The 110,464-nt window shown below is 45.7% G+C and overlaps 2 protein-coding genes across 10 annotated transcripts; both read left to right on the top strand.

The window, feature by feature from the left end:
* Window positions 1–3,432: 3,432 nt before the first annotated feature.
* On the top strand, window positions 3,433–70,563 carry hipk2 (homeodomain interacting protein kinase 2). 4 transcript variants are annotated; one of them, XM_023956098.1, is made up of 15 exons: window positions 3,433–3,882; window positions 22,117–23,272; window positions 51,071–51,194; window positions 51,679–51,798; window positions 53,333–53,419; window positions 56,550–56,734; window positions 56,850–57,012; window positions 59,237–59,465; window positions 61,429–61,550; window positions 63,748–63,878; window positions 64,876–65,046; window positions 65,164–65,484; window positions 66,453–66,691; window positions 68,041–68,201; window positions 68,332–70,563. In XM_023956098.1, the coding sequence occupies exons 1-15, from the start codon at window positions 3,864–3,866 to the stop codon at window positions 68,794–68,796; spliced, it is 3,693 nt and encodes a 1,230-aa protein (XP_023811866.1). In that variant the 5' UTR covers window positions 3,433–3,863; the 3' UTR covers window positions 68,797–70,563. The 4 variants fall into 4 exon arrangements, with proteins under 4 accessions (XP_023811866.1, XP_023811868.1, XP_023811865.1 ...); XM_023956100.1 differs by having other exon boundaries at window positions 3,435–3,882; window positions 59,336–59,465; window positions 66,453–66,709; XM_023956097.1 differs by having other exon boundaries at window positions 3,435–3,882; window positions 66,453–66,709.
* Window positions 70,564–77,004: 6,441 nt separating this feature from the next.
* On the top strand, window positions 77,005–109,641 carry LOC101162679 (UPF0606 protein KIAA1549). 6 transcript variants are annotated; one of them, XM_023956092.1, is made up of 23 exons: window positions 77,005–77,303; window positions 77,473–77,597; window positions 77,937–78,200; window positions 86,094–88,211; window positions 88,298–88,386; window positions 88,559–88,718; window positions 88,876–89,006; window positions 90,625–90,814; window positions 90,916–90,975; window positions 91,049–91,194; window positions 93,024–93,201; window positions 93,691–93,875; window positions 98,597–98,826; window positions 100,713–100,852; window positions 101,378–101,392; window positions 103,303–103,499; window positions 104,074–104,303; window positions 104,430–104,571; window positions 104,645–104,968; window positions 106,242–106,288; window positions 106,799–106,947; window positions 107,514–107,674; window positions 107,749–109,641. In XM_023956092.1, the coding sequence occupies exons 3-23, from the start codon at window positions 78,071–78,073 to the stop codon at window positions 107,923–107,925; spliced, it is 5,199 nt and encodes a 1,732-aa protein (XP_023811860.1). In that variant the 5' UTR covers window positions 77,005–77,303; window positions 77,473–77,597; window positions 77,937–78,070; the 3' UTR covers window positions 107,926–109,641. The 6 variants fall into 6 exon arrangements, with proteins under 6 accessions (XP_023811860.1, XP_020559948.1, XP_023811863.1 ...); XM_020704289.2 differs by lacking the exon at window positions 77,473–77,597; XM_023956095.1 differs by lacking the exon at window positions 77,473–77,597 and having other exon boundaries at window positions 77,006–77,303; window positions 100,713–100,825.
* Window positions 109,642–110,464: the final 823 nt, after the last annotated feature.

Raw genomic sequence — 110,464 nt, 5'->3', positions numbered from 1 at the left:
AATCGAAAAAAAACAAGAATTAAGGACTAAAACTGATTGAAAAATATTTTTTTTTGTAAATGACCATGGTATAAGCAGGTTAATGGCCTTCGAAGTGTGCGGTTACACTTCGTCGGCCATTAACCCGTACTTAAGGCACGCCCAGCAGCCAATCAGAATCAAGTATTCACCCGGACCATGGTATAAATAACCTCTAAAGAGCTACTACATACGTTTAGCACATTTTCCACATATAAAATGCTGGTCTTTCATGATTCAAGCGTGTTCTACGTGATACGTAAGTGTTTCATGCATTCATCATATGTCGATTTTTCCTCCAGGATTACCGCCAACAGGTCTTTAATTCAGCTTTGAGCTGTTCAAAGATTTTTGTCGGTTGAGAATAACGCAGTTTACGTGTATTTTACGTAGCTTATTGTAGCCCGAATAGAGATACTTATAAGTTAACGTGAAATGTGCGCCGTATACGCGGGTACATGCATAAAAAATGTTAGACATACGTGAAACGGTTGTGGAAGGACACAAATCTACGTCTGCATCTCGCAACAATCACACACAATTGCTTAAGATTTACGTAATAATTGAGTATACTGTAACCCGGGTGATTTTCGGCCGTCCTCTGTTTGTCCTGCTCTCCCTGTCCGTTCTGCCGTCTAAGTACGAGCTGTCGCGATACTTGAGCGCCCCCGAGAATTTTTCCATGACTTGCGTTTTTATCGTTTCATTTTATGCAGGCGTGTCAGTTATTCTCCGTGCGTGTGCGAATGGATGGAGAGTTGTTTCCAGTTTGTGCCAGCAGGAACTCGTTTGTGGAATGCTCATCACCTCTGTGGATCTGCCCCCGTGAGGCTTTTTCATCAAGATTCAAGAAGGAAACCAAGTTCTACAACCTAATTTATTTGAACAGTTGTGGTTGCTGTCATTCACTTTTTACCATTTATTTGTTAAAGAACTTCATAGACAAAGTTTTTAACAAACAGAAAAATGAATCAAAAAACAGTTTTCTTCACGACTTCTGAGTTAAAAATAGCCTGAGATGTTTATTAAACTGTTTCAAAAAAAACTTTATTGACAAACCAAACGACAGCAAACAGTTTTGCATTGGAAGTCAGCATTTCATATGAATAAAACTTGAATGTTTCTTCAGCTCATCTGTGGAAGACTTTGAAATAAAAATAAAAAATAAGAAAAAGTTTGACACAACCTGTTCATGAAAATCCAGTTTTATTCTTTAGACAATGTGATTGACAGGGTGGCCATATTTGTCAGAACTTCCCAGCCTAACATGAAACACTGCTGGGGGGCGAATGGTGAAAGGGATTGGGTTGGGAAACGCCGGGAGAACGCCAACATCCTGCTTCAGGTCTGCACGGCGACGACTTTCACAAGCGGCAGGGACAAGAATTTACCAATCAAACGTCTCAAATCTTTTTAGCATTTTTCACTCGTTTGAAAGAATGTCAACCGTCTGTTTTCAGGTTTTTTTCTTTTCTACTTAGGGCTCAAAATGTACCATCAATAAAGTCTTTAGCTTCCTTCATGAACTCCCATACGACACATTCAGTGTTTTGGTTGGAAAAAAAGGTCAGAAGAACTTTTCTGTGTGTTGATGAAGATGTTGTAAATAGCTTTCAGGTTCATTTATGTCATGAATTCCTTGTTTTAATCGTCACACTGCGCTGAAAAAGCTGTTTGTGTGCAAAAGCTTTTCCTGGTTTTTCACATGGAAAGCTTGAAAAGCATCAGCGGAGGACTTTGGAGCCGGGCGCCCATCATCACCACATTTGAAGTGTGTTCTCTGGCAGATTTCAGGGAAACCCTAAAGCACAGTAAGTGAAAAATAAACCTCATTCAGTAAAAGAGAAGCAGTGATGTTTACACAGCTCCACGCAGCTGGGCGCGTCCTTTTCTAACCTGTTTCCACCCGGAAGTCTCAGGGAGATCAAAGATCTCTTTTGCAACAGCGATAGTCAGTTTTTTATAAACTTCTGAAGAAAAAAATAGAAAAATAACTTCATGCATAAATAAATTGTAATTTATTTATTAGAAATGCTGCTAAAGTTTTCATAAATTTCCTTTTTTTTAAATAAGTAAAATTGTAATTATCCTTTTTTGCTGTCACTAAGTTATATTTTGTTCTAACGTGTTTTTTTTTAATGTTTTATTGATTATAATTTAGAATAAAGTAAATGTAAACATGTTGGGATGATTGCTATTGATCCATGTCTGGATCTGGGAGCTGCTGTGGGAATCGAACACCAAACTTTGTGTTTAGGCGTTACCCGTTGCCATGGTTTCCCTTCAGTTTTGTGTCGCTGTCATTGGATGAGTGTGAGCATATTGTGGTGCTTTGCACATATAAAAGTAATAATTCAGACTGTTTTTGTCTGGGGGGGCGGGGGATGTACCGTCTGCCCCCCCCCCCCCCCTGCTGCAGCATCAACATCCGCCCACGTGTCCAAATTGACATGTTTCATTTAGTGCTCGCGCGCGGTCGCCCCTAAATGACAGATTACTCACATTTGTGTGAGCCCCTGTAATCCGATTCCCTGTTCGTTCTGTGCAAATCTCATGTCGTCATTCAGCAGGAGCGCTCGAGCTGCGCAGGCGCAACCAAACGAGCGCGGAGTCATCGAACGGGGAGGCGAGCGCCTCATGGGGGCGGAAGAGGCGATTTACAGGTCACAGATTTTTACAGACTTGATCTTTTAGCGATAATAAAAAACATTTTTGATTCTATTAACCGAGTTCATGGAATAAACCAACAAGTTGACTCTAGAAAACAGAAAAAATTATTCCCAAAACGTGTTTTTGCATTTCTGCTTGAAGGTATTCTATATTTTGTTCTCCAATACATAAAATAAAGCATATGCTTGTGATTTGTTTTAACCTCCACATTATGCTCTAAAAATCCAGCATTATATTTTAGAATGATTAATTTTGTTCAAATATTTTCCTCTCTTCACAGTATGTATGCGTCACATATGTTTTTCTATTTACATGTTTGATTTTCTTTGTTTCCTTTTTCTCTTTTTATGCTGAACTTTTGCAGATTCGATAAAAGTACATATGCTCTGTAATTAAAATATATATTTTAGAATAGAGGAATAAAATATTGTCCTTGTGCCGTTTGAATGCACCACCTAAAAACGAACCAACAAGACAATTTACATAAACTACATTTATGCAATTAGTATAGAAATGGAAAATAATAAATAAAAATATATATAAGATGGAAAAACTATTTAAACCAACGTTTATGAAGCAGTTGCCACTCTGACTATTTATTATTAAATACTGTTTTCTAGTTTGAAGTTATATTTTAAATGTATTATGTTAATTTATTTTTATGCTGAATGTGATTTAATTTTTAATACGATTCCTTGTCTTTTATTTTTTGGGCAGTCGGTTCCTCCTCCTCCTTTTCCTCCTCCTCCTCCTCTTCGTCCATCGATGCGCTCGTCGCTCGACTCGTCCGCTGTGAGCCAAACTCGCTGCGCTCCGTCTGTCCACTGCTGCAACTTTTGCAGACTCCTCACTCCTCCGACATGTCTCACAATAGCTGAAGTGAAGCCGTCACCGTGGCTCGTCTGTCGGGGGGCCAAAGCGCGCGGCCCACAGGTGGGATTTCTTCACGCGCAGCCTCTCCTGCTCCCGCCGTCCGTCCGTCCTCGCATCGGATCGGATCTCTGCTCCGCGCCTGGATATGTGCATTCTGCGCGTTTTCTTCATTGATGAACCGGGCCAGTAATGCAGGAGACCGCGGCGACCCTCTGCTCCTCAGCGCGTCAAGATGGCAGATTTCCACTGAGTTCCGAGCAGAAATTCCCGTTTGGCCATGAATAACGGGAATCCTTGCACCGATGGCCCCTGTATACGAAGGTAAGGGGGGGGGGGGGGGTATTTTCTTTCCTGCGCTTTCTGTGAGCAGCTGGATCCCAAACGTGATCGGATTAGATGGAGCGGATGAAGTGAGGAGTTGCGCCCTCTTTTCCTCCAGAAATTCAAACACAAACCCCGTTTATTTAGCTAAAGATCTTTTCAGGATGATCTCATTCAGAGAGTGGTCCGTTAAAAATGCCGGACCCCCCCATCCTCCTCCTGAAGGGTCTCACGGGAGCCCCCGTCTCACACATTTGTCCCTCCAGAGCTGTGTCGGTTTTTACATTTTAATCATTCTGTTTCTGGAGGAAGAGGTGGTCCAAAGACGCAGAGCGGATCGGGAGGCGCGCGCAGCCTCAGCCTGCAAGCACGGTCCCGGTCTCGCCTGCTTTCGGTCCCCCCCCCCCCCCCCTCCTCCCCCCGGCGCGTCAGGCTGAAGGACTTTTTGGCGTTTGCAGTCATGTCGCATTGATTCCTAAATGCAATTGTCTTCCGGAAGCGTCCGGAGCGCACACGCGCTCTCGCCGCAGCATTGTGCGACTAATCCAATAATGGAGAGATCGCTGCCCTGGCTGTGCGCGTGCGGGCGCGCGTGCTCCCCTAAATCTTTACATCCTTCCAGTTCTTCACGCTTTTTTCTCCACAATTGATGCATCAAAGCAGGTGACACTGAGACCCCACGCACCACAAGATCACGAGAGAGCGGGGGAAGCGTCTCCAGCTCCACTGTTTTTTTTGTTTTTTTTTAGTCTTCTGACTCCATGTCTTCATGCAGAAGTTGGCAGATGCGCTTCTCCTGTCAGAAAACATCCAGCTTCACGTCCTAAATGCCTGAAACGGACACGCAGATGAAGATGATGGCTGTTTCCCATCTTCATTCCGGAGCTGCCTCACGTTTCAGAGGCTTTACTCAATAGTCCCTCTGCTGGTATTAAAGGGACCCCCCCCCCCTTTATCTTGTTTTGTTTTGTTAGGAAAACTGTTCAAAGTCGATTTGCTTTTGCAAAACTCCTGCAGAACATTGCGTTTTAGTAGAAACGTGTAGGATGTGTTGGTGGTCCTCGGCGCTGTGGGGAGTTTTCATTGGGGAGCTCAAGACTTTGGCTCAACAACATGAAAAGCAGCGGCTGTAATGAGACTCCTATGCAAAAAGGTAATTAGTGTAAATTACATTCTCTGACTTTTCCCCTTTACCATGGAAAAGGAGGAGGAGGAGGAGGAAGGAAAAGAAAGAGGCAGCAGGGGGAATTAATGACCCTGCCTGTCCTCCTCAGCCTCAGACCGGACTGCAGTGTAGAGCCGTCATGGAAACGGCCAACGTCTCCTCTGGAAAACAGGTCTGGGGGGGGCCCTGACTGATCAGGACCGACTCTTATGGTCATTCCTCACCTTTAGCCACAGAGTGGGGGGGGGGGGGGGTGTTAAATGACATGTGTAGATGTTGGTGATCTTCCTCTGTTTAAAGTTGAGGAAAAAATAGTTTTGGACTCCGGATCTTGAGATGAAACACGTTTTTTCCCGACGCGTCGGTTGTCTGGCTCGCATGTTTGGTTCTTGGCTCAGGCGAAAGGACGTCCGGCAGGCTCGTTGGCAGGAAGGCCGGCGGTGGGATCACCCCGGGAGCCGAACTGACACCTTGATGGATGTCTGATGGATGCAGCAGGCCCAGCAGCTCTCTGGCTGCAGAAGAGCTGGTATTCAGGCAGGGTGGAACTCCTGGCCTTCTTGGCTGTGTGTGGATGTGTGCATATGTCTCTATCTGTCTGCATCTGCGCGGGGATTAGACATGTGCAGTACAGAACGCCACGCAGAGAGGCAACGTTTGCAGATCTGTCTGTCCCAGGTCAACCGGTACGGTCCCTATATTCCTGTCTGGAAAAGCAGAAAGGCTGTGACTCAGATGCTGCTGCTGCTGCTGCTGCTGCTGCTGCTGCTGCTGCTGCTGCTGCGTCACATGCAGGTTAATGATTTATCCGTCTGCACAGCCATTGTGTGCTAATGGAACTTCACATTAACCTCGCGCTTTCCGAGAGAGCAGCGTGCGACCACCCCGCCGTCAGACGGAGAAAAACCCTCCACGGCTGTTTGGAGCAGCTCCATCGATATCTTCCTCGCACGCCGCTTCCGGATGCGACTGCAGACTTTCAGGCTGTGATTGGGAGCACAGGAAGAGCCGCGGCGGCCGTGGCGGGGCCACACCTCGAGGAGCCAATCCTCCTGACTGCTATGACAAGCCGAGTGGCGTGCTCAGCTCTTCAGTGTCCACAGTGAGGAAGCAGACAGATACGGAGGGGTGTGGATAAACAGTTCATAAGGGACGGCGTGACGGTTACAGTGAATAATTACCGACAGGCAGGAAGGAGCTGTCAGCACTGCAGGCTTGGAGGCACCATGGGAAATGTGGCGCCGCTGGTGTCTTCTCTGGTCTGGCCGAACTTTTTCGGAACCAAATTCCTTTTGGTGGGCAGTGTTCACAGATAGTTTGGAGCGGTAGGTGATCTTAGATAGAAAAGTCGTCTCTGGTCTGTTTGCAATAACACACGACACTGGCTCCGCCCCCACATACGTGAAAGCTTCAAAAAGGTTCTTGGTGCTGAAACTTTTGGGGTTAAAGCAAACATAACAGCCATGACACATAGTTCATACCGCCTGGAATAAATCCTTGGAACGCTGAGGGGGTATTCAGACTGGTAGAACCGTTTGGTCCGGACCCGGTCCGCTTAATTCGGTCACGATCGAGTCCTGAACCTTGCGTTTGGTCTGTATTCAGACGGCCGTCAAGCAGACTTTCCTCTTCCGAACTAAAGCTTTTAATCAAAACCATGTGACTAAAGATCTCTTCACTCATTGGTCAGGGATTACGGGGGCGGGGCAAAGCAACTACAGGCAGAAATGATTGAAGTCCTGCACTTTTATTTTGCTCTGAACGTCTTTATCAACGTCAGGCTGGAGCCTTTTTTTGGTCCGGTGGGGGCTGCAGGGCGGTTACCGGCAAGAAGACACTAAGAATTGATGATGGGACACTGATAACTGTTTTTTTTCTCTACTTGTCCTGTCCAACAGCTGAGCAATCAGATGAGAGCTGTTTTACTGTCACAACAGAGGTTTATATCTTCTGACACACAAGGTGTATATTTGAATAAACCCCTTCTGTAATTTAGACTAAACCTTATATATTTTTATATTGGTTGTATTTTTAATCGTTTTTTGTTAGACCGGACGGAAAAGAAGAGGAGGGAAGAAGAGAGAGAGAGTTAGTTTAGTAGACTTAGCCTGGTTTAGCCTGGTTTGTTTCAGACAGTTTGGACCTCGTCTATGTTTGGTGTATTCTTTCACAGTTGATATTTGTAAGTTTTATTATTTTTGTTGTAAAAAAAAGTTCTATTCGGAATTGAGTTATTTGTTTAACAGTTTCAGGTTAATTGCAGAATTATTGTGTAAAATAATGATCACGAATGATAAAGTTCAAGCGTTACTACAAAAACAAGTGTTAAACAAAATGTAATTAAAACACTCAACAGGGTTTCATTCTGAAATAAATCTGTCTTTTTTGTGGAGCACAGCACACATTAGACCTGTTTTTCTAGGCAGCGCGGTCATGAAATATGAGTCTGTTTTTGGTTTATTTGTGTGAAAATAAAGATTGCAGAAAGCGTCTAAGCATCTCACCGTGTTACATATTTATTTTAAAGATAAGAAAACAGACTCAGAGGGAGTTAAAAAGAAAAAGATTGAAGCAAATTATGGACACAAACTCCAAAAACTTGTTTTTTTTGAAGAAACTTTATTGAGATGTGGTGACGCTTTTGTAGTTCCCCCAATATCAGAGTCTGCCATATGTTGCAAATGTGTTTGCAGAAACAAACAGAGTGATGCTGCTGCTGCAGCTGCTGCTGCTGCTGCTGCTGCTGCAGCTGCTGCTGCTGCAGCTGCTGCTGCTGCTGCTGCTGCTGCTGCTGCTGCTGCTGCTGCTGCTGCTGCTGCTGCTGCTGCTGCTGCTGCTGCTGCTGCTCACATTGTGCACGGTGGCAGCTTGTTTGGAACAGCTTCCCGGGATTCTGAATGGCAGGGCAGCCGCTCGCCGCCATCAACCGCCACTTCTGGGCTGGTTCATTTTTGGAGGAAATGGGACACTTTAGACACTTTATTTAAGGCTGCAAAATATTATTTGGTTTTAGTAAAAACAGTCAAAGTGCACTTCTTGGTTTAATACTATAAAGTATTCAACCCATAGTTTTTCTTTCTTTATTCTATTATCTTCCTCCATTTTTTGCTGCTTATCTCCTTCAACAATATTTCAGCTATTTTTAACATTCAACTATTTAAATGTTCATCTCTTTCAGCTTTTTCCAGTTATGACTTCTGGTCCTTCAAATCTTTGAACTTTTCCAGGATTTCTGCCTCCATGTAATCCATGGGGAATCTTTGGTTCGGAAGCTCGCTGGTTCGATACCCGGCTCTGGCATTTTTCACAAAAATATATCTTTTTTGTTTTTTAACTTTATTTATGGTGAACTTTGATCCTGTCTTTATGTAATTTATTTATTTTTGCCGATCATTACTCTTTAAGTTTCATGTTTATTCAGCTTTATGGCATCAACCCTGCACTTGATTATTATTATTAAACTGATGGGGATGGAATAAAGGAGGGTCTGCTCCGTGTTTGCTGCTAAAGCTCAGAATACCTTGTGACATACTTATTTCTTTGATCTTTGAGTGACAGTTCAAACAAAGGTCCACACTGTGGTCGTGGTCAGCGCCGCCGGGCGTGAATGCGGCGTCGTTGCAGACGGATTCCTGCAGCATGGAGACACTTTTCTGATGAGTCGGTTGTCATGTATGACCGTTATCGCCATGTGCAATAATTACCTGCATCCCTTATAGCGTGTGCTCACGTTCTAAGCTCTTATCATTTACCCCCCCCTGGTAGTTTCCACTCGCCGTTTCTGCCCCACCCCCACGCCTCACTTATCTGTCCTCCCACCCTGCTCTGTTTGTTGATAAGCCGAGAGGCCATTGGCCGGCACACATGGCGCCCATGTGACACTTCAGCAACAGCCTGATGGGCAGATTGGACCCCCCCACCACCACCACTACTACAAATGCTTGTGTGCGTGCTTTGGGGGGGGGGGGGTACTGTTGCTTTATTGTTCTGCCTATTTATGACCCCCAACCCATAAACCTCACACCCCTCATTGCTTCCCATCAGTCCTCCCCCGGCTACTCTTATTGCCTACACCTAAGCCCCCCCATCTACCCCCCACCTCGCTCTAAAGCCGTCCCGGCTCTTAATCCTATTGTTCGGGAAACCGTCTCGCTCTTTTTGCAGTTCAGCTCCACTGTTGGATGAAACTCTGTGAAAAGTTGGGTGAAGAGATGAAGATGATTGAAGGTGGAGGGAGGAAGGGGGTGGGGGGGCATCCACCCCCCCACCCCCACCCTTTGCAGGCACTTCATTTAAACAAAAGACCCTAAACCGTCTCATCACATTACCCGAAGCGGGGAGTGAAAAATGGTTTGCACATTTTTAATCAAGCCTTTCATAACCTCCCCTATTTTTTCGCTCCCGCCGAGGGAATGACGTGTGGTCGGCGCTGGAGGAGGAGGGGGGCGGTGTGTGTGGGGGGGGTTAATGTTTACAGACAGATATTAAAATGAGCAGAGAGGTAATGAATTACACAGCCAGATTAGGAGGATGGGGCCTTTTAGGTTGCACGCGCTCATATTCTGTGTCGCAGTCCTGGGCGCCACCGTGTGCGACCCCGCCCGACGTGGACTGAGTACCCACGCCAGGCCCCCCACCCCCATCAGTGCTGCTGGCTCCGGGAAGCGGAGCGGTGGGCGGATGGCTGCAGGTACGCCGCTCCGCTTGGCGTGTAACCAAAGGACTTCAAAGCTCGGACGAGCCCCCGTTTGTGTCCGGAGCCGGGGCGAGGGGGGGGGGGGCAGAAGCCCCAAAGCAGACAGGAGACGAGAACCTGAGGAGTCAAAAGAGGCAACAGGCATGAAAATGAGCAGCTTTAGCCCTTTTCCCACCTGCTTTGGCTCAGTGGCTCCTAAAGTCACCTTCCTTCCTTCCTTCCTTCCTTCCTTCCTTCCTTCCTTCCTTCCTTCCTTCCTTCCTTCCTTCCTTCCTTCCTTCCTTCCTTCCTTCCTTCCTTCCTTCCTTCCTTCCTTCCTTCCTTCCTTCCTTCCTTCCTTCCTTCCTTCCTCAACATGAGAAATGTCTCTCATTATTGCATTAGCATTAGAACTGTTGTAACCCCCCCCCCCTTCCCATGTCCTCCTAACCGGCTCTATTAGAAAAACTCTTTTCAAAAGGCAACAAAAACGAGCTCAAAGGTTTTTATCATTTTGCCTTTATAAGATGCGGTTCTTCATCAAGTCAATATTCATCTTTTTAAAATATTTTCCGTTGCACCTAAAGACTAGAAGTGAAACCTTGACGAGCCCCTGATGATCAGCCAGATCATAAAAAGGTTACTGATTCAGTTTGACGTTCCTGCTGTTCCTCCAATGATGCTCCAAGGACCAAAAAGGGGCGGAGCAGCGTCACTCCTACAGATCCCAGAGAACATGTCTAGGTTTAGTCTTGTTTACTGCGATTATCCTCCAACGCATACTTTTGTTTGTTTCTTATGTCATTTATTGTTTATGAACAGACAGCGATGTGATTTAAAAACATCTTTTGAAAGCATTTTTGCCAAACAGAGCTGAATTTCTGACTCGCCTCATGCTTATTGCAGCATTAAAAGGAGAAAAAAAAAAGGTCTGCTCACCTTTTAGATGTGCTCCTCACTTCAAAGCCGGAGGCGCATTCAGGGTGGCGTGCGGCGCTGCCTGGAAGCCTTTTGAACTGACCCCTGCATTCAGCCTGACAGACAGAGATGGAGAGGGAAAACGGCGAGTGACGGCGCCGGGAAAAAGCGCCGCAGAAACAACAAGATGGGAGGAGGAGGTGGTGGTGTGGTGGAGCAGAGATGAATACCTTCATTTGGAGGCCCATTAGCCTCAGCGGCAAAGACAGAGGTCAGGGGGTAGGGGGGGGTTTGCCTGGAGGAGGTTGCGGTAATGGCCGCAGAGTTGTCGGGGGTTGCAGATCTGTCCGTTGGCTGTGCAGGTCCCAATTCAGCCGCTTTTACCTTAGCAGGCCTCAGAGACCAGGACGACATCGGAGGTCGGTTCGGATGTTAGGAAGACACAAACACGCCAACCGTAGAGGCAGAATTTCTCTGGGAACCCGGGAAAACAAGTGAGACTGGGATAAGCTAACGTCTAGCCCAGGGGAGGGCAAACTTCATGACTCGTGGGGCACTTAGAGTATTTGACACGAGGGCCGGACCAGGAGCAGATGCGTAGAGGGTTTCGGAAATCCACCTGATAAGAGATAAAATAACAAAAGCACACTTTAAATTTGATTAAAATTTGATCACTAAACTTTAAAACAGAACATTTTGGAGGGTTGACTTTAAAACTGTGGCTTTTACTCTCTTTTTAGTCCCAATTGCATCAATGGTTTGATGGCCCTGGAGGAAAAATGCAAACTTAAGAGAAATGCTGCATTCATGCGTTGTTGGAATGATCAGGAAAATGACTTTCCGACCTGAAAAACACACATGACCGTCAGAAAAAAACAAATCCTCCATTAACACAAGAATGCAAAATCCCTTACTGCACCTCAGCAAAGCTCAATTTATGTGTAGACACCAGTTTTACAGGGAAAAATAAAACATTAATAAGGATTATTAATATAATTTATTCCGGCTAGGCGGGCCAGATTAAATAGTTAAACGGGCCGCATTTGGCCCCTGGGCCGTAGTTTGCCCACCCCTGCTCTAGCCTATCCCCTCCATGGACTGTTTAAGAACTGGACTGACTCCTCCCCCCTGGCGTTCCAAACAGGAAGTGGTTCCAAGAAGCCAAAATCCCATAGACTTCTGTAGAGAAATAAACAGCTGTCCATCATTCTATTGGTCAAAGGAACCGTTCTGGCTCTGATACCTTTTTTTTTTATATCTTCTTGAAAATCCTCATTTTTTATTTATTCAAATTATAAACCGACCAATCAGACGCCTCAAAAAAGTAGGCGGAGCCTAAACCCTTTGTTTATAGATTTTGTGTAGCGCGTTCTCAAGTGGTAGGGGTGTGGCCTTCCAATAAGCTCACTCCTGATTGGCGAGAGTGGTTGCCATAGAAACGTCGACAATAGTAATTACTGCAGTTCCAGTTTTATATCAAAAAACTATTCTCATTTGCCAGGAAATAGTTTTATTTTTTCTAAAACAAAAGTAAACCTTTAAAGCACTTAACAAACTAGTGTTACATGTAAACATGCATGGTATGCATTCATATAGCAATAGACAGAAAAGGATAGGAGAGACAAAAGCTTAATGTTTAGTCATTGTCATATTTGTGTCTATATCTACATGAGGACGGAGTTTAAACAGCAAACATTGTTAGTGGAGACCTGCTACTGTGGATGGTTGGAACAGCCGGTTTCATTTCAAGGTGCCATCAGATTTAAATATATACTTGTCGTGCGTCGCAGCTCAGTGTGGGGCTGTCGAGGTGTTTCCAAAAGCCTCGTCTTGCTGGGTTTTTGCCATTTGGTGACTGTTTTGTGACGATCTTCACTCAGAAACAGAGGCAGAAAACCTGTTTGTGTCCAGAACGTGTTTACAGACAGAAGCGGGAAAAGCGCCGCCGCTGCCTTTGTGGCCTTCAAGCTTTATTAAGCATCCACTTGTCGAGACATCTTGAAGGGGAAAAAAAGGCCGAGGAGTCTAGATTAGTGCGATCTGTAGACGCTGAGACCAGATTCACACATCCCGCTGAAATTTCACACACTCCTGATGTCAGGGGACGCCGTGGCGGCAGGAGCTCCAGCCACCATACAAGACAGAACAGACTCTCTCTGTCGTCTTTCTTTTTTAATGATGGTTTTCTCTCACAGGTTTCAAAACAGGACGTTGGCAGACTCTGTGGTTTCTGTGTCACCACTCGCATAAACGAACAGTGAGAGTCGACCAGTTTCGTTTTCTGTCCAGGAACAAATCTTCAAACATATTCCTCTTACAGTCACTTCTATTTTTTTATGCCCCAGTGTTTTGGAAACACAGGAAGTGGAGGCCTCTGCCGCGCTCCAATGGTCTCCAGACTTCCTGGTCAGGTTTTACTGGTTCTTTGGGTTTCTGCCTCAGGTGGGGCATTTGGTGAATCCTCTAGGGTGTCTGTTGTTGTATTTTCCCTCTTGTGAGGAGTCAGAGATGTCTTCGGGAGCCGGTCGTCTCTCTGACGTCTCCAATGTGTTCAGAATGCAGCTGCCCGTCCTCTGGTAGGAGGACGGAAGACAGACCACAACACGCCCATTTTGGAATCGCTCTGTGCTTTTTAGGTTTCATTTTATGATTCCTGTATTTGTTTTTAAATCTTTACATGGTCTTGCCCCGCCGTAGCTCTCTGAGCTTCCCTCTGCTTGCTCGCCGGCCCGGTGCCTCAGATCAGCTTCGTCTGGAGGTACCGAGGTCCGGACGGAAGCTCAGAGGGGTCAGAGCTTTTGCCGTCGCTGTCCATTTTTAAAACCCGTTTTTTAAAAACTCCTTTTTCTGCTCTGGCTTGTAATCCAACATGAGACTTTCTTTTATTGTACCGTCTTTATCTCCCTATATTTAATCTTTGGTTTTAACGTGTTCTAGTGTTCGTTTCTTTTATTTCTTTATGTCAACTGCTGTTGGACGAAAGCGCTTTTGAAATAAAGTTGAGTTGAGGAGCAGCAAATGTCCCAAACCTTGATGGGTGAAGACAGATTTGGAGAACCTGAGGGGCTCAGACGGTTGCATAACCACCAGCACCAACATGCATTCATTCCTGCGTACTTTTGTTGTCTTCTGTGGCGGTAAGGATGCTCAGCCGGACCGTCCAGCTGCTTCTGTCAGATAGTAAAGCAGCAGCAGCAGCCTCTAAAGCTAAAAACACGCCCCAAACTCATTCAGAGGGACGGGGTGAGACCACTAGGATGTCTCCCCCCAAAACCCTTCATGTGGTCTCAACGTTTGATATTTTTGCAAAACTGAAATTCCCCGAGTGAACTCTGTTACTCTGCTTCTTCAGAATGGACCGTACCGGACTGGGAGGAAAGTTGAGTTGGTGCAGGATTGGTACCCCCCAGGTACTGTGCCGTCTCTGCCTTCAGAAAACGTTTGCTTCAAGTTCTAAAGATGAACTTTTTCGGACCGTTTTTTTGCGTTTGCACGTGGAACAAACATCCGATCGGCTTTTTGTATTTGCATATCACCCATCTCTGCCCTTTACTTAAACCCAGATGTGTTGTGGGAGCGGCAATGGTGCTCTGTGTGTGTGCGTGTGTGTGTTTCGGGGCAGCCCAGGCAGGCGATCAGCAGAATCCGTCCTCCTCTGATCAATTTCCCAGGTTTCGGTGTTTTCTGCCTCACGCCGCTGTCCCTCCCAGAGTCTCTCAGCGGAGCAGAGGGCGTTCCTCTCTGCATGTAGAAAGGATAAGCGTCCCGGTGCGGCTGCTTATCGAGCGTGTGTGGCCGTGCACGGCCTGCCACTGTTTGCATCTGCACACACACACATGCATTTGGCTGCTTTGATGTGGTGGAGATGCAAGCATCGTCTGTAAATGCAAGCAGAGGAGATGTTTTTCTGCTCCGTCTCTGTAAAGTGGATGTTCTCAGCAAACACGCGGTTTGATTAATACGGAGTGGAGCTCTCTGACACCCCCTCTTCAATCTCCTCCCCTCGCCGCCTTCACGCCGCACCTGGTTAGGCTGACCCGGCAGTGTAAACAAGGCAAATGTTTTTTCGCACGCCAGCCGTTTTTACGAGCACATTTACAGCTCCTCTTATCTGCTGACGGTTGTCTTGGGGCCAGAAGGCGTTTTTTTTATTCACCAGCTCGGTGTTTGCATTGAAGCTTTACTGCTGTGGCTTATTTAGACCCTTAGAAAGTTATGATGCGCATGTGTTTTGGTCGTTTGCTGTTGTGCGTCCTCATTTGTGGACACCAACAGGCCAGGCTGCAAAAAGAGGAGGCCTAAGAAAAGGAAAGGAAGCTCCTCGCAGGAGGTCGTCTTTACTTTACAAGAAATCTTAAGAAATATCAAAATCTAGAAACAAGGAGTTCCACACAAGCATTCAAAGAGGGAAAAATAATCGAAAAACCCTGACTGCTGGATAACATTACCTCTAATTGAAAGTTTTACAGCACAAAAATTAGTCTTTTTTATTATTATTTCCAAAGTTCCAAATCAGCTGTAAAATAAGATGATGTATTAACGACCAGAAATCTTCAAAGTAAAAGCAAAAAATGCTGCAAAAAAAAGGAAAAGAGCCGTTATCTTAAGAAGAAAATAACTAGAAAGTAGTGAAATGAGCTGCAACTTTTACTTAACAAGAAATCGAATGAAAAAATATCAAAATCTAGAAACGAGCAGTTCCACACAAGCACTCAAAAAGAAATACAATAAGGCAAAAAAAAAAAAGCTGTTGGATCAAATTATTTCAAATTGAATGTGACACAGCCCAATAAAAAGTATTTTTCTGCTAGCTCTAAGCAAAAACTTTGTATTTATATGAACCTAATTGTAGTTTATGTTGATTACTGTGACTTATTGTAGAACACAATGAGAAGCACTATAATAATAATCCTCATAAAATCCTATTCTTAGAACATAAATCTACACGGGGTTTTTTTCCAGAATAATGACATAAATGTAATTTACTGAACTTTAAAATAAGTTCCCTGTAGTTGAACCAAAATCTACAGACATTTCTAATTTAGCAAAAGGATTTGGATTCCCAATGTTAATCATTGGGAAATGATTCTTCAAATGAGTATTTAGACTCTAGACCCCATCTCTTAATGAAACAAAAACCTCTCACTGTGGTGACGTTAAGAATAAGGTTTGGAGCACAGAGAAGTTCAAACACTTCAAACTACATGAATGTCTGAAATCTTCGTGAGGATCAAATAGTTTGTAGTTTTTCATGTTAGGCACCGAAACTTTCCAGTTTACAGTTTAGTTCAACAAAACCAGTCACCATTCACAAAAAAAATCTCTGCTTAGAAATGTGATGTAGAGTAAATGTTTGGTTGCCTTAAAACACGAATCCTTTTAAGATCAAATGTCTCGACAAGATATTTGTTTGTTTGTCTAAAATAAGACGTCACATTTTCCTGAAAATGAAATAGAAAGTTAGTTTTATTTAGGTTGCGATTGACCAGCTCAGGGGCCTTGTGGTAGAGTGTCCGCCCTGTGACTAGAAGGTTGTGAGTTCAAATCCAGGGCGAGTCACACCAAAGACTCAACAAAATGGGTTGGACTGGGGGGGTCAATCTACCAAATGGTTCCGGACTGCAGGTGTGACAAACCTAGGTGTGTGACAGATAAGTAAGGGTTAATGGCCGTCGTTAAAAAGTGATAATGCATACTTTGAAGGCCATTATCCTTAACGCATATCTAGCAGCCAATCAGAATTGAGTATTCACCCGGACCATGGTATAATGAGACTTTAACTAGGCTATGAGACACTCGGTGAGATTTACGGTGGGGGTGTTCTCTGATATTTCGGCCGATGTTGGCTGATCGTGTAGTTCCACAGCTGAGCGAGCGAGCGAGCGGCAGCTCAACATGCTGTTTTATCCGTGAAAAGTTAGAACATGAGCTGGAGGGACACGTGTTCTCTTTCATGCGTTTGCAAACCGGAACGCCGCTGCGAGGGGGGAAAGCCTGATGGAGCAGCAGCTCGTCAGAATCCCTCCACTCGCTCGCCTGATGACTATAAATAAGCAGCTAAAAAGGTAGATAGGATGGTCAATAGTGGCCCCCAGAGAGGGGAGGGAGACTGTTTGGTGTCAAGCTCCCCCACCGGCTGGGGTTTGGAGGCAGCCACACAAGGCTGGACTGTTCTCTATGGACGAGTTGTTATTTCTGCTGCATTTATTTAGCCAGGCTCTCGCTCTCTGTTTACCTCACGCATGTAGCATTACCTTTATTAAAGATGTCTATCCAGACAGCTGACATGCTTCATAAAAAAAAAACAGAGATAAGGGGGAAAAGGAGCTTCCACACGGAAATGACTGCATCATATTTGACTGGGTTTGTGTTTTATTTGAAATGTGTCAGAGGTTGGTAAAAGGAACAGAGGTTCACGCCAGAAGACCGCAGTGAGCTGTGAGCTAATGCTCAGTCTAGACAGTCAGAAGTCATTTCATTAGACGGCGATTTAGCCCCCACCTTTTCCCAACGCCCTCCAGTCCTGCAGGCTCTGGATGCTCATCCCAGCCGGACGGTCTCCAGCAGACGGTCCTCTTCAGGCTGGAGACGCAGATCCAGACAGACCGCCATTTGGCGGCCGTGGAGATTTAAGGTCGCTTTCCTCGGACCCTTTCATTTAGTTTAGTTTCTAATCAAACTGTAAGATTAAATCTGTCTGTGCAAAAATTGTTAAAACACTCTGATCATCCTTTGAATTAGTTATGATAATGCAGTTTGCAGCCAAAATCCAAAAAACCTAGTTTCTGCGGAGCGGCAGGAGTTCATTCGAAACAGGTCCCTCTCCCCATTGCTGAGAGCTCTCTGTTTACATTCTCTCTGTCTACAAGTGGATGCATGAGGATGGAGCTTGTGGCGCATTTTCTACATATGTTTTCATCTGCTCCTGACTCACTACGATTTATATAAAGAAATACTCTTTAAGCCCAAGTTTCTTAGAAATTCTGTGTAAAATGTTGGAAAAGAAAAGAACATTTTTCTCCAAGCGGGTCTCTTCATTACGCAGAGCTGCTCTGCAGGCTAGCTGGTCCTCATCGGTTGTCTGCCTCGTTGTTTGGCGGGAATAAATGAGAAGCTTAATGAGCAGAAGCGGGTCACGGGCGAGGATTCGAGGACGCCTCTCCAAAAACCCCATCCTCCTTTCAGCCATCTCTCGCCCTCACACGGCTGGCGGGAAAGCCTTGATCCACCCAAAAAGCAGATTACCAAAGCCCCTGACAGAGAAGTAATCTCTCTGAAAACACAGACTATTACCATTTCAACATGCTGCCTCTAAACAGGGGAGAATGCCTGCCTGGAAAGCTTAATTGCAGTGTGTGGGACGCTCTCTGTTCCTTTAGGTATGTTAAATAGAAAGCCTCGGCTTCTGCAGACATTCCAGCATTGTAAATGTACAACAATGGCTCTTTACAGCTCCGCCGCTTGGCGCAGAGTTCAGAAATTCAAGTGAAGTAGCTCTGGAAGGTGCTTTGTTCATAAACTACTGCGTGAAGTTTCTGGCTGGTGGAGTTCTCTGACATTTTAACAACAGTTTAACTGAAAGCTGATTAATGGGGTGGGGGCTGAGGCCTTTTTTCCCCAAGTAAATATATATATATATAATAGTTTGCATTGTTTTTGTTGTTGAATGTTGTCGCGAGATAACATTCCAACTATCTGACCTCCTTCTTCTGGTCCGTTGAGCGACTTATCAGTGTTCTGCACAGGGCTCTGTTTTGGTGACTTTTCTTTTCTTGGTTGAGGGTGATCCGCGCGGCATTCCGTTCGTTGCACCGTGCCGCCAACGAACTTTTGGCCGTAAGCTGACAAAAGGCCAGTGAGTTACTGCAGTGCTGGGAGAATGTGACGGATACAAACACAAAGACTCTCAGTCATATCCAATAAAACCTGTTATCCGTGATTATGCAGGAAAACGTTCAGTGTTTAACCCTTGTGCTATCTTGTTGGGTCCAGATGACCCCCCCTTCCATTGAGGTGTTCTCCCTACCATGACGAAGGTGGATAAAGGTGGAAAGATTTCATGTAATCCATGGACACCAGTGAAGATCACAAATCATTGAAGAAAAAAGCTTCAGATGACCCCACTCTCAACCGTGCCTCCAAGGCCCGTTAACGTTGGGAGTGGGGTCATCCGGACCCCACAAGATAGCACAAGGGTTAAACAGGAACATGGCTCCTGCGTGTCCATGCATCGGCCTGTGGTTATCCTGTCACGCTCGCAGTCCGACACCGTCGACGCTGCTGTGTGACGCAACCATCTTTCAAATTATTTTTAGCGTAAAGTCCAGGCGCAGGAGTTGGTAATCCAAGGAGTGACATCTGGCCCTCAGGGCTTATGTGATTAGCAGGGAGCCTTGCCCCTAATAGCCCAGCGGACGTTCTTCATTACCTCTCTGGACGACCACAGCTTTGCCACCACATTTGAAGTGAGCAGGTCACTGCATTCTAAACAAAATATAAAGAGGAAAAAAAACAAAACCTGATGGCTTTTTGGAGCCCAGATGGGTAGATATCATGGATAAGGCTTAAATCAGCTGATATCATGGAAAAGCTATGATAAATAAGCTAGTGTGCAGCTTACTGTGAGCCCTCTAATATGAAGTGCAACTTAAATCCCGCTGCATTAGGGCTAAGACCAGATGACCGTAGAGATAACCAGAGCGTCAAAGGGAGGAGAAAAAAAAACAGGCAGACATTAAGGCCGTGTCACACAGCCACTACGTACATTTGGCGTGCAATAAGCGCAAAATGTACGTATTGTATTAGTCATACGTGAATATGGGTGGAAAAAGCGTGAATTTTCAAAGGGGTATCACAAATGAACCACGTTAGAACCACAGAGGTAAGGGTTAATGGCCGACAGAGTGTGCATTATCAGAAATTAACGCACGACATGAAAGCCTTACCATCGAACGGCTGCTTCCACGGAGTGTGTTAATTGCTATAATGCTTACACCATGGTCACTTGCAAAAGAAATACATATTCAGCCAGATTTTAGTACTTTATCCTTCTTATTTTTCCAGTTTGGATCGCTTTTTTTCGTGGTGCGGCCCCCTCAGCCGGTGCTGACCTCGACTGCAGCGGCAAAGGAAAGCGATATCTATGCTGATGATCATGATGTGTTAAATAAAGCATCAGTTGAGAGAGAAAGTTCTCCTCTTCCCGCTAGTTTTTGTCCAGACGATGAAGCTGAAGTTTGTTTTAAGGATCTAGCGCAGTGATACAAAACATTTAAGCTACGTGACCGGAACTAGTTTTTTGAACGTGCGGTTATCACTTTTTAATGCACACCCAGCAGCCAATCAGAATCGAGTATTCACCCGTACCATAGTATTAGAACGAAAATAAGTATAAGCGTGATTATTGCACTGTTTGTATACAATTCATTAGTGATTCATGCGTCTAATACGTAATTTGAACGTGACATGTGCGCCGTCTACGCGATATAAAAGTTATACATCAGTGGTACATGTGTGAAAAGTCCATTAAACGTGCATGGAACGGTCGTGGAGAAGACACACATTTGCGTATGAATCTCTCAAAAATTATGCACAACTGCATAAGATTTTCGTGATATTTGCATTTGCATGTAAACTGTGTCGTTCTTAACCGGAAAAATTTTGAACAGCTCAAAACCGAAACCCTTGACGGACATCTGCCCACATCAACAAAGTGAGTGACACAGTTTTAAAATGAAATAAAAATGAGAGTTTAGGCTGCATGAAGCATTCTGAGGTCCGGAAAGGCTAATAATGACGTTTTTGTCTGCAGAACAAAACAACCAAAATGGGTGTTTTTTGAGTATTTATTTATTTTCTGTGACACACAACTTCAGCAGCAGCAAAAAAACAGACTTCAGGGGCTCCCTTTGTGTCTTTTTCTGTGCGAGTTTGTTGTGTGCACAGGGCTGAAAAAACTCTGTGAATCATGCATGACTTGATCAGCTGCAAGGCCTAATTGTGAGTTGGCATAACCAGGTGGAAGCTCTTAGTAATTTAGGCTTTTTTGTTTTTTTACTGGTTTAAACCCGGCGTTCTAAATAATCTTTGCTGTGCTGCAGTGATCATCTCTGGGTCACAAACACGCTCGCTTGCAAAGTGAGAGATAAAGGAAAGGCACTATTTTTGGGCAGCTGTTTGCTCGGAGAGGCATTTGCTTATTCTGAGCAGCTCGTTCCCAGGAGCTCCGAGCACAGCCTTGGTTTTGTTTTGTTGTCTTCAGGATCTGTGAAGGAGCTTTAGAGCCCCTCTCCTGCTTACACTGACTCACACAAAAGGTTCATCCTTCACCTTCCCAAAAGTCTGCAACTGAGTACCAATAATTGCTGGGCTGTGCGTCGGCTCTTTGGGTTTTTCTGCCTACTTTTTGTGTTTCGTTTTGTCCCCATGAAAGGCTTCTCTTTTAGCATTCATGCAGCTTGTTTACACGCCTGCACATGGGAACAGTGGGAATTTCCTCTTTTACAACCGGCGGTTTGCATGAGCTTTACCCAATCTCAACCGAATGTAAATCTTTTTAAATGTTGCCTGACGTGGTGAAAACATTTACAACCAGGTAGCTTCAAAACAGCTTGTGGTCATTCTGTCCTGCGCGGCAACGGCATTATGGGATGGTTTGGTGATTTTCACATTTTTCCACAATTTGGGAAAATACCATTTTTGTTGGAGCCACCAGGTTAAGTCTACAACTCCAACCAAACTTTCATTGACCTTTGACCTAAGGAAAAGGCTTCCATCTAGAATTTTCCACACACAAAAAAAAATCCCCTATAGTACTACAAATTTAAACTGCTCACAGGGATTTCGATCTGTCGCCTTCTTACTCCTCGAGCATCATTGGAAAAATGTTCGTTTTTAAAGTTTGTAGATTCTGAACGGTCTTATCGTGGCGAGCTCCCACAAGTGGCGTTTCCCTGTTGCTCGCACATTTTTTTGAACAAAATGATATGACACATGATCTGAGCATATTGGGAACGAGGGCGCGGTCAAAAAATGACCTCCGGAAATCCAAAGGTTAGCTTCCAAAAATGACACAGACCTGTCCGTCTCCAGCAGGTGACGTAGTTAAAGGGACCAAAAGGGTTGCTATGGAGATAAAACCGACACAAAAAGTGTCTTGTATGTATGTGTCACGTGCAACGATGACCAGGGTGGCCGGGGAAGACGGCGGTAATCAGGAGCGTGTAGCACCCGCTCAGACAGTGAGGGTGGGTCAAAGGGCGGGTGGCGAGGGCGGGGAACGCCTGCGGGCCGTACAACGCGGCTCGCAGCTTTAATTCTATATTTATTTGACTTTTTCCTTCGGGCGCTGCTCTCACCCAAGCACTTTTTATTTAAAGCTGGGAGCTACCACTCATGTTTCATACACTCTCAAATTCCTAACCTCTCATTTTGGTTTCCTTCCCTGCCCCCCCCCCCCCCCCCCCCCCCCCCACAGGTATGGCCTCGCAAGTGCAAGTGTTCTCCCCTCGCACTCTCCAGTCAAGTGCCTTCTTTAGCGTAAAGAAACTGAAGGTGGAGCAGAGCTGTAACTGGGATATGACAGGGTACGGCTCACACAGCAAAGTCTACAGCCACAGCAGCAGCAAGAACGCGTCGGCCGCCAGCGGCATCAACAGCTCCCTGCAGGTCGCCAGCGCCACCCTGCCCTACGAGCAGGCTCTCATCTTCCCCGCCAGCGCCGGCCACATCGTGGTCGCCTCGGCCAGCAGCACTTCAGGGACCATCGGGTCTCTGCTGGGCAGCGGGGGTGGAGGGAACAGCAGCGGCAGCAGCAGCAGTGGCGGCGGCGCCGGGGGTTGCAGCGGAGTTCACAACCTGACGCGCCGCAGCACGGTGAGTCTTCTGGACACTTACCAGCGATGCGGGCTTAAACGCAAGAGCGAGGAGCTTGAGAACAACAGCAGCGTGCAGATCATTGAGGAGCACGGCCCATCCATGATCCAGAACGGAGGAACCAGCGGCGCCACGGTGGCCACAGCGGCCACCGCCACGTCCACAGCCACGTCCAAAAACAGTGGCTCCAACAACGAGGGAGACTACCAGCTGGTGCAGCACGAGGTCCTCTGCTCCATGACCAACACCTACGAAGTGTTGGAGTTTTTGGGACGAGGAACCTTTGGACAGGTGGTGAAGTGCTGGAAGAGGGGCACAAACGAGATAGTGGCCATCAAGATCCTGAAAAACCACCCTTCGTACGCGCGGCAGGGTCAGATCGAGGTCAGCATCCTGGCACGCCTCAGCACGGAGAGCGCAGACGACTACAACTTCGTGAGAGCCTACGAGTGCTTCCAGCACAAGAACCACACGTGCCTGGTGTTCGAGATGTTGGAGCAGAACCTGTACGACTTCCTCAAACAGAACAAGTTCAGCCCCCTGCCGCTCAAGTACATCCGGCCGGTGCTTCAGCAGGTGGCCACGGCGCTGATGAAGCTGAAGAGCCTGGGGCTGATCCACGCCGACCTGAAGCCAGAGAACATCATGCTGGTGGATCCGTCCAGACAGCCCTACAGAGTCAAAGTCATCGACTTTGGCTCCGCCAGCCACGTCTCCAAAGCAGTCTGCTCCACCTACCTGCAGTCCAGATACTACAGGTAAGACCATCCACCCATCTACAGAACCCGCTGAGTGTCTTTTGGGGTCACGGGGTCGCAGGACCACCCAGCTGCTGCTGGGCGACCTGAACAGGTCGCCAGTCTGTTGCACGGCGACCAAGACATGGTTGGAAATGTCATCAGTTGAGGGATTTCATTGACTCAGAAACAAACTCGTTTGGTTCTGTTGCATCTGGATTGTGTTGCCTTTCCAAGCCTCTTGGATTTATTGCTCATTTAATGGGAAAGTTCTCAAAGTCGTGTTAAATATTTGTCCAAACATTCCGACTTTCAAACGGCCTAATGAGCTGCTGCCGAAGCCCACCCGGGATTCCTGCTTTCTGCTCTTCTGCTGCTTGTTTACCCCATTAGTTAAACCCATTTTTAATGTGGAACGGGGCAATAAAACACTTGACGAATAGCCAGACGCGTTTTGTGTTTCGTAAGGTAAAACAAAGCCGTGTTGGTGTTACTTTGATGATTAGAAAGAACCTGCTTAGTTACTCCACATCTCGCTCTGAGAAAAACAAGCAGGACCACAGGGATTTCTGCTCAGTAGTATCGGGAGGTTCTTTTTTTGGTGGGTGGGGGGAACAGGGCCGTTTCCTGTTTAGAAAATGGTCCAGGGAAACTTCCCCTGAAGAGAAGTCATGTGAGGTGGCAATCGGCCCTGCAGGCATCCAGACCCCGGGACCCTGTGTCCCCCCTCGTCACTGACCGGCTCCCATTTCCCCCGGGACAGCAGCGAGGGGTCAGCCCGAGTTCTCCTGTAATATGTGCCTGTAACCCACACCCCCGGGCCTCACGTGACAACCAGATGATTTGCTGGGAAGACCTCTGGTTCTTCTGCCGTTGCTCCAAAAAGTATTTTCATCCACAGCGAACGGAATGTCCAGGTTTCAGTTGATCGGTTTTTGGAAACAGTGAGGAGTGGGTGTCCTGCTCTTTTTTTTGGGGGGGGGGGGGTCTTTCCTGATGCTTTGGGCTGCAGATGATAGAAGAGCAGGTGTGTCAGTTATGAAAAAAAACCCACAGGTGTGCTTTTTCCCAGAAGGCTTTGGTAGCATTTGGAGTTCAGACCGTCTGCATTTGTGTCTATAGCTGCATCAAACATGTTATTAATATTCTAGAATTGTCGAAAAAACACAACCGTTTTCATTAAATCACAATTGTGCGACTGAGCACAAACCAAATCACGCGATAAGTCGTTCAAAAACACGGTGACGGATGTGAACAATCCTTTCTTTGATTGACAGCAGATGCATTTCTGCCTCGGCTCTAGCGCTCATCATCATCATCCATCAAAGGAGACGTCTGAGTCTTCTTCAGGCCGTGGAGCGGAGAGCTCCTTACACGTGGGAGGGGCTACGGATTAAACCATTTTGGGAAATGATGTTTGATGATTTCCAGAACAGCTGTGGATCCAACTATTCCACATGACACGCCCAACTTTTGATGAGCTGTGATGCTGTGGGACCTCTGGTGGCGCCCGCTGTGCAGCGCCCGCTGTGCAGCGCCCAAGGCAGCCGGGTCCTACCGAGACGTGCATCGCCATTCGGTTGTTGGTCATGTGACTCATTTCATTAGGAAAATGTGTTTCCATTGTAATTTTGTGAAATATGCCAATTCAGCTACGCCTCAAAAACCACCTTTTCACCTCTTTTATCGCTAATCCAATTTGCGCCATTTCCTAGTCGAAGATAACGCAGTGAGTTTCTGGGATGAAGCATCTGAAAACATCTCTGTCTTTCATGGAGGAACCTGTATAGGAACAGGTCGGTTATGTTGGTTAAGCATCTTATCCTAAAATAAACTGCGCCGACAAGCAGGTTATGGAACGTTCCTGTTTGTTTTTTGTGGAAGAGACGGAGGAGATCATCCCTTCATTTCCTCTCGTCAGCAAAAGGAAGGACAGAGAGACTCAGACTCAGGAAGAGGCGCCATCAAGCAGAGAAAACCTGCATCAGGAATTTCAGAATCAGGATGTTTTACAAGTTATTTGAATGAGATGGTTGGAGATCAGCACCATGAGTTCCTTAGCTCTGATGCAAAAACTGAATCTTTAAGTAAAAAGCCCCTTTTTTTTCTTAATTTCTGTCTTGCATGAAAAATATTCTTATTAAGACATATTTTCAACCAATTTCTTAAATAAGAGTTCTTGATTTCTTGCTTATTTAAAGAAAACGTTTCCAATTTGAAGAGTTAGAAAAGTGTTGGATTTAGTCCTGTTTTTGCAGTTCAGAGTGTGGGCAGCCAACAGGCCTGACTGCAGGTACGGTTCACCTGCAGTTCAAGAGCAGCTCCGGTGATCACTGAGGAGAAGATTCCTGTTCCCCTGCGTACGTCTGCATTCTCAGAGTGTAAAGTCTTGGTGAATTCTGACTGCAGGGTCACGAATACGACCTCATCTTTTCTCGTCACAGAAGCAGCTTCTCTGGACTTTAACACAGACGCTTTTTATTGTTCCTTGGATCTTCGAGTTGATCCGGATCCTGCCCCGATTACATAACTCTCCTGACCTGACCCTGCCGGCTCTTTTTATATTTGTTTTGTTTCCATCTTTTCGGCCCTCTTCCTTATTGCCAGTGATGTAACTGGTAAGCTTATAGCCTTGGTCACATAAAGGGATTATTGTCTCCTTCCGTTGGGATTTTTTGTCCTATTTATCTCATCAAGCTAAATCTATGAGGTTGGAGGTATGCAGAAAGGTGTTATTTAGGCTGCTGTGGAGTTTTTCCTGGCGGTGCAGGCTTTGTGGTGGGTGCTGGTAGGAAGATGGATATGAAATGTGAAGATACAGGCAGCAAACATTCCCACCCTGCCTGACTGTTGAACCCTATTATTTCCTCTTTACAAAGGAACGAAACACTAGTGAGTTCAGTGTTTTTCTTTTTCTTTTTCCCACTTAAAGACGTCTGGTTTTGAAGTGAGCAGTACGTGCAGCGTGTCTGATTCCATGCAGTTTCTCAGACTAATATCCCTCTTTCACGACTTGTTTTATCACCATTCGAGGCTTGTTTTGACACAATGGGGAAGGTTGTAATTTTGGTTTTTGGTTGGCCTCTAAATGAAGGTGCTTTTGCTGCTTATTCTTAACTCTGTGACACATTGCTGTTTTGTCAGATCTCCACTGCTTTAAAAAAAATCAACCGTTTACGCCCCTCTGAGCCCCTGGTGAAGAGCTGTCGTCATCCATCCACCAAACAAAAACTCTCAATACATCGTAGGACCTCCACCACCAGCTGCCGTTGCATTGTTTCTGTAAGATTACGCTGTTTGATTCCAGACAAGCGCTGCACATTTTTGTTTTGTCCGGATCCATGGAGGGTCGTAGAGACGGGCAGCTGCATATTAAGGGAAGGACAGGGTGTGTCGTAGTTCCCTTAACCCTTCTGCTACCTTGTGGGGTCAAAATGACCCCACTCTTCCATTGACGTGTTCTCCCTACCATGGCAAAGGTGGATAAAGGTGGAAAGATTTCATGTAATCCATGGACACCAGTGAAGATCACAAATCATTGAAGAAAAAAGGGTTCAGAGCACTGTCTAGTGGGTCTAGATCAGTGTTTTTCAACCTTTTTTGAGCCACGGCACACTTTAACCTTGACAAAAATCCCGCGGCACACCAGCATCCCAAAAAAAAACAACCAGAAACTCATAGTCTGTTTTAATCTACAGGCACCCCCCCCCCCCCCCCCCCCCGGCAATCTGACGTGCATTTTTGTGATAATTGTGGCAGAAAAAGCAGGAAGTTGCAGATGTGTTTTCTAAAAGATGTAATAAAACTTAAGTTACATACAAACTGTATGTTCGTTGTGGTTTCAAGACGTTTAACAAGGACGACTTATTGTACGCTGAGGCGCTGTCCCTTTAAGCCAATGCATCATGGGAGATGTAGTGTGAAAACTGCCAGAAAACGGCTGACAGACTCTCTTCTCTGAGCTTCATGGTTTTGTTCACTTGTTCCACGGTCTGATACCGGATTCTGTGGAAAGCTACACCGCTAAAGACGAGCTTTAGCTGGTGTTTTGTTGGAACTGACTGAGTTATGAGCTAAATTGGAACAAGGAAGTGAAGACTTTAAACACTTCTGATTGGTCAGACTGATTTCACTTTTCAGATAACAGTTATAGCTGCAGCTAAATCGCGTTACCGTCATTCTTATAAAAATGTCTTTAATAGAATTAAATAAACACAAAGAAAAAAGTATTTTATGATCTTTCATATTCCTAACTACTCAGTGTTTTATCAGGACCTGTTTGGATGAACACAGAGCTGATTTCCTGGAGATGGAAAATGTTTTTAGATCAATTAATGAGGGCAATTTTCCACGGCACACTTGACCATCTCCCGCGGCACACTAGTGTGCCGCGGCACACTGGTTGAAAAACACTGGTCTAGATGACCCAACTCCCAACGTTAAAGTGCCTAGGATAACACAAGGGTTACGGGACGTCGTGATAATGGAATGTAGCGTTTTCACTAGTGTATCCTGAAGTGTTCATTGGATAATGGAAGTTCTACTCGCTTATGACCAGGGCTGGGTTGCAAAATTTTCCAAACTGTTTCAAGGAAACATTTTTTAAAGTAACCATTTGTGGTCTAACAGTTTTCTTGCTAAAATCTTCTGGAATTAATTGTGAAGCAGCAGCGTGAGCTCCACCTAGTTTCCCAGCATCACCCGTTTGTTGACTTCAGTCCTTGTGTTGATTTATTTACGTTATTTATATCCTTCATTGACTTCACTGGCTTTGCTTACTCTCAGATTCTAGCACTGTCCTTGTTGGTGAGTCGGGGAGCAGAAATATTCCACAGGAGTGACCGAAGTCCATGGGACAGACTGGGATCACCAGAAACTAACTAGATGACTGATGCGCTTCCTCAGCCACCAGATTAGAACCAAATGAGATAAGATCTTTTTTTATTCCACCAGAAGAAACTTAAGCCATAACAGCAGCATTTTCAAAGCTCAGCACTGGGATTGTGCCAAAAGTTAGGAAATAATTCCAAATATATAAAAAATTATACAGTATGGAGTATAAAACAAAGTACCGTATAGTAGACCTGGAAGTGCTGAACAGATCACTTACTGGTTTCACATTCCTATCAGTGCAACCGGTTAAAAAAAAATTGTTTGGCACTGTAAAAGTCAATGAATTATCCTTTTTTTCCACAGCAGATTAGTTTCTGTTCTGCAGAACTTTTCCACCAACCGGCTCCTGGAGCCGGGAGGGCCCCCACAAAGGGGCTACAAGATAATATAATGTTTGAACAACCCAGAGGCTTAAAGCTGCATTACTGCACACGTGTCATCACCCCCCACCACCACCACCTGTGTGTGTATATAATTAGACGCACGCATCACAGATGTCACACACCTACACATGAATGCCGCCTGACGCTTGCAGGTAACGCTTAAAGAGTCGCCCAAGAGCTCGCTGTGTGCCGGTTAACGGCTGAAGCTAAAGCGGAATTAAGAGATCCTTTCTTTTCCTCGCGTCAGCAGAAACGATGGGACCGGGATCTGGAAGGCGTGGATTATGTGATAAAACGTCCCGCACACATCTAGAGAGGAGTGGCTGTTCTGACTGAGTGTAAGACGAGTCTCTGCCCCACCTGTCTGTCTGCTGGCATCACACAGTCAGAGAGACAGGACAGGCGTTCCAGCACATTTACGCTGCCTCCGTGAGAAACATCAAAGGCTCTTCTAATGAACCAGGTTGCTATTAGATACTGTTCTGTGAAGCGTGCGTTAAAGTGCATAAAGAGAGAAAGGGATCGGGTTGCCACAGACGAAAAGGTGGAGTAGAAAAGGGAGGAAAGACGGAGCAGCTGGATGGCTTTGCTCTGCTGTTAGTCCAGAGGTTTATCATCATTTTTGTTGTTATTGTAAGAAAACGTCTCGAATTAAGAAAGGAATGGAAGATGCAGATACATTTCTTAAGACTTTTTGTAGTCCTCTCCATCGGGTCCTGGAACGAGACCCTCCACCGCCGAGCGAGGTGAGGGTTCCTAATGCAGATGAGCTCTCATTTGGCCCTCCGTCTGCAGCTCCGTTTGACCTCTCCGGGCTGTTCTGTGTTGTTGAGAGCAGCTGCAGAGGCCGCTGATTATTATCAGGGACTGGCATACCAGGGGACCCCCCCCCCCCCCCCCGTGCAAAAAAAAGATAATGACTGCACTGTGTATTTACTACTGAGCTCTTTATGACAGTTCTAAGGCCTCAGTGTGCATGGCAGAATTCTAATAACCTACGTCTCATTTATAATTTGCCTCTGGGCTTCTCCTCCATTATGTCTCCAAAGAGCAGTCAGCAAAGCAGGAGGCAGGTAGACGTGAAGCTAATTAAATACAGCAATTGGAGCATATGCATCCCAACATTTAAAGTTCGCCTTAAAATAGTACAAGAGTCTTTTTTTTTTTGAGTTTTTCCTCCATCCGGACCTGTGATTACACTCTGACAGGTGGCTCAGCTGTGTACAAAGCTGACGTAGCAAAAAGAGTCAAAAAAATTAAAAATATAATCTCAGATACTTGTCTCCCTTACAGTTTAATTTCCATACATTTCCCGGGATATTAAGCGGATGGTAAATTAAGCCGCCTTGAAGAAACGCCGTCCACTCAGCCCCACCAACGGCGGCGATCTCTCTGCTCTGCAGGGATCGTTTTTTTTTTTTAGACAGGAGGTTTTTTTTCCTCACCTATATGGTCGCATGCGTGAAGGAACTTTTTCCCCTCTGTCATTGTTTCCTGGAGTCAGCCTCAAATGGGGGGGGGGGTGATGCGACAGTGGAATTTTCCTCCCGTTTGCGTCTGAGAATCATTAACGACACAGGTGAAGGCGGGGGCGGCGGCTCTTGCATACTAATTCTTCTGTTTTCTGTGGAGCGGCGGTGGGCCGGTCAGGTGATGGGCGCCATCAGCCTGACTGGCACAGGTGCCCCCTGGGCTTAAATAAATCATGAGGCTGCCTGCTGGTCCCCCCCCCCCCCCCCCCCCCCGCCCCCGCCTTGCATTTCCATGCCTGTATACTCACTGCCCCTCTGCAGAGAGCTGAAGAAAGGGGACGCTCCCTACTACTTCATGGTGCTTTGCCCCCCCCCCCCCCCCCCCCCCCCTCTCTTCCATCCACTTGCATGAATATTTAAAAACAGAGTTGGAAAATTAATAAGCAACAAGGCTGACGATGAAGGAAAAATCAAATGTGTCCGGCTTGGGACCCGGAAAGGTTATTAAGAAAAAAAGAGTGGTAGTTGGGAAGGGGGGGGGGGTAACCTGAGAGTCAGCTGTCCAGCTGGGGGGGGCGCTGGGAAAAGTGGGAGCTGTGGTGTGCACAGGCTCATGCTGGCTCCCATGAACAAAACAGATGCATTTGTTTTCTCAGTCGGAGGGGTTCGCTAATGTGCATCTACCGGGGTAAACAGTCTGAGTCATTTGTGGCACGCAAATGGTCATGGCCCCCATGGGGGGGTGGCCCTTCTGTAGTGGGGGTAGTTGATAAAGAAGCCTTTTTCCTAAATATTTGTCTTTTCCCATCATTTCTGCCCCCCAGAGCCGTTCTAACAGGATCCTCAGAGGTCTCCTTCACGTCCTTCTGTAACGGGCTCCCTCCACGCCGTCTGTCCTGCAGTCTGGTTAATCGCAGCCCACAATCCTGGTGACGGTTTTCGTCCTGCAAAAATGTTGCGATTTTTCCTTGCAGATGGCAGAATTAAATGAGGCTTTGTTCAAACCACTCAAGCTATTTTCAGCGCTCTCTTCATAAAGTCTGGGAGCGACTTTTCTGCACGACTTCTGCTGTTTTCCTCACAATTAGGGCTCGAAGTTCCCAAGAAAAGCAGAATCTTAGAGATTTTTTCACCTGGTGTTAGAAGAGGAACCAATAACGGAGGGGAAATCAGAATGGAGCTTTCCACAAAACCATGATTTAGAACAAGTCCTCATTTCCAAAAGCAATTTTTAGGTAATTATTGGAATAAAGGAAAACAATTAGCTTTTTAGCAAAAAGATATTTTCATAATTTTTGCAGCATTAGGCTGCTCTGACCCCGTTTGAAACCCTCATCCTGTCAAAATATGGTTGTGAAGAAAATCCTATTTCAGCCACGCTTGATAAATAATTTAAAATGACTAATAGCGCCTTGTGATGGGAATGTATCGCTGTGGCATATCGGATTGCTGTCGTTTCAGCCTTGGGCATGATTTGTTTGGAAAAAATAATTACTCCTGTGTTGGATCCTGGTTAAATATTAAAAGGGTTAGCATTAGGAATGGGGCAACATCCAAGGAAAGATTATGGTCTGCTTCTTGGCGTTGGATTTAGATGAACAGCTGCAAACAAAAAAAGGCATCATCAGTAAATGATGAACGTTGACTGTTTGCCACTGGGCCAAAAGCCGAATCCGGCGTTTTCTGAGCGAGGTGCTTTGGATTGTCTGATGGTTTCAGCCGGTCACTGAAGCAGAAGAACACGAGACTACGGTGATATCCGAATGTCCTCACTACTCCAGGGACTGTACTAGGACTGTCCAGTGTCCTTGACGTCATTCTGACTCGTGCTCGCTACCCATTTGCCGAAGTAAAAACGTCAGAAATATGAACATTTAATGAAGACTTTTCATGAGTCCACTGTGTTCTGATGACAAAAATGTATAAACACACTTTTCTTTTTGTCAAAGGCATCGATGCACGCAGAGCAAAGACTTCTGGGGAGTTTCCAGGGTTTTTGAATTGCCGATTCAGACGTGGCAAACGCCCGATAACAGGGGTGTCCAAGCCAGATTTGGTGAGGTGAAAACATCTGAGGGCTGCTGGCCGACCTGAACCCTGATGGAAACGTGAGATGCAAATGAAGGGAACACGCATTGTTTTCTGACGCTCGCCATGGAAACCAAGCCCCCCCCCCAAAAAAAATATCTGCATGGTCCTCTGAAGGTCCAACACCTGAGCTCTCCATCAGGGCCTGTTTTGATCTTCCCTCCGCCCCCGACAACTGTGCACTTTAGGGATGGGGAGGGCCCTTCAACCGCACTCTCATCTCACTGCCATTGTTTGCCCAGGTGGGCCCAAACAGCCTCCTCCAGCCCCCCACCACCTCTGCCATCACCCCCCCCCCCCCCCTCGTTTGACTGCGTCTTTGTCCCACCGGGACCTGTGGTCCAACCGAAGCTCTCGGTTGCACAAAGGCCCTTAAATTGGCTTTCATCTGGAGCCAGCTGTGTATATTCTGCTTTCTAACTCCTGCTTTTTGGTGCAGGAAGAGCAGAAGAAGAACTTTGTTTGTTTGGTTCGTAAGCTCACGGTTTAACGTGGGGGGCAAAAAAATGGAGTTCAGTGTCAAAAAGTTCCCCAAACTGCCCATTTAGGCCCAAAAACCAAACCTGCTATTCACATTGTTGCAGTGCTGACCATGAAGATCCACAATGAATGTGTGTGTTTTTGTCTGCGATTTCATATAAAGCTGAGTTTCAGGTCACAGAACAGCTGAGAAAACACCAAAAAACAACCTTCGTTTGGGTCTTTACTCCTCCTTTTTCCCTCTTCTGGGTTTCTTTCTAGCAGCTCTTCGTCCATCATCATCATCATCTGTCTGACGTCCTCCTGCTTCTGTCCATTTCCTTTCATCCTGACCCCATGTTCCGTCTGCAGAGCTGCCGGGCATTTTAATCATCACATCTCAAAGCTGTGGATCTGGAGGGCTCATCCCTCACAGCTGGCCGCGAGAGCTTCAACATATACCACATTTCTGCATGTTTAAGCAGGGGCTTTGCACACGCATGTTCGGGAGACCCGAGGCTGTGAGATGCATGCAATTTCAGAGATAGGAAGATAAATCTTTTAATCTCCTCATGATGCACAGAAGAATATGGGCAGGATGCATAGAAAAATTGCAAATAATGTGCAAATAAGCATCTGTTCGTTCCTTTTCAGCACATGAACAGGTGGTGGAGGGGGGGGGGGGTCATACTCTGTGTTTGTGCACCTTAACAGGTGTCTGCCACTCTGCAGTATCTGCACCCACAAACATCGCTGCTGACAGGGGGAAACTTTTTCTTTTTGGGCTCTCGAGTGCGTGAAAAGCGAGCGTTGCTGCAGGAGGGGGGCGTCTAGCCGGCGCTTTTAACTCATGCACGCCCGCTTTGAGCTCATGCACGCCCGCTTTGAGCTCATGCACGCCTGCTTTGAGCTCATGCACGCCTGCTTTGAGCTCATGCACGCCCGCCTTGTCCTTCTGGTTGAATCATAAATGCGGATCAATCATAACGGCAACACCTGTTGTGTAGAAATGCCAACATCCGTTAAAAAGGCGGTCTGTTTGTTCATCTGGGCTTCTTCTTTCTGTTCTGTTTGCACTTTCCTTCACAGGAGCAGAAGGGGGGGGGGGGTGAAACTGAAGAATGGATGACTGAGTGCAGTGAGTCATAAATGATCTGAGGAGTGGGCTTTAGTCTGAGAGGGCACCAGAGATGGTCTTTGTGTTTGCAACGTCTTCTCATGCTGGATCACGGCGTTTCCACGTCTCGTTCGTCTGGAAAAAAAGACGCCGATTGCATGAACCTGGTTGCTGTGGCGTCTGAAAGCACAGGCAGCTCATCATTCAGCGATAACCGCTCCTTCTTTCACCCTGGCCAGCTAAAAAACAAAAAAAAACTGCAGCCAGGACTGCTGTTGCACATCATCAAACATTAGTGCAGTAAGCTTTGTTGGAACGGAGGGCGGACAGGCAAGCACCGCCTCCTTTGTTAAACTAAAAGTGAAAAGTGCTTCTTTTTTTTTTTGAGGATTTCTTTGAGGCAGAAAGAGCAGAACCAACACTCTCGGGTGGCCCTGCTAATTGCTACCAGGGTGCATTTACTGATTATAGTTAAGTGGTCCAAAATGGCCCCCTGCTTTTTTTTGTTAGATTGACCCGCTCCCCCTCCTGGTGGATGCGGTCAATAGCAGGACGCCCGTCCTCCGACGCCCGTCCCTCCTGAAGCAGGGACTAGGAGGACGTTTCAGGAAATCCCTAAATGTTGCACCAAAACAAACAGAACCTCAGTTTGTCCATGAATGGAGCTCAGAACTATTCCTGCTAGAAGTGCGGTCAAATGAAAACGATTGGAATGCAAAGTGGAATGGAAATTTTGGTTGCAGGGGGGGGGGTCATATCGCGGCTAAGGACGGACGGGTCGGAGTCTGTGTGTTTCAGATTCCCGCTTGTTGCTGTCGTAACAGGAGGCCCCCGCCGTGGGAGAGCAGGCAGGCCGGGGTTGATGTAACCGCCACTGGATCACTCTGAACCCCCCCCTCTGGGGCTCCTGGGCCTCAGTGGGATAGATCTTAGCCCCCCCACACCCTCCCCCCTTGGGGTTGGATCACTCGTAGGTTTCATCAGTTCATTTTTATTGACACGGAAGATCATAATCCCCCTTCGTACCTGGAATGCGATCCTCCAGCACGCAATCCCAGGCGTTTTCTGAAATCACCTCTGATGTTGCCTCAGAGCGTTTCTTCCGTCTCTGACATAACCCCCCCCCCCGGGACGTAATTCCTTCTCCCCGATGAAAGGCCGTTCTCAGAGTCTGTGTCCCCGCCGCCGATCCGTCTGTGCTGTAACCTCGCTTTCTGAGACGCTCAAACGCTGCTTCACTTTGGCCCTGATCTCTCCTAAAAGTGCCAAACCCTCCTGGAGCTGCGTTTTCATGAAGCGACACAGGCCTGCAGTCCTACATGACACACTGAACCGTCACATGATTCAACACTGAACCGTCACAGGATTCAACACTGAACCGTCACAGGATTCAACACTGAACCGTCACAGGATTCAACACTGAACCGTCACAGGATTCAACACTGAACCGTCACAGGATTCAACACTGAACCGTCACAGGCTCTGCTACATGAACATGCAAAAGGAATAAGAGCTGCAAAAAAAAAAAGTTACAAGCAAATAAAACTCCAATGCCAATTAGAGTGCGACTTTTTTTTTTACGAGTTTGGCTTGCTGACATGGAATGATTTGGGAGTGTTTGTGCGGTTGTGTGTTCGTGCCCTTGTGCGAGACAGAGGTTAGCCTTGTGTGACTAATGCAACACAAAACCTTTTTGCCTTTTCGAGCCCAAATCCCCGCAAGAGCTCCCAGCAGCCGGGCGCTTCATCTCAACAGAACTGCTCTTATCTCGGCTAGCCCGGACTTCTCTTGTTTGTGTACACGGCTGGCTGTTTGCGCGACTGTGTGCACATCTGTGTGTGTGTGCGGACAAACATCTAGCTGTGCTGGGTGATTAGATTTCCAGGACAGAGTTCATGCACCCATGTTGGAAGTTGGGGGCTTTTTTTAGAGGGAAATAAGGCGAATTATTCCAAAAGGCCGAGCAGATCTAGAACGACGAACAGACAGACCTTCAGAAAGACGGAGGTCAGAGGGGGGGGGGCTTTTGAATGAGCATTTAGGTTACATGGCAGTGCTGTGACTCTGCCCTCAGATATAGATTAAACCCATTGAATAGAGTGGAGCGCCATCGTTGCTCGAGGCCCATCGATGACCTCCTGGACTGGGACTGCAGGAGACGGACGCCAGATGTGGTCAGACGACCCATCGACTCTTTAACATGTTTTTTATTTGCCCTCATTTGAGTCTGGTCCATCATGGTCGGACACGCCGCCGCTGACCTTTGGCGTTTCCGACAGTGGGACAAATGAGCTTGTCGGTTGCTGAAATCTGACCACAAATGAGATGAAAAATTGGACTCTAGGACAGTTTGTGAAGTTTAAATCCAACTGAAGATGGGTTTGAAACCAAAATATGTGTATTTCTGTCAGACTGTCTTACATTTAGAAATGTAGGGGCCGCCTTTTTTTTCAAGTTACAAGCCTGAATTCGGTTGGTTCTAACCTTTAACTGGGTCATCACTTGGTGAACTGACCTGCATCCAGTTTGAAATCGCTTTTTAATGCGGACTGTATCATAGAACTGGACTGACGGAGTGTGACGTCATCCGCAGAAAAAGTGGTTTATTCCGGCTTCAGTCAAATGAAGTCGATTCAGTCGCCACGTTTTCTCGATACAGACGCCGGCGTGTTGGGGCCATCAGTACGTCATCAGTAAACCGGGATCGGTCCGAGTCGAGTTTCTGTGGCGACGTAATCTTTCCAATCAGGAGTGAGCTTGTTGGACGGCCACGCCCATACCGCTTGAATGCGTGCTACGTGAAATCTGTGAATCAAACGTTTGGAACGTTGGTCTGCAGGCGCCACGTACTTTTATCGAAGCATCTGATTGGTCAGTTTATAACTTTAACTACAGAAAGAAACAATGAGGATTATCAAGAAGATGCTAAAAAAAAAAAAAAAAAAGGTACCAGAGTCAGAACGGTTTTTCTGACCGATAGAATTTATTTTTCTATTGAAGGATTTTGGCTTCTTGGAACCGGCAGGTACTTCCTGTTTGTGGTGACTCAGTCCAGTTCAGGAAGTTGGAGGGTTACCTTTTGGGGTTAAACTTTCCCTGCAGGAACCCTGGATGACATTTTCTGATTATTCGTATGATTTTTTTTTTCTCAGTAACGTCGGCCCCCCCACGACCGGACTGCAAAATGCATCGTTTGTTCTGCTTTCTTTCTTCATTTCCGCCGTGACATTTAGGCAAACACTGAGGGGGGGGGGGTAATTTGCTCCTCAGCATCCTGCCTGATCATCCTGAGAGGGGGGGGGGGGGGTCAGTATGCTAATAACGGATGTGCAGGTTGATGCCTCCATCACACCTCTGAGTGCTTCAGAGATATTTACCTCCTCCCCCCCTCACCCCATTATCCCTTTGGGTCCATCTCCACATCTGTCCTCCCCCAACCCCTGTTTCCTTGTTCTCTGCTTGCCTCTTAAAAAACAAACCCCTCCCTCACAGAATATAAGATTCATTTGTTTTTGGCCAGGCTGCAGGAGTAGGACGCGTGGCGTGCAAACTGCTGATCTATTGGTTTCTGGGTAATTATAACGTCCCTCGGTCTCAGAGAAAACTCAGAACTACTGTTTAATACCCCCCCCACTCAAAGGAAGCCCCCCACCCCCCCCTGTTATTGCTCTGGCAATTAGCCGAAGCCAAGGCCCAGGCATTTCCTGTGATTGTTGTGATTTGCATAGAGAACAAATCCGACCACATCGAGACCCCCCCTCTTTTTTTTCTTTTCTGTACCCCCCCCCCTCTGCCTCAGTCCCTCCTGCCAGGCTGGATTTCCATCAGCAGCCTCTCTGACACTTCAGCCCCGGTGTCTGATGCCTCGCTGCTCCCTGACGGACTGACTGACAGCGGTTTGCATTGACGGACACGATGATTTCAGTTATTTTTCTTCTCTGTGTCTGCGGGGGCCCTCAACGCTCGGCCCCCACAGCTCCAGCCAGCCCCGCAGGTTCCAATTAACCGCCAGTCTGGTGGCGCTCCTCTGAGAATGGCGCTAATGGAGGTTAACTGAAGGCACAAACATACTGGCTGCACTGTAGACAAAGATGTCTCGCCACATTTTTACATGCGCCCAGCTACAGGACCCCCCCCCCCCTCCACCCCCTGCAGGGTTGAAGCATGGAGGCCTCTGTGTGGTTAATGGGATTATCAATTTCAAAAAGCAAACAGATATGTTTGTGATTGTGCTTTTTTTTTCAGGGGGGGAAACAAAAACCCAGCTTTTGTCCTTTTTCTGTTCTGGTCAGATAAGGCACGCGTCCCTCTCTAGACGGTTCAAGTCCCGGGTGGATGCGGCCGCCGTACGCAGACGTTTCGGTGGCGGTCATGTTTTATTTAGTCCACTGAGTCTTTTGGAATCTCTGGATTTAAAATGGATTGAACTGACCTTAATGAACCTCACCGACTGTGATTAATTTCCATAAAAGCTCCTCTTTTTTACCGACGCACTAAGCTGTAGATTCATTAGAATACCTGTTTGAGTTTCCATTGCCTTATCAGCCCCCACCCCTGTGCAGATACTCTCCATAATAGTGCAGCGGTGTGATATGATCCCCACATTTCCAGCTCTGCTTCTGCTGTTCTCATCAGATTATTAAAACTGGTGTTTCCCCTCTTTTCTGTGAGCTAAATGCCAAAAGCTTTGACTTCGGGGAGCCTATTTAGTCCGAGAGACGGAAGGATGAAGTGTGAATAAAGCAAATGAGAGAGAAGTGATGGTGAGACGGAGGGCGAGGCTTCAGGGGCTGTTAAAACCTGAGGAGTGGCTAATCCGAGAGTCGGCGCTCGTCTGCTGCGCCCCGGTGTGGCCGGGTTCCTGAGTGGCCGGGTTCCTGAGTGGCCGGGTTCCTGAGTGGCCGGGTTCCTGAGTGGCGCATCCAAGACCTCAGAAGTTGAGCGCAGCCTCCTGATCTATATTTTAAAGCCCAGAGAGAGAGAGAGGACAGGAATTCAGTAATGAGCTCCCATCCTTCTATTGGTGGCAGAAGACTCTCTTTGTGGAACTAATTGAAAGTGGCATTTGGAGCACTGGGGAGCTCTTTGGGGGCTGCGCTGCATTTCAAGCGATGTGGAAGGATAAGCATGCACGCCGCCGTGGCTTCTGTGTCACGGGGCCCGAAATAAACCGATCTCTGAGAGGAGAGTGATGCACTTCAGTGTTAGTGCGCCGGTCGGTGTTGTGTGTGTGTGTGTGTGAACATGTGTACAAACATTTGCGCAGACATGTACTCCGTGAGAGCGCCGCCGCCGCCGCAGCAGCAGCTCTGACAGGAGATGGGCTTTCTCTATTACGGACATGGAAATAGATCCGAGCGTTTACAGTTAGTTTGATAAGCTGCGTGGCATTTGCAGAAATGCTAAAACACAGGCTGGCCTTTACAGCTCCCACAGACACACACACACACACGGCTGAACACAAACCTCCAGCAGCCACACACACATGCATTTACTTGTAAGTTGATTTTTATCCAGCGTGCTGACAGGATGCAGTGATGTCACAAAGTATAAATGGGTCTTTACAGATCAGACTCAGCCCTCTGGATTTAGCAGGAGGGGGTCGTGATTTCATTAAGGCTGGGTCCCAACTGCCCCTTACGGGTGGATGTGGGCCGTCTGTGGGCACGCAGGTGAACAACACATAAGGGTGAAGTCCCCCCCAAAACCTGTGGAGTGTGCGTGTTGGCGTGATAAGTCATGGCGTGCAGAATGACGGACGGTTTGTCAAAACCTGGACGTCCCATTTTGGTACGTTCTGCAGGACGCACCTGTGCTCCATTTATTCCTTTAACTGTGGAGTTTGGGAAGAGTTTTGCTTTTGGTATTCTTCCAAAATTGCAATTCCCGTTCATTTGGATGCAAAAAATGTTTTCTTCGGGGTGGGGGTAATATCTAATAGACTAGAAAATATTGTTTCTTAATGTTAATGACAAAAATTAAAGACAAAACCCCTTTTTAATACTTTTCATCAGGAGCTCAGGTTTTATTTTCAATCACACAATTCTATGAAAAAGAAAAAAATACTTAGCTTTGTTAAGAAAAATCAACTTATTGAAAACCCCTAATAATTATTAAACTATTTGGAATGTTTCTATTTTTTATAGAATTTTTTTTGTGTGTGTGTTATGTTTATTCTCTTACTACTGTGTTCTATAAAGGTTTTATGTTAGGTAATTGTTATTATTGGTAATGTTGTTTATTGTTGTTCTATGTAAGGTAACTCAATCCTTCATAAAGTTCTTAAAAAAAAAAAAAAGACACACCTGTGCTCCCCTTAAGTAGCAGCCGCTCCTCACCACGACCCCCCAGGAGGCCGGACGACCCAAAATCCTGCATGGCTCTGTAACGGTTAGAGGGGTGGAACAGTCCTTCGGGACTTTCAGGCATCCTTTAATGATGAGGTTAATGATGAGGTCATCAGTTGGCTCCTTTGCAGCTCCAGTTTAATTTGTGGGTTTTTTAGACGGTGGACGTCCAACCTGGCTTTACAAGGTTGATGGTCATTATCAAAAAAGTGACAAACACGGTTGGAGCCCTGGAATCTGTGGATTTGAGTTTTCTTCAGCTGAGTTCCTGTGGGGTTTTTCGGACGGCTGACCCACCTTAAGGGTGCCTGTGACTGAGGCATTATCTCTTTCTATCTGTCTCTGTCTAACCTGCCTCATACATTTATTTATTGCATCAATAGGTCGGTTCCTGCATGGACTTCTGCGGCTGCTCCCTTACGGTCACAGATGTCATGAGATCACGCGGCGTGCCTGCTGGCGTGTCGTCTTCGCTCCCGTTGACGTGCCTCAACAGAGAATAGCTGCTTCCAGAGCAGGAAGTGATAGTGTTGTTTCTATGGAAAATTCCTGCAGCTGTTCTGGCCTCGGACGCTTCATTATGTAAACTGCGAATGAGTTGATGGGAGTTCCAACGGGACAACGATTTTCCTGCAGAAAAGTCCTATTGGGGGGTGAAAGAGGAGCGTGTTGAGTTTTAGGAGGTTTTGTGGCTGAGCAGGAGTGGAGGCAGAGAACGGTCCAGCTCAGTGCCCAGCTGTGAAGCTCCCCCGGGGCCTGGGGAGACATGTGGAATGTGGCTGATGGGAATCTGGTTGGAGCTGGAGATAGCAAACGCCGGGGGCTTGCAGCTGTGAGTCTGCAGGAAGGTTATGCGGGCATCCGTCCAGTGGAAAGGAAGTGCCTGCAATGTAGAGATGCGTGTCTGTCTTCTCACCGCCGTGCGTCGCACTGTGTGTGTGTTTTATTTATGCATGTGGCTTTTTTGGGACTGTCTTGCTGGTTGCAGCCGGGGCCGTGGTCCCGGGGAGTCATTCAGATTCACTTCCTGTTTGACGGTTCGGGTCACACTGGCGCTGCGCTCACCGGAGACCTCTGGAATGTGGGACAGAAGCAGATTACAGCAAGCTGCCTCCCTCAAGGTTTGGTCAGTCAGCTGAGATCCGTCTTATTTTTATGCGGCCGTGTCAAAAGCGGGATGATGGCTCACTTTTGTTCTGGAGATTTCCTGTTCTGGGCGAAGGGTCGGTTGGAGTGCAGGGAGGAGGTGCAGCACCTCCATTCCTTTGTTTCTCCCACCAGTTTTTTTCAGTTTTATCGCAGCCACCGGCCAATGACAGGTCCGGATGGCTCGGTCGGGGTGTCTGGAAGGTCAGGGCTGCGTTCACGTTCACGCCGCGTCCTCTTGGACTCCCTCCAGCCGCCGCCGTGGAGCGAAACCTGAAAAAGGGGACGATTAAAAAGACAGAACATTCTGAGTTCTTCCCTTCTGTGGGAGTTTCTAAAACCTCACATGGAACCCAGCAGGGATCTCCATCACTTTGTTCTTGGAGTCCAGAACCAAAAGAAGGCCTGGAATGCCTTTGAGAGGGACGGTCCTGCTCCGGGGCTAAGGAAGCTCAGGCAGGAAAACACCTGGTTTGGTGTCGGCGTCGCACATTCATCATGAAAACGCGCCTCCCATCCTATCATTTCTTGTTATGAAAATAAAAGCTGCATTCATGAAAGGGGTCAAAGTTTGTGTCAGTAAACATTGCTTTGATGAATGGGTGATTGTTTCTTCTAGAGGTTTCCTGGGAAATGATTGACAAGCTGTTTTATCTGCATTCTTTATTGTTATAATCTAATCCGTCAGCAAAAACGGATTCTGAGAGTTTGTACTTGTGGCTCTGACACCTTGAACCTATTAGCCCCGCCCCTTTTTCTTCGACATACATGCCTTTTTCCATTGAATTCCACTCTGACCATCTGTTGATCTATTTTCTGTTCTTTCCCTGTTGTCTTTTAAGTTGTATTTTGTCCCAAAACCTGTGTTGTTTTCTTGGACATAGTTTCTGCATAGCAGGAGGAGTTCATTAGAAATTCACCTCTGAACTCCGCCCCTCTTCCCGAACCGTCCAGCGTATTTTTTTTTGTCACAAATATGATCTTTATCACATCAATTTGAATGAAGAAATACTCTTAAACGCCATTTCAATCTTAATTGTCTTCACAAATATCCCAAATCACCAGAAAAATGCAACAAGAACAAGTTAAAAAAACACAATTTTCATCAGAAATTTTCATTCATCTTAAAACCCCCACTGTCTGGGGGTCTCCTTGTCTAAGAGCGTGGAAGGAGAAATAATGTCATTTTGTCCACAATAATTGAATCCTCAAGTATGGCTACATGGAAAGGATAATGCCGTATTGATTGCTGCTGTGCAGTAATTGTTTTCCTCCAACGGTGGCGTGTTAAACGGCGAGCACGGCTTGGTTGGGTTTGTCATAGCAGGCGTGTAGATGGGAGAAAATGAACACGGTCTCTGACAGAAGAAAGGAAAAAAACAATACGGGGTGTATTGTCCCTGAAAGGTGATTAACTGCGACTACACTTACAAACGACTGCAGGGCTCTGTTGCTTGGTCAGATTAATTACCTGTCATTGTGACTTATTGTTGGTGAAGACGGCTCTTATTATTGCGGCATGCTCCGGGTCGGGAAAACACGCTGTGATCGTGTGAGGAAAGGAGCAGACGTTGGAGCGGACGCCAAAACCCAAACGGAGGTGAAGAAAGTGAAGATCTGTTGATGAGCGGCAGAAGGGCCTCCTCAGGAGGTTTTAGCTCGTTTTTATGCTGCTTGTTGACTGTATATGGGATCTGGAGTGAGTGAGTGTGGCAGCATCTAAAAACAACGGTTGACTTCCAGCTCCAACCAATTTCTGTCACCACTTTTCCTCATAATAATGACAAACCCATGTTGAAGCCAGATGAGTTTCTATGGCAACCAGGAGCGAGTTTGTGGGACGGCCACACCCTCTACACAAAATCTACTAATTATGTAGGCGCCACCTACTTTTATTGAGGCATCTGCTTGGTCAGTTTTTAACCTGAATAACTGGAACGACAAAAAAAAGTATCAGAGCCAGAGCTGGTTATATGAAATTTGTGGGATTTTGGCTTTTTGGAGCCACTTCCTGTTTGGAACACCAGAGGGGCGGGGCCACTCAGTCCAGTTTTCATATACAGCAGATGATGCCGCTGGTTTTGGAGCGGATTAAGACACGACCACATCTGGGGTTCAGGTTCTGGAATTCGCCGCTGTCTGTCCGTCCGTCCCCTCAGTCTCTAATTATCCAGAATCGTCCTGTCCTCCGAGGATTTTCCGCACGGCAGAAGGTTGAGAGGCTCTGCGTCACACGGAGGAGCGAGCGGATCCATGGAGCGGTGGTTTGTGGGTGTGGACTGAACAGCCCTGCAGCTTGACGCGAGGCAGCGCAGCCGTGGGCACTGAGGATTCACGTCACACGCCAGAATTTGATTAGGCAGGAGGTGGTGTTACTGCCTGACCTGGTGGGAGGAAGGATGCGGGGAGTCAAACAGTGATAGAGGCAGAGAAATGAGGGGAGTTAAGGGTGAAGGTAAGGAAGTGTATAGCTGTGTGTCAACAGTGGGGGGGGGGGGGGGGGGTGTTCAGTCTGTCTCACAAAGGTCTCCTTCTGCCCTCTTTCAGTTGCCTCGGAAATAAGGAACTAGCCAACCGGAGCAGCATTTATTATTGAAACGCCGTACGTGCGCGTGCATTCAGGCTGTATGTTTGTGTGTTGCAGGGAGACATATGTCATCCTGACGGCAGGACGGCGCCCTGGTGGCTCCCAGCTACTGCATGTTCTCAGGCGCCGCGTTTCTAAAATGGATTTTTGGCGTCTGTTGTTTTTATCACATATCCAGTACGCATGGCTCCACCAGCCCCCCCCCCCCCCCCCCCCCCCCCCCCCCCCCCCATTTCACTTGATCTTTGTCTTGGTTTTCTTAAAACAGCTGAAGGGGACGTGTCAAAATAAAAAAAATAAAAAACAAGGAATAAACTGGCAAGAAATCCTAGAAAAAGAGAAGAAATGTAGGGAAGACATACACAGACGATGAAAAACCAAAGTTTGGTTTAGATAATAGTTTGCACAACAATCATGACGGTTTCTAGTATGAAAAAGCTGTCATGCAAGAAGCAAAATATAAGGGGAGGGGATTTTTTTTGGCCAATTGTGGTGGTTCTGGCCTGTTGTGCTTTTTTCCCGTCTGACAGCCTCATGTGGGGCTGGATGAGATTAGGTCGGGCCACTTCATCAGTTTGCTCTCCAACTCACCTTTAGGTGGTCAAGTTTAGGTTTCAGCATCCCTACATGCAGCGTCATCTGCCCCACTGACCCCCTTTACCCACTACATGCACTGCCTGGCATGGCGCTCCCCTGCATGTCTGACAAAACCAACCGAAAAATGGAGGAACCCTCCCCAGGGGCCACATTCCTTCTCTTGGTTTGTCAAAATCTGAATCTTAAGAAGATAAAAAGACCCTGGTTTAAAAGAAAATACGTATTTTTATCAGGTTTTTCAATAGTGAAATAATCTTTCTTTGTTTTTTTTGGCCTGTTTAAAGAAAATCTGCCGATGGGGTCAGAATTTCTGTCTGCTTTCTAAGGGGCCTGTTTTTGCAGCGAGTGTTGGAGCGGTGGTTTCTAGAAAATGGAAATTATTTTAACCTTAAATCTAAAGCCAGCTGGGCTTAGTTTGGTTCCCCTCCACGTCACATTACAAGCTTGGATCTGGATTCTGTGCCGTAGCACATGGAGCTACCACTATGGATCTGTTTTTTAGGAACCACAACCATTTTTGCACCAGGAAAATTTCCAAAAGTTGAACTTCTACTGATTCTAAGAGCCAGGTTACTCATGCCAGAGCTCCACGAGCCTCGGGGTCAGGTCAATAGCTGGTTAGTTGCCACTCGTCAGCTTATTAACGAGTGAATATCGGTATAGCACCCTAATGAGGCCGGGGAGACTCCAGGCTCCCTTTTGGCATCCCCTAAATCTTTGCTCTGGGCTGTCTGTCCTGACTGCATCACTGTCTGACAAATACCCATCATTCACCCCGGCAAACCCTTCCCAACATTTTCTTTTTGACATGAGTGGCAGTGAGGACAGATTCATGTGTGGGGGTGCGGTCGATGAAGACGGTCTCCGTCTCCTTTTGTTGGGTCCATCATGACTTCCCCTCTCCCTTGTCCTCGTCTCCTTTCTGGCATGTCTCCTCCTCTGGGGGCTGTTTTGATGGAGAGGTCTTGACCACATTAGGAGGTAAACCTGTGGAGGAGGAAACAGCGGCTGAAGCTGCAGAAGTCGGGAGGCTGTGGGTGGAAATAAGACGTATTCCTGGTAGGATCAGCGGAGAATAATGACCACTGGGAAGAGGCAATTACCAATTAGAAGTGATGAGAGCGAACAGAGACATCCGAACCAACAACTCGGCTTGGCCGGAGCCGCCAACGTTGTTTGTTTTTTGTTTGAAGCCTTTTACCTCGAAGAAACCGTAGAATTCAAGGGTCAAAATGAGTAAGAAAACATGGCGTGCTAATATCCAGCATGACAGGATTCCATGTGTGCAACAGTGGCAGGACTGCCTCACTCCCCACTGAATATTTCATGATCTAAAAATGCCTGAAATAGGAGGGAAGCTCAGAGACGGTGGGACTGGCAGAGTCAGGGAACGCCTTTGGATGTTCTCATTCTTAGTACAATGTACTCCCTCTGGGTGACCAAGCAGGACGCCAGGCGGGGTAGAGTGGAAACCATTGAGGAGCAATAGGAGAAAAGAGTTCCTGCAAACTGCATGGTTACTGCCTAACTTCCAGCCTGAAACCAGCCTCCATGGCTGATTTGTATTTTGTCAGTGAACGTTTTCGTTTAAGCCTTTTAGTCCCAACTGTCCTCACGGGTGGATACGGGCGGTCTGCGGATGAAAAAAGTGTCAAACCTGTACGAGAAACACTCGTGGTGCGGCTCTGTGAACCCGTAGAGAGAAAATGCTTATGTACATTATCTTCTATGGGCATTCTGTGAGCTAGAGGTCATAGCAAAGACTAATGGAACGCGTAAGGGTAGGTAAACGTGAAGTAGGCGAGATGCCAGGTTGGCAAACCCCACGTGTTTGCCAACTCGCCAGCACTGGCATCTTATTAACGGCTAAAGTATGCGGCAAAGGACACCATATGACAACAACTTCCATAAGCCTTTACGAAGACTTCACGACACATAAATGCACGGCAATGGGATGTTCCATTTCCATGACGTCCCTGAAGGTGTCTGTACGTCCCTGAAGGGAACTACAGGACACACATGTGCTCCCCTCTCTACCCAGACAACCCTCAAACCCGCAGCACCTGAACATCTCCACCCCCCGAATGGGTGACCAAGGTTTTATTCAGGCGACATCTTGGCAGCTGAACCGTTTCCCCACTCGTCTGGGTGGTCATCGAAGCCTCTCGGACCGGATCGAGTCCAGATGATGATTATCTAGAGACGGTGAGGTGGGTTTGTCTCCACCTTTTGTCGTCTGCGACATCCTATTAACACAGCATAACTCCTCGACTGTTCAGTGTGAATCAGCTCAAGCTGACGGGGTGAGAAAAGCTGCTTTCTATATCGGCTGTGCACCGATACGCAGTGCAATGCCGCTTTTCTCCGCTTCAGCATCCACCGGAATCACTGTATAAACGGTTGAAGCGTTGCAGGCGAACGAAGGAATGTCAACACTGAAGCTGAAGCTCCGGTGCAAAGGGGTCGTCGCCTCGGCCTAGAAAGAAGGAGGCTGTGTTTCTCAGGGTCTCTGAAAAAGTTATCCTTGACCAGATCACCCCCCCCCCCACCACCACCACCACCACCACCTGCAGGTCTCAGGCTCTAAATGTAAATGCAGGCTGCAGCCACTGCCTGCATAATGTGCATGTTTGGACCCTCCGCATCGCGGGAGCACTGTGTGGCAATCTCCGTAATGATGAGGGTAGATGGACCACTCGGAGACATGTCATGCATGTATGCATGTGTGCACGTCTGGAGCTGCAGCTCTTCGGAGCCACAGGTGCACAGCAGGACGTGGAACTCTGCAAAGGGATTTCACAGCGTGCGGTATGTCAAGAAAAGGCGCTTCTCTACGGTGCATCTTCAAAAGAGGTGGCGGAAGAATATTTAGGGGCATGAATATGTAGATGAAAGCCCACAGACTGTGCCAACAGGACACTCTGACATGAAGCAGAGGCATGGTCAGAGAGGAAGAGGCTGAAAAAACAGAATGTAACCCACTCCAGATAGAAACACTGTCAGCTTGAAGAGCATCCTAACCACCGTCAGATGCCTTCAGAAGTGCTGAGGTTCCTCGACTTTAATGGTTTGTCCGTCTTATGAAACACTGCGACTGATGGGAACAACGAGGAGGATTTAGAATGGGGAGAGAGAGAGAAAAAAAGTAGCCCGTCCACTGTAAGCTGGTTTGATCCGTGCACGTTTACGTGCATGTCATTTCTGTCGGGTTATTTGGATTTATCCGCCTCCCAAGCCAAGCTAAGGGAAGGTCAGCCTGATGAATGCATCCTGACATGCACACAGTCTGTGATGTCAGCTGAGTGCATGAATCTGCACGTGTGCGTGGGCTGGCGGAGCAGATCGGTGGTGGTTGGGGGGGGGGGGGGGGGTTATTAACGTGGCCTTGGTGTCCTAGTTTGAGAGCGAAGGGGGTAGTGGGGTGGGGTTAGACGGCGAGGTGTAGGGGTTGGGAGACTGGAGAGAAGGGCTGAGGAGTGTGGGATGTCGGGGTGGCAGAAGAAAGACCTCATTCATGAGCGGTGCCATCTCTGGCTCCTAAAAGGACGGAGTCTCATCAGTGACCGGGCCAGCTGGGAGGATATCAGCAGGCAGGCTCTGGCTCTTTATTCAAACCCTCCTTCATTCTTTTGTGAAGCCCCAGGACTTTCAGAGGCCTCAGACAGTACACTGGGGCCTCTCATGCTGCTGGCTCTTCTGTTGAAAGCAGTAAAAGATTTGGGCCGGCCTTTGTTTTGCCCTGGCTGAAGTAAGAGCACCGTCCTTAAAAAACGTGGTCATGCATGGGGTCAACCCCGACCCTGACCACCAACCTGTACGGCTGCTGTGGGGTGTCTGCGCCCAAGGAGGGTCGTGAAGTGGATACAGGTCGCACCTTAACCCTTGTGCTATCCTATGGGGTCCAGATGACCCCACCCTTACATTGATGTGTTCCCCCTACCATGACAAAGGTGGATAAAGGTGGAGAGGATTTCATGTAATCCATGGACACCAGTGAAGATCACAAATCATTGAAGAAAAAAGGTTCAGCGCACTGTCCAGTGGGGTCTAGATGACCCCACTCCCAACGTTAAAGTGCCTAGGATAGCACAGGGGTCACGGTGCGGCCACTGTGTCTTCCCTGCGTCTCAGCTACTCCACCTACGACCTGTACCCCGGAGACAACCTGTATCCACCCTTACAGGCAGTTGTGGTTAAGGCATAAGGTTGGTGGTCCCAAAGGAGGCGGAGTCAGGTGAGGAACAGGTGAAAGGGGAGGAGGTGGAGCAGCTGATCGCAGCACCTTGTGTTGAAAACCACCAGAGAAAAACGAAGCATTCTGCTTCTGTTTTGGCCGGTAGAGATAAAAAAAAAAAAAAAAACACATACATTTTTGGGGGGGGGCAAGGGTGGCAGCTTCCCCCCCTGCAAAAACGATTAATAATAATAGTTTAATTATTGAGAAAGATTAAGAATTAATCTCTACTAGCTTCTTTAAGACGAGAAGATGTAAAAGCCTGGATGAGCATCTCAGAACGCGACACAACTGGACTCAGTTTGGAAATGTTTTTAAGATGACAAAAACAAGAACATACAAGTGACCCGACACGAGAGTCAAGGGATTAAACCGGGTCTAGAGTCACCCCGAGGTTCCTGACAGACTGCTTGATAGAGGAGGCAAGTGGACCGAACCACTGGTATATCTGTCTCCTCCTGTACGCTCAGCTTTTGGACGCTCAAACATAAAAGCGAGGCTGACCTTTACTCTCTTAAAGCTCCTTAAATATTAGTCCTGAATCCTTCAGGAACCAAAAACACTGAAGTCCACCAGGAGATGAGCTCTGAGAGCAAACACCTATAACTGTAATGGTTGTGGGTGTTTTGCTCTGCACACATGCGTGTGCTGTTTGTCACTGCCAGTGGAAGGCTGCACCAGCAGCTGTGGAGAGCTTTGCATGCAAGAGCAGAGATGCATTGGCAGGGCCGCATTTGCATCTGTGGTTTCTCCCTCGCTCTTCCTTCCTCTGTGCGTCTTCTCTGTGTTTCGCTGATCTGGAGGAGCTTTCTGTGAAAGGCGAGCGGCGGCGGCGGCGGGCGAGAACAGCCCAGAGTGGCGCTTTGTGCACAACCCAGGCGGTCCAAAAGCAGAACGGCAACTCTAGCGAATTTCCTAATCAAGCAGTGGGGCAAAGTGCATGTTTTCATCCCAAACAGCCCCACGTGCACGGACACATCTTCAATTAAAAGCAGGGGAACATGAACAGCGCTAATTGCTCTGTTTCTGTATGACAGTGGGCTTTGTTGAAGTTGTTCTAAAGCTTCCTTTGTGTTTAGAATAGAGTCAGACACTCTTGAGCTCCTCTTTGTGCGAGCGTCTGAATAATATGTGCCGATAGATCTTTCCTGCGTAGAAAAGACAGTAAAGTTGACGCTCCTGTGGATTGTGAGCCTCCACCCGAGTCATGGGAATGTGAGCATCCGATGAAAGGAGGGTCTGGCTTTCATCTTTGAGCAGTGCTTTCCACAAAACAGGCACGTATTGTCAGAAAAAGCTTCCACCTCTCTGCATATCACTGAATTAAAGTCTAGATAGGATGAAGATGATCTGACTTCATGGTGGCGTGTTTGCATCTGAGCTCCTTCTCTTCAGTGTTGCACATTTCCTGTGTGTAGCTGTTCTTTTGTTCTTTTTCCTCGGCGTCCTCTCGATACTCCAGCCGCTCTAACAAGCCGTTGGAGGCGGATCACGCTGACCTTGTTACTTTTCTTCATCTCCGTCCTCTCCTGGCCTCAGTCGGCTTTACCGTTCCAGCTCAAACGATCTCCTTTCTGCTTCTTGGGGAACCTCTTGACAGATTCCTCGCCTCATTGTGTGTGATATTTACTTTGTATTGGCGCGTAGTGGCGCCCCAAGATACTGTTGCTGGAGTGTTGTCTTGGTGTCAGTTCCACGGCTGGCCTTTAGACCCCAATAAGCGGTCTGTGGTGGGAGCAGCTCGCCGTGTGAAGCGCCGCCCTCCTCCCGTTCGCTTTGTCTGTGTCTCCGCTGTTTGTTGAGTTTCCTCTTTTTCCTTATTGTCCGTGGTTCTTCTCCGAATGGACCCGGGGCCCTCCTGCGTCCTGTTGACGTCCCACCCGTCCTCAAAAAGCCAGGCGCTGCAGTTGGAATTTTCCCTTTCGCTGTTTGCAGTGTGTTTCATTTATTCACCTCCAGCCCCCTCCGAGTCTGATGGCCCGCTGTCTCCCACAGTCTGCTTCCCTCCTGTGCACGGCTTTGGTCGGCCTCGGGCCAGAGCCCACCAAGACTTGTGTGTGTGCATGTGTGGAGGGGGCGTTGCCATGGTCACTGTGATCAGCATCATGAACCTAAACCTCCCTGAGATCCTGCTACATTGAACTCTTGTGTGGTTTCTATAATTGAAGGGGGAAAAACTAACGTTGAATATAAAGGGGCTTAAATATTAACCAGCATTTTTGCAAACATTTACAGATCATAGTCACAGTTTTCAGACTGCAGCTGAAGGGGATCAGCCGCCTTAGAAGCTGTTTGACAAAGAGGTTTTTTTTGGTCTAAGCGCCTGATGTGAAACAGAAATGGCTCAAACGTGTTGGTCGTTTTGGGGGCCGAGTGGATCCGCTGCTCTCCGGGCACAGCGCTGGCCTGCTCCCCGTCAGCTTATGTGAAGTGTCAAGACAAAACATGAAACGTCGGGAAAAAGACGTCTGACCGCAGTGATTTCTCTGTCCTCAGAGCTCCAGAGATCATCCTGGGCCTGCCGTTCTGCGAGGCCATAGACATGTGGTCGCTGGGCTGCGTGATAGCCGAGCTCTTCCTGGGATGGCCGCTCTACCCCGGAGCCTCAGAGTATGATCAGGTAACGGACACTTGTGCCACATTTCCAAAAAAAACACATGTTCTTTATGCTTTTTTTTGTGTGTGGCATTTTTACATTTCTTCCTTTGAGAGATCTTACCTGAGTTTGCAGGGGGGGGGGGCTGCAGATGCCTTTCCCCTGAAAATCCCCCTGACGGTCCCCAATGATTCTTGCAGAGCCACACTGTTTATGTGAGCAGATGCCACAGAGCCACTTGTCCAATTAGTGCAGCCCCTGTGCTCCGGAGCAAGACACTGCTGCGTTCCTCCTTCTCCATCAGTCAGATGGGGCTCAGTGGGGAAACCGTCAGCGAGTTGCACTCATCTCTCAACAAGCTTGTCTGATTTTCTTTTTTTTTTTAAGCAGCTCAAAAAAAAAAACTCTGCATGTGTCGTATGTAATCATTTCCACTCTAGAAGCTGCAGTTCTGTGCTCATTTCCTCCGTTTGAAGGACCAGTGAAATTCCTGCTGTTTGTGTTGCAGATCCGGTACATCTCACAGACGCAGGGTCTGCCTGCAGAGTACCTTTTGAGTGCAGGGACAAAGACCACCAGGTTCTTCAACCGAGATCCAGACTCCACCTACCCGCTCTGGAGACTCAAGGTACAGCCGGAACATCCCTAAAAAATAAACAGTTAAATGAGCTAAATGGGATAAAAAAAGTCTGATCTTTGCTGTAATCGAAGGGTTTTGGTTAATTATATCTGTACTGCCTACTCAGCCAGACACATTAAAGAAGTAAAATTGCACAATTTATTGTAAAAAAAATGAATGAAATGATAAACATAACAAAGTCAAAGTAATGCGTGTGGCTAAAACAGGAGTAGTGACGGAAAATAGAGCACTGTAGGGGGTCTGAACACTTCCCATAATCCTTTGCAGTGCCTCTTCATGTGGGCCTCAATAAAAAGCTTTAACTTAATCCCCCCCCCACCACCACCACCTTTACATGCCACACAGGCATTTTGCAGTATGACTGTGTTTTTGTCTGCTTCATTTGCTCCAGACAAGTGAAAATATTCACTGATCCAGATGAAAGGAGATGCAAATCAACACGTACGGTTTAGGAGTTTTAAAGAGAAGATGAAACCAGAAAACGCTCCACAGACGTTTTGCAGGAACATTGTCAGGAGCCGGGACTGCTTTTTTAAAGACTCCAGTAATCTTTTGATCTATTTCCAAAGTGAGGATGATGTCATTTTTGGCCAAAATCTAGAAAACCTGTGCCTGCAGAGCGGCAGGAGTTCAGTAGAAATTCAACGCCAACCCTTCTCCTCCTCCACGCTGCTGAGAGCTCTCTGTTTACACTCTCTCCTGCTAGCTTAGAGCACCTCATACCTCCACCTCAACATGACTCATGCAACAGAGCTATGCAGCCGTACAGTTTAGATCCAGATTCCAGCTCAGACCAGGAAAACAAATCTATTTGTCTGCAGGTGGATGATCAGAATGGGGCGGAGCAGGGAGACTTTGGCCCCGCCCAGCGTATTTTCTACATCGCAAATACGATCTGAATAAAGATTTGAATAAATAAATACTCAGAAAAACCCTTTTGAGCTTAATTTCCTTTGTTTATGTCCTCCATCATCAGAAAAAATGCTGCAAAGACCAGTTAAAAACACAATTTTCATCAACTTGTTTCTCTTTTTTACTCTCAAAACAAATCCTGAAACCTTTTTTGTTTGTGAAGCCAACATCTTATTTATTTTGAGTCTTTTTTTTAAAAACTTTCTTTCCATTTCCACATCGCAGCAGCTGCACTTTATTGCTACCTTTGATCAAAGATAGTGTGTTTTGTCAGGCCGCTTTACAGTGTCCATCTGTTGAAACGCACTGATGCATGTTTATATCCGTCAAGCTCACGCGTGTCCAGGCGCAGACGTGTTAAAAATCATACATGCTGTTGTGGTGGAGGGTCTGTGCCAACATTGTCACACCCCCCCAGCACAAGCACCTTTAATTAGTCGTTAGGCTAGCGTTGAGCGCCACCCACGGGTTGCTCACGGGGCACGCCGCGTCCTCCTGCCGTTCAGAAACAAGAGGCCGCGATGAGCTTCATGTAAATAGAGGTTGTTTTTTTCCAGAGGGGGAAGTCTGGTGGGATCTCACAGGAACATCTGCTTCTTGTCTCCTGCAGACTCCAGAGGACCACGAGGCTGAAACTGGGATCAAGTCCAAGGAGGCGCGGAAATACATCTTCAACTGCTTGGATGACATGGCGCAGGTACGCCAAAAAAACAACACCCTAAAATTCAACCATCGCTGCCTCTCGCACCCCAAAAACGGAATCTAAAATAAACCTTTATTTCTAGAAATTTAATTTTTATTTTTCTGTCTTGGAAGACAGAAAAAAATCTCATCAAGAAAGTTTATCGAAATTCTGATAGCTCGAGGAAACATGTTACTAGAATCTTTCTTAATATAGGAAATATTGGTTAGATTTCTTGTTTTCAAGACTTTTTTTAGGCCTGGTTTTCCAGTGTGAGCCTTCATGTTTGTGTGAGACATGTTGAATCTCAGGATGGTGAACCGGAAGGATCTGCGGCCGCGTCGACTCCTCCTTTTAACTCCCAGACAAGCATCCGACCCTGTGCAGCGCAGACGTTAACAGGCTGCAGACGCTGAACCCGTTTCCCGCCTCCTCTCATCTCTGACCCGCTTTTAAACATGGATGCATCTCAGGGTTTGGCGTTGTTTACTCGGTCTGGCTCGGCACTTGTTTCCACGCCGCTCTGCGCGTCTCCCGCAGCAAATCTGCTTCTAGAAACACCCCGTGTACTTTTATTTTTCGTACAGAAAAAGGACTCACACCTCTCTGGAAGGAAATTTTTTTTTTTTGGGATGTGCCTGGAAGCGATTGATAGCCTGATGAATCTTGGACAGATGCCGGTTCCGCCCATGACGGCTCAAAAAGGTCTGTCAAACTGGGATGGAGCAGAGAGAGACGCACGTTCTGCCTCTGGACGACGGTCACATTGATTAGCAGCAAACAGCGGCCTCTAGGGAAACTGCATGTGAACGTGCAACACGTGTAGCTGCTCAAATGATGGAGACCATTATGGCTGTCCTGCAGCGCCGGGGGCAGCTGTCAGCCCGGGCTGGAATAACAGTCGCCTGAGACAAGATGGTATCGCATCCCGGGATCGTTGAATATGGAGTCTGTGGACATGGGCTTTAATGAAACCGGCCTGCAGTGGTGTGTTATCCCACGGGTCATCTGTGACCCGTGCAGACTCTCTGCAGAAGTTCAGTGTGGGAGAACGCGGGCTGTTTTGCCCCGTCCCTCGACTCGGGCTGCATAAACAAGCCGGCATTGTGGACATCTGTCTCGGCGTGTATAATGGATGATGTAGCTGAAGGCCATGCAAGACGGAGGGGCTGGGCGCCTGGAAGAGATAATCGACCTCCTTTCCAGTCCTGGGAAACGTGTGAGAAGCTGGAGCCGCGATCGGATTTCATTTGAGCAAATCAGACACCGACTGGCAGTAAATTGAGGAGCCGGCAAGGAGGCCGACGTGGAGAGATGGAAGGTTCGGAAAACGCCTTTGATCTGGAATCTTTCAGCAACTTTTGTGATGAAACGAAGCCACAGCGGGAAGAAGCAGCAGCAGCGCGGCCTTCAGCTCCTCCTTCCTTCAGTCCTTCTCTGCATTGCTGAAGATGTTGCAGATGCATCTGTCAGGGACGCTGCTGGAGACCTCCCCTCTCTGGAGGCCCACGGGACATCCCAGCTGAGCGAGGTCGACCTGCTCCTTTTTCATGCTTCTAATTGGCCGATTTCATTTGGATGTAAATTTTTTTTTTTAAATGCATCCAGGCAGCCTTCTTGTCCAATAAAGTCACACATCTTAATTTATTGGATGATTTAATACGAGTTATCTCCCCCCAGCAGCAGACTACGTGATCATTTTCCACCTCGTTCTGCAGATTGCTGCTTTATCACAGCCAAACCTGAAAAACCTGCCCACAGAGAGAGGATTAAATCAGATTTGCAGAGCTGACTGGCAGCATATCTGATGGACTCTGTTGCAGGCCTGCAGATAAGCGGCGCATCTTTAGAAAAAAAAACGGCCAGCTTTCATCACGCGGCTGACAATAAACAAGGCTGCGTATCGGCTGGTCTTCACACTCCCTGGCGGTCTGCGTTTTTGTGTGACCTTGTTCCGTTGGCCACCTCCTTCTCTGGACGGAAAACACTTGAAGACCAACTCCGATCGTCCTTTGATGTATTCCCAAAGCTTTCCCAGTGCTCTTTAATTATGATTATGCCTTTATTAGTCAAAATCAAACAACCTTGTCTTTTTTTCTGCAGAGTGGCAGTAGTTCATCTTTTTTCTTCGATCTTTTTTCAAATCTAAATTTCTTTTGTCTCCTCCTGATTCACGACTTCAATACAGAAATATTTTTGGACTATAAGTCGTTCGGAGTATAGGTGGCAGACGCCAAACAATGTATAATAAAAAAGAAAAAAAATACTTTGTAAGTCGCACTATTGGGAAAAATTCAAATTCAATCTGCTGCTTACAGTTTATTACCACAGAATAAAAAACATGCTAACAAATCAACAAAACTCTTTTATTTCCCTTTTTAATAACTCAATCCGTTGAATTCTTCACAGTCTGCGACACTTTTAAACAAATCCGCCAGGGCCGGCGCTTCTTCTGCTGTGTTACTGTCTGTTGCAAAGACTGACACACCCACCTACAGCGCCCTCTGGCGGTTTTTAGTGGGAAAATAACGAATATGAACCTATTATGATTTTTTAAAATCACATATAAGTCACACCTGGGTATAAGTCGCTCCCTCGGCCAAACTATGCAAAACGCGACTTATACTGCAAAAACGACGACACTTGTCATCAGAAAAGTGCCCCAAAAACATGTTAAAAACACCAAAAACAGGATTTTCATCAGAGTGGGGCCTTTAAATCGACTCTGAACATCAGAATCTCTGCAATGCAAAGCAAATCCAACTGTGACTTTCAACTTAGTCCGTGTCTATCCGGCATCTGGGCTGGAAAAAGTTTGGTTCCAGCTTTTCTAGCTTGCTTTCCAGGTTATGTTTGTTTTTTGTGCCTCAGCAAAACAGACACAAATCTCTGTCATTGTGCCTGCAGATATTTCAAGTGGGGCTAAGAATACCAGAACTAATGTTGGTAATGTCACGAAGGTGCAAGGTTCTGTGATCCACACTCTGACACCCTAACGGATGAGGCCTTGTGTGTATTAATAGGTCCCTCCGTGGGAACGCACTGCAGGAGAGCTTTCTCTGTCATCTGCAGGAACCCGAGAGACGCTGATCTCTCAATCAGTGGGCGTTTGAAATGCTGAGGCGCCTTTGCTTTCTGCCTGCAGGTGAACATGACGTCAGACCTGGAGGGGAGCGACTTGCTGGCGGAGAAGGCCGACAGGAGGGAGTTCATCGACTTGTTAACCAAGATGCTGACCATCGACGCCGACAAAAGGATCACCCCCATCGAAACGCTCAACCACCCTTTTGTTACCATGTCGCATCTGCTCGATTTCCCACACAGCACACAGTACGTTGCTCAGCCGCCGCTCCCGCCGCCGTTTGTGTACCGGTGATCATCGGTCCTGCGGGCGGAGAGCATCTGCTGCCGACGCTCACGCCTTCTTCCTCTTCTGTCCGTGCAGCGTCAAGTCCTGCTTCCAGAACATGGAGATCTGCAAGCGCCGGGTCAACATGTACGACACGGTCAACCAGAGCAAGACCCCCTTTATCACCCACGTGGCCCCCAGCACTTCCACCAACCTCACCATGACCTTCAACAACCAGCTGAACACTGTGCACAGCCAGGTTAGCGGCTTAGGCTGATACCATGAGGTTTCATGCATTTTCTCTGTGGGTTACAATGAAATTATTCCTCTGTGAAGCATTGGAAACAAGCTGGAAAATTAGAGGATGTATATAAGACCAGAAAACTTTCAAAGTAAAAGCACAAAAGGCTGCAAACAGTCATCTTAAAAAATCAGAAAGCAGGAAAATGATCTCTCCATGCAGCAATTTTGACTTAACAAGAAATCATATAAATAAAAATCTATAGAAATTCCACACAAGCATTCCAAAAGGGAAAATATGCACAAAAAAGCTGTTAAAATTTCTTCAAACTGAATGTTTTACAGCTCAATTCCTATTTTTTTTGCTACTTATAAGCAAATAGTTTGTAATTTTTGAGTTTTTACGAACCGAATTGTATTTCATTTTGATTACAGTGACACACAACTAGTGTAATAAGTGGAAATGTCTCATTTTATGAAAAAAACTACACCAAAAAGAGAATCTTAGTACAAGTTGGTCCATCTTAATAAATCCTTATCAAATCTAAAGCTAGCACTTCTTCTAAGAAAATAAATCTACATTTTTGTTTCCAAAATAATGGCAGTCTAACTTTTATTGGGCTTCAAAATAACTTCCTTTAAATTCAACCAAATTGAGTTTCTTGAGTCCTAAAGCAAGTTTTTGTGTTGTCAAAGGTGCTTTATTTTAACAATAATCCTTTTGTCTCTTAATGAGACAAACATTTCTCCAATGTGCTGATTTTGAATGAAGCTTGGAAAGATGTATAGCAAGGAGAGGTTAAAAAGAGCTTCACACCTGCTCAAATATCTTGATTGTCTAAAAACAAAGTTTGAAGTCTTTATCGAATAGTTTGCAGTCAAAGCAGAAACATGCCGTTCTTTTAGCAGATTTGCAGCTTTCCAGGGCTTCCTTCTAACTTTCTGTACCCATTTTTCTAGCTTGCCTTCACATTTTCAGGCTTACTGCCACGTCTCAGCATGTGTGTGTCTGTCTGCCTGCATTTGTGTCTGTGGCCCAGCTCCTGTGGGATTGTCACAAAGTGCTGATTACACACATGACAAACCCCACTTCCTGCTTGCCTTGCATTCTGGGGCTTTCAGGCCTTAAGAATCCCTCCATGAGGCTTTTTTTCCCCCTCCTCTGTCTCAGTCCTGTCCTTTTCTGCCCCCCCCCCCCTTTCTTTTTTCTCCTTTTACCGTTACCGGGTTCTGCGGGTCTAGAATCTCTCTGTTTCCTAAGTGAGTTGCTGACGTTTTTCTGGAATCGCCGATCGTCTGATGGCGAGGCTCTCCGTCTCTTTTTTTTACCCCGTTAAGGCCTCCGTCACCGGCTGAGCCGTCTTACCCGGCAACAAGACCATCTCGCTATGATCTGCATGGATCAACGTCCCAGCAGCCTGTCTCGCTGGAGTCGTTCCCCTTTAAGTTGGCGATTTATTAAGACGATAGGAAACCATCTTTTGGTGCTTCTGTGCTTGTGGATGCACCTCTCTTCGTATCTATTCCCCCCTCCCTTATGCAAACTTTAAAAAAAAGGGAGTTAAACTTAGCGTCCGTCTACGTGGAAAGCTACCAAGTTGCTTATGGATGTCGCAAAAATCTCAGTTGCGTAAGATTGACATAATAGTTGCGTATAAATGACGTAAAATACGCATAAACTGGGTCATTCTCAACCAACCAAAACTTCTGAACAAAACCGAATTGACATAAAAACCCGTCGGCTGAAACCCTCGCTGGACATCGATGAATGATGAACGCAAGAAACATTTATGACTTACGCATAAATCACCACAGACCATCATTTCATAATCACAAAATGTACACAGTGGCTGTGTGACACAGCCTTTACATCAGCTTGGATCTTCTTTAAGTTTTCGAGGTTTGTCAGGTAATCTGATTACTATTTCCGTGACGTTGCAGGAGACTTTTGGTTTTTCTTTGAGGTTAGTTGTTGTCACTGAAATATTATTAGTTTGGTGAACATCTGACTTTTTATTTTGTTGCAGTTTCTTTTTGTTTTGTTGTGTTTTTTACCCCATTTGTGTGTTTTGGGGACATTTTCAATCATGGTTCCTCACCGAGGATCCGCCTCTTTGTATGTTTTGAGTCCTTGTGCTGCTTTACATTGGCTGTTATTTTCCCGCTTCGCCGTCCTCTGAGCCTCGCCGTTTCATCCGTGCCTCCATCCTCACGTTTTCGTTTGGTTCCCACCATTCCTTTAGGCCACCAACCTGACTTCCTCCTCCTCCACCAACAACGCCACCCTTTCATTTGCCAGTCCCGATGTGTCCGTACTAAACTACCAATCTGCACTCTACCAGCCCTCCGCTGCCTCCATGGCGGCCGTCGCCCAGAGGAGCATGCCCTTGCAGCCGGGGGCTCCTCAGCTCTGCGCCGCCCGCCCCGACCCCTTCCAGCAGGCCCTCATAGTCTGCCCTCCAGGTTTTCAAGGTAAGTCCCACCAGCAAGAGGACTGCAGACAGCAAGATGGCGTCTACACACCACTGACCGGAGCTGCAAGATTATCCAGTCCATTTACCTCGAAAATGGACGGGATCCACATATCCACCCACTCATCCATCCATCCATCCATCCATTTATCCATCCCTTCATAGATTTATCCATCTATCCATCCATCCATCCATCCATCCATCCACCCATCCATATATCAATCCATCCATCCATCCATCCATCCATTCATCCATCCACCCATCCATATATGCATCCATCCATCCATCCATCCATACATCCATTCATCCACCCATCCATATATCCACCCATCCATCCATTCATCCATCCATCCATCCATCCATCCATACATCCATATATCCACCCATCCATCCATTCATCCATCCATCCATCCATCCATCCATCCATCCATCCATCCATCCACCCATCCATATATCCACCCATCCATCCATCCATCCATCCATCCATCCACCCATCCATCCATCCATCCATCCATCCATCCATCCATCCATCCATCCATCCACCCATCCATCCATCCATCCATCCATCTATCCATCCACCCATCCATATATCCACCCATCCATCCATTCATCCATCCATCCATCCATCCATCCACCCATCCATATATCCACCCATCCATCCATCCACCCATCCATCCATCCATCCATCCATCCATCCATCCATCCATCCATCCACCCATCCATATATCCATCCATCCATATATCGATCCATCCATCCATCCATCCATTCATCCATCCACCCATCCATATATGCATCCATCCATCCATATATCAATCCATCCATCCATATATGCATCCATCCATCCATATATCAATCCATCCATCCATACATCCATTCATACATCAATCCATCCATCCATCCATACATCCATTCATCCACCCATTCATCCATCCATCCATCCATCCATCCACCCATCCATATATCCACCCATCCATATATCCATCCATCCATGCATCCATCCATCCACATCCATCCATCCATCCATCCATCCATCCACCCATCCATATATCCATCCATCCATATATCAATCCATCCATCCACCCATCCATCCATCCATCCATCCATTCATGCATTTATCCATCTATCCCTCCATCCATCCATTCATCCATAACAGTTACAGTTTATTTACATCTTTAAGCTTTAATAAAAGTACTTAGAATTCTGAAAACATCTTAAATGTCATTTTTGAAAGGGTTAAAGGTTATTACTGTTCCTGACCCAGTAAAAGGGTTAAAGTTCTGAACCATGTCCTTTAAATCAGGGGTCACCGACCCTGTTCCTCGTGGGCTTCCGCCCTGCTTGTCATTACCTGGATCAGGTGTGTTCAGTCAGTCAGAAACTGGGCTGATTCAATGCAGCCTCTGGGTTAGCAGCAAAACAAGGAGGGCGGTGGCCCACGAGGAGCAGGGTTGCTCTGAATGCTCATTTTAAAGATAAATGAGCATCAGTGAGTCTTCTTCCAGGGGGTTAGAGCAGCGTCTCCGCTTAAAAGTGCAACGTCTGCTTCCGTATCTCTTTTTTTATTGCTGTTTAATAAACCTTGTTGTTTGGTATAAACACTAATCAGCCTTGAACGCATGAAACCATTCAAAATACATGCAAATCAGCATTTTCGTGTGTTATTAAAAAACTTAAACTGACTTGCTCATCTTTTTTTAACTGCCTTATTCTTAACTTCTGAATAATAAATCAAATATTCAAACAGAGAGAACTTCTGCTTCCGCCTAAAGTTGTGTGATGATGTCCTGCGCCGTCTTGTTGTCTGCAGCCGATGAGCATCAGCAGAAATGGCCAGAGAGGGTTGGGAGCCTCCTCCATCTCTGTCTGCTTGTTATGGAGATGATGCAAGAATGACTTACCTATAAGCTTCTGCAGCAGCTCTGCATTTATTCAAATTTTAATCGCTTTGTTTTTTTCTGCTCAGGACTGCAGGCGTCTCCTTCCAAACACACCAGCTACTCTGTGAGGATGGAGAATGCTGTTCCTATCGTGACACAGGCCCCCGGTGCTCAGCCTCTGCAGATCCAGCCTGGCCTCCTCGCACAGGTGGGTCCGAGTCCTCTCTGCTTTTATTTTCACTCAAGGAGCCAGTTTTATTTACAACATTTGAACATTTAAAAACTTATCTAAGAATAGAATCTGGATGGAAATCGGTTCTTTTTTGTTTTTTTGGGCCACTACCCCCTGGTGGGGGAAGTGCTTTAGTACCCCCCCCCCCCCCCAGCACCACCTCTCCTGAAGGCAGAGGCTGCCACCAGCGGCCACACCGCTCACACAGAAGAGGCCTTCAACAGAGACCACTCAGAGGGTTTTAGCTGCTGATATGCAGGAACGCCGAGCGACACAGACGCATCAATTATATATGACTTCCAATGCCACCATGCACCACCCCCCCCCCCCCCCCCCCCCCACCGCCCTATTGGAAATTTCCATGAAGGCTTCAAATAACCCTGAGAACCCGGGCAGTTTTGAGCCCCCCCCCGTCTCCAGTTAATCATTTGGTTGAAAGGCAGGCAGCAGAGACAGATCAGGGTGTCTGTGCACATGCCTGACGCTCAATGGCGGGTTAATCTGTCAGAGACCGAATGGTGATTAGCTCCGCGGCCGCCTCCAAGTCAGGCGCTCCAAATTACAGGCCTCGGAGGTCAGGGGGGGGCGCCCTGGATTAGGCTCGGCATGACCAGACGCTTCCCGACACCGTGGAATCCATGGATGCAGCGCCTCCAGCGGGAAGGGGAGTCATCATCCAGCTCCATCCCTGTTAAACAGACACAGGCTTGGATAGTTAGTGCCAGCAGCTGGTCTACAGGCCCCTAATAACGGGCTGTGTTTATTCCTGTACATGGGAGGTCTCACAGGCGTGACTGAGTTATGTTTCCCTCCTGGTCCTGGTCCTCAGCCTTTGACTTCATCTCTTCCCCCCTTTTTCCTGTCACCCCGTCTTTGCCCCGCTTTGCAAGTTTTGCCCTCCCCTCCCCAAGTATCGGGCTGTGCAGGGAGGGAGAAGGAGCCGGGAGGCAGGGAAACCAGCGGGACCTTTATCTGGAGCAGGAATGCAGAAAATGTGGAAACAATTGGGGAGTGAGAGCCGGGGCTTTCAAAGCCCTGAGGTGACAAAGGGTTTCCACCCGGGGAGGGAGGGGAGTGTGGGTCGGGGCGGGGGGCAGCGGGATGCTGATAGGGATGGGAGAAGAGAGAAAACAACCTCTTAACTGGGTTACCATTTGGGGACAGACTGGCTGGTTGCATAAGGCAGACACCTAGTGAGAAAGGCACGGCGGTGGCGGCGGCGGCCCGCGATGGAGGTGGAGGCGAGAAGCATCAGAGCGTCTTAACAGCTCGTTGATAAAGGCCTCGGACGTGGTCTCAAATGTGAAAGACTATCAGAAGTGTTCCATTAGAGATGTCAGTCATCAGTGCAGACGCACACCAGGCCTGCTGGCCTGCAGATGCCCCCCCACCCCTCAGCCTGCAGCACAGACCCCAGACTGAGGCCTAACTCGTATGTAGACCATAGAACAATGGGACCGCGTCACGGCGTTCTGGACGCTGCGAGAAAATAGATGTAAAGATAGAAAGAAAGGCACCTGAAGAAGAGACGTTTGGCTCTTTCCCTTCTGTTTACATGTTGCAGCAGCAGCAGCAGCAGCAGCAGCACATACTGATGCTGTTGTAACGAGATGTGCAAATGGTATTAAAGGAACAATTCATTAGCCCTGACATTAAAGCACTAATCAATAGAATGGCATTAAACCATTAGGGCTGCACACAGCGCACAAAAGTGCGCCCGTCTTCCCGCTCTGCACAGCAAACACAAAGCGGCGTGTTTCCATAGACCCACCATAGATTTAATTAGAATGTAGGTTGATTTGACTCGAGTAGAATGCAGAATCACACTCAGGTGCGCGCTCACTCGTGAACAAGCAAACAGGGAAGTGGCGCGCTGTACCTTGAATATGTCTGTTTTTCGTAGATTCCTCCTTTTTTAAATGTAAATAATTGATCTTGTTTTCACCCCCCAGCTAGGTCAAAGCTGCAGTTATTAGCATCTAACAATAAAACATTAAGTTGACAAAACTGCCCTTAAACTCAACAGTGTTTTTCTCGAGAAACGGCAAAGATATTTAACAAAGATGAAGAAGAAAGTTGCAGGATTTTGGTTTTGTTCACTCATAACTGCAGTAACAGCTGTCTGTCTGCATCCTGTTTTTAAAAATGTCCTTTTCTGGTTGCCGTCCTGCAGCAGGCCTGGCCCGCCGGCACCCAGCAGATCCTCCTGCCTCCCGCCTGGCAGCAGCTCACCCACACCTCGGTGCAGCACGCCGCCGTCATCCCCGACGCCATGAGCAGCACCCAGACCCTCGCCAACTGGAGGTGAGATAATAACCCCCCCCACCCCAGAATGAATTTGATTTCCAACTTTGTGGCGCAGCGGCACATCACACACAGATTTAGCTGAGAGGTACAGATTTCTCATGTGTTCTGTAAAGTACTTAATGTCTCCGTGAAGTTATACGGCGCCACTTCAGATTTCCAGCCATTCTTTATTTATGGTCCCCATCGTGCTAAAGAAAGACGCCGCGGCAGAAGACTGACTGAGCGAGGAACCCCACCTCCCCCTGACAACTTGTTCTTTATCTCCAATGAATCACTGTTTCCAAATGAGCGCCGGTGAGCAGCTTCACCTTAGGCGAGATGGGAAATATGCGCTCGTCCGGACGTCACGCGTGTCACGGCAGCAGCTTGATAAATGGGCGGATAGATGGGAGCGGGCTATCTGCCGCTGCCGGCGGGGGCCATGTGGGGCTCAGATTCATTGTGATTAGACACCCCCCCTCCCTCCCTCCTGCTCCTCCTCCCCCTCCCTTCCCGTCCAGTGGCGGCGCCGGAGTCCTCGGAGACAAGATTTGGAAAGTGTCGCACTTCCTCTGCAGAGCCGTGGCTCCACAGTTGCTGGTCTCAGCTCCTCCTCCCCCCCCCCCCCCATTCCTTCACCTCCTCAGAAAATGTTTGATGCTGCCCCCTCCTGGCGTCTGTGGGAAATGCTCATCCAAAATTACATTAAAAATAAATAAAATAATAAAAATAAATTTAAAACATATATAAATACATATAAAATAAAAAAAGATATTTTTCAAACAGCAATTTTTTGTCCAGTTTCAAAAAAGAAATACTCAGAAATGCCATTTGGAGCCAACGTTTCTGTCTTCATTTCCTCCCTTTTCCAAAAAATGCTACAAAAACCTGTTAAAAGAACCAAAAACACTATTTTCATGGGAGTGGGTCTTCAATTAACTCTGTGTCTGGTTTCTTTGACACACAAATGTACTTTTCATGCTACCGTTGCTGAAAAAAATGTGTTGTCCTGCAGGAACTCCCACCCCCATGGCAGCCATTATAATCCCATCATGCAGCAGCCGACCCTGTTGACTCTCCCATCCAACCAGACCCTCAACGTGGGAGTGGCTCATGTTGTGAGGCAGCCCTCCACCAATAACAGCTCTTCTTCCAAAAAGAGTAAACAGCACCCCATGTCTGCCAGGTACTCAGTTCTTCCTCAACCTGCCTTTAAACATCCTCCCACAAGTCACTTGTTTTCATTAACATGTCTTTAATCTTCAAAATCACCCCTCCCCCCTCATCTCTGTTTGCCTACTAGGAACACATCGGCGTACGAAGTGTCGTCCTCCCAAGTGCTGTCCCCGCAGCGCTCCAAACGGGTGAAGGAGAACACGCCCCCACGCTGCGCCGTGCTTCAAAACGGCTCGGCCTCCAACCGCCCGCCCACGCAGGGATGCGGGGGCAAAGAGTGGGGGCCCAACGAACGAGAGCCGGCCTCTAGCACCACCCGCGACCACCAGCACCAGCAGCACATCCCCCGACAGACCATCGTCATCCCTGACACGCCCAGTCCTGCGGTCAGCATCATCACCATCAGCAGCGACACCGATGAGGAAGAGGAGCAGAAACAGAAGGGCGGGTGAGTTTGGGCTCCGAAGTAGGGATGGGCTAGGGGTCAGGGGTCGGTAGTGTGTAATTACAGCAGGTTCAGATCACTTAAGAGGTATTTATGAAAACATTCAATGGATCAGCTTTTATTTTTTCCTTCCTCTTAAGGCCACACAGCCACTACGTACAATATGTTCATATCACACGGACGAGAATTGGTCATACGTGAATATACGTGGAATTAGTGACAAACTGCATAGACTTTAAGTGAAATTTTTTACAGATGTATCAATAATTAACCACGTTAAAACCACAGAAGTACGAATAAACCGCACAGAACACGTAAACCAATGTAGAACATGAACCGTGCGTGATCATTTATATGCAATTCGTTAGTGATTCGTGCATCAATAACGTAATTGGAAAGTGGAATGTATGTACGCGTCTCAAAAAAATTACTCACAGTTGTGTAAAATGTATGTAATAATTTAGCATATGCTAAGTAAAATATGTAGCTTATAAAATATTTGGTCTGTAATTCTTAACCCAAAACCCTCGACAGACATCTGCGTACATCAACACGTGTATCAAGCATGTATCACCAAAAGACTGAAATTTCATACGTGTGCACGAAATGTACGTATGTGCGACACGGCCTTTCAATATTTCAACCACATTTATTCCAGACTTCCTGCAAAAAAAAAGGAAACTGTATTTTTATGTCATTTCTCACATTTTGCAATTACAATTACAAACTAACCGGTGCGCACCTGTTAGTTTTTTGTTTCTTTTTACTTTAATTGTTGTTTTTTTCAATGGCTCTTTAGGGGCTCCGTACTAATAGATTAAAAGGATGTGTAGAGAAATTGTTTTAGACATCGGTGTAACTTTGAAATATACGCCATGCCGTGTTTTTTACTTTGTTTATAGCCCATGCTTAAAATTATTCGATAATGTGAAGTGTTGACCAAACGGATCCAAACCCCGCCTTCCTTCCAGCTCCTCCTCTAAGCACAGGAACAACGTCATCAGCTGTGTGACGGTCCACGATTCTCCCGAGTCCGACTGTTCAAGATACAACAGTCCCTACACGCTGGAGTCCCGGACGCTCAACAACAACAACAACAACAACAGCTACGACACAAAGACCACCATCCTGGACAACCACAACAACGGAAACCCCCGCTCCATCATCATCCCCCCTCTGAAAACGCAGAACAACGAGGTTCCCATTGAATGTGAGCGTCTGATACCAGGTACAGCCCCCTGTGCTGAACGGGGCTCGCAACGATTTCCTCCACCTCCACTCCACAAAACATCTCAAGTGACCATGAAATCTGTTTATGCTGATGAACCTCTACAAAGATACTACAATACCCAACCAAACTTATAGTACTTTACTTTTACTATATTGCAGATACATCCAATTAATTCTTTTGATCTATTTTCAAAGCAGTACTAGTTGTCTTATAATAATGATTATGCCCTTTTTTTTCGTTTTCTAGGATATAAGACAACTGCAGAGTAGTTTACTAGAAATTCGCCTCTGAGGTGTGAGCGGGATTGTTGGCGTGGAGTGAGCCTGCCTTCATGTCCCATCATGAATCTGTTTAGACACTCTCCCGCTAGCTTACAGCCCCTCACATTACCAGTACAACAAAAACATTCAGCAATGTCAGAGCCATCCAGCCAAACAGTGTAGATCCAGATTCCAGCTCAGACCAGGAAAACAAAGACGATCATGGATCTATTTGTCTGCAGGTGGATGCATCAGAAGGGGGCGGAGCAGGAAGCTTGTGGCTCCGCCCAGCGCATTTCCTACATCACAAATACGATCGTTTTGAAACGGCATTTCTTCGTTTGCTCCTGATTAAAAACAATTTGAACTACAAGGAGCTGCACCTCCACAAGAAAATGCAGGTGTTGAACGCTATAATGCTGAATGAAAATGAGACTTGATGGGTAATAATTGGCTCAGTCCATTTCTCATTTACAGTCAATGATCCAGAGGCAAAAATATAACCGAGTTTAATATTTCAGGCTTGAAAAATTGAAATGCCTCCAATCAAAAATGTAATGTTCCCATTAAATAGTTAATTTTGCCAAAGAGAATGTATAAACATGCTGAGAATAAATGTTCAACAATAAACTGTTTGTAATACTAAGCAGAAAGGCTCACACACAACCCCCCCCCCCCAAGATTTGTGACCTCATATATGTTTTAGAATAATTCTAATACAGTGTTTGCTCCCTCTTGGACAGTGCTGATGGTTTTAGACCGTTGTCTCTTCTGTACGGTGTCTCCTGTACAAAATGCGTTTGGTTTGCTAAATCTACATAAATCTTTGATCACGATCAGATCTGTGTTTTCTTTCTATGAGGGTTTAAACTTTAGGAGACAAAAGTGTGAAAATGTTCACATCTGTCTGAGAAAAATAAGTGTGTAACATGAGGTCAAACTAAAGCCGACTTAGCGGATTACGTTTATCGCAGGTTATTTTTTAGAATGCAATAAGCGAGAAACCGCTGTGATATTTTTCGGTTCGAGTTGATGCTTCTCTTTTAACCTCTGTCTTCTCCCACACAGACGCCATAAACCATCAAAACTTAGCTTACAAGTTCAAATCATCCAATGGGGTGGCGCCTGGCAATAACCACTTGTCCGTGGGCGTTCCTGGAGGCGGGTCCTACCGGCAGCAGCGCTCAGGGCTACACCCATTCCAGCAGCAGCCCCTCAATCTCAGCCAGGTATGGATGCAATTTGGTCGTCACTCAGAGGAGGTCGAACCGTAGTTTTGGGTTTTTCTCCAACCTCGGATGTGATGCTTTTGCTCAGGAGAATCAGCCAATCACGGCTCTGCGTCATGTCTTTGTGCAGGCCCAGCAGCACATGGTGGCCGAGCGAAACGGAGGCCATCGGCGCCAGCAGGCCTACATCACCCCAAACATCACCGCCCAAGCCCCGTACTCCTTCCATCACAACAGCCCCTCCCACACGGGCAACGTTCACCCGCACCTGGCGGCCGCGCACCTGCCCAGCCAGCCCCACCTCTACACGTACACGGCCCCCGCGGCTCTGGGCTCCACTGGCACCGTGGCCCACCTGGTGGCGTCGCAGGGCTCAGCCCGCCACACGGTCCAGCACGCCAGCTACCCCCCGAGCATTGTCCACCAGGTTCCCGTCAGCATGGGTCACCGGGTGCTGCCCTCGCCCACCATGCACCACAGCCAGTACCAGGCTCAGTTTGCCCACCAGGCCTACATCAGCGCCTCGCCCGCATCCACCGTCTACACTGGATACCCACTGAGCCCCACCAAGGTGAACCAGTACCCTTACCTCTAGAGACGACACTGGAGAGCCCGACCCAGCGCTGCTGCATCCCCCGACCCCATCAGCAACCCCCTCCCGCCCCACTCCCTCTCGTCTTGGTCACACAAGGACAGAGACCGAGGAAGATGCAATCCACCTAAACTGTCACGCGTAACTTGAAGATGTAACGACAGAGTGAGAAGGAAAATAGGGTTTGGAGCCTCCCGGGAGTGGATAGACGGATTTTTAAAAGGGGGACAACTCACCTTTTTGTTGTTTTTCCTCTTTTTGAAGGCCAGTTTTTGCTGTTTTTGTTTTAATTTTTTTTTGCTTGTTTCTTGCTTTACTTTATGACAAAGGTGGAGTTTTCTTAGTTTTACTGGAAGAGTTTGAGTTTTGGGACAGCGTTTGGTCCCCCCCCCATGCACACACATGTTTGGGAAGTGACTGTTGGAGAGGTTGTTACTGAGGGGAGGCATCGAATCCCAAGACGTTTGGGAGAAGGTGAAATACGGAAACCTGCTGCTCTTCAAAGAAAAAAAACAAACAAACTTGTCGATGGCCTTTGAACTGTCCGACTATTTGCTAAATCACTCATGGGCGTGGGGAGAAAAGAGAAGGCAACTCCACCCACTCCACCTTCTGCACCCAGAGGAGGCTACTGGGAAAAAGAACCAAGAGAAGACAAGAAACTTTTTAGTGTATTTATAGATATTTTATGTTTGACATTTATGATATTTCGTTTTTATCTAGGTGTCTTAGCGGGGCCCCGTTCTTAGAATGTAGCAGTCTGCACCACTTCTATTTTTTTCTCCTCCAATACCAGTATATTTATTTGTGTCTCCTTTTTTTTCAATGTGATTGGCACAAAGTGGTTAAAATAACATAGGCATGTACAAACGTGATTGTCTGTGTGTGCTACTGTCAGCCATGCGTGTGTAGTCCCCCCCCCCTCCCGGTAGGTTTTTTGACCTCCATCCCTTGTAGTGCCTTACAGATTAACAACAGAGTTTACTCGGCTTGAATCGCGAAAAGCCACAAGAGACTAAAGCTGTATGGGGGTTCGACATCGGGGCAGCTTTCTTCCAGGTGTAGGCTCCGCCCTTGCTGTTTCTCTTCCACTGTTTTAGGCGCCTACGGTACGTAGCGAGGCTTCGAAAGCGATGGCGCCGTTGCAAACCTTTATCACGGTGGCACCCGAGGCATGGTTGTTGGTTTGGACGCCGGTCTTGTGGTTTTTTTTTAAGGTATAAGAGCCGGTCAAGGAGCAGGACCTGACTGAAAGTGCTTGTTACTGCGAGGGGGATTCTGGGAGGCTGGAGATAGCCTGGCTGCATCAAAAAGCATCGAGTGGGGGGGGGGGGGGGTTGAAGAGAGAGAGTCGAGGGTCTGGTTGAGTCAGTTTGGGGAGGGAAACTCTCCAAGTTTAAGGGGAATTTTGAGCAGGTTGACCGTAACATGGAACCCAGGGCGTTGGGTAATCTGCCCCACCTGATTGGAGTTCTGTTGTCTTTGGTTCATTTTATTTCTTTAAAACTGATCAGAAGGAACCGTGTTGGAAGTTTAGGCAGCATTAAATAGAAAAAAAAAAGGAGAGAAAGCAGCTACACCTGGAAGGACACCTTGTGGAATGGCTTGATGTCCATTTGTCTTCGAATCAGGTACAACGCAGACGACCAGACGGGGTACATGAACACTTAGAGAACCAATAGGGCTTTGTGTGTTTGCTGCTTTATTTGGAAAAAAAATCCTGTAGCCAATAATACCCCCCCTCCCCACTTCTTTTGAACTTTAGTACATCAGAACTACTGATGGTTTAGAGGACCCCCCCCCTCCCTCATAGTACTTGCATTTGAAGTATTTTTTACTTATTAACTTAACGATTTTATTTTGCCATGGCTGTAGTGCATATTGTGTTTATTTTTTAGAGATTGTTGCAATAATTCTTGTGGGTGTTTTATCAAAGTGTGCGTGTTTTTCGTATACGAATATATTTGGGAACCAGGGCCGTGGATGTACAGTAATATTTCCGTGGAGGTGGGTGCACCTGTGGAAAGCATTGCAACACGGATGAAGACGCGGACGCATACTTGGCTTAAAGGGGGGGGGGGGAACCCAGCGCGTGGGCTCCTGTTCGTCCTCCTCTCCCCATCAGCTCCAGCATGCAAGCCAAGCGGCCAGACACTTGAAGTGGTGATTGCGTAATACGTTGGCGGTTACATCATGTGTCTCTGTTCTGATGTTGTCTTTTTCTTCTCTTTCGTGGGCTTCTGGGTCGCTGAGGTGTGAGCACACATGTCTGGCTCCTCAGTTATGAGACAAACTACTGAAACATTCCACTGTTCATTCTTCACTGCTCCCCCCCCCCCCCCCCCAGGCTGGTGGGGGGGGGGGGGGGGGGGGGCAGGACTATTTTTCCTTCTTTTGCTTGTCTCACCAAAGAGTTGAACAGGTTGAGTGTGAACACCGCAGCACAGGTCAGACCAAGCAATCTTCCACCGCCATTGGCAGAGCGGACGGGCGGCCATGGCTAACCCCATCCCCAAAAAGACGGGCGGCCACGGCTGCCCCTGTCCCCAAAAGGACGGGCGGCCACTGCTGCCCCTGTCCCCAAAAGGACGGGCGGCCACTGCTGCCCCTGTCCCCAAAAGGACGGGCGGCCACGGCTGCCCCTGTCCCCAAAAGGACGGGCGGCCACTGCTGCCCCTGTCCCCAAAAGGACGGGCGGCCACTGCTGCCCCTGTCCCCAAAAGGACGGGCGGCCACGGCTGCCCCTGTCCCCAAAAGGACGGGCGGCCACTGCTGCCCCCGTCCCCAAATGGACGGGCGGCCACGGCTGCCCCCGTCCCCAAAAGGACGGGCGGCCACGGCTGCCCCCGTCCCCAAAAGGACGGGCAGGCTGCCCCTGTCCCCAAGAGGATGGGCGGCCACGGATGCCCCCAGCCCCAAAGTGCTTTCGAGGTCTTGTTGTTCAACAAGCAGGAACTGCATGTCTGTAACGGACATGCGAATGCACAGTGAGGAGTTTTCACCGTTCTTTGATAGGAAAAGCTTCCGTCAATCTCCTCAAACATGCTTTCTTTTTTACCAAACCAGGTTTTTTTTTTTCTGAAGTATTTTTTATCATCAATCCTAGAATAAAATCCTCCCTGAATAATCCATGAAGCCTTCAGAACGAATGTAACCCAGCACATCCGAGATGGCTCCTTTCGCCCCATGGGTGACCGTTTAAATCATTTCTGCCCCATTTGTGTCCGTGCATGATGCAATAATTACACGTTAGATCTCCAGCAAAATCCCATTCAAAACTGATTAGGGGAAACTGACGTTTTCTTCACGATTAGAGGACATCCAATGATTATTATTTTGTCGGGTAAAACACCCAGTTAAGAGGAAGCCTGTGGGCTGAGGGAAAACAACTTTGTGTGTATGATATCTTTGTTTGTTTCACCTTACCAATGCTTATTGTGTGTGTGTGTGTGTGTGTGTTTTTATAAAAAGGGGGAATCAGAAATGTAAGCATTAATGTAGATCGAGTGACCTTACGATTACCAAAATGTGCTTAAGTAGAGTGTTTTCAATTCATGTTCTGCGACGCTGAAGCCAGCTTCGAGTTCCCACCTTTATTGAAGAGTACTGCCTTCCAAATAACCAACAATACCTCCAAAGCTTTAAGGTGAAATGAGCATAAATCCACGAGCTTGTCGGTTTCTGAAATGCACTAAAACTTCCAAATGTTGTCGGTGTGTTTTCATGTAAACTTGAGATCCTGCAGCTTTGGAAACAAAGAAAGAGGAGCAGACGCTGATCCCTTCAGCATCTGAGGACACGCCTGTGCTTCATGAAGCTCAGTGAAGCTGCAGCTGCTTCAGAAGCCTTCAGAGTCAATAGATGCTGAAGGATGAGCTTCATGAAGCTCAGTGAATGTGCAGCTGCTTCAAAAGGCTTCAGAGTCAATAAATCCTGAAGGGTGCGCTTCATGAAGCTCAGTGAATGTGCAGCTGCTTCAAAAGGCTTCAGAGTCAATAGATGCTGAAGGGTGAGCTTCATGAAGCTCAGTGAATGTGCAGCTGCTTCAAAAGGCTTCAGAGTCAATAGATGCTGAAGGGTGAGCTTCATGAAGCTCAGTGAATGTGCAGCTGCTTCAAAAGGCTTCAGAGTCAATAGATGCTGAAGGGTGAGCTTCATTAAGCCCAGTGAAGCTGCAGCTGCTTCACTGGGCTTCATAAAGCTCAGTGAAGCAGCAGCTTATTCACTTCAGTGGGCAAAAAATCCAGAATCTAGGTATACAAGCGTTTTGAAGCCCTTTTTGATTCTTCTTTTTCCCCTGTGTCAAGGGGATCTGCGTTTTTCTTCTTTTCTTTTTTGCTTTTCCCCGAGGGAATTCAGGGTGGGGTCGTCATGGTTTGATGCCATCACTGTTATCGTGTTTATCACAGAGTATAAATTTACCGGCCAATTCCAAACCTGTTTTTTTTTTTTGTCAGCAGATTTTTCCTTTAACGTGTGGATCTCACAACTCAGAAATTAGATTCTAAAGGAGGACTTAGTAGAGGTTTAAATTTTGGAGACCAAAGCTATATTTAAAATCAAATGATCTTTTTTGACCCCCCCCCCCCCTCCTGTAATAATCAGGACACTGAAAGACATTTTCTCTGGACCTAAGAGAGCATCAAACCCTGACCCCCCTTTATTGTCGATTGCTGTATGGTTACTTCTCGTTGTAAAATCTTCTTTATTGATGAAGCTAATGTGTGCTGCAGTAATTCCTAGTAGGCTTCTTCATTGATCGTCTTTTCTGAGTTACTTTTCTCTATTGGTGTGTGCTGTCTTATTATTTCAATATGTTGACGTAGCATTCTCTGTATACCCTGTTCCTTAGCCTAATATTATCAATTATGTCATGAGAATGGATATTTTACTGGCTTTATAGAATGTTTAAATAAATATAATAATGAGAATGACAAAAAATGATTAAGAAAAAGGATAAATTAAAAACCTTGTAACAAGTTGAGTACCTGCTACTAAGCCAGGGGTGTCAAACATACGGTCAGATGGTTTATTCCGGCCCATGTTCACAAATGTTTGCAAGTGTAGTTTAGTTTAAGTTTTCATTGATTTGCACGTTTACATTTTAGGTCGGGTGTTTCATTTATTTCCATAGCCCCTCTTGAGTTTCTGATCGGGATTGCTTCAGTGTCAGATTTCTTTTTTTCAAAGTGAAATGCATTTTATTTTTAATCCATGAATATGTAACTCATAAATGATTAGGCTACTATGTTGGTTGAGGCATTTTTTTCCAATGAGAAAAACAAAATAAAAAACAAAACAAAGCCACAGATGACCAAGCTGACCATAGGTTATTTTGCTTTTATGTTACTGGTCCGGCCCACTTGAGATCAGACGGGTTGAATGTGGCCCCCCCGGAACCAAAATGACTTTGACACCCCTGTACTAACGCTTGTTACCATCACGATGTTGTGTGCTTCTCTTAATCATTTTCATTGTAGAAAAATGGAGTGAATTTATATTAGGCTTTGAAAAAAAGAAAAAAAAACTAATGACACCATTTGTAAATTTGACAGGTTGACAGGAGGGTTTTATCAGACAAACAGCTTCATCAGATAGAAGAGTATAGTTATTTGAAATGTCCTCTTTATTAACTGTAGGCTGAGAAGGGGCTCGCGTTGTGGTGAACTATGTTATAGCTTGTTATTCACTGTTACTTTTGATCATTTTTTCGGTCTCCGAGGTGAATCGAGTTATTAATGAGAATTTGTATGCTCACATATGCATATTGTATATGTGTAGAAATGTAATCACACTTTGTCTTGGATTTACATTAAATTGTTAAGTCACAACACAAGTGTCCCTTGCGTGTGTTCTGCTGCGGAGGGTTTCCTTGAAAGTCCAAAAATGAAGCAATGAAATAGGAACGCACATTAGCTTAATTCACAGCCTTATTATTAAGTTTTAGTCTTAAGGCGGTACACTAAACAATCATTTTTATCTGGAGTGTATTTTTACAAAGAATAAAAAACTCGAAGCTAAACATTTACAGTAAACTCCTGGTTTACATAAACTACATAAAAACATGTGTGCCTTTTTTTTCTCACTGTCAGACATGAAAGTAAACTTTTGCAGTTTTAGGTCAATTACAATTAACAGTTAATTATCTTTGCTAAGCGTCAGAACAATGAGACTAGAGATTTTCTAAACACGTTTTTTATTACTTTTATCAAAGTCAAAAGTTAACAAATGCTAAGATCACTATGCCTTTAACCCTTGTGCTAACTTACATTGATGTGTTCTACCTACCATGACAAAGGTGGATAAAGGTGGAAAGATTTCATGTAATCCATGGACACCAGTGAAGATCACAAATCATTGAAAAAAAAGGTTCAGAGCACTGTCTAGTGGGTCTAAATGACCCGACTCCCAACGTTAAAGTGCCTAGGATAGAACAAGGGTTACAGGACAACTAAGTCAATGTTTTGGAGTGGCCATCACATAGGCCATGATATTGTTTCCTCACAGCAGTACCAAGCCAGACCTTTTTTAGCTGCAGTTCATTGTTTCTGTCAGTTGGGGTAACTGGGTGGGTGGGGTGGGGGTAGGGGTGGTCAGGGAGGGATCCCATCTTTGTGTGATTGTCCTTTGTTTTTTTTTTTGTTTTTAATAATAATTATTTTTTATAAATGTTTTATCTGCTTTTATGTTAAGCACTTTGTGTTTGTATCCCTTGTGCTATCCTAGGCACTTTACCATTGGGAGTTGGGTCATCTAGACCCACTAGACAGTGCTCTGAACCTTTTTTCTTCAATGATTTGTGATCTTCACTGGTGTCCATGGATTACATGAAATCCTCTCCACCTTTATCCACCTTTGTCATGGTAGGGGGAACACGTCAATGTGAGGGTGGGGGGTCATCTAAGATAGCACAAGGGTTAATTGAAATGAAAGGTGCTATTGCTAATGTTAAGGGTCTTGCCTAAGGGCCCTCACTGGGTGATGTTCATTGCTTGCCATTGATATGGTAATTGACCCAGTACCCCTGTTTATCCCCCTCCGGGAATTGAACCCTGGATGGTAGCCTCTCACCTTACCAACAGAGCTACCCAGCCGCTAAACTATGGTAACGAGATTCACTCTTAGAAATCTATATAGTGTTTAGTGCTGAAACTTTTTATACTTTTTTTTTATTTGAAAAAGAACTCAAAATGAGGTATTTTCAAAATTAAAGACTCATCAAAAATATTTAAGTAATATTTTCTTAAAACAAGTTATTACATATAAGTAAAAAATAATTTACTTGCAAGTTAGTTTTGTCTTTAATCAAACAAGATATTTTAACTAGAAAGTAGACAAAAGTACTTGATGTTTTTTGTGTTTGCAGTGTATCTGCCAGTTTTGGTGCATTCTTGAAGGAAGTAAACAAATTTCACTAAATGAATGCGACATGAATGCCAATTGTAGCTGACTAGAGTACACCTTAAGACTTAAGTGAATGTAGTAATAATAAGAAACTTTATTTTATAGCACCTTTCAAGTTAAAAATCACAAAGTGCTTCACAGTAAAACACAGAATATAAAAAGAATTATAAAAAAGCAATTTACTGTAAAACTACTCTGGCTATTCTGCAAAATGTTACGATAGGAAATGTAACTGAGTAAATATAACTCCCTACTATCTACTGCTGAAATGAGCCATTTGTAAACTTTTTTTTACGTTTTCAAAAGGTTCTTCATAGAAAAAAAACAGTCAACTTTAATCGTTTTCATTGATTTGATTATTTTTTGTTAGCCTCCTGACTTTACTTTTCTGTCTCAGAATTTCAGTAGCAACCATTTTATGAAAGTCCCTATTTCTGCCACTAGATGGTGCTTTCCACTAAAAGTTTAACATGCAGGACTACTTTTTTTATGATGCACTTGAACAAGTTAGAACTTCATGAAAAAAAAATTGGTAAATAACACACAAATTAAAATTAAACAAAAAAAATCACAGTGTCCCTCTTTTATTTTGGTGGACTTGTACACAAATTGGTAAACAATACATATAATATATGAAAGTAGAATAGAATAGAATACCTCTGTTTGGATCCGACTTCAAAGAGAATGATACAATAAAAATAAAAAATAAAAACCTGGGAAGCTCCAATGGTGATGTCATTTCCTGTTTGCATGACGTAAGGTTGCCCTGGAAGCCGCGGACGCCTGTGAGAGTGACCAACCTAGTGTGAAAAGCCCAAAGCGTCTGGACCAATCAGAAGCCGCCATTGCAAATTAGAACCTAATCATATCAGTGTGGAGGCGGGGCTTAAACCAGGACAAGAGAAGGTAACCAGCAGCATAGTGTCAGACCCTAGCCAGACGCTGTGTCGTGCGCGCGCGTTTGTCTGCATTAAAAAATGACTGAAAAGCGGACATGTGGTCCCGTGAGGAGGGAAAACCGAAGCCTAGCTTGATGTTTGAACCAGAACGAGGACATTTTCTCCCGAAGGAATCGTCTCAGTCGGAGCTCGCGCTTGTTTCTCTGGGTAAGTGTGCACGCGCTGCTCCGAGCTGAAGGAAAAGGGGGGGAAAGGAGGAAGAAGAAAAAAAGGGGGGGGGGTATCTTTGCTTTTAGCGATAGCTACGCAAAACATCGCATAGCTAGGCTTCTCGAAGATTAAAGATACGTAGCTTACTTCGCTTCGCTTTACGAAGGAAGAGCCACATGGGTGGAGATTAGAAGTAACGGGACGGGATGTGGGACAAGAGACTGAACTGTGTCATGATGGGACCCGCGAGGAAAAACGGAAATTACCCGGCGTCCCCGCGAGCTGTTTACGGTCAGTCTGCTGTCAGGACCGCTCACACTTTCCACACATAATAAAATAAAATAAACTCTTAAAAGAATAATGGCCTATTATGTATAGCCTGTTGATCCTAATTGATGATTTATATAATAAAAAAGGGAGAAATACGTCATTTAAAAATAAATAAATACTATGTTTTAGTTATGTTAGTACATGATTTCCTGTTGTTGCCAACAGCTGACCATTTTATTGATCTGTTTATAAATAAATGAGGTGTGAATGTGCAGACATCTCCATGTTTATTCTGTTATTTCCCTGTGAATAGACTGATCCCACAGTTGGAATCACTGCTGCTCCTTTGTTTTCCAACAGCAACATGTCTCTGAAGGAGGGGCCATAAAGGGAAGCCAGCAGCCCCCCAGAGTAAAAAGCCCGAACCCTTACTGACTCTCTGCCATGAAGCCCCTCTTCCCCGGCCGGATGAAATGAGCTGACCCGGCCACGCCATGACAGCGTTCGTCTCCACCGTGGGGCTGCTGCTGGAGATGCTGCAGGCTCTCCTCCATTCCCAGCGCGCGGCCTTTCTCGGGATGGCCGTGTTGGTCGTGATGATCGCCGCAGACTCTCCTGTTGCTGGTAAGTGAACCCTTCCATCCCATCCACTCACTTTCAGACGACGTGTTGCATAACCAGCATCTGTTGCGCAATGTTCATCAAACTTTTAAAGAGCTGGACGATGTATTTAACTCTGCTCTCGCTACACCGGGAGCCGAATTTTGTTCTAAAACCTGCGTTAACGTGGTCAAATCTACTGCTCGGTTATCCACAATGTGATAATATAACATACATTTACATGGATGAATCTAATACACAAATTCCAATCATTATCCATAACTTAATTCAGTTTTTTAAGCATAAAAGTGTCATTTGGTTAAATATAAACTTGTTTCATTGGGTCTGATCTGATAAATGAAGCCTTCAGTTTTCACATTAAATATGAAAAGTTTGACTGAAAATCCCGGGTTAGGGTTAGGGTTTGGGGTAGGGTTAGTTCCTAGACATTTCCGTGCGACACGCTCCTACATTGTGCAGCTGCTTGGTCTTCATAAGTCACTGGTGGAGATGTTGAAACACATGTCTCCGATCCAGGAGATGCTTCACACCACAGTGTCCCGTGTTGTTTTGTTGACCGCCGAGCAGCTGGAGACGTTTCTGTGTTCGTTTTAAAGAGCGGTGGCTTCACAAGCCCATTCAGGTTCCAAATATAAACCTGTTCTGTTGATGGTACTTTATTATGGTTTAAAAGGTGCTATTTGGTCAGTGCGTCATTTACTCACTAAATCAAGAATTTACTAAGAAAAAAACGATGCCAAAATATAAAAAGTGCATCAATCAATTAATGAAAAGAAGAAATGTTGACTGTTTGAATTCCAATCCTGTAACCTGGATTTTAACGCACTCAAAACACGTGCTCACCTCTTTTTCAAAAGGCTAATAAATATGACATCATCCATTTGCCGAAGTAAAAACCAAATAATCTAAACATTCGACAAAGACGGTTTATAAAGCCACCATGTTCTGATGAGAAAAACTTGGATCATATATAAAAAAAATACATTTTATCGCATGGCAAATGATTAGAAGGCAATACATTGTAGTTTATATTTGCCAGTCTAGTGAGCATAGATGAACGCTAGTTTTTGCAGAGACTTTTGGGGAAATTTCCAGGGCTCTCTGGAATTTCAGATTCAGGCACGCCAAAAAAAATGGCCAAAAAACGCCCCGCATGGTGTAGTGATGGAATTTGAACACAATATATGTATTAACGGCGATTTAAAGTTCTCCTCTTACCGCTTGTTTTTGTCCATATGATGAAGCTAAAGGTTGTTTTAAAGAAGCCGGCGCAGTGGAACAGAAGATTTAAGATAGGTGACCGGAACTTCATTTTGGGGCGTGCGTTATCACTTTTTAATGAACAACCAGCAGCTAATCAGAATCAAGTATTTACCCGGACCATGGTACATAAATAATGTGCAGCTGAATTAAAAGTGCTTATGCTATGGTCCGAGTGAATTCTCGATTCTGATTGCCTGCTTGGTGTGCATTAAAAAGTGATAATGCACACCCTTGAAAAAGTAGTTCCGGTTACGTAGCTTAAATGTTCTGTATCACTGCGCTGCTCCGACTTCAACTAGGAAACAAATAGTCCGCTTAATGTGAAAAAAGCGATCCAAACTGAAAAAATAACAAGAACAAAGTACTAAAGACTGGTTGAATATTTATTTCTTTTGCAAGTGACCATGGTATAAGGGGGTCAATGGCCTTTGAAGTGTGCAATATCAGAATTACCGCACTTCAGTGCTTCGTTGGTCATTAACCCTTACTTAAAAAACAAGAATAAACAAACAGGGTGCTAAAACGGTATTTTTTTCTAGGCTTTAACTTTATTTGTCTTGATTTTATTTGTATCGTTTTTGTAGAACCAAGCAGAAAAACCAATCTTTGGACATTGATGAAATTCTGTTTGGTTGTTGTTGAGCGTCACAGCGGCTCTTTTGATGAAGCAGATCAAATGTGAATGTCTGAAATCTGAATAACTAAAGCTGCCCGAAGAGCCTTTATGAAATATTTCGGCATAATGTGCGAGTCAAACATGTATATCAAAAGGAATCAGGGATGTTTCACTGCAGACTTAATGCTCAAACTGAGTCCATAGACAAGATGGAAATTCATACTTTTTACTCCATATTGCAATTGTCAGTTTATTAGTGTGTTTATGAATTGGTTTAAAAAAATATGAAAATAGAATTTGATATAACTAATCAAATTATTGAATGGATTTTCTTTTATTTTTGAATATTAAAAGTCCTTTTTTCCTCTTTGTTCAGTTGGAATAAAAAGTGATGACATCATGTTTTCGCATAGTCAAGTAAAATTAGGTTTCGTAAGAAGACGTTGATAATATATAATTTAAAATAATTGTAAATCACGTTTGTTTTTGGTCTGACGGCCAGCCCTTTTACAGATAAAGTTGATCTTAAAGATAAACCAGATTTTAAAGACACCAAGGGCTGACTTTGAAGTTGCAAAGTTTATGTAGCATTTGCTGCAGTTATAGAGATTATTTACCAATCTCTTCATTTCTTCAAGCCTGTTGTCGAAAGCGTAGCGGAGCTCTGTTCACTTTTTGACCCACTTTGTTGGGCTGAGGGTAACGCAGCAGCCTGGAGGTCATACCAGCTGTCAGCACGGACAGGACTGGATGAAGCCGGTGCTTCTCCTGTCTGCACAAAGACAAAGCCGACCGCTGTGCAAACTCACACTCCTAAGTTAACAGGCTGAGCAGAGAATTGGTGGAGAAAATCCTCTGGATTCATGCAGTGGATGTTCTGATGGGTGTTTGAAGCGTCTCACGTCTCTGGATGATGGGAGACGCTGTAAGCGGAGACGTTTGTCCTTGAAATATTTTGCTTTCCTTCTGTGAATTTTAGACGAGTCTCAGGCTGGTCTTCCTGTACTCAACTTGGCTTCTGCCACGTTTCATTTTCCTATCTCTCATTAGATTTTTAGATCTTTAAAACATTAAACATTTTTAAAAAAGGATTGACATTTTGTGCTTAAAAGCCACTTAACTTCTGCTCAGCGGGGTCGGTGCACCGCTGTGGTTGCTGAGTTCATCGCGGTGAAGTCACGTCTATTTACCGCTGCAATCCACTTCCATGGGAAACTGGATCTGTGTGGGATGACAATGAGCTCTTTCATTATTCAGTAGGTCTGGGGGGGTGGGAGTAGCAGATCGATGGCTTTAGCTTCTGTTCAGCTGTCTGAGCCCCCCGATGGTAGCCGATCTTCGGTATCTGATTGGCTCGTTGCTTCGTCATTCAGATCTTTTGATCTGCTTGGATGTTGGTTTTGTTCTGCATCCTTGTGATGGGACAGTTGGGGCTGGTTTCGGTTTCATGCAACTGTTGCAGAAAATCATTTTCATCTGCTAACATTTTTCCATTTCATTTATAATTCTTTGCGTTTTCATCCCCTGTCTGTGCATTTATCGTCACAAAGGGAATAATAAAGTTTCTATTAGTTTATTTCTGTTAACTTGAGCTCAAATCTTTAGTGTTGCTTTTAGATACAGTCACTGACATTCTGAATACGTTTTTTGGGTTGACACATTCTTTAGGGTGATGTTTATCCGTTAACATTAAGATTTTGATTCAGTTACAGTCACTTTTGCTGATTAGGGCTATAAAATGAAAGCCAAGCTGCTCCTGTATAATTCATAAATAAAGAATACACTTGTTGTTTTTTTACATATCTATTAGTTTTTCTATGGAAATGTTTAATATAATTTGGAAATATGCAGTAATAAATTGGTGTTTGTTAGCCCAGAACCTGCAGGCTGACGGCTAAAAGCCTGTCAGAAGACCTGGAGGTGAAATACAAGATAAATCTGAGAGATTGTGCTTGTTGGGAGAGGAAAACCTCTAAAATGCTAAAGAGAAGAAACGCCTGTTGGTGCTGTACTTTTCATAAAGATGGCTAAAGAAAGTCTTGTGTTTTTTAGCTTTTATTTAGTATCTTCAATGAATGTTTATATACGTGGCTCACTGAAAGGCTGAGGAAGGGCAGCTGTGGTTTGGATCTCCTCTCCACTAATTTATCACATCTCTCCACTTATCTGAATTGCATTGCAGTGCTGGCTTTCCCCTCCCCCTGGCCTGTTTCCTTCTTTCTATACCTCCTTTTTTCTTGTCTTTATCATGAAAAGCAAACAAAAGTCACAAGAAGATTGAAGGAATCTTCACACTAATGCCATCGTAAAAAATCTCACCTCTAGATCGGTGGAAGGAAGATCATACAGACAAAAGGTCGTCATACGTGTGGATGTTTGTGCTTTTCTTTGATCTAATCACAGTTTCTGGATCATAAACTGAGAAGAATGTCTCTTTTTCTTTTGATGCAGCTTTATGGGTTTCAAAATACAAAATAACCTAAAAAACATGCTAAATGAATGGGTATCAACTAGGGATTCAACTATTATTGACTTTCCCCACGATTTGGTTCCAAACAAATGTTATTTTTTTGGGTCACGGTTTTGTTTTGGCTCTATTTGTTTTACAAAACAAAAGCAAAAAATTCAGAAATGCAATTTAGAGAAATTGCCAATAAGGAAGCAACAATAAGGAATTTCAGGTGGCTCACACTAAGCCTGTTTAATGTGATAAAACAACACTGTGTGAAACTTTCAATGTTTACATTATGAATATAGTAGGGATGCAACTCCCAACTAACGGCCTACCAACAGTATATTTTGATTTATTCTCACCTATTGAGATTTTACTGTGTTTCGTCAAAACAGTCTATCTTTCAGATTAATGTCAAAAGTACAGCGGTGGTCCGTAGGGGTACTTAGCCCCCCAACAATCCGTCCAAATGATCATTCAGTGTGTTTTTCAGCTGTTTTAGGGTTTGATTGCTTTTATGTCAGGTCGGGTGATTCTCGTTGACTTTTGGGGTTTGCTCTGATCAATAGTTTCAATTTGTAGGAAGCCATACAAATTTGTTTTGTTGTTGTTGTTTTTTTTTTTTCTTCAAAGCATTGTGCTTCTTGGAATTGATGGTCTTTTTCCATTAAAAAAAAGAAAAGAAATTGCAGTGTATTTAAATCAAACGTTGTGCTGTAGTCTGGGGGATAACATTTACATCATCCAAAATAATTGGCGAGGCCCGGATTGAAAAAAACAACCTTTTCTTGTCTTTGTTTTAAAACGGCACACTGGGAGCTGAGTGGGGGGCCTTGAGCTTTGGCCGAGACTGAGATGTAATTCAACCCAACGGATTAAAAAAATGGATTCTTTCCCATCCTAAAAGCTTCTCTGATAAACCAATTGTCAGCACAGCTGTATCTTGATTGTTTAACTGCTCTTAGCTCACACAGCTCCTGCCAGCTGAGCAGAGCCAGTCACGCAAGGGGCTCCGCCGAAAACAGAACCATGTGTGGGGTTGTAGTTGGTGAGCATTTATACCAAAGGAACCCTTTCTTCTGTCTCTTTCTAGTCAAAAGTACACCGCCTTGAAAAAATGGCCTCTAATCGCACAAAGAACCCATTCATACTTGTGCAAATCTTTTTAGTGTTTTCACTCGCTTATGTTTATTTTTAACTTGTATTTAACAAAAACTGCTGTTGGTAGAAAGTTGGCCTTTAATATTGTATCAACCACCTCTGAATTACCATGAATGAAACTTGAAATCTTACCAAATGTACGGATAAAACCCACACTCACTTGAAAAATGCTTTATCCAAACATAAGGAGGTAACTTGGACTGTTTGAGGAGGTGATGCAAATTGAAAAGACAGTCTTTGTTGTGTTAAAACGTTATAAGATCAGGGACACCCTGCAAGTAGATGTCGATACTTACACCAGTCATTTAAAACCAATTCTGAAGCTCTAATAAATAATTGATGGAAGTGTTTACTGAAACATCGCATCGTTAGAATGTTAAATAAAGAAAATCGGTTGATTTCTAGGTAACACTTGAAAGTTAAAGGTGTGTTACTTCAGTCTTTAGGCTGATGTGGTTTTTCAGGAATCGGTCTCACTTTTGGGGGAAAATCAAAATGATAACTGGGGCCGCGTTATTAACTTTAGCTGGTGACTTAACGGCCATGCTTTAATTTCCTACTGAGCATTAACAAAGGCTGATCGACCAGGTGTGACACACTCATGTTTCAGGGAACAGGTGGCAGTGCAGCGCAGTCTTTAGGCCTGAATACATCTCACTGTTTTTTTTTCCTTCTAACTCAGGGTTTTCACCATCACTAGTCAATATCCTGTGTTTAAGTCCAATATCAGGATCCACCTTCTCCTTGTCCTCGTTTCTACTATCGTCCAATGATCACATGTCAATGTTCTAATTGTCTTGATTAACTCGACTTTCATTGATTCGTTCATGCAGTTTATTTGCCCTAAATGTGAGTAAATCTAATGGTTTATCACAGTTGGGGTGGGTTGAGATAACCTGACATTTTGGGGTCGTATACAGCACTCTGACCTCACATTTCTGCATCCTTAACCAGCGAAATGTTGAGCTGTTCATGTAGCTTAAATGTGTTGTTGTTTTGGTCCAATGATTTCTCAAGGACACACAGTGTTCAGTGTTGATGTGGCCATGGTTAGACCAAACCATGGGTCAAAAATGGAATAGAAATATTAACTGGCTGGTCAGTTGGACTACGTTTTAAAATCTTTCCCTCAGCCATCTGTGGAAGAAAAAAAATCTGTTTCTTCCATTGCTTTCTGTCTTTATGGAACAGGTTACCAGATGTGCTACTTTTAGCTTTCCCCTCATTAACGGTGTGTGTTTCTGTATGTGTGCATCATCAGTTCGTCTGAGTTCTGCATCCCTTTTGTGGGCAGATGATTTGCTTAAATTCAATCTGAAAAACTAGATTTTTTTTTTGTTTTGTTTTCACGTCACGGACAATCGGCTCTCATTTTGACCTGATTCAGGAAGACGGCACACCAACTGAAAAAAAGGAAATAATTCTGTCAAATAATCTGGTTGAACTGAATTACATGCTGGTGTCTTACATTTGGTTGAAAGATCCTCACAGTTGCTAAACTAGTTGGTTTACTGAGGTTCTTACTTATTTGGAACTTTTTATGTGGTTCTTTTGATATTGGTATAGTTTGTAATTGTAGCTAAAGGAATAATAAAATGTATATTTGAAAGCTGAGTCATGGAAACCTCATTACTGTGATCGGTGGTTGGCTCATGAAGCATCACCCATCAAACCTGCCAGCTGCTTTTGGTTAAAAGCAAAGTAAAACGGTGATGGATTAACATGTTTTCAGCCTCGTCCATTAATGTTTTCCCAGCATTAATACAATTTTTGAAGACTGTTTTTTGCCAGTCATACCTCTGAATCGATTCAATCTCATCATTCTTCATCATTCGGCGGCTCCCTTCAGGGAATCATTTGTTTGCTTCCTTATGGACTGAAAATGTTGTCATCCGTGCCGTCTGATATCCGTCACCAACACACAAATTGACTTATTCTATCAAATGTTAAAATTTCAGTTTATAATTTGTTGTTCCTATTGTCACAGTTAAACGTTTCAAGAGCAGAAGAGATTACAAAAAAAAACAGCCATGTACACAACTTTATCTGACATGGTTAGCATTCACAAAAAGGCCATGTGGTGGATGTAAGCTGGCACTGCATATTAGCAATAAATTAAAAGTCCACAAAGCAACTTCTAAGCTACAGAGTTTAGAAATGAAAACATACGACTGAACACAGAGGGAAACTGTATTCCTATGGCTGCCATTTAGTTGAGTTTTTTCTTTAAAATGTACTGATGTGGTAAAACAAAATTCTGACTAACATCTGGTATTTTTTGTTGGAGTTTTGTTGGGATCATTTATAATTAAAAACAATTTAAGTGAGTAGTATTAAACTATACAAACAGAACCTAGTCACTGAACTGTCTCAAACCAAAGCCCATTTTTGTTTTTCCTCTCAGATGAGGTTCTGTTGGACTTCACACAGCCCCCTTTGGGATTTCCTGGCGCTACTGCAAGTTCAAAAGGATTAGAACCATCAGCCTTACCAGATTCACCACAGATGACTCAGAGGCCAGAGTTTCCTAATCCCCTTCCAATCAATTCTGAATCAACCCATGAGACTTGGACCTCCCACTTCATTTGGAGGCAAAGTACAAATGAAAAATCCAAACCCGTAATGCAGAGGGATGCTGTCACAGAGGAGCCGCATACTTCTGAATCGTCTTTGTCAAGAACAGCTGAACCTGTTCCAGGACTGAGTCAACAGTTTGAGGAAACAGCTGACCGTATCACAGAGAGGAATTTAGAGCTGACACATTCAGGATACCAGACATCCTCTCCCCTTCTGCCTCCTACAAGAACCAAGCATCAGAATTCATCCATAGCTTCCTTAAGCTCATCTGCTACTGGTACCTCAATACCCTATTTAGCCATCTATTCTAATGATAAGAGGACGTCTAACATTCAGGAGGCTGTAACTGCAGAGAAGACTTTGCCTTCTGGGATTTTAACACGCGACAGGCCTCCTAATTCCTCTGTTTCTACCACTTTGGCAGAAGAACCTTTTAGTCAACGAGTGGAATCGAGTCAAGCGAGCCCCATCAACTTTTCATTGGTGGGTAGCTTACCAGAACACGAGGAAAACATGCTAAGCTATGACAAGATTCACTCTCCTGGCTATAATGTGCCTTTAAGCACCTCTCAACCTACACTAAGTTCATTTGAACCCAACGAGTTGCCTCCTGAGGACTTTTACCCAACCAACACCATGGAAGTGGACTGGGGTTCTGGAGATTATTTAGAGACGATGTCTTACTTTAATTCAGACCAAGACAGTTACCCTTTGGTCACCAAGGTGCTATCTGATCCATATGATCAGGAGGAATACACAGAAAGCTATGACACATCTTTTCCTGCCAGAGTAGGAATCTCCCTTACATCTTTGCAGCATCTTCATGTGTCTCCTTCACCTAGTCTCTTCACCACATACAGTACCATTGTGCCATACAGACATCCTTCTTTAACCGCCTCAATACCTCACCTCACCGTGGAGACTACTCCCACTCCTATGACTGATGTACCTGGAGAATCCGACATAATGTGGGCAGATTCTGTCACAGTTCAACCCACATATGTCCTGCTACCTGACATGAACAGCTTAGAGTACTACACCACCCAACTAACCAAGGATGGCTTTGACGTCAGAGCTGAAGAAAATGTTACCGCTGTTTTGATGAACTCAACAGAGGTTTCTCCCATAGAGACGTACACCCACAGTTCAAATGCGACTATGGAGGAATCTTCCAGTGAACTGTCAGGGTTTGGGCCTCTGGAAGAATCCACCACAGAGGACAGCCGTCAACTGATTAATTCCTCTGCTCCTATTCTTTATCCTTCCATTGTCCCAACCCACATCCTATATCCCTTGTCTTCCAGTTGGATGGTTGGTGATTTATCCATCACTGATTTGTCCATACAGACATTCACAGACAGCACTGCTTTATCCAGCATTTTGCAGCCAAGTGAAACACCTTTGCTTCCAGAAGATTCAATGTCCGCCTCATCTCTCACAGATGTCCATTGGTTTGTCACAGAGTCTTTGCCAGAAGGTACCATACACACATCTGCTGTCTTAACGTCAACTGTTGCCTTCTCTCCGGTACTCACTGATATCCCTGTAAATGATTCTACTTCTGATACAACGGATGGAACCCACCAGAACCCGATTTTGTCTACCGAACACACTCCCAGTACCTACTTTACTGATTTCACATCCCACAATGCCACCTTAGACCCCCTGGTTATGTCTGGTGATCAGGGTGTGACTGAAGACGGAAAGGACCACACAGGTACGCTGATCTCAACAGCCAGTGAAGTCAGAACTCTCTCTGCCTTACCAACAAGTCCAGCTGCCACGACTACCCCGTATGAAGGGACGAAAGGTGCTTCTGCCACGACGGAATCGTCTTCCACCGTCGGCTTCATCTCCCCTACCAGAGAACAGACTTCAGCCCCAGCTACAACACCAAGACAGTACCTCTGCAAACTCGACAGACCTTCTTATTTGACTAAAATCGGTAATTCATACACCTCATTTGAGTTTCTCTTAATTGTGTAACGTCATCCGTGTATTTAAAATGAAATCAAATGTGTTGTGTTGAAGATTTTCCTTCTGGAGCCACTGTTGGATATGCCAAGTCCCAACTGAGAGACTTGCTCAAACTGGAGTTCAACAAATCAGTGGAGCTCCAGGTAATATTTTCATTTTTTTAATCACTAATTCTAAGATCTGTTTTTAAATTTACCACATGTATGCTAAAGGACAGAAGTAGACTCCAAAGTACGACAAGTTCTGTGAAGTCTTAAATCATAAGAGTCTGAAGACTTCAAGAAACAGTAAATGAATGGAGATTTGTCATTGTAGGTAGTGGACCCCCCACCAAAACTTGTTATCCGGGTCGTGTCAGGATCCGTCATATACACGGCCATATCTGTTGTCAATGGACTGCAAAGGTCTGGACGCCGATTCCTTTATGTGGCTCCTAGTTTGACTCCACCAGACCGTAAATATCAGGTCCACACAGGTAAATGTCACATTTATTTTTCTTCTTTTAAAGTTTTTATCAAGTTACCAAAAAAAAAGCAAATTGCTGATGTAGTTTTGTTTTATTCCTATGTGTTTTTCTTTTAATCTTCTTGTACCGGTATATTTGAAACCATCCATGTTCTCTTCATTTGCAGTGCTACAGTTTGTCCCGGGCCACATCGACGTTCGGTTCTGCACCTTTAGCGAGTCCATTGAAAGAGGCTTGAGCAGGGCCTTCGCAGAAGTGCGCCGGCGCTCACAGGCGTCCACCAACTTCACCATGCACGTGAGTCACCGGGGGAGGAAGGCATGTCTTTTGCTGCTGATTTTCCCTCTGTGAATTAATTTTCACTATCATAACAAAAGCTTGGAAGAGTTGAAGCCGTCTAAGGCTCTTCCCATCATTTTATCGGCGGCCCTTTGGAACATCTGCATCAAAACTGAAAGATGCAGATTAGTGTCAAAAAGCATCCATCCATCTGTCCCTCCATCCATCCATGCAAACCTCTGTCTGTCCGTCCGTCCGTCTGTCTGTCCCTCCATCCATCCATCTATCTGTCCTTCCATCATTCATCCATCTGTCTGTCCATCCGTCCCTCCATCCGTCCATTCATCCATCTGTCTGTCCCTCCATCCGTCCGTCTGTCTGTCCCTCCATCCATCCGTCTGTCTGTCCTTCCATCCATCCGTCTGTCTGTCCATCCATCCATCTGTCTGTCCCTCCATCCATCCGTCTGTCTGTCCCTCCATCCATCCGTCTGTCTGTCCCTCCATCATTCATCCATCTGTCTGTCCATCCGTCCCTCCATCCGTCCATTCATCCATCTGTCTGTCCCTCCATCCGTCTGTCTGTCTGTCCCTCCATCCATCCGTCTGTCTGTCCCTCCATCCATCCGTCTGTCTGTCCATCCATCCATCCATCTGTCTGTCCCTCCATCCATCTGTCTGTCTGTCCCTCCATCCATCTGTCTGTCTGTCCCTCCATCCATCCGTCTGTCTGTCCCTCCATCCATCCATCTATCTGTCCCTCCATCATTCATCCATCTGTCTGTCCATCCGTCCCTCCATCCGTCCATTCATCCATCTGTCTGTCCCTCCATCCGTCCGTCTGTCTGTCCCTCCATCCATCCGTCTGTCTGTCCCTCCATCCGTCTGTCTGTCCCTCCATCTATCTGTCTGTCCATCCATCCATCTGTCTGTCTGTCCCTCCATCCATCCGTCTGTCTGTCCCTCCATCCATCTGTCTATCTCTCCCTCCATCCATCCATCCATTTTCCAAACCTGCTAAAACCCTTTCAGTCACTGGGTTGCTGGAGCCTATCCCAGCTAGTATCCTGCAATGGTGGTTTTCCCTCTTTTTGGTCTGCCAGTCTATTGGAAGGCTGGGTCAAAGCACCTTTAAATTAAATTTGTTATGCAACAAAGGATTTAGCAACACATGAATATCTCTACACATATATCATGTTAACTCTCAATACTTTTGAATTTTTGTCTTTACCATAAACCCACCCAACAACTCTCATGATAAAGTTTGTATTAAATCTGTCTGAACCTTCAATTCAGTTGCTTGTTACGAAAAAGTCTGAGTTTGAGTCGAGCAGTGAACATTTTAATAATATAGTATATATATTTTATACGATGTTTGTTGCTTCCCTTTTTGTTTGTTGGATTGCAGTCTCTTCAAAGGAGGGACTAGAACGACAATTTTTATACAAGAAAAGTTTCTTTGCCCAAAAATATGAACAACACTTGATAAGAAGCTGTTTGGGTCGTTTGATCATAACCAGCACAAAAGGTTCTGAATGATCAGATTAAATTTGTTTCGTGTCATGTAGACTTCCTGTAATGTATGAATAATTCTAGCACTGCAGTATTTTCTGAATCTGTCTTGAACCTTTTTACAGATCATAAACATCACCACAGCTGCTCCCGGCAATGAGGAACAACAGTCGAGGTTTCCAGTGGACATCACCTTCACCATTAGCGGTACCAGGGGTTACCTGACAGGGTCAGAGGTCAGTGACGCTCTGATGACCCTCACGGTGGTGGAATTCAGCTTCTACATGGGCTTTCCTGTACTTCAGATCGCTGAACGTGAGCCTCTGGAGATGATTTACTCAAGTTTTGATTCTATTTTAAATGTGTTTTGCCAACATTGAACTGAATAAAAAAATAAAAGGATCTTTTTCCACCAGCTTTCCATTATCCAGAGCTAAACACCAGCCAGCTGCTTCGCTCCACCTGGGTCAGAACAGGTAAAGGTTCTGTCCTTCATGCTGTTGGAAAGTATTTAACAGCTTCTTTAAGTACTTATTCTCCTCCATGTAGTGCTTCTGGGTGTGCTGGATCACGAAGTGAGACAAAGGACTTTCCAGGCTAACCTGGAACGCCGCGTGGCCTTGTTGTTCAGAGAAGCCTTGGGATCGGTCAGACGAGTCAGAAGAGCCACCACCGTGGACAACAGCAGCATTCAGGTAGTTTATTTACAGACTGATGCAGAAACGTAAATGATCACAACACGTTTGCTGCTCTGATTTTGACCAGTCTGTCCTAAAGGCTGTTCTAGAAGCACTAAAATGACCTGAACAGAGGTCTCATTATGGGTGTTTGGTGGGAAGAGGAAGCTTAGCAAGCTCTGGGTTTTGTGGGTCCTCTCTGCACCTGCTCATCTCTGAGGGGACAGTATGTGGCCCTGTCTCCGTGGCAACAACATCCCCTTTACTCAGGGACATGCCACGTAAAGAGCGCCACCTAAAGGTTTTTTTTTTGTCCGATTCCTCCTCCACATTTCTAGCTTTTTTTATTTTTACATGATGGCTTTGGCAGTTCTAGCTGTGTCCTGCAGCTGGAACAATAAAGTTGGAATTCAAATGATTATTCTGAATAGTGGGAGCAACACTTTTATTTAAAAACTGTGATTAGAGCAAAGAAACACACGTACATACTTTGTGAAATCTAATTTTTTTAAAATGTTCTTAAAAAAAAGAGTCGGGCGGGAAGATTAATACATGTTTGCATGATTCTACCTCCTTCTTAGAAACAGCCAGAAGGAGGTCAGTCAGCGTCAGCATGTGAGTGGAGAAGTCTTTCTGTGCAGCCGCCGTGCCTCAGGCGGCTTCTCCGGACCGTCCTGACAGACTAAGAACAGAGTTGTCGCCTTTGAGAAAGGCCTGGCCAGACATGTAAAAGCGCATTGACACACTTCCATCTTTGCTCTGTAATAACGAACCAGATTTGAGTCCGAGCTAAGATGCACCCTCAGCCGTTTCCCATCAGCTCTGCCACGACCTGCACTCCGGTGTTTTTAGTCATTCAGACAGCAGACCGTGTTCCTCAGGGCAAAAAGGGGCAGATATGTGCACACGCATGATCTTTGTTTTGAGCCCCATTGGAGTCTGTCACCAGATGTTTGTATTCCTGGGTTAAATGTATCAAAAATAAAAATATCCTCAGGTGTTTTCTTGACAGATTATAGTGTTTTCCAGAGCCTGGTTTTCTAGAAAGCCATTTTTTTATGTGAAGCTTTTGCTCATTAGGCTTCATCAGAGATTCCATCCATAATTCATTCACAGAGTCCTCGTTTATCAGTTCTGTCTTCATTTTTAGAAACGGCGGATTTAGCTCTGCCTGAAAGACACAAGGAAATGTAAAAGATCTGCAGGGAGAGCATGGAAATGAAAACACACACATAAACACAGGCGCGCCCACACAGACGTTTAGACGCACACGCACAATGACACACGTGTGCTTACAGACATGCACACACGCAGACGCACAGAAATGCACATGTGCACACATGCAAACACGTGTGAGTGTCTGGGTGCATGCATGGGCGCACCTGTGCATGCTTGTCGGTGTGTGTGTGGATGGGGGTGTATGTGTGTGTGTGTGCATTTGTGTTGGTGTGTGTTTGTGGTGCAGGCACAGAGATGCATGCATGTCACACACGTATAAACAGACGCGCACACACACAGACACCACATGTGTTCAAACACCTACATAGACAAATACGAGGAATAATGTTTTCAGTTTGTCTCTGAGGTAAATCTTTTGTTTTTTTTCGTAGAAAATAAGGAAACTTTATTATGATTTCTGCTTTCTTTCTTCTCCTCTTTTGACAAATCAAATGTGTTCGAAATACTAAATTTTTGTATTATTAACTTTTATTATTATTTTCTATTCCTGTCTTTAAACGTTGCTTTGCTTTGTATTTTATATGAAATGATAAACATGGGTTTTCAGTGCATCCTTTTCCTGTTGCCGTGAAGATGACGCAGCTTTCTTTCCCTCGCTGATCCTCCAGGTTGTGGCGGCGAGTCGTCTGGCAGGTGAGGACCACCCGCTGGAGGTGGTGTACTTCGCGGAGAGTCCCGGCGGGGAGAGGATGCCTGCTGTTCAAACAGCCAACCTGCTCAACAGCCTGGATATTCAAAGGGCTGCCATTGTTTTGGGATACCGTGTGCGCGGCGTTTTGGCTCAGCGTGAGTATTTTTCCCATAATGCCAATAGCATGTGTTCAAGGGCTGCTGAGTGCAGGTGATTTGAAGAAGGTCCTTGAGCTTTCACAGCGAGTCAAAACTCCCGTGGGAAAGGTTTTTTTTTTTTTTTTTTTTTTTTCGTCCCTGCATAACGTTTTCAGTCTGAAACAATGAAAAGTCTCTCTGCTAGAGATTTCTCCCTGATTCAAGAAAAGATTATTTGATGTTGCTCTGGTGGCAGCACAATTCATGTTCTCCTGTCTTCTTTTGCGTGTTTGACCTCTTTTTAACTTCCCCCAAAATCCCGTCTTTGTCATCAGAAAGACAAATTATTCATGAGGGTGTAATGGGAGCCCCCAAAGGGGATTATTTTAATTCCTTCACTGTGCAAACTCTTTTCTTCAAGGGGATCAACCCCGTTCTTCTAGAAAAATCTTCATCACACATGACTGTTCTTCAGGCTCCTCTTGGATGTGTTTTTCCCCCCTGAAGCTGTAGAGAAGGTGGCGTCATCTCCATCCGACAAAGAGAACGCCAACGTTTGGATTGGCGTTGGGGTGGTGGTCCCCCTGCTTGTGGTGCTCCTCATCCTTTCCATCCTCTACTGGAAGCTGTGCCGCACAGACAAGCTGGAGTTCCAGCCAGACGCCATGACTGCCATCCAGCAGAGACAGAAGGTATGTGGCCGCACACCTCTGTACCTGCGGCGCTCTGCTAGCAACGTCCTGGTGGTAGCAATTCCCTCGCTGTTCAGTGAACTATATCGGACGTTTGCCGTTATTTCAGGTTGTCCGAATCTAGGATTCCAAAATCCAGTCTCTGTAAAAAACAGTGTGCATTGATACCCACTAGATTGACAAATACAGACCACAATGCTTTGTGTTTGATTGATTTGTCCTTTAAAAAAGAAAAAAGTATTTTTTATAAATGATCCAGGTTTTCATCATTAAAACTCAGTGAATTCATAAATAGTCTTAAAAATGATCATAATTATAAAGATTTTATATCCGTCAATGGTGTTGTTATCTTTGCAAATCCAGCGTACTGTTAAGTTCCTCAGTATGTTTAGTCTTTTAGGGTTTATGGAGTAGAAAAAGGGAAAACGAACCTAACCCAGGTGTGTTTGGAGTAGCAAAACCTGACGATCAAGTCATAATAGTGAAATAGAAATAAAGATCAATAAATACAATATTTATTCAACAATAGATATAAAAAATATATATATTTCAAAATTGAATTTTTTATTACACTTTATAAAATAGAATTATTTTAAAATAAATGGCATTTTTAGTATTAACCAATTACACACTTTAATTTAAAACTTTATTTTGAAATGCAATTTCTAAAAGGATTTTCAACCACAAAACACTTAAGGTATATAGAAATACATGTACTTAGATTTAAAGTGGCGTTTTAGGAGCTTCTGGGGTAAAATCATTGACTGTATCTGAAAACTGGACTGAGTATTCTGGTCATTGGTCCGAATCAGTCCAAGTCTGCCTTTCCATGGCAACCACTCTCACCTATCAGAAATGAGCTTGTTGAAAGGCCACGCCCCTACCACTTTAAAAGCCGACTACATTCAAGCTGTCAAAGGTTTTTTAACATTGGACGTTTGGGCCGGCAGGCTCCACCTACTTTAATTGAGACATACGATTGGTCAGGTTATAACTTGAACTACAGAAAAACAATATAATGACCAATAAGGGAAGAGGAGGAGCTAAATTGCAGGAGCTAAAAACTGTAAAATGGTACGATACGAATTGCAAATTGCACTGAAAAATACATAATTATTGTATTTTATTTTGAAAGGGGAAATATTTTGGTTTAAATTTTGGAACTCTGGCATTCTTTTAAAAGTTCAATTCGACTTCAACATAATTAGCCTAATTTTCTTTGTGTTAGAGTCCGCCGTACGAACGTTGATTGCGTCAACACTGGAGCCAAATCTCTGGTGTTTTAGCGTTAGCTGTTGATTCAGAAATGTTTGCGTCCCTCCTGCGGCTCCATATCTGTTACCTGAGCAGCAAACAGCCATCTTAGCGACACCTGAGACAGACGGACCCCAGAGTCCAGAAACATCTAAAATCCACAGCCAGGGGTTCTGAACTCTGGAAGCAGCCGCTCACCGGAGGTTGGCCTGTAAATAATTAAAGCAGCTCTGTCTGGACGTGCTCCCCAGCCGCTCCCCCAAGAGGAAAGATCAGTTTTTATGCTCCGGAATAGCTCAACAAGTACCACTTTTTATCTTAAAAGTCTAAAAATAAATTTGGCTTCAACCAAACGATGAAGAAGATTTCATCAAAACTTCAGCTGTTGGGTTGAAATAAAGACGGAGCTAATCTGGACTGAAACGACCGACTGAATAATTTCCTTTCATCGCCCTGAGCGCGCCGCCAAATGTATGTTTCATTTATTCCCCCAGATTGGAGACGTAAATCTTTTTATGTTTCAGCTCTAGAACTTCTTCATGCTCGTGCTTTTGCGGCTCTTTTATACTTGGGGAAAAAATTCACCTGAAATGTATTTTTGTTCCAAATCCAAATCATTTGTTTTCTTTTTGTGTCTGTGGTGAAAGAGCTCTCTGTCCCGGTATCCTCTCCATTTTGGTTTAAAACTGTGTGATTTTTAGGAGGATAAAAGATTGTTCCGCCCATCAAGATGAAAGCTTTAATCCATTTTTATTATCAAGCTAAGCTATGACAAAAAAAGGCATTTGGTTGCAGATTTCTGCAGTTATGAGTTTTTTATGAAGTCAAGTGAGAATCTGAATGAAAAACCAGAATTGGAATTTTGACGGAAAACTTAAAACTAGAAAAATGAAATTGTGTATTAAATATATTTGGGAGAAATATTTAAAAATTAAAAAAATTAAAAAATTAAAAATTAAAAAAAAGACAAATTTAAAACTTGAATTCAAGAAAAACTAAACCAAACGAAAAATGTTTTAAGTGACAGTTTTTGTTTCGTTTCTTCCGTCTTCACTTTCAATCCTCAATCTACAGATTCTATGCAGAATTTTCACTTTTGGAGCCTCATTTAATGTGGGGGCGGGGCTTTAAGCCCATTGGCTATGATTGACATCGGGTGACAGGTTATAAAGGAGGATCAGCACAACTTCAGGCCGCATCAGAGGAGGGATGACTCGACAGCAGACGCTGTTCTGGCGTGGAAACGACATCACCGTTACCTCTATCACATGACCTCACTCACGTCCCAGCAGCCAAGGGGTTCAAAGCCACTCCCCCACATGCAATTAGGAGCAACTCTAAAAAAATCTGAATTGAAGCTGTAAATTGAGGACACGAAACAAAAAGGGAGAAAAACGGGGAAAAAACACAAGTTAAAAATGCAAAATAGCAGCTTTTATTCATAAACATGATTGTTATAGTTTATTTTTTTAAATTCAAGTTTCAAATTTACAATCTTATTTTTTCTTTTAGGTCTAAACTTAAAAACAAACAAACCAAAAGTTCACTTTTATTTTTTATCTTTTGAGCTTCCAATGTGTATTTTTGAGTTTAAAACTGTTCAAATTTACAATCTGGTTTCTCTTTAAACTAATCCTGGTAAAAATAATCCTTCATCTGTGATTTTTCAGCCTGTTCTGATGCAGTTGAACATCTGACGTCTCTGCAGACTTTAGAAAAACTGTGGATTGTTGCTGTTTTTTACTGACAACACTCATTTTTTAATGTTTAAAAAGCCGTTTTAGTGGATCATGTGTTTGGTGAGCCCTTAAGGCAGTTTTGGAAAATTCCAGTTCCTTTTGTTGTTGTTTTTCCTGGACTCGTGTAGCTTTTTGTGACCCCCTGCCATGTAAGAAGCAGCACTCCAAACACCAGCTGGCTTCAATCATCACACTTGACCTGAACATTAAATGTTCCTACTTGACCTCTAACCCTTATTTGTGCTTCCATTCAGACTGGATGAAGCTTCATAAATGCGTAAATGTCCCTCATGACGCGTATAGATGTGACCGCTATGTTGTCTGTTCTCAATCAGCCCACCGATGAGTCCTCTCTTCATCAGCCACTGCCTCCCACTAAACAGGAAATTGAGTTTACTGAGGATGAGGAGGAAGGGGAGTATGATGAGGAGGAGGAAGAAGAGGATGAAGTAAAGGAGATGGAGGTTGGAAAGGGGAAGGTACCTTGCAGTGTCTGATAGTTTGTAGTAAACTTATTTAGTTAGTGCTGTTGTGTTTGAAGTCGCTCGCGATGAATGGAGCTTTTTAACAAGGGCTGCCAACGCGTCCCAGGTAGAATGGAGCCCATCAGCTTCATCCCAGGATCAGCTTCTCCTCTTCTTCATTGCTCCCGCTTAGAGAGCCGATGCTCATCCCGAGAGCAAAAACAGAATGAACAAGGACCTGGAAGAAGAAGAGGAGGAGGAAGAAGAGGTGGAGGAAGAGGAAGAAGAAGAGGTGGAGGAAGAGGAAGAAGAGGAAGAAGAGGAGGAGGAAGAGGATGGTTATGGGAAACCTAAAGCAGGAGTGAGACCACCGGAGCGACCAAAGAGCAAATCTGCTCCAAAAAACCCAGAGGCCACGAAGGCAGAAGAGAAGACAAAGGTTGTGTCTGAAGGGAGGAGAGCCCGGGAGGTACACATGAGGCAGTCGCCATGGCAACCGGTGCGTGTTTGTGTAAATGTGACACGGTTTGGTTCTAGCAGTAGACGCAGATTTGGCTGTGATCCTGGTGTTGTTGTAGTCCGTAGACGCCGTCTTTGTGTTGTTCTGTAGCGGATGCTGAAAAATGTTTACATGTGATCAGATGAGGTTAGCATGTAGTATGAGTAGCACAGATATGTAGTTTATTGTTTCGAGGGGGGCGGGGGGGATACTTCTTCGGAAGTTTTTGACGTTCTGCGCTCACTTATTTTGCTGCAGATTAGTTGTGCCCCCCTGGAATTAGCAGATTTAAAGTGCAGATTACGGGAGTCCTTCACTGCCCGTTTCTGTCGGAAGACCCTCAGGGTTTCACACAGAAACAGTCAAACAGCCTCCATCTCCAGCCTCCACCCCCCCACCACCACCACCTCAAAGGAAAAGCAAGCAGCTCTGTGTTTACCCAGACCTCTTTCTCTGTCCTGCTTTCTCACAGACATCTTCTTTATCCATTGATTCCCAGCTGCCTCTCTGCCCCTCTGGAAACCCCAGACTTTTAGTTTTTTAGCTAATTAAGTCTCAGAACATGTTTTCCGATCCATAGACTGTCGTCACGTTTCATCACGCATATGTTTTAGTTCATTTAGTTTGTTTTACGTTTTATTTTTCCACTCTGTTATTAAGAGCAGAGTGATAATAACTCACTCCTGCTGCTTCTGCTGTAACTCTTTTCATCCTTTTTGTTTACATTGTTCCTCCTTTCACTCCTTTTTCTGCCCCTCTGCTCAGTTACAGGCTCCCAGCGTGAAGGGCTTCGACTTTGCCAAGCTCCATCTTGGCCAGCAGAGCAAAGATGATGTCATGGTGATCCAGGAGCCCGTCCCACCGGCGCCTGCATCCGGCCCGCTCCCGACAGCCATTAAGCAAGGCCCCAGTCCATCCGACAACGGCGAGATCGCCACGGCCAGAACCTCGGCTTCTTCCACCAAGGCCTCCCACGGCGGGAGACGGAGAGAGAGGTCAGTGATGCTGGGAATACACATCAGTCTGATGCAGTAAATGACATAATACAGGGAATATTTATGCAAAAAGAGAATTTCTTTCTTCTTTACACCAAGTCTTTTTATTTGTATTTCACATTTAAACAGATGGTACAAAGATACAAGTTTGACAAGGTGTACAAAACTGATAACATACCTCCACACACCCTCCCCTCCCTCCCTGTCACACTGCAAATATTTAGTAAAAAATACATTTTCAAAAGAAAACAAACCTGTCACTTGCAAAATTCCAAAGTACAGATTCAGTCGTTAAATATTCTGACAGCAGTAACATTTAAATCCTTCATATAACTTAAGAAGGGATTCCAAGGGGTATAAAAACTCTTTTGCAGAAAATCATATATCCACATCTAAAAAGTTGGAGGAAATTTATTCTACCATTTAAGAATCTCCTCTACGGCCGCTCCCCTTCACGGCCCCTCCCCTGTACGACTGCTCCCTTTTACATCTGCTCCCCTCTACGGCCGCTCCCCTTCTCGGCCGCCCCCCTCTACGGCCGCCCCCCTTTACGGCCGCCCCCCTCTACGGCCGCCCCCCTCTACGGCCGCCCCCCTCTACGGCCGCTCCCATCTACGGCCGCTCCCCTCTACGGCCGCTCCCCTCTACGGCCGCTCCCCTCTACGGCCTCTCCCCTCTACGGCCGCTCCCCTCTACGGCAGCTCCCCTCTACGGCTGCTCCCCTCTACGGCCGCCCCCCTCTACGGCCGCCCCCCTCTACGGCCGCTCCCCTTCTCGGCCGCCCCCCTCTACGGCCGCCCCCCTTCTCGTCCGCTCCCCTTCTCGTCCGCTCCCCTCTCGTCCGCTCCCCTCTACGGCCGCCCCCCTCTACGGCCGCTCCCCTTCACGTCTGCTCCCTTCTATTTCCGCTCCCCTCTACGGCTGCTCCCCTCTACGGCCGCTCCCCTTCACGTCCCCTCCCCTTCTCGTCCTCTCCCCTTCACGGCCACTCCCTTTCACGGCCACTCCCCTTCTCGTCCGTTCCCCTTCACGGCCGCTCCCCTCTACGGCCGCTCCCCTTCACGTCTGCTCCCTTCTATTTCCGCTCCCCTCTACGGCTGCTCCCCTCTACGGCCGCTCCCCTTCACGTCCCCTCCCCTTCTCGTCCTCTCCCCTTCACGGCCACTCCCCTTCTCGTCCGTTCCCCTTCACGGCCGCTCCCCTCTACGGCCGCTCCCCTTCACGTCTGCTCCCTTCTATTTCCGCTCCCCTCTACGGCTGCTCCCTTCTATTTCCGCTCCCCTCTACGGCTGCTCCCCTCTACGGCCGCTCCCCTTCACGTCCCCTCCCCTTCTCGTCCTCTCCCCTTCACGGCCACTCCCTTTCACGGCCACTCCCCTTCTCGTCCGTTCCCCTTCACGGGTAGCTCCCCTCTACGGCCGCTCCCCTTCACGTCTGCTCCCTTCTATTTCCGCTCCCCTCTACGGCTGCTCCCCTCTACGGCCGCTCCCCTTCACGTCCCCTCCCCTTCTCGTCCTCTCCCCTTCACGGCCACTCCCTTTCACCGCCCCTCCCCTTCTCGTCCGTTCCCCTTCACGGCCGCTCCCTTTTACGTCTGCTCCCTTCTGTCTGCTTGCCTCTACATCCACTCCACTCCCCTCTACGGCCGCTCCCCTTCACGTCTGCTCCCTTTTATGTCCGCTCCCCTCTACGGCCGCTCCCCTTCACGTCTGCTCCCTTCTATGTCCGCTCCCCTCTACGGCCGCCCCCCTTCTCGTCCGCTCCCCTCTACGGCCGCTCCCCTTTAGTTGACCCCTCTGTCCCAAAGCTAGGTTTGATCATGCGTAGCATTTCTGCATGTCAGTGAGTCCATGTTTTCTATTATTCATGTTTGTGTTGCCGGGTAGGATCTCCCCGTCAGACAGAGACTCTGTGGTGAGCGATCATTCCACCGAACGGGAATCGACCGGGGAGAACCTGAGAGCCACCGCCGCCGCGCCCAGCGACAGCAAGCAGACCCGTAAGGCCCCCATCAATGTTTTAAATGGCAAGTGGCCTTGGCAACATCACTCCTACACAAAGAGGGACCGGGGGAGGGGGGCAAAAAAAAAGAGAACAAAGAGCGACTCAAGATGGTTGGATTTGATTGACAAGCTGGCCAGAATGTGGGCAGCAGAGCTTGCATAATAATGAGACCAAAACACAGATAAAACGCACAAAGTTTGGTGAAAAATGAGACTTTCTTGTCCTGATTTGGGAGGAAAACACAAATGGAGTCTGTGTGGTTGTTGGAGCCAAGCCCACAAATGACTGATCCTCCTGACATCGTCTCCTCTTCAAAGATGCAGCATCTCCTTCATTTTCTGTCCTTTTTGCATCCAATGACTTCAAGAGTAAAACAAAAGTTTGCGTTTGTTGAATCTTTTTTTTCCCTCTTTGATATCCTTTAATGTTTCGTCTTTCTTCCATTAGTCTGTGCACGTTTGCCAAACCTCAGTTCACTTTGATCTTGTTTTTAAGTGAATTCGTTTGCTCTACTAAGACTGTCTTTCCTTTCTTTTGTGGTTTGCAGGCAGGAATAGAATTGGTAAGAGTTTGTCCTCTTTCCATCCCTTCCCTTTAGAGCTTTAGGCTTGACCTCCACTGGCCACTGTCTGTCTTTGTGTTAGTTTTGTTCTCTGTTTATTCTCACCATCCATCACTGACGACTCAGCTGTCACTCACAATGTGGCAACAAAAAGCTACACTAATACAAGAACTATATATATATATATATATATATATATATATATATATATATATATATATATATATATATATATATATATATATATATATATATATATATATACACATACACATACACATACACACACACATCACAGCTAGCTCGTCACAGCTAGGGGTGTGACGATAACCGCATCACCGCACTTTTTCTTTTTTAAGTTCTGCATATGGTGATTGGAACTATAGTAAACACATTAAACACATTCATCTTTGCTGATAATTTACTTTTTCTAGTCCTGTGTTCAGACTTCAAGGGTTTCAGGGGGAAACCTTTTATTACTGTTCTCCTTCACTCCCTCTACGATGTGCACGCTCCCTCTACTCACACACACACTTGTGCGGTTTCAGCAGCACACACACATCCTCATTCTACAACAGAAGTTTCCGTCTTGCGAGGAAATACGACAAATTTACTGCGTTCTAATGATTCATTTCCATTGTATTCATTTCCATTACAAGCTGCGTGCATTCTTGAGTGCACGATTTTGTGTTGGGGGGGGGGGGGTATATTACTGTTCTCCTTGTTATGCCCCCCTAGGTACCCAAAGTGCACACAAACTAAAACAAATGGAGAAGAGAGCCAAGCTGCAGTGGCGACTTGTTGCTGCAAGGCTCCCTTCTCCCAGCCTGGAGGTCCATGTGGTGCTGTAACCCTTGTGCTATCTTGAAGAAAAAAGGTTCAGAGCACTGTCTAGTGGGTCTAGATGACCCAACTCCCAATAATAAAGAGCCTAGGATAGCACAAGGGTTAAAAGGCTGCCTCCATCAGCTTGTCCAATGGGAGGCCACACCCTTTCCAGCACACCTGAAAATAATCAGACATAAAGAGACACACAAAGATGCACAAAAACACAGAAGTCCCACTCTGAAACAAATACAAATACAAAAAACACAGAATAAATAAACAAAACAAAACCAACTACGGCCGCAGCCGTAGCATCCTAAACTCTGTAACACCAAACATGAACGCGCACTGTTAGATTCCCATTAATATCACTACAGGTTTTGTTTGGGAACTATTTTGTGCAGCGCAACGTTACGTGTCTGTATAAACAAAGGCGGAGCCTCCTGCCCCCCCGTTCTCCATGGGTGTCAGGCTCACGGCTACCGGAAAAGGTGACAAAGTGTCTGCAGTCTGTTTATTACTGGGCAATGAATAATATTCAGAGAAAATGTCTGAGAGCACAGGTGAAGGCTCACATGCAGCTAGAGAGCGGTACGCTGCAGAAAAATCAACACGCACTCCTACACACGTGTGCACTCCTTCCTCCTACACATGCAGCGCTGACACACACACACACACACACACACACACATTCTACAACACCCATATAGCTAGTTCATTAGTTAGATAGGTAGTAGTTAGTTGTTACTGTCATTTGTTAATAAAGAATACTGCGTTGTAATTGTATTCATTTACAACGCGGCCGCCTGGGGGTTTTGTGTTTGGGGGATTTTGTGTTTGGCGGGGGGCACTGCGGTTAACCGTGACACCGTGCCCCCTGCTGTTTCATCACCGCGGTGATCAAAAATCCCACACCGTCACAGCTACAGTTAGTCCCCCTCTGATCACCCTTTGATCTGTCTTCAAAGCCTTCCTAAAACACAACTTTCATCGCAGTGGGTCTTTAAAACAGTGTTGGCTAGTTCGGTTCAACACCATCTGGAGGCCTGATGCTCCACTTCCTGTTTCCTTCATGACCTCCGCAGGTCCTCCACCTTCAAACGGGGCCGCCAACGAGCAGCCGTCCTCTGCCGCGATCTTTGAACACGTGGATCGCACGTCCCGTGCCGCAGACGCCGCCAGGAGACTCCCCAACAAAATCCAGCTTATCGCCATGCAGCCCATGGCGGTTCCAGCGCTGCACAGCCCGCCGTCGCACGGACGACTGGCCGACGCAGAACAGGTCTGGCTCCAGATTCTGTCTGACATAATTGTTGAAAATATTTCACTAATGTGCTTGAAAACAAATTGAACTTTTATTGTTTTTATATGTTTGATTTCTTCAGAAAATTTTGAAACAAAAACCCTTCAAAGACAAAATTCAAAAACACAATCAACTATTTTTGTTCATGTAAATTCATGCAGGTCTGTTGTTTCCACAAAAACAAATTCCATCAGAAGTTAAAAACTCAAAAAAAATGTGCCAAAAAAAATTGTATTGACAATTTTAGTCTTAAATTTGACTTTATCTTCTTTAAGTCATTCTGATTGATGTACAGTAATAAATCATTCACTGTTGTTCATTTATGTTTTTTTATTTTTTTTTAAACAATGGGAATGTAATTTTGTTCATAATTTTTTTAAAAAAGTGGTAAAACATTCTCACCGTCTGTAGAAGCAAATTTATTGACTTTAAAGGCGTCATTCTCCGGTGCCTCCGTAGCGATGGCGGTAGATCCACCCATCGTCGCTGACGTCCGTGTTAGAGTCCAGACGTGACCCGTGTTGGTTTGAACAGTGACGTATTTCGTCCTCAGATCCAGGTGGCTCTGAGGCACAAGTCAGAGATCGAACACCATCGTAACAAGATCCGGCTGCGCGCCAAACGGAAAGGCCACTACGATTTCCCCGCCATGGAAGACTTGATAACCGGCGTCGGAGACGCCAAAGACCGCCATCACATCTACCACAAAGCTCAGTCCCAGATGGATAAGATTCTTGACCCGGAGTCTCAGATGCTGCCTGTCTTTAGGGAACAAAGGAAAAGGTCAGGATTTATGTGTGTGTGTGTGTGTGTGTGTGTGTGTGTGTGTGTGTGGGTGTGTGTGTAGGTGTGTGTGTATGTGTGTGTGTGTACTGTGTGTAGACTTCAGCTGGTTCTCCGTCTCCTCAGCAGTCGTGGAAGACGTTCTCCTAGGCAAAGGCTGAGGAGTCAGCTGAATGGAGGCATGATGGAAGCAGACAAAGACCAGCTCATCACAGAAGATGATCCCGCCTACAGGAAGGGTCCTGGAGTCAACAATGTGGCCTATGTGGTGAGGAGTAGAATACAATAGAAGAGAATAGAATAGAAATCAAAATGTTTGACTAAACGTCTCCTTCTTCCAGTCGGACCCAGACCAGGGACCGGTGTCCCCTCACAGGAGTCCCTCCCCCACAGACGAGGTCTTCCTGGGTCCCGCCTCCTCCCCTCCAGGGCACGCCCCTCCGCCCCCCCCTTACATTCCCCCACAGCCCTCCATTGAAGAGGCGCGGCAGCAGATGCACTCCCTATTGGACGACGCCTTTGCTCTGGTGTCCCCCACTTCTCAGGGCAGCACGGCGGGGATCACCCTGCCCGGGGGCAACGGCAACCCACAGGTCAAAAGCCCTGCAGGTTGTGGGCCTAGAGCCTGGGGCCCCACCTACTCAGCATTTGGCCCCGCCCCCAGTGTAAGTATCTCGGTATATTAACTTTTACACACAACAGAAAAGCTGAATTGAAGGAGATGTTCATCCATCAGGAAAGCTACCTGGTGAAGGCGTCTTTCCCTTTCTGAAGGTGTTTTCATCTTCACCTGCAGTCCAGAGCCTCACGCTTACAGTAAATCACGGCCTCGATGCAAATGACCCGCTAATCCAAAGATTTAATAAATCAACTGTCCTGATGAGGACTGTAAAGCGCAGCACGTCGGTCTTTCTTTTGACCCTCGTAGTTCCTGACCAATGACCGAAGAGATCTTTAGTCACATGGTTTTGTTTACAAGCTTTGGTCCGGAACAGAATGGTCCGTTTGACGCCAGTACAGACCAACCGCAGGGTTCTGGACCTGATCCGACACAAAGGACTTTGCCAGTCTGAATACACCCTTAAATGAAGCGTTTATTGCTCAAAAAAGCGTTCTATATTTTCAAAGTAGGTACATTTATACCCCTTTCTTCCTAATCTATCCTATTTTTAGAGCTACAGCAGTCCAGATACCCCATTTCTAAACTATTTGCATCTCAGAGACTAGAATTACACACATTTGTCCTAAAAATGAAAAAATCATACGTTTAGTTACAAACTGCTGTTATTTTGTTTATAAAATGCATTTCTTATGATTCAAATTAAACTTTCCAGTTTCCCTAAATGTGTTTCTTAAAACCAAACCACTCACTGTTCATAAATGCAGCTTATGCTTTAGGTAAATGAGAACTAGGTTCCTCAGATATAAAATAAAAAAAAATAGGATTTTTTCAGGATCAAACGAGTCGACAGGATATTTAGGATAAACTGTTTTTAAACAAGTTGTTTCATTTTGCTGAAAAGTTACCAGCAAGTCAGTTTTGTCTTAAGACGTTTAAACTAGATTTGAGTGTTTTCAGAGTTTTTCAGCGTTGAAGCTCTTTCTCTGTCAGACTGAAGTCTCTTTCTTCTTCCTTTTGTTAAATATTCCAGCCACTTTCCATCATTTTCCCGTTTCCAGCTTCAGCCGAGCTGGAAAGTTTTAGCCTCATAGAACTAGAATGTCCAGAAAAGACTTCAGGGTTTGTAGATTTCGCCCTGGTTTTTTTTCTTATTATTTTGTATTAATATAATTATTTTGTTCTTTTAATGCTTTCATTTTTTTTTGTTTTTTTCCTGCTTCCCTCCATGAAAACAAACCAAATGTGTTTAATGATCTTAAAGCAAAAACGTCCCTTTGATCCGTGTGTGAAAGGATGTTTTTCTGTGTTTCCTGCAGAGATTCCCTGAGCCGCCTCTGTCTTCTGCTGCAGGTCTGACGCCGCGGTACGTCCAACACGTTATTTAAAATAAATGCATGAAAGCCAAAAACATCTGAGAAACGAGAGTAAAAAAAAGGAAGATGTGTGAACGTCCTCTGACTCTGGCAAAGGTTTAGTCGTTGTTGTCTAGTCAAAAATGGTTTTTATTTATGTGAAAGCGGACGTTTTTTCCCCAAAGATTTTCCTTGGATACAAAAATTTTCAAAGAGTCGACTTTGCAGAAGAGGATAACCTAGAAACCATGTTGTAAATGTTCTCAGACAGATTTCCTCTCTGCACGTCAGAGGAAGCTCTGGATAAATCCTGGTTTTCCACCTTTTGTGTATCTAAGTGTAGCTTCACTAAACGCATCAGGCGGTTCTTTGGATCTGCAGACCACCAGTGGGAGGAGGTCCTCATAAATAATAGACCAACATACATCTTTGCTTCAATAGAATAATGGATCTGCCTGAAGCCTCCTGTCAGCCGAACAGAACTCATGACAAAAGTAAGATTGAATTCCATGCTCCATCAGACAGGGCTTTGGCTCCGCCTACACGCCAGCAGGAGAGGAAGTGGCGCCCGCGGAGCAGCTGCAGTCTGACGGCCCGTACTCCAGGAGGGGCTACTACGCTGACGAGCCGCCGTCCTCTGCCAGGCCGCGGCCGGTGGGCGGGACTACAGGTGCTGCAGTGATGACAGTCTGACGTCACGGCGTTCCTGTTTCATCCTTTGGGTGTTTTGACATAAATATCTGCAAAGACGTAAAAAAAACAACAGAGAGCCTAAAAACAGGAAAGAAAATCACTAGAAAGCAGTGAAATGAGCCGATTTTTACTTAACGAGAAGAAATCAAAATCTAGAAACAAAGATTTGAAAAATGACCAAAAGAAATGGAATACCTTCCAAGGTAATGTTCTACAGCCCATAATAAGTCTGCTTTTGTCTCTTTGAGATTTATTATAGTTCATTTTAAATACAGTGATTAAAAACTTTACTGTATTCAGTGAAAATGAGTCATTTCAGAAAAAAAATGAGAATTTAGTTGTTGCTGAATAAATCCTGGAAATATTCTGGAAACAAGTTGAAAAATGTCAAATACTGAATGCATTCCACCATGTTTTAAGTGACAGAATACGGCGTTTGAATTAGATGGCGTCTGAGCCCACGCCCGGTCTGACCTCAGATCAGCCGTTTGGCCTCTTGCGGCTGTGCGGTAACGTCTGTCCTCTGCGGTGTCTGCCGTGCAGGAACCCAGCTCCATCACCTCGCTCAGGTGGGCCTGACCGGCCACGCCAACGGCTACCCGGCGGGGGTCAGGGCCGCCTTCCCGGGCGGCCAGAACGGGGGCGTAGGCTGGAACCGTTACCATGACAACAGTTTCACCAGGGAGGAACCGGAAAAAGATGCAGTGAGTGAAACAGAAAACCTTCAACCTAAGCCGTTGCGAGGTTGTTCCACGTTTTTTGACCTCTTTTCTTCCAGATGCACCGGAGTGCAGCTCCGCCCGCCCACCTGGACGCCGCCGGCGTGGGGTATTTGACCCCGCAGCGGGACATTTCTCCTCCCACGCATTCCTCCGCCTCCCTGATCAAGGCCATCCGAGAGGAGCTGCTGCGCCTCTCGCAGAAACAGACGGCGGCGTCCGGCTATCGCAGCTGAGGCCGTCCGCTGTCGCCTCGCGGACGCCGTCTGCCTGCCTTCACCTCCCCCCCCCCCTCTGCTTCCCATGGAAGTCCAGTCTCCCCCAGGACGGTCTCAACAACAATCATGAGTTAAATCAGAACCAAAGGAGGCATTTACACCCGGCTAGACGTGACGGAACGCAGACCTGAGGTGCCTGTGCCCCCCCGCCGCTCTGATGAGACGAATCCTGTCTTTAGTGTCCGTGGAGGATCCAGGATCAGACGTTTCTGCTCCGCTTCAGACTCAGTATTCCGGTTTTACAAACCCGGACTCTAGTTTCTGTGTTGTCCTCCCGCTCCTCTCCGCGATGCCCCGATGGTCCGGGTTCCGCCCTCACGCTGGTGACGGCGTCAGACGTTTGCAGGTCACCCAAACACAAGACCGACGCCGTTCGTCACACCTGCAGGTCATCCGTGCTGCGTGTTTCTGCGTTTGGTCACATGATGCACTGGACCACCTCAGGACCACGGAGTCCCGTCTGACGCAGCTTCAAGGCCCGCTCCCATCATCTGTGGATCCATCCCAGTGCTCTTTAAGTTCCTGTGTTGCTTTCTAGGACATGGTTTCTGCAGAGCGGCTGGAGTTGTGGGCGGGACCGCCCCCCTTCCCCTCCCGATTGCAGAGGTGCTTTCTCCAGGAAGCTGGTGACCCGTCCAGTGGATTTTCACGCATACGACCTTTTTCCCAGACGGCTTTTTGTCGTCGGAGTGGGTCTTCAAGGGGACGTCCACCCGGGTCGCCGGGGTTCTGCACGCGTTCCTGCGCTCATCCCGCCATCAGGCAGTGTTCAGAGTCTGGAGGAGCTTCACCTCAGAGACGCCGTCTTCTCTAAACTCTTCGCTCTGAAGAGAGCTGTGACGGTGCGAGAGGCGTAATTTATTTAAGTTAAATAAAAAAAGACGAGTGGGTTGTTAAAGCAGTTCTGCTGCTGTTGTTGAGAGTTCAAACATGTTCTGCTCCTCTGTGATGTGCCTTTTGGACTCTCCAGAACCGGCAGAGCAGCGCTCGTCGGGTTTGAGTGCTCCTAAAGCCTCCGGCGCCGGTTCAGGTTAAAAAACAGTGAAACGGCGTTGGATGGCGTCGGCTATTGGCTTTCCTCTCGTGCTTCCCGCCTCCGTCTCCTGGATTTCTGCTGCAGCAGCATCATCCTCGGTTCTTCATGGCAGAAGTGCTGGCTGGCCCGACTCTGCCGTGAAATCAGAAACTCACAGAGAAGCCGTCGCTCCACGTGTGTCCGCATCGTCTGTGCAGAGGAAGGGTCGTGACCTTTCCGTGTTTCAGCCGCCGTTTCATGAACAGAGATTTATGCCGCCACATCGCAAACAAAACTTCCTAAGTTCCAAGTTCAAAGATTAAATGTTTGCTTTCAAATACTTTGTCTTTTTGAAAAGAAAAAAAAGTTTTTGAAACCAAATAAAAAAGATTGAAGGCAAAAAAATGTATATATTTTAAAGCAAAGGTATTTGAAAGCAAATATTCAATATTTTCATTTGCAACTTAGAAAGCTTTGTTTGCATAAATATCTGGTGTCCTCCTTTACGCTGACGCTGCAGTCACTAAAACCAAACAGAAGGGGGCAGCAAAGCCTCATGAAGGGTTTTGGTCTCTGCAGAAAGCAAACAAGCTGCTTCTCTTTACTGCATTGATGTTCACGGTGATTTAATAAACTTTTCATCCATCTTCTGAAGTTCATGCTGCAATTCGCTCTGCCTGTTTATTTTTTCCTTTCATTTTAACCGAAAAAACGAAAAAGAGCACAAATGTCAAGAAAGTAGTGAAATGATCCGTCTGTGCAGCAGTTCCACACAAGAATTCAAAAGGGGAGGAAAAAAATCTGAGTAGTTTTTACTAGTTCTAAGCAAATGTTTATAATACCCGAGTTGTTTTTTTTTTTTTACCTAATAAAGTGATTAAAAAAAACTAGTATAAAAAGTGGAAACGACTGTTTTCAAAGCAAAATGAGAATCTTAGTACAAGTTGGTGGAAATTCTCATCCAATCTAAAACTGTTATTCTTGGAAACTTAAATTTACATTTTTGTTTCCGAAATAAAGACAATAAATGTCAGTCTAACATTTGATAACCTTTCAAATAACATTCTTAAAACAGAACCAAAAATTACAACAATTTGAGTTTTATTGTTAAGTGTTTGGAGTGAAAGCATTTTTTTCAATAGATGTGAAGCAAAAACCTGCTAAAATATCTAAAAAGTCTCAAACGGAGGTTTGAAAGGCTTGCAGATGCATCAGATCAGGAAAACTCTTCCTTCGACCTTTTGGAGGGATTCGAACACGTCAAAGCTTCACGTTTCTGGTTTCCACTGAGTCTCTGGTCCCGTTTCAGACCTGCTGATGGGATGATCCAGCCGAGGGTTCAGCTGAGACCTGAAGCTCTTAGAGCTGCCTCAGCAGGGGGGGGACAGTTGATACCCTGTAAGAACCAAACAAAGCCCGGTTCTTAGGGGGTCTTATGATGGACGAGGAGGAAGGTCGTGGATCTCCAGCTGCTTCTGCTCT

Source organism: Oryzias latipes, chromosome 6 (assembly GCF_002234675.1).
Source record: "Oryzias latipes chromosome 6, ASM223467v1".
NCBI lineage: Eukaryota > Metazoa > Chordata > Actinopteri > Beloniformes > Adrianichthyidae > Oryzias > Oryzias latipes.
The sequence above is the reverse complement of the archived record's forward strand: the minus strand, read 5'-3'. Positions and strand labels throughout refer to the sequence as shown.

Coding starts and splice junctions, on each gene's coding strand:
- hipk2 (XM_023956097.1), top strand. Junction 65,485..66,452: donor GAGCAGAAACAGAAGGGCGG/GTGAGTTTGGGC, acceptor CCTTCCTTCCAG/CTCCTCCTCTAAGCACAGGA. Junction 68,202..68,331: donor AGCCCCTCAATCTCAGCCAG/GTATGGATGCAA, acceptor GTCTTTGTGCAG/GCCCAGCAGCACATGGTGGC.
- LOC101162679 (XM_020704289.2), top strand. CDS start 78,071: ATGACAGCGTTCGTCTCCACCGTGGGGCTGCTGCTGGAGATGCTGCAG. Junction 78,201..86,093: donor CGCAGACTCTCCTGTTGCTG/GTAAGTGAACCC, acceptor TTTTCCTCTCAG/ATGAGGTTCTGTTGGACTTC. Junction 91,195..93,023: donor TGGACAACAGCAGCATTCAG/GTAGTTTATTTA, acceptor CTGATCCTCCAG/GTTGTGGCGGCGAGTCGTCT.